This window comes from Myzus persicae, unplaced genomic scaffold, assembly GCF_001856785.1.
Source record: "Myzus persicae strain clone G006 unplaced genomic scaffold, MPER_G0061.0, whole genome shotgun sequence".
Taxonomy (NCBI): domain Eukaryota; kingdom Metazoa; phylum Arthropoda; class Insecta; order Hemiptera; family Aphididae; genus Myzus; species Myzus persicae.
The window spans coordinates 733,933-841,442 of record NW_019101674.1 but is presented as its reverse complement, the minus strand read 5'-3'; the positions used below and the strand labels follow the sequence as shown (position 1 = coordinate 841,442).

Sequence of the window (107,510 nt, the reverse complement as noted above, 5' to 3'; positions counted from 1 at the left end):
ATTAATATTGTTGGTTTTATATACTATTTTGTTATGAATTACCATGATATGAAAATTCGAAATCGGAACTACGTATCGAGGAGTGATTGAACTCTATTTATTTTGTTCCGAAATCCCTACCTGATGATTTCAGTACTTAATATATTATCATTTATCACAAGGATTTGAAACTGTTTAAAAATGTTGTTTTTCCTGACAAAAATACCTATTTTCATTTCAACTGATCGATATAATTGCGTGATAAGACAAGTATAGATTTTTCGTATTATATCCGTTAGACCACACTAATAATATTAATACTTCGAACAAATTTGGTCTTACGCTCATCAACATATTTTGACTCTCAGAATACTGTGCAAAGTACATAGAGAATAGAATACAACCCACCCTTCTTCAGATGAATAAATGAGCACAGTTGTTCGCGGGATCCAAATAATTAAACACATTTCATAGTTCAAATCAATTTATATTAACAAGATCTCATGTGTATTGAATACTGAAATTAAAATTTATCAATTTATTTAGCTTATCCTTATTAAATATTTTAGTATAATTAGTCTTAATATTGTATATAATATAGAATTCCTTATTAAGGAAACGTTCGAATTCCGAAAATGTGCCGAAAATATTATCACGACGTATTCACTAATCTGGTGTAGTTGAATTGCCTATTCAGTACGCCGTGTTATCGGTAAAACACAATCCAGAAATACTCGTAAGACAAAAAACTAGACAAGACTGTGGTGTTATTTTTTACAGTTATAAAGATTTAAACTTTGAAAAACAAAACCAAACGTAATCTTTGTACATACTGCTTTATTCCTGCATAAAAATAATATAAACGATTAAAATATTACAACGATATAATTATGTTGACATTTTGATGTTGTGTGTCATTTTAGTGTTTTACTAAATTTAATAATATTGTAATATTAAATAAGTTAATTTTGAGTATAATATTATGTAAACTAAAATGGTATTTAAATTATTTTTTAGTGAGTTATTTGAATGTAAAATATTGCATTCAAAAAATGCTCATAACTTCAATAAAATTGGGCTACAGTAAAACAGTACAAGCAAGGACCATGTCCTATTCCTTTTAAGTTCGGTAAAAGTAAAATCTCTGTGATAGGCATTTAATTTTACAAAATTACAAGAAAAAATCAACTATGCTGAGCGAACATAGTTTGCTATGCTACCTATAGTATGTCGGATACAATATTCGTGGTGGGTGAAACTCTTAAAGTACTTACATCGAGTTTGATATTTCGAACTCCCATCAGAGTGTTGATGATATTACAATGACAATTATTGCAGACAATTTCCGACATTGTCTGAACAAAATGCTACTCGAATTCGCTCGTCGACGCGTCAATCTTGCGGCACTGCTCTAAAAATAATATCTAAAACGAATTTCATCTCGTCCTAACCTCGCCGTGGGCTCTCGGAAAACGTTTGAGCAGATCAACAATTTATTATACATAATATATTAGATCGTTTTTTTTATTATATTGTTCGGCTATTATTTATCGGAAAACTGTTGAGATAATAGTAATATTATCTCTTGTGCTAATATAACTTAGCTCGATAAAACGATGCAAGTATATTAATTGCCGCTCTATAAACGTGATCCGAGAATGGAAAAAAATTCATAAAACGTCCAACCCCTCCTACAAAAAAAGTTGAGCACTGCATATACTAATGTAAAATATTGTATACATAATATTATATTACAGTGTGACATATGTAATAGTATAAACGTTGGTCATATGAAATATTCACGGGCACGTAGGTATTGATCGGCTTGCTCCGAAAGCACGACGATTTCTACGGAAACCGCACTGAAATAGTAAAATGTTTTTAACGAAAAGTTTACGGTGAGGTCAGCAGGCCGCACGGCTAGAGGTAATATGCCGTGCGTAGTCACAGAAAACCGTAAACAATAATAAGTTGTACGTTCGCGTGTCGGCATAAGACCCGAATTAATGCAAGAACGAGCAGTTGAACGGTGAAAAATAAACGGAAAATACTTTAATAAAATAACATTAACAACAACGACGATAATGTTCCGTGCGTGAAGTCACTAACACGGAATAATTGCCATTAACAACACGAATTTGTGTGCGCCCAAGTCGTACCTATTTTATATTACCGTACCCAGTCGGTTTGGAATCGGTTGCAGTTTCTTCGTCGGATCAATAAAATAATAATATACGCGATCTAGGTACGTACCATCATATTATGTTATACACCGAAAATACGTGAAATGTGACGTAAATTCTGTATTTTTTCATGCAGTCATTCGGCGCAGTGGCCACACTCAATGATATTATGCTAAAATCGCCGCGATCGATACGTTTTTTGAAGACCTACACTGTGTGGGTAATGAGATAAATGAAATTTTGCACTATACCAAAAACAATATATTATAAAGAATAATATTATTATGCGTCCAATCTTGCACTTTTAAGTATGAAGTCATACAGGATCATATTCACCAAGATTGTTTATAGTATTGATGGAATGATCGATATTTGGTGAATCTTTTGAACTGAACTATCGTCTTGATGTTCTAATGATCGTCTTCACTAAATAAATATGTTATATTATAGCTTGAATTTGCTTACATAATATGGTAGACTTGAGTATTAATTAACGGTCTATTTTGTTTATCATTATTGAAGTTCAGAAGAAAATTGGTAGATATATAATAATAATTACGAGGAGAAAACATGAGTAAACATTGGTTGACACTATAAATGTACAAGGTGCAATAGTTTTTATGAGACTACGATAACATAGTTAAAATAACAAAACGCAAGATAATATAGTATTATGTCCTGGACGTGAAAATTCCAAGTAGCAATAATTGCATCCCAACGTTACCGAGAGAAACTCCAAGACTATACAGCTAACGATAATTAACTTCTCCCGACTGGAAGTTACTGCGGACCTGGCTAATGTGTGGGTATGAGGGAACCTTCGGATATCCACTTGTAGTCTAAGTGTCCCACTGCAGACTAATCGCCGAGGTCGTACAGAGAAAAGCCACCGCATCTTATTAACAGTAGGTATAGGTAGATATAAAATATTATATATTCTCGATGAATTCTATTAAAAACGGGCGACTCGAATATTTAGACAGTAATAACGGTACAGTTATTATTGTTCCAAATTCTTTCCACGCGATCAGACGGTCGTCGACGGCGAATAATTTTGTATTCATTACAGCCTCGCTGCCGCAACAGTCGAATAAGTGGTAATGGTCGCATACGCTTAGGCTCTGTTTCGGGACATTACCTTTCAAATATTGTGCTCGGGGCGAGCGAAATGATAATGTAGGATAAATGGTTTTAAGTCTTGTCGTTTTCTCGGTCCACTGCATAAAACAGAAGCTTACCGTTGAGGCATTACGCAGATGATCTAACAGCCGAAAGTCGAGGCGTCCCTCTCTATCAGACGGCAAGTGAATAACGCAGCAGCAACAACAACAGTGTAATACAATTATGTTATAATCCGTAATATTATGTAAGACGAAAACAACATTATGATTATAGTAACAACAGTCTTAGCATAAGATCTACATTTAGATTTTGAGAGAAGCGACGAATGATATAATATTATACTAACTATATTGACATTGCAATGATGATGTGTTTTTATTTATTTTTTGTCTGAAGACACATTTAACAATATAAATATGCTTTGATTTCATTTTTTTTTTTCGTCACCTTTTCGAGCAGTTAAACGATTAAATGGTCAACTTCGGCGACTTTACAGGTAGAAACTGAATTTAGGTAGTTGTTACATTGAAGTATCAAATTTAAGATATTTTCAATACTTTTGTAAAGAATCAAGAAAAAGAAGAAAGTGATTTTGTATGAAAAACCATATTTTTGATATAATCGATTTTCTGTTTGATGTAATTCATAAACAAATAGGTAACCTTAAATACCTATACTTGACATTTTCATAAAATGTGTTTATATTAGCATTTTATATAATATATGCATGGTATAATTTCAAATTAAAATTAATAAAAAATGTTTCGTCTTTTTTTTTGAGTTATTTTACTGCTACAGATGTTTTTTTAGTTTCGTAACTCTACAGTATACATATCGATAAAAATTGTTTTTGCTCAGTCGAAAAGCTTGTGTATTTAATTTAAAGTATCTCACAAGTTGTTATAATAACTATCAAAAATAAAATACATACGGTTGTTTTAAATATAAGTATTTGAAATTCAAATTTTAACTTAGAAATTCTAGAACCTGTACTCTGTCTAGAGAGAGCTCGCCGATTCTGCGCATCCCCCGTGTCCGTGTGCCCTACTATGACAGGGTATCTCATGGAGATGCGCAGAAGAACAGATTTTGGTCGGAATTCTCTAGTTGGAGTATGGAAACAAATTACTAAATCATTAGTCATTACACTCATTACGGTATATAAATTTGTAGACATTTACTTAACTTTATACATAATTATATATGGTGGGCTTTCTCTGGGTCTTTGACTTCCCTGAAGCCCGTAGGCCAGTGAATACATATGCGTTAGAATTATATAATTATTTAAACAGTTTTTTTTTCAAAGCATCACGGTTAATAAATTTTACAAACGACTCTGTAATGTTTGTAAGACTACAGTTTATTGATTCGTCGGCTCCCGGTTTCTTTCGAGATTTTTCATCTTCTGTATTGAATTTAGAGTTATGTACGAAATGTTTAAACATTGCAACGGCGAGTCATTGCAGTGGTGTAAACATAAGTACGTGACTTGAGTCACCTCGGGATTTTTGTAGAACGTTAATCGACCGTGACGTGGCCAAGTGGGTTTAATTTTAATGACATTAATATACAAAATATACTTTTGGTTGTAAGTATCATGGGGATATAGGTATAAATTTAAAATATATAGCAACGTCTTAAGAACCTAGAATTTAGCGAGCTCGCTTTTCTAACATGTTTAATTCCTTAAAACAATTTTTTTTAATTTTCAATGGTAAAACCTATTTTTAGCACATAATTTGGATTGACTTAATTTGTTCAAGTTAATTTAACTGCTAATACTCGGCTCTAAGTTCAAAATTGAATGTATGAAAGCCATTATTCAATTTTGAAAAAAAAAATGTTTAATTTACCTGTATAATTTATTTATTTTAGGTTAATGTATGTAATTTTATTTGTTTTCATGAAATATTATTATCTTTATTTATATTGTTCTTATTTATTCTCTATTTTGTTTATTTTCTTTTTCTTTTTCTTAATTATTAACGACTTTGTATCACTGCTCTCTCTTTTCTGCACAAGCTTTGCTTTTGAAAAGAAAACCAAAGATCAATTAATTTATCTATTTTATTTTATAATATGTTTGTAATTCTAATTTGGTATCAATAAATATTATTATTATTATTATTATTATTATTATAATTTCTATATGAAAATCATCACTTCCTTTAGCCATATAAATGTATAACGAATAATAGCTAGGTATATTATAGTAACGTGGAGAAAATGGGTGACGAAAGCTCATAGAAATAAGATATCAATATTTAAATCATTAGTTTCTGACTTAAAAATAAATAACTTTACACAGAACATCTTATGATATTGCAAAATACTCAGGTGATAGCAAATTTAAAAGACGGTTTGCAAAATCAAAATATTGGACGAGGTCAATGCAATGTATGAAAATGCGAAGACGGTTTTAGCGTTTTAAAAATTAACTAAACTTTGTAAAAACTAAAAACATGGGTATGTTGAAAAATGAATTAATCAAATAAAATATTAAAAATAAACGGCTATGAAGGCTATATTATTGTGAAATTTGGTAGTAAAACCATTTCAGTCGTTGAAAAATATTTTGTTCATTCGGTCATAAATTTCATTACATTTCATCGACAAAACCGCAAATATTATTCTCTTCTCAAACATTTACACCATGCTTATTCCCTATACAGTAATTCTATAACGATAAACTATTTCATAATAATCATGACTTATAGGTAGGAAGCTTAAAATAAATACTTAAATTTGATACAAACATAGTTTTATTTAAATGACAAAGCTACAATAATAAGCACCAACTCTCTTTACAGTGCCTCAGAGGTGTCGGAAAAAAGTAAATCTTATTATAATTTAAAATTTAAGGAAAGTATGAGGGGAGAGGAAAAGCACAGTAAACTTATCAAACTAAAACTTAGCATAAAATATATAGGTAATATCATTACATTATGTTTCGTGACACGTGTGCATTATGCCATTATTACGAAAATTATAATAATTACAAAATAATATTATTATGTCTTTGCTCGTGATAATAACATACATACATATTATATTATGACGTCGACGGAAAATGTTCGTTATTATTTAAATTCACATCGACTTGAGTCAACTATGTTTTATAGTGTGAAACAACCGAACCGAACATTGCCTTCATCGTTTTCCCCAGGCCCGTCTGCCGCAGTTGTCAATCACAGCGTCGCTTCGTTTCTTCAGATATTGTCATAATGATATTATCTAATGTCGTACTCGCGTGGGTATACTGCTAATGGAAAGTCTAATTAAAATTTAATCAAAGGAGAAAAAAATCACAACTGCCAATCACCGTACTATAATATTATGAAATTATTATAAACACGATAACCTATCTATATTGGTATGGACATTGAATAATGCACGTCAGTCATACAATTTCATGACGACGATACCTAAATAAAACGGTTTGAAATTTTAATAAAATAATATCGTACAGGCGCACTGATGTTACAACAATAAATGACATGAACACGTTTTTTTGTATATAGATGATTACCAGAGGCTTACCTATTATTAGGATTAAACAACTTCTTTGAGCAGAATATGTGTCTTTGAATATTATGTATTTATCTAAAGCTCGTTGTTTCCACCACGCGACATTCAAGTTTGGTTCCTTATAACTGTGATACGAAACACAAAATACATTGAAACGTTATATTCTATAATCTGCAACGACCTTTCTTAAACAAAACATATAGCCTACTACAGTATAATATATATAGGGCAATTAAAAAGCTTGCTCTTTTATGCTTACATAATGAATATATTAAAATTCAGATTTTTGGAATTTTTAAATACACTTGTAGACCATTTTTCGAATCATTAAAATTGTTTGTACCACTTAAGGATAATCTGGTGACAATACAAACTTCAGTTTTTCGAGTTCTTACCCCCACTTTCATCATTAATTATAAGCAGACATTTTTTCTGAAAATAAATATTTATGCATCTAAATTCAAATTCAAGCTAGTACTTTTTGAGTTATGTAACTTTGAGTTTTAAGGATAATGAGTTAAGTAAATGAGGGTCTTAGACGATTAATATTGATTTGCCAATTTAAATAATTCGTAAAAATGGTATAATAAATACTACATCTAACATAACATATAGTTTTATTTTTATAAAACCATTTTTAAAGATTATTATCATTACTATAAACATATTAATAACTCAGAAACTACTCATTAGAATTTTTATTTATATACATCAACATTTTCAAAAAAATTGTTGGCCAAATATGGTTCAGTAAAAAAGAGGGGTTCTCATTTGAAAACTAGAAGTTTATAACTCCACAGGATACTCCTTAAATAGTACAAAAATATTAAAAATGTTTAAATAATATAGTCTTTAAGTCTACTTAAAAATTCTAAAAATCAGAATTTGAATAAATGTACTATTTAAGTTAAAAATTGGGGTGATCATGTTTAAAAAAACATCCTGTATATTCATTCGGTCTTACATAAAATGTTATGTATTATATTAATTCATATCTTTGAGCATTTAACTAGGATAGGATTTGGAGGTCTATAAAAACTTGTTAGTAAAGGTGTTATCTTATACTGAGTTATACCTTGTCCTCTACGAAAAAAATATGGCGTGTTTATCTTCTTTAATTTATGACTCGCAAGTACATTCAACCAACTAATTATATTCCTTGTTAGCATTTAGATAGTGTTGACCCTTAAACAGGGACAAAAAAGGCATTTAAAACAAACAACAACAAAAAAAACGCGTTGAGATTTAAATGTTTTGAAATGCGTAGGTACGTGCGAAACTCGGTGCGGTGCTGCACATAATAATAATAATAATAATAATAATAATAATAATAAGAATAATAATAATAATAATAATAATAATAATAATAATAATAATATTAGTAGGTAGGTATACCGTTAAAATCAGGGTCGTCTTATAATTTTGGGGCCCGTGCATACTAATTATGCAGCCCTTAATTAACAATACTTCGACATTAGTCACTTTAATATTTTATCATTTTGTGAAAATATTTCACACAATTTTTCCAAACATTCAATCACAAAAATATTGGGTAATACTAATACGATTACCTATCTCAATTAATCATTTGTTAAACTAATTTACCTACATATTTTGACAACTCCGGGAATCTGCCCACCCGAGCCTCTCCTTCTGTGTCTCTACGGTACTGCTTAATACTAAAACTGAGTTAGAAACGAAAAATCGCGTGCCTTACATAACACTAAGAAACCCTTATTTTTTTCCATGACCTCCGACGAGACGATTCCAGGTCATTTGGTTTAATATTTTAACAGACCACCGAGGTCGACGGTGTATATTATATATTATGTTATACGGCACGAAATGTGCTTGGCGCGAGTGGTGAAAATTGGCGAGGGCGAGGGCCGAGCGTTTTCTCATTGTTTTCGTGGACGAGGTTAACTTTATTATTTATTTATTTTTATTATTTAAAAGATTACATTAACCGTTTATTACCACACATAGTTGGCTGTGTACCCACCTACTAAGGTCGCAGAGCAAATATATAAAATGTTTAAAGCAACAGTGTTAAGTCAATCGGACCATGTTACACGGTATACCTACGGGTAACCCGAGATGGGTTCGCGAAAATTATGACAACTTACTGTGTTATGTGAATAAAACTAAAAAGTGTCCGACGGCTGAGCAGTCAGATCCTGCGGATTAAATGCCCATCGGTATTATGGGAGTCGTTGTTGTCATCGACTACCGATAATAACCGGTGGCACGCGGCCAGTACGTTTGTCGTTTATTAGGGAAAAAACTGTGCTGATAAAAGTGGTAAGTGCACAGCTGATAAGGAATAATCACGTCTTCCACTAGAATATTGAGATAACCATGTTTTATTATTATACCATATTGTTATAATAACAAATACATATAAAAATAAAAATATATAAACCTACAACTGCATTTATACAGTTTCGGTCCTTCAAATTTATTTCTACTTTCCGACATTTGTGTCGGTTTCAATACAATACATATTATTGTTGTGTAGAGATAACGACCAACTGTGTAACGGCGCAAAACACAATGTAACGGCTTTTCTCCGAGCCAACAAACGAGTTGAGTAAAATATGACATTATGGCAATAGAAAACAACACCGTTTGATCCGTAGAAGCATGCACAATAAACGGCGTGTCAAACCTGAGATCGACCAGCCAAGCAAAAGACAGACCATATCAACGAACGGGCATACAAACCGGTCCGTCTGTCGGCATCGAACACTCACCAATAACTTACCGTCCAGTCCGGTGGAAAACGAAGCCGGAGAAACCGACCTGCGTGGCAGCGATCAGGCATTCGAGTTCCGGCAAAACGAAGACAGATTTAAACCGCGGAAGAGAAGCGAGTCGAATACGACTGCAATGCCGCCGTCCACCAAATCAGCACCGCAGGCGAACAACCAGCCGTCGACAGGCTGTCTTTGCAGACAACGTATTGCGGGCCGCCCACCTCACCGACTGACGACAACTAGCCCGACGGACACCTCTCAGGGTTAGTCGGTTATGGGCTACGATCTGTCCCGACGAACGCCCTCGACGTCACCTGCAGGCGTTGTCGGTTTTGAAAAACAGCTGAGCGGCCGAACACCGAAGACACCGCCGCACTACTCCAGCGACGCCCGTCGTATTCCCTCCGTACGTGTGACAACGGGACACCATAAATAGCCCTTCTCGGGGCTTACAAAGTCTTAGTCCTCCCGAGCGGCACCTGCTCGGGTCAAGCGTCCCGATCGGGCCTTGTTGCCAGCGCCGGTTGTCATTTGCGCATCGCTATTGTTAATTTAGACCTTTTTTGTAAGACATTTGCGCATCGTTCGATTTTTGGGTTATATATCATTTGCGCATCAGCCGTTTAAAAGGTCTTACATCATTTGCGCATCAATATTATTTAACAATAGAATTTTAAAAAAGGTGTACACCCAAAAGTGCTAGTTGTTTTCTAACTTTGATCTTGAAATTCATTCATCAACTTTCAAATATTGTACAGATATTTCTGTTTTAAAATATGTTTGACGACGCATATGGTAGAGAGAAATGGAGAGATTTTGTGATAGCAGCGATGGCACTTAATGGGCCGATAAGCTGAGAATATTGAGATAATATTGTGTAGGATTATCATTATAGTTATCAATAACATAACTAAGATAAAAAAATTGTTATGCCTCAATAAAAATTGATGAACATTGAAGATTTATTCAATTTATTTTAATTATATGGGTTTGTTTATTACATATGATTTATGAAAATCATTACATTTTCAATGAAAAACTATTTTTTATACAATTCTATTGTTCAGCATGTTGATGCGCATTTGATGTATAATAATTTGGTGCAGGTAAAACGGACAATGCTCAAACGATAATTAGCGCTGATGCGCAAATGATGTACGATATTTTGGCACAGGTAAACAGACGATGCGCAAATGATGTACGGCCGTTGCCAGACGCGCCGCTTGTCTTGCGGGCATGACACGACGTTGCGCGGCCCACCCCTAACAGCGTGTAAAAAATAACCGTTCCCTAATATTATTGTCGACGAGCCCTTGCCCTCCGATCGGCCGTGTTAGATTCCGGGCACGCCGTCCTTGTCCCCTATATTTGCTAATATAATTTCGATAGAAATAAACCAACCAGAGTTGCTCGTTCCATAATCTACTCAAAGACTAAACTATTAAGGGACGGTGAGCACCGTCTCAACTGTTTTCTTTTAAAATTTAACAAAACAATTGAATAATACAAGACTTTCTATGAAAATTTTTCCCACTATACAAATTGTATGGCAAACCATCTAAAAACAATTGCAAAGATAAACGTCGTTAACTGATTGGTAGCAACGGTTGTAACACAAATATTATTATGTTAATAATATAGATTGTATCCATGTCATGGATTATACGCATAGAGGATAAGGATGGAAATTAATACCATTGTATCTACTAATGCATTTTACATTAAATGTAAATTCTGACCGTGTACGTATTATTACAATCGTCTTAAACATGCAATGATATATAAATCCTGATTAGTTTAAGGGGATCGGTGGCGGTGACGACTGTCTTTGTCTAACACACGCGCAACATACGAATTCAGAGGTGTTTTTCGGCAAACTTACCGATTAATAAAGTGAAGGGATAAGAATTCTGAAAACAGATTTGAATTTGTCGTCAAGTCTACTTGAGATCGGTCAGTCTACATTTTTGATTTTAGATTCTGAGTGAAACGATAAAAAAAAAAATTAAAATTAAAAATTAAAAAACATTCATCGTTTCACTCAGAATCTAAAATTAAAAATGTAGACTGACCGATCTCAAGTAGACTTGACGTTAAATTCAAATCTGTTTTCAGAATTCTTATCGCTTCACTTTATCAATCGGTACGTTTGCCGAAAAACACCTCTGAATTCTTATGTTGCGCGTGTGTTAGACAAAGACAGTCGTCACCGCCACCGATCCCCTTAATAGTTATTTTATTAACAACCAGATGTTGGGTACTCAACAACTAGAGAAAAAGATACAAAATCTTTAAATTTCTTGTTGGGTTAGATAAGATTAGTTAAATATATATATTTATATGAAAAATAAATTTAAAATATTTTTAATATAATTAATTTTGAATTAACCAAATAAACAGTGAGTAACCGGTCCTCGGTAAAAAAAAACAGGACCCTACATCACTCACGATTAAAGAAAATAATAAAATGTAAGTACCTACGATTAACACTGTTGTACTTGTATCAATCAAAATAATAAGTGCATATTTTCAAGTAAAAATAGGGTAAGAATATAAGATATTATTATGTATTATAATTCTACTTTTGGTGTGAACTTACTGTACCTATATGAAACATTTGAAAAATATAACAAGTAATGAAGTTCAATTTTGAATGTGGATTTTGGTTGATAACTTAATGCAAATTTACTGTGTTCTATAAAATAATGATATTATTATATTTTAATTTTTTAGCTTAGCATACAAAAGTTTTCGAATACCAAAAATCAATCCGATTATAACTCAACACACATGATGTTAAAAATATTAAAATCCGTTTTCAAAATTAAAATCATCCTAACCATAGGGTGATGACATCTTGATCAGTCCTGCAGTTTCAGTTTAACTAATGTTTTTAATGATTAAATCGTATACTACTTTGATTTTATAATATGGTCTTAGGTTTGATGGCTTATTCAGTAACCTTCTAAATATAATTTATACTACTTCATATTGTAATGCAATTGGAAAGTTCTTCAACAAACTGGACGACTGGACCATTAGACTAGCAGTACCGGTACATACACTGCCATCTACCGATATAATAATATTATTATTTATTTTATTTAATGGTTCTACTGAAAATTACTGTGAATTTGACCCACGATGTTCAGAAGAAAATATATCTTGATTTGACCAAAGTGTGTTATTTAATGTCTAGTTTAGTTGTCTACCGAATAGATTTTCATTTTTAATTCGGCGTAGGTAGATATTTCAATTTTTTTTTTATTTGATAGGATCTACAAACCAGAAATAACCGTTATTTCAGTTAGAATTTAGGTATACTTAAAATAATCAAATATGGGCGATAAGTGATAACTGGTACCAACTAAAAACTTATTATTTTTAACTTTTTAACTAAGTTAAGTTTATAATCAAATTAATTACTTAACAAGTAACAGTATCCAAAACTTTCTATAGTCAATTTGAAAAATAATACGTAAGCTAAAGTCAAATTTACACATACGTTTTATACCATACTGTACCAACCTAGCTAAAACTAATTATTTTTTGTTTAATCACACGGTTTTAACAAATACCTATTCACAACAAAATTAAAAAAGTTCCTTAATTTAATAATTTATTTGATCATATAACTATGTTGATTAATGTGTAAAAATAATGTTTTTAAGTCACTACAACTATTGAACAATAATAATAAAAATGTTGTATGCATTTTTAACAAAATACTTAGTAGATATATTATGTTGTTCATCAGTCACAATAATATGTAACCTAAGGGCAAGGAGGTCATTATAATCAATTACTTAATTTCTTTTTAAATCAGCTAAGTGCCCATGGCAATAAATTTCACAATATTAATATTCAGCTTTTTGAGTTTATTATGTTTGTTAATGTATAAGTTATATTAACATAGTACTCATAACTTCTAACACAATTATTTTTATTATCTTATCCACCTTCGAAAATAACAATAATGTTAATCGAAAATAAATCGGATCGTTGATAATAGTGCAACATTGAAAACATGCTTTGCTCGATCGACAAGCTGTCCCTTAAATAAACATTATGACTTTTTTGGTGATTGACTATTGTCTATTACACAATCGTTTTGATATTAAATAACGTTCTCAAGATACATACATACAAAATTTAAAATAAATTCAAAATTTGAAGCAGTGAGGTTGGTCTTCAAAATAGTTTAAAGTGTATTCAAGAATCATTGAACTCTGGACTCCAGTAAATGGCCACAGTTCCTTCATTGACAGCGTGCTTGACCAGTTCACCATATTGCACCATCCAAGATAACCCCAAGTATAATCGGTGCACTTTAAGATCATGATCTTAAAACAATGGTGAACGGTGGGTGGAGGAAGTTGTTTTGAATGCTCGACTGGTCATGATACTCGCCGAGTACAATAGGTATGAGGCTTAATTCATTTTTAACCAGGGCTTGCAAACGTTATAATAACGTTATGATTATAACGTTATATTTGATAAAAAACGATTGAAATTTGTAAACGTAATTATAACGGAAAACGATAAACGTAAATAAATAAATAACACAAAACAAAACGTAACGTTTAACAAAATATATGATGTATCATTAAACAAAACATAACGCAAAACGGTATATATTGTATTCCATTAAACGAAATAATTAATTCCCAATTATTTAATAATACTTAGTAGTATTCAATTATTTATTCAATCCAAGAATTAATTTTATTCCGTATCCGGCCTATCCGGGAGATCCCGTATTAGATATTATTTTAAAACTTAATAAGAAGTTATTAATAGAATAATTTAATTACCAATAGCTAATAATAGTGATGCTCTGATAATATTGTACTGTACTATCTGTACTACGGTCGAAATTTATACCACTCAAGTTATTCAACTATTGTGTTCGGTGTTCAGGTTGCTCAGATTTATTCACTCGTCAGTGTTTGTCTAATTGTTGTCAAATGTTTAATATTTATATTTTATACTAATATACTTATAGTTTTAACGTGCATACGTTTTCTTTATATTAGTTTAACCCATTTAATTAAATAAATAAAATTTAACAATACCTACTTAAAACTCAGAATAGGGAAATTATGTCCCCAAAAAAAGGTCACAGTCGTATACTCTTAAATTGCGGCCTGTGTTCTTTTAAAACAGGTATCTAAATACTTTTAAATTTTAAATAACGATAAACGCAAAAATTGTAAAACGTTTTAATTATGAATAACGATAAACGCAAAAATTGTATAACGTTTTAATTCTGAATAACGATAAACACAAAAGTTGAATAACGTTTAAATTTTGAATAACGATAAACTCAAAATTTGTATAACGTTTTGATTGTAAATAACGTAAAACAAAATTTTTTTTTCAAATGCAAGCCCTGTTTTTAACACATAAAAACAAGGACCCAACCTAATTTACAATTTGAAGTTTTAATATCGCATTAATTGGTATGTACAACAATAATGTAATATACAATTGTAAATTAAAAAACACATTTTTTATTCTAGAAACAGTATTAAACGTATTTTTCAAATTGTGGAATTGAGCACAAACCTAACCCTAACATAAGATAGTATTTTTGACAAAATATATACACTGGCCATTTTTCAATGTTCAATACACTACATCAATATACTCGTATATTTATTACAAACATGAATAACTTAATAAATTAAATGACAACCAAACTAATATTTTCGTCCGTGTTCGTAATTATGATTATTTTTCATTTTTTTTTTCTTATAATTGTTATAGTAAATTGTGCTTTTTGGAGAAAAAAAATTAAAAAGTAGATGCAACAAAAAAACTACGTAATTACATTTAAATTCTCGATTAAATTAAGTGTTTTTTTTTTGTGATTCAACATTTTACTTTCTGGTAAACACGAACAGTTTGTATTGGATGGAATAAAAGGATAACATGATATTTCAATAAATGTATAGCTGTGATGTGCACCTAAAATAATATGCCAAATGCAATAATTTGATTAGGTATGTCATTAATACAATGTATAATATTACACAGACTGTATCGGAAAGATTATAAACTAAATTGGATGGCAATAAGGTGGATGAAAAAAAAGGGATAAAGGTTAAAGGAATAATTTATTATTGTTATTAGGTATACGTTTCCATAAATTGATTTTAAATCCGACACTTTTGATACACTCGTGGCACTGCTTGTACTGATGGTTTAGGTCCCAAACAATAAATCTAAAATTATTGGACTCATTTAATATTATTGCATGGCATAGGTACTATTATGTAAATCGAATATAAAACAAACGTATTTTAAGTCGAAACGTCTGTCATTTAAAACTCTATGAAATAAATTTTCAATTTTGCATATTATTAACTAGATTTGTTGTATATATTATTTACATTTTTAATTGCTGTTAACAGTTTATCATATTTTATTTATTAAATTCAATTTTAATTAAATAAAACACTCGCTAATGAGTGTTATATGATTTATGCCCACAAAAGTATGAGAATATACTATCGTATTTTTAAAAATAATATTATAATAATGTATAATCAGAGTAAAGTTTAAAGTTGTCGGAAGTTGAACATATTTAATTTGCTGTCGGTCCGTATTTAGATTTTTTCGATTATACGAAATAATTATTAATCATCAAACAGATTATTTTTAATTATTAATAAGTTGAATGAAAGCCCATATCGTTAGACATCTCGCTTTCATAGTGACTACCTATGAGTCATACTGACTGGTGCACAGCGTTAGCATTTTGTTTTTTTAATTGAAATCGTATTTTATGATATGCGGTGTTGTATACAGGTACCTATTAGTTATTTTATAACAATTTTTAGTTTCCGTCGAATAAACATGTGTCAATATTCACATCAAATGTGTAATATCATGGTAACGAGTATATGCTACTGATGCAGATACATTTTAATAATAATTATTATTATTAAAAAATAACGATGGTAACACACCGACACGGCAGTGATGGTTGGAAAGCATCGCCACTTTGATGCCTTATGATGTGTGTGTATGTGCGTGTGAGAGAGAGAATTTATTTTATGACGTATTCGATTAATAATAATTACTGTTACGAATAAACGGTCAGCTGCAGGATAGATGTAATGCAGTCTGTATTTTATGACGTATGTTTTATACGGTAGGCAATGCTAAATACTAACAAATAATAAATATAAAACCGTCTGACTGATTAAGACTCGGGAAACTACTGTCGTTGACTGACGGATTTTATATTATACCTAGGTTATGTTATCTGTAATCCACAGTTACACGAATCGGAATCGCAATAAAATTGCATATTAACACAAAGAATACCATTTATCATTTTGTTGTAATTCGGTTCCAAAACAGCCCAATTCTATATAGGTATATTTAATATTTTTCCAGCATCACTGATAATTTAAGAATAATTATATTACGTCAACTTACAGGCTAACATATTAATAATAAGTACTTAATAACAATATAAAATATCCTAAACTGACACACCGTCTCCGCTCAGAATCGTTTTTCGTATTCAATGATTTGATATCATTGAATTCATATTTAATACCATCCATTACAGCGAGACACCTAATTATCAGCAGAGCGACATCCATTTTTTTATTTTGAAACATCTAAATCGAAATTCAAACAAGTTATTAGACTTTGAGTATTAAAGACTTATATGGCAAAGAAATATGAATTTACATCAAATATAAAATAATTGAAATATAAGTACAGTTTAGTTCTTCGACAATTTTTACAAACTATATAATTGTAATAAATAAATAAATATTTGGTGTAAAATTCAAATCATAATAGCTCTCGTCCACATCTATAAACCTGTTATCATGCATACACCAAAATCCTTAGTACCTACCTATTTAAAGTTGAATAACTCAAAAACTACTATTTTGAATTTCGGTTTATTAACATCAACGCATGTTCGAAAAAAATCATATCCTTAAAAATACACAGTAAACAATTGTGATATCTACCTACTATAAAATCATTAAATATTCCAAATATCGGTACTTGAATAAATTCATTATTAAAAAGAAAATGAGAGAATGCTCATGGTTATAATATATTATTTACGATCTGGACGAGCAAATGGTGAAGATAGGTGGTTGAACGTCTCGGAGACTTGTCCTATAAGTGTAATAGTCATGTATATAAATAGAAGTAATAGTGACCACGCTGTTTTACGATATAATCCGAACTGCAGACCGACCAAATGGATTGAAATCGGCGTCCAAAACATCAAATGGGAGTTAAAAGTCGTAAATGTATGTGGGCGTACCAGCACTGGGCTCTGATGCCAACAGCCGTGTAAAAATGTCCATTGAATAGCCAAAGGCCCGAACCCTCTAATGCCTCGAAAAAGCGAGAACAACCATATAGTATTATAATAGTGGTCAATACCATTATTAATTTTGTAAAACTATTATATAATAGTGTTTATTACACCAGGATCATGTTGAAACAGGGACAATAAACAGTATTTATTCAAATATTATTTTTTTGGAATTATAAGTTTAGGCACTTAAGAGACCATAATAGGTATTTTTAATAACTTTAAATTTTTAAAACCCATTATATTATTGTTCTGTGGCGATACCAACTTTTTTTCAAATGAAAATCGCCCTAATCTGCCAATAATTTGTGAGAAAATTACTTGTTTTAAATGTCAATGCATATATAAGTATATATTTAAATCAGTAGGTCTTAAGTTATTTAACTTTGTATACTAAAAATAATAGGTTTAGAAGATGTGGGGGATATGTTGTTGATTACAAAATTATAATAATCGATATTAATTCATTAATATTTTATAAGTAAAAATTTTTTGAGTACAGTAAATACTAGATTCAATATTAAATCTTTTAATATTTTTGTAAAACTTTTTAAGTATCCTTAGTATATAAATTTTAATATCCAAGAATATACTGGTTCAAGTTTTGATTTATATGCATACAAATCAGCCGCTCTACATTTTACAAAGAAAAGGGGTTGGTTTCACTTGATAAAAATGTTTGTTTAAGCTAGATGACTGACTTTCGTTAAATGGCGTAGACATATGAAAAATTAAATAATTATCACTACTTATCAAATACAGGTACTAAAATTTCCAAAAATCATAGAATTAATTAATAAATTATTAAAAAAAAAATTTGGGTGAGCATTCATCATGCTTGGTGAATCACCGATCATTTTTAAGCTCAATTTTATTCCGCTCAAATCGAGATACATCCAGTGCGATATAATTAAATTATTATTTTCTCATACAACAATTTTATTAGATATAGAATTTACTAGAAAAATATTCAATCAACTCGCAGATATGAATGTGTTATGAATGTTTACACAAATGTCAGATACAGCGGGAGAGACATCGGAGAAATGCCTCCAAAATGTCTCTCCCAAAAAAATATTTATGTAGATTGGTGTTTGTATTACCATATTGTTATTAAAATTATTTCTTGATGTAAATTCGGTAAAAAGCACTCAGTGCTCACAAAGTCACAACTTACTATACAACACAAAATAATTATATTCTAATTTATTACAATATTAATGTCAAACGACAAACAACGATAAAAACGATTTTGTTTGATACATCGTTTTGTACATCTTTCTATTAGTTATAATTGTAATTAAAAATGTTTGTAAGTTTCTTGTCACGGCGACTGACGACATGGAATTAATAATAAACACTACAATTCAACATCGAATAAGAGATTTCCTATTGTAGTCAATTTTTTCGTATTTTCATAAGTAAGTGGTATCAAAAACTCTTGGTTCCAATTCCGATTTAAAATGTATTACTCGCCTCTTCATACTAATCATTGATTTGATAATATACAGATAAGCCACTACATAGGAGTTTTCGGGGACTAAAAATATGCTGTTAGCCACCTATAGGCTTGCTGCATCCGTTTGCATTGCGCTTATTGCAAACGGATGCAGCGAACCTAATGTCTAGCAGCATAATTTTAGTCCCCGAAAACTCCTATGTAGTGACTTCTCTGTATATTATAAAATCAATGATATCATTAAAAAAATTACTCATATTGATTTTGATAAAAAATGTAATTTGGCATTTCAATGTCCCGACTTTTGAAAAAAACGCTGCAGTTGCCCGTGGCATTTGATGTGTACTGTGATAAAATGTATAATATCTCTCCACCTTTGACCCCGATGATAAGCACTCTGGATCTGCAGCTGTATATTTTGAAATACAACAATCTATACGACCTACCTACCAGGACCTAATATTATAATTTATAATAAGGGTGCAGGGACGAGTAACCAGCAACGAACGCAAGACACAGGCAGCTGGTAATGAAGGTTTAAATAAAATGTTTATTGACGGTCATGTAAACATGTACAAGATAATTTAGTATAAAATTAATTAGTTTAGTAGTTAATAGTAATTTAAAGGCGTACAGCGTTTAAATAATCGTAGGAACGACGTGAACAGTTTACATGCTATTGCGTCTGAATTTCGGTGAAACGGTTCGTCTGGAGCGGCTGCCAGGTCCGCCGGCCAAACCCGCCTGAAACAAATAAGGTAATATTAATCGTTATATTAAAACACCATAGTGCCATTAATTACACAATACGTTTTTGTCATTAAAAAACCTTTTTATCTGTAATTGTATTGATTAACAGGGTAATCGCGAGTGGTACCAACATTCACAACAGTCAGACCATCAAATATGTGTGTCCGACCGATCCAGAATATTGAGGGTGGTCAAAGGGGCTCGGTTCGGGGTTCTACAAATCTAAGACTCCCATTCTTTCAATAAAATATATCTGTTTTGTATATATTTCAAAAAAAATAATATGTCCCACTAATTAGTAAAAAAAAAACTAATTCGTGTAATTTGATAAAACGTTGAACCTCGATAAGACAATATAATATTGTGGGCAAGTGAAATACAAATTGTGAAATTATTATTTCTGATATAATGACCATGGCAAAACGTTTTCAATTGAAAGAATAAAAACGATGGAACTTTGACCTCATGATATATATGTATATATATATTAAGATTGACAGAGAGGCCCACTCTGGATCTAAATAACCCTTCATCCCATCCTTGTTTGCCAAGTGACGTAACACAACAAATTGGAAAAAGGTGAGTTCAAAGCAATTGACTGTGTTACTGTTGGTGATGTCTTAATCACAAAACATATCTGTGCAGACTCACTTTTTGAGCTTCCTCCACGATACAAGTTGTCACAATTCCGGCCAACGCACACTCTTCAGTCGTCGATTGAGCTGAATTGTAGTCACACAAAACAAATATACATATTAAAACTATTACCGGAGAATAAATAATACCTAGTGCATTAGTACTTAATGTCCTAATGGTATACGACCATTTATAGTGAACAAGGTTAAGATGTTTATGATTTTTATACACATTAATATTGTTCTTTTAGTAATACACATTGTAAACCAAATGGATAATATGTAGAAACAGTTGTTTTTAATTGTATTATTTGAATACTACGTTTCGTTTTTATCTTTAAAATGCATTTTCATTTGGTTTTTAAGAAATTTTTTGCAAGCCTTTTTTGTAAATTGTAAATAATATGTGGGTCATTTTTCTTAAAGTTTAGATTTCGAAGAATCTTTTAAAAAATCATATATTTACATTATTTTATTCACCATGATTATTTTGACGTTATCTTCAACTCAACTCAATACAAGCGTGTCAAACCTGTATAATTATTGGTGTCAAATATTAAACGTGTAGTTACTATTAATAGTCAGTTAAAAATGAATAATGAATAATAAAAAATTTGCAATGCATTTTATAATGTCATTTAATTGTTTTAGGGTCGTACTTTGATATTTTTTATGCATATTTGTATGCATTTTCTATACATTTTAAGGTCATCATCATCATCATCCAAGCCCTAAAGCGAAGATGTGTATTTAATTTACATATTTTAATATGATCGCAGTTTATTTATGGTAGAACCGAAAATGAAACGAATTTTCCAGCGTTTCATAAAAAAAAAACGAATAACGACTATAGTATTATAGCTGTGATTTCTTTTGATTAAGTGTGTGATTTTAAAGTTAGTCATACATATTTACCCTACAAACTTCGAATTCCAAAACATCTTACATCACCTGTTTTAAATCTAAACGTTAAATATCTATTTTATTTGTTTTCAAACATTAGAATTGAAGGTTTATTACAGTCAGAATAATAATTATTTTTAATATCTAACCGTGGAACGTGTCGAATTCATAATGGCGTTCTGTTATGCAAAATGTTTAATTTATAATTTTCCCGTGGTTATTGGTGTGCGGGTCTTAACGAATTATTCGACACGAAAAATGTCCAGCCCGATTATATAATATCTTAGTTTGCCATACCTTTTTTTGCGCAAACGTCGATGAGGTCCTTTGCCTTTTTCATCATCGTTTCGTTCGTCCCGTAATATTTCTGTGCAACCTTGGTAGCCTCTTCAACCGAAAACTTGCCCTTGTTAATCTTAACACAAATTAATTGCACGTTACCTACGTTGAATTGTTACCAAGACCTCGCGTTTATTCGTATACGCGAAGTATTGTTATTTAACAATATTTTACTGTTATAGGTACTTACCACGTTTACTTTTCTCATCAGACAACCCATCATACACTGTAACGGACAAAATTAATAATAATTACAACTAACCGTATTAAATTATTCGCCATGTTAAAATATAACAATATTGTATACGTTCAAACTACGTACTTTTTCGGCTTGTGTTTTTGGTATACTCATCGACCGGAACCCTTTGAGTGCGTCTGAAAATTAAAATTACCAAAACACGTTGGATGGGAATTTTATTATTATTATATTATTAAGATTTTTACCATAGTTTTTAAACGGTGAAAAACATTGAAAAGTATCGCTGTTAAAGGTAATTGATATATTTTCATCAGTGTCAAAAATCATAGTTACAATGATAAAATAATGGCAAAGGAAATTGGATAGTTATTTCTCGCTTGGATATGACAACGCAGGGGACAGTAATAACTTACATTTATTTTTAAAAGAAAGAAATTCTCAATACGCAAATGATTAATATTCTATGGCCGCAAGTAAGCAACTACAAGAGCTGGTTATTTGAGATAAAGTCGGTATAATATTTACAGGTTTGGAGAGCCCTATACCGTTTGAACAATTATAATATTATGTGGTCTTGTCAAGCCACAGATAGAGCAAAGTATTAGATTACAAATAAAATACGAACGCTTCATCAATATTTATAAAATTTAAGAATCCAGCATAAATGCTACGAAATAATATTCAATAGCTGGTTCTACAATACATATACACTGCAGAATCAGCAGTTCAAAAAGTAAGAATATTTCTTCAATAGTTTCAAGTGTTGTAATCAAGGGCTCCCGCAGAAATTAAAATTTGTTGGAAGGGAGGAAGTGGAGGACAAAGTCAAAAGTTTCTGATAATACAGCACATACCTACTATAATACAGCTACTGTAATTACTAATTTCCGGAAAAATTAATTGCATAATATTTATTTCTATGATTTATCGTTATGGATAAATATTACAAACATAAAATATAATAATATGTATTTTACGCATTGCACGGTATCAATTATTGTAAATTATTCGTTTACAAAATTCTACAAAAATGTCATACCTTTTAATCAATTATTTTACTTTTGCGAAATAAATGTGGCTAGTAAAGCGTGTACACTAAATATCAATTGCAGTTTGTAATACATACCGCGTGTGTAAACATTAAATACATTTTTGAAGTTAATTTAATATTTTATGCATATTTATTATTATTTAATTGCAAAATTTAAATAGATATCAAATAAACTAAACTAACGAACCTACTCCAAAAAATCTTCATTTTCACCGTCAACTCACCTGACATCGAAATGTTTAATTGAGATTAACTATATTATTATTTATTTGGGTCATATCACATAAAAATTAATAATAATTAATAATCGCACAAAATGATCCAACAAGCAAGCTCAAACCTTTTTCCCTAATAATGAATTCTGATTTTTGGAAATTTTAATCTAGTTTTTTAAATAGGTCTTGAAATCTCATTTTTCAATTACCTTTTTTGATTTTCTAAACAATTCAAGAAATTAGAGAATTCAAAAATTATTATTACGGTGGAACAAACTTGGTTTTTAAATGACAACCAACCTTTTTACTTTAAATAACTAATAATTTACTGAGAAAATGTTTTTATTTCGAAAACGTTGATGTGCCTAAATCAAAAATAGAACCAATAGTTCAGTTATTAAAGTGTATACAAGTATAGTCACTATAGATAATACTATACAAATTCTATACATCTGAAGTATGTTCTTACAGTATAATTGCTTAAAAATTCAAAAAATTAATTAATAAAGGCTGAAATTAGGGGTGAGCATGATTGAAGAATTATTTTGTAAGTGAGTTTTTCTTATGTAAATTCCGTCTGGTGGTGGATTGATTGGTGCATTATTACTAAAAACTGATATTTAATCGTAACAATGCTGATAAGAATATTATAATATAATTAACATTACCTCCGGACAATTTTGTCTCCGCTATGCAACTCTGGAATATAGTGGCGGACCGATCACTTGAGTTTTGTTGATTGTTTTCACCCTAAAACCGTACATAAGCTATTTGATCGCATTCACAATTTTATGACCCAATAGTACAATTTCTTAATTCATTAATTCTTTATCAATTTTTATTTATTTGCTATTCGTTGTTGTTGCATTCGTGTAGTGTGATTTACTGATTTACTACAGGATAGACGATTGATTCACCAGTTTTATTAAAGTGATATTGTAAATATTTTAAAAACCAGAACATGACATGATGTAGTTCAAAAACATAAGACACATATTTTAATACTCATAGTAATGTTTTAAGTTGATTTTTAGTCATCCTGGAAATAGAGAAGAAATTTACATAAAAAATGAAAAAAATACATTAAAAATCGTAAATAGAATGGTATGAATATCTGTGGCTTGGAAATCATGATTTCGTGCAAATTCGAATAAACGATGCAAATGCATTGAAATCCGAGCTCTGTAGTTATTATATTACTTTATACACTATTATGATTGTACCTACAAGTAGACTATAACGTTCACAGTCTAACGACCAGCGATAATGTGTCATTTATAAATCAACAATGCAATAGTAATAATAATATTATGTGGGTACATCACAGAAGCATTGTGTTCGAATGTATAGTTGTATAATATATTGTTGAACTTACGAAAACGACGGCGACGGACAAGCACAGACACGCCACTTTAAGAACGAACATTTTTGCGTTTAAGATCGAAGTGTATATAGGTACAATATAGGTAAGAGTTAACGATGTATTATTATTATAATGATAATATTTTACAGGAACGATTTGTCATAGACCGCAGTTGTGTAGAGTTTGACGACAGAATAATTCGTTTTACTCTAGTTCAGTGTTTATATACCTACTACTAAATGATAATGAAATAGTAATAATAAATAGGAAAAAGGGGAAAAAGGAGTAATAACAATTAAAATCTACGGAATTTCCACTTCCAAGCGGATATCGGCATTATGAACATACATACCTATATACACCCATATTATATTGTTTCCAAGAACAATAATTGTTTTAACGACAAAATAAAACGCCACGTCATCATCATTAACCAATTGAATCATAGTATTTTATTAAAACGTTAATAGTATAATATAATTATTATTATTATTATTCCGATGTTTTTTTTTTACAATTTGATTCGATACATAAACGTGTCAAGGTAATCGTCGCCGGATCAAGGAAACCGGAAAATATCATTTAAATCCCAAAGTGTGACAACCAAAAACTAATTGTTTATAATATATGTATATTTGTTAAATCAAACAATATACTTTATTGTATAATAAATAATATTTTTAGGTGTTAAAGTTATCATAACAGTAGAAATAATATGATTTTTTAAAATGAAAAAATAATATGCTGGTTCGCTTGACTCTCGTTTCGGCCCACTTGATTCACTCTTCAATATTCTGAACTAGAAACAGAGAAAACAATGCTATATAATATACCTAGTGACGTTAGTATTAGGGAAATTTCCAAGAAAAGTTTTGTATCGTAAACGAACGTGTTGTTATTAGGTTAAAATTTTTAAATTTCGAACGTTCCCGGAAATTTCCTTTCAGAAATGTCTGAAATTTGGCATTACTATTGGGTACTATAATAAGCACATGATATACTATTAATTTTAGACTTTTGCGCAACTTTATAATTTACAATAATATTATAGTATTGGGCAATTCGTATGACGCTTACGAGTCTCAAGTTGACTTGTCGAGATCCAACTGCTTGTTCAAACATGCCATCACAGTGTACGAGTAATTGCACGTCGCTATTACCTCCTTCGACACAAGTAAGGCTGCAATCAATAAAATATAAACATAATTATAAACATATTTACTAAAATGTCGCAGGCAGATGAACTTGAACAGTTATTACACGATATTATGACGTGCAGAAGAGTGTTATAGTAGAACGATATTGGTAGTGGTGAACAAAGTTTCCGGGACGTGTGTAGATTAAACGAGTAAAATGCGCGAAAAACAAAACCCTGTGTCGTTGTTTGCAACAGAGAATATTATGAAATAGTACTTATTCGTCCATTGCAAACAAAGCAGTTATAATATTATGGTATATTATTGTAATATGGTAGTTGGTAGCATATCATGGCTTATGGTTGTATCGTGTTACAGTGACTGAAGCTGTGCATTTATTAATATAATATCAAAATCAAGCTTGAGTCTGGAATTTGTTCGTTCGGGTTGACTTTCGACTTTTGGATTGAGTATAGTTACTTGTATATGATCACGAACAAGTTATAGGAGCAAAATGAACTCGAGTTAGAAAAAGTTAACATTAGCAGTTTGCAATCAATATAGTTATTACAATATTACTATTGAATTACTTAAATTATTACTATTATTACAATATTACTATTGAATTACTTAAATTATTACTATTATTACAATATTACTATTAAAGTTAAGGAAAAATATTGACTTAACTCTTTTAAAAATAAATGCGTTCATTCTTTTTAACGCTTGTTATACATAGTGATTGTGCAAGTTTCGAATGCATTAAATAATAACTAAGGGAATTAAAAATGCACCTTGACTATTCCTTTCTATTGCACACTAGCTGTAATGGTTTAGTTTAAGCAATAACATTACATTTGTGTTAATTTAAGGAATATTTATTTCTTTTTTTTTCATTAAATTAAAAACATTCATTAAGATAAAATGTCTCATTGTAGGTATACTGTGTGAGCAATGGAAAATAATTAACCTATACTTTTTTAACTGCAGTTATAGATAAGGAAACATAATGACCGAACGAGAACATGACGTTATTGAGAATTTAGTACGATCTTTTTATCCATAAGCACTTGTGAAGTTTGGCGAGAAAAGAAGTAGAAGAATAGTTTTCTTGATCGTTTAAATGTTCTTCCTGACCTTTGGTCACGCTCATTAAGTATTGTTATTTATTTTCGAAACGATCATCGATAAATCACACTAACACACAGACCTACATAATTTCGTTCAAACACTTTTCCGTCCACCACCGACTAAAATATTATTATTGTGCCACAATAGAAGTGATACATTAGAAATATTTGCATCACCTTCTTCATAACACTTGTTGTTTATAGCCTCAATCTTCTCCGTAGACCACTCCGACCAGTATTTCTTCAAACCCGCTTCCATGCCAGTTTTGTTGTACGAACCATCGTCGTTTAGCTAAAACAACATAATATATTACAACAAATCACATTTTAATTTTTAACGAGTCACAGAGTAAACGTATAAGAAAATGACTAAACGCATAAATTATTACCAGTCCTAGTTTGGTGATCATGCATTTCATCAGACACTGAAAACAAAAAAAAAAAAACAAATCAAACAGTTTAAGTAGTTGTTTTTTTTTTTAGACATTTTGACCCATATTCATGTGGAAGAAAAAATCCGACGTTATAGAACCGGAACACTTTTTTTGGAAGACCAGAGATCGAGATCGGAACCGAAGTTTTGAATTGGAATAATTTGGATTTTACACATTATCAATAACCAATTGGTATATTAGAAATAAGATATTTTGTTATATCTTACAATTAATTGTGACTATACTTAAGTTATACTTTCATTTTATTTTTTGTTATTAAAGATAACCTTCTGCACCGTGGCCATTACGATATAATTTTTATATCCCGGGTGATTTACCAAGCATATTCATCTCGTTTCTATTCTTCAATAAAGAGGTTATTCAAAATCTGATTTTTTGAATTTTTAAATATACTTAAAGACCATAATTTAAAATTCTCGAGATTTTTCGTACTAGGTACTTAAAGAGTGTCCCGTAGAGGTACAAAATTTCGTTTTTCAAATGAGAAACTTTTTTAATGTAAATTTTTTAGTGGATAATTTCTCGTTTGAAAAATAGAAATTTGTAGGTTACTCCATAATTTTAACAAAGACATTCAAGAATTTAAAAAAATGGCCTGAGCAAAACATTTAAAAATTCTAATAACCAGAATTTGAATCAATTAATTATTAATGGAAAGTATAGAAATGAGCATGCTTGAAGAATCACACTGTATAAAGTATTATTATAATAGTTTGGTTTTCACTTTTACTGCTAACCCAAATTTATATAATAATAACAAAATATGACAGACATTTATTATATTTATAATCATAAAACATGTTTAAATTAAATTTAAAAAAATAAATCTGTGTAATTATTACTAATTCGTAAAGATATTGAGTTAGAAATGGCTATAGGAATTTAACCTTAATTTTCTATTCTAACGAACCAAAATCTATAAATTCATTTAAGTCGCTGGATCTTATAAGTACAAACAGCCTCTCAATACAAATTACAATTATAAGCTATTAAATTTATTTAATTAATAACCACAGAATATAACTGTATTCGTTCTGTTCGGGACATAATATTATTTTGACAACAGTTTTATTTCACGAAATCAATTCATGCTTTATTGTCCTCGGGACACATTTAATAAAATATTGAAATCAATATCTACTTAAATCAATCATTTTTACGGACTTAATATTTTTATTTACCGGCCCTGAGTCATGTTATCTAATAGTGAATAGTATAGTAGTCAATTAACTGGGAATGGATATTCACAATAATTATTATTTACCTTTCCGGTTTCTGTAGTTGGTACTTTGTAGGATTTGACTACGACGAGGTCATCTGATGAATAAATAAGAAAAACATGGTTTAGATTAGTTTTCCAATCAAATAGGTACTTATACTGGTAAGTTTTTTTTTTTTGTAAAATTCCAACAGTAATATCACGACGATTAATGTTTTTCGCCGAACGCATAATACCTACTGTCAATAATTATACAATATCGATATTATGGTTCTACGAAACTTAGTGAGCCATTCGTTCTATCCTAATATAGTTGATAGCCATTAATAATATTGTTGTTTTTAATATTCGTACCCGAGACAATATAACACAGTGTAGGCTTAATATGTAGTTATATTATGTACGTAAATAACTATAACCTAAAACTAACCTAAAACTACTAACGCATCGTAAGGAACCCTCGATTTTCTTTCAATACATTTTATAAAATAATAGAAAAAGCTTATCCGAAAAATATTATATTGTCATTATTTGATATTTCATTATAGACAAATTTGATGTTGAGCAACTTTACAGAAAAGCCGGTAGGTCCACACGACAATAGTAAAACGCGATGGTTTAAATCGTATGGCAGCTAATATTATGATAGTTAAAACGGACTGTCGCGATATCACATAGTCATATTATGTGAGTACCAGCAATATTAAAAATATCGTTTGCCAACTTTAGGTATATTATTTATTAATATTGTGTCCTTACAGCCTGTATGGACTAGACTTGTTGAATAAACTCAACAAATCATATGGTTAAGTACTTTGTGAAACTATGAGTATATGGAGGCTTATAAATGAGAAATGGACGATTTTTGAGTAAGCAGTAGTATGCAGTACTCTGTTTTTTATAAGTTAAGATACTTTTACTCTCCTATTTTACTGTCTAATTGTATAAATATGTAATTTTAGACAATCGCATAGCCCCCCCCCCCCTTTGTACAGCATGCACCCCTGACAACATACCGATGTTGAGGGACGCATTACTGATCAACCAATGTGGTCGACAACAAGCGTTCACCTCAACCTTATTAACATACTTGTGCAGTTGTATTGTGTTATGAACTACGACCAGATGTCCATCGTTATATTATGGCTGACGTCATAATGAAAAAAGAAAAAGAATGTGATTGACTAATTAAATCGGCAAACGAAATTGTTTCAACTAAAAAAAATAACCAAGTACCTATACCGCTTATTCAACAAGTATCCGTTTTCTCTGGACTATACTCTCTGTCTATATAATATAAGCTACACTACATAAACATAGGTGTAACCGGGCCTTCCAATTTGGAGGGATTGAGAGTCTAGCTTAAAATTATTTACAAATGGTTTTTTTTAAGTCTTTGTAAAAACCTTAAAACGCCTATTTTGTACGCATAAGTTTTGTTGTTTTCTACTGATCCCAATTCACCGATACAAAAAAAATATGTATATTACCGAGAAATAAAAAATTATGATAAGGATATTTTTTTAGAATAGGTTTGACATAATACTATTAAATAAATCATACACCACAATAGGATTATCCTCAAACGTTTCAGGTAGGTACATAATGTTTGATAACTCAAAAATATCTATAGGTTTAAATATTGATTTTTATACACATATATTTTCATAAAAGTCATCTACTTAAGAATTTACAGTAAAAATAGTTGGTTCCCCTAAAAAATAAATTCGTAGTTGTCGTCACAATGAAACAGAATATTTTTAAAAATTATCTTTAATTACTATAGGTAATTAAATTGCAGAGTACCATAATTCGTTCAAAATTTGAATAAACGCACCATTCAATGAAAACTTAAGGTTTAAAGGTGAGCATGATTGGTACATTTCCCAGTGTAGAACATTGATCTAAACCAATTGATTTTGTAGCTACTTAAATATTTTACAATAATATTGTATTATGCTTCGGTAAAAGAGACAAAAAGAAAAAGAAATTGTCCATCATCGTTTATAATTTGATCCAGTAGAACAAAACAACAATCGTACGGAGTAATTAAAAAGTTGTAACTAAATATATATATATATATAAATTATAAGCAATAAATGTGGAAATTGAATACAATTCGTCGTGGTTAACTTATTCCGGCCCAGTGCTGATGAAATCTAGTGAAATTATTGCAGTTGAAAATACTACATTATGTCATAAAAAACGTGCACAAATAAAAGTTCAATAATTGAATGAACCGAATTTAATTAAGCGTAATTTCTAATTACCAACACCTATTCGTGGTCGTCCAGTATCAAAACAATATTAGAACAGACGTTAATAAATATTATGCAAACTATTTTAAAAGTCATTACCCTGCAGGTACGCTAAATGATGAAACAACAATTAATACCATTATTAATATTAATACTAATTTTGTGCCCTAATCATTGAAATGTTATAAGTACATTCGATCGCGATGAAAAGCAAAACTTATTTTTCAAAACAAGTAGGTAATAACTGATGAGCTTGAAAGCGTAGTGTAAAGTGTTTAAAGGACGTCGCACCCAAGCTTGTGCCCTTAATTTTATAGTAACGAAAAACATGGACGGTTTTGTCATTCATTTGAATCCATTTTATTCTTATTATATTTTGTAATATTAGAGTAAATTGATTTATCAAATTTAAAGGTGATGCTATTATCAAGGGCCCCCGTGTAGGGTTTTTATGAGCATTTTAAAATTTAAAATTACTTATAACTTGCCATCAGTAATATTATTATATAGCATATTATAGTATACGTTGATAATTGGAACGCTGATATTTAAGATTAAGATTATTTTTTATTTTATTCAACCAGTCACAATGATTTCTAAGTACGACTCAAATCTGATTCATTGTACAATTCATACATGTAACATTATAATATTTTATTCTTTATACTTATTTGTTGTTTTTCGTAGTTAATAATATGACACAAATTTTTTTATGAAAAATATTTTGCTCCACCACCTCCGCCGTATTAATGCCTATGGAATATAAAAAAAATGAATGAATCTAATCAGGAAAAAAATAATATTAACAGCCAATAACAGTATAACACATACCATTGTAAATAGGTTTAGAAAACCATTAATTTGTATACTTTTAAGACGCGTTTAAAATTATATGGTTTTTTTTTTCAAGAATGCTAATATAAATTTTAATTTATTTCTGGTTGATAAAGATTAAAGTTTTTATTGTTATATGCAATGCAAAAACGTGAATTTTCTGTACAAAAAAGACTGACCTATAAGCGCGGAAAAGCTAAATATTATTTTAAATTTATTGTATTCATTGTATAATAGTAATGTTATAATATAGTAGTAACTCGCCACGGTACGAGTGTATTGAGCGAATTTTGAACAGCACGAGAGTGATTTGCAGATTGATAACTGAAAACTAAGTTATATTTTAATCGAATATACCTAAATGAGATTTAATTAATAATGCACCTAAGTATGTTATATTATTATTGACACACATGTAGGATTGACGCCACACGCTCAGTCATGGGTGCCCTCTATTTTAATTATTATTAATCGTTTTATCGTATTTCGTAAGAACGAAAAATAGTGTATGCTGTGTTATCAGAGATTTTTACCCCCCCCCCCCCCCCCTCCTGATTTATATTTCTGCAGGTGGCCTTGCTCATAGTGATCGACGTTTATACTTTATACATCTACAGATAACGAATGGTAGTATTCGATTTATCGAATCGTTGACGAGAACATTTATTATTATTGTAAAATATCGGATCGTATAACAGACGAACCGACGATTATAATATAATGATTGTATTTTTCCTATGTTTTGTTCGGATAACGCGTGAGCGTCGAACAAGACTTACCTCAATCGTAATCATTACAGGGTCAGGATGTTTATAGCTTTCTCGTTTTATTTTTTTATTTTAGTTGTGCCCATCGCAGTTCAAATCATGAACACTTTTGTCGTATGACGTATAGGATCAGATATATTAGGTTTTATTTTGCATATTTTTTTTTTTTTTTGTCATTTTTGGCCATATGTTAATTTTTTTTTTTATGACATTTTATAATTTTACGACTTTTTTGTAGGTAATTTTTATAAAAATAGTATAGCTACGTAGTAAGTCAAATTGTATATATAATTGACGTAAAATGTCATATTTAATTGTTTTGAAGGCATACTTTGATATTTTTTGGAAATATTTTAATACATTTTTTAGAGTTGCTTAGGGCTGGGATATTTATGTAGTGTCAATATTTTATTCTGTTATAAAGTTTAGCTACGATAGTTGAAAATGTATTTTTGGTGATGCTGATTATTTTATGGATACCTATATTTTTGTTTTCCTTTTTTTGAGTTATTCAACATTTAATGTTATTTTTCGATGTTTTTTAAAATTTTTGGAACATTCATTACAATTTATTTAAATGCGCAATTTGTAGCAAAAATAAATTGTCTAAAAAATGCATTGTCTTAATAAAATGTAACATATTAGAGGTTTCTGCAGACTGCAGTCTATAGTGTCAAACGCATAGTAACTAGTAGGTATGATGCATGCATTCATTATTACACACTGACCACTGTTACCATACCTGAAGAATAGTTAGAGAAGTAATATTAGAAGTATTTATATACTTTTATAATTAGTTATTAGTTATTACTATACATATCATACCATTATTATAGCAGGGGCGTACCTAGGAATTTTTCAAAGGGGCGTTTCAAATTTTTTGAACATGTAAAAATATTACACAATCAATGGTTAACACCTTATGCATTTTAAATTCTGTCAATCCATGGGGGTCCAGACCCCCTTGGGTACGCTCCTGTATTATACTATCTTTATAATTTTGAATTGTCTTCTGAAAAAAAATATCACCACTTGTATGTTACGTTACCATTAGGTATATAATTTTTTTTAATGTTAGAAATACATTTTTGAACGTATTTTTTATGTTTTTAAGACATTTTTTGCTATTTTAAGGGCATTTCAATCTCAGCCCAGCCTAATAATATCATCATTATAATCGTTAATAGAAATCGTTAAATTATTGTTCCCGAAAAAAATATTTTAATCTACGTGACTGCCGACATTCATTCGTATACGATTATTATAATAGAAGACTGCCTGCTGTAGTATTATACATTAAATCCAATCGCACTATACACTTTCGGTATGAACGAGTCGTAAATGTCATTTGTTATAATATCGTTGTCGTCTTGTTAAACGTATGTGGCCTAAGTTATAATAGATGTCACGAATATTGAGCTCAAAAACAACGCGTACTCGCTTATTTATATAGCCATATAGGTTAAAATATAAGCGGAAATGCCAAGCATTAACCCACATAACTGACGAAATTTTGATTTTAAAAGTCATAGTAAATAAACACATTCTATCCGAGTATCGCGAATGTGTGTATTACGCCATCACGCTGCTGTAATTTGTAATGGCAAAGTTCATTATGAGTTTCACTTATTCAGGTAGTGTAATACGAAATTATTAAGTGTATTTTGAAAAAAATGACTAATAACATCGATACTATAACCTACACATTTCCGGGTCTTAGATGAAAATAACAACAAAAAAAAAAACAAATTCTTCAGAAATGAGAAGAGCTCTAAAAGCCCTTTGGTTCATGCAAAATGAACAGCAACACAATGACTGACCTACATGGTCATAATAATGGTTTGATAAAATAATGGTTATCTGACTAAATAACCTTACTTATGTCAGCGTATAGATACTCAATCGACATAAAAAAGTCTAAATAAATCCGAAAGAGCTCTTCATTTCAATCGGCGAAAAAACATCAAGACATTTTCCTAATGGCCAACCAGAATGCAGCTTATATGCAAATTTATTTCTTATTACAGGTATCTAATATATTATGATCACATAGCGTAAACGATAACTTTATCGCTCATGGTTTATAAGCATGTAATCGATTGATTTAATAATTATTGTAACATTGTAAGGGCCGTTAAGCATGTTGACACAATTCATTTTTATGTAATAATAAAAAAAATGACTAATATTTAGAACAATATTCTTACTATTATAATTAGCCATTAGGTAATAACAAATTAAAATTTATTTTAATGAAAAGGCCGAGCCCAGTCGCGTGTTAAAATGTAGATCCATTCCTAGACAAATAATTAGATAAATTTACTTTACCTAAAATAATATGTAGCTTAATATTTTACACAGTACTTTTTGCACCACAAACATTAATAATTGCGAATTATTATATTCAAAATTTAATGGAATGTTAATTGCCAAACAAATGTATAAACTAAGATCTTTCGACCCCGCTAAAAAAATAAAATTAAATAAGTACTAAGTACAAAGTAAATAAAATTGTTTTCTACAACTTTGATGTTGGAAACAGTAAATATTATTATTTTTTAAATGTAAATTTAACGTTTTGTTTGTGTTTTACAGAACTTATCTCTAATAGCCGATAGGTGATATAAACGCAGCCTATGATTGTTTTGTTTTTCATTGAAAATGTGGTGAAAGAGAATAATAGATGTATGACTTGAATCCGCAAAAAAAATGGAGCCCTTCGAGTGCCATAAAAAAAACAAATGTTATGTTATGAAAATTGGTTTAAAAGAAAAATTTGAATTTGAAAATAATTTCAATTAATTTAGTTATTTTTGCAATTTTGTATAATACGAATAATTGAATTAAAAGTGTTCTCATTGTTTATTTTATAATTATATTCGTGATGTGGATGACGTGTTGGGTTTTGCGACACTAAAAGACTATAGTAATACCATATTATTGTTTGTCGATATATAATGTGCACTTGAAAAGTTGAAAATATTATCAACATGTTGATACAATGTTGTATAAGTAATAATAATGTATTTAATTATATATATAAACGTATAATGTGATCGTAATGATTGTATACATTATAACTACCTGCACACTCCTCTACCCTTATTGTAATTCAATATTATAATCGCAATAAATTACCAACGAGTATTATATTAATTATGACAATAAATTAATTGCAGTGAATGCATTTTTTTTAACGAAGTTAAATGTTTTAGTTTTAGATGATAGCATGAAATAATTAATAAATTATTATCGAAGATTTTATACACACTTCGTTATCGCATACCTAGCTAGGGCAAATATAATCATATTATTTGTATACGCTATTATAATATTATACATATTTATCTCGCCGATGTTTTGATCAGTTGTAAAAAATCGACACGTGGCTTAGGTATTGGAATAGAGAATTTTTTTTTTAAATAGTAAAATTAAATAATTTAACCGTGGAAATTTAAATTTATTAAAACTTCTGGTGTAAATGATAATAGATATTGAACAGTTTATTATGGTACTCGATTAATGCAAATTGCAAAACCATTATATTGACAAAATTGAGCCAAGTAGGTACCTATACCTACTCATCCAGTTATTTGGCTGAATAACTAAAATATAAGTGCCCATTTCCCAAGTATTAGGTAATAAATCATATTATATAAATATTGTATATAAATTGTATATATGGTATAATTATTATAAGCTAAATAGATACGTTCTTCATCTTCAAAAACTAAGTCAATCACCGTATATATTTTGGCCACTCGTGTGCCTTCTTGGCTACCTATACCTATAATAATATTGCCTGAGAGGAGAGAAACTTTTTGCATATTACACCCATAATTAATAATAATTAGCTTATAACAATTGGTATATTGGTGTACAAATTTCAAGTCGCGATAACATGTTTGTCTAAATATTGTAATATTAGATATATTACAATAATATATATACATTGTTTTTGTATATATATTTATGATATTATATTGTATATTTGTGTATTTTTATCAATTAGGTATTATTGTTGTTTTTACTGATCGATATTGTTTCTGTGATAAAAACTACAGTTTAAGTTATTACTTATTTATAATGAAATCGTAACCGGAAATCTGAAATATTTTGAATATTATTACAGATTTGGTTTTAACGTATAAATTATTAAATATACTGTTGGCGTTATGACTTGAAATAACCATGTTTAATGACAATTTACACGATTTACTGTTACGAACAACATCAGTTATATCACACATTATAAGTAATATTTAAACTGTATATTATACTACTCGTATTTGTTTGTAAGTCATACAAAAGTTAAGCAACTTAAGCCCAATATAGATTACATGAACCAGAGAGCATAGCTGATAATATAGTTAAAATATTTTCAATTATAGATCTATAATAGCTATTAGTCCCTATAAGTGCTGTTCGTTGTGAAACCAAACAATAAATTAAAGCAAATCAATAAATCTGCGGAATGTAGTTTGACGATAAGTCGATGAACTGTAGTGAGCAAACAAATCGTTCCAATAATATTAGGTCCTAATTATTATCTCTACTGATTTTATTTACTATTCACGATTTTTGTTTTTACTTTTGTATATAGTTTTCACCCTTATTGGAATCTGAAAAGTTCGAAACTAGAAATTATAATTTACAAAATATCAACAGGACTCGTAATCGTATAAATCCTGGAGAAGTTGTTTTCAGCTACAAAAAAAAACCACCCCTCACAAGGATCACAGACGTAAGCCAACTTAATTTCAAATGGACATAAAATTAGCTGATAATTATTATCTGCCTACATATCCATGAAATAAACGTTTCAGTGAAGTTTTTTCGATATTTTTTTAATCGTTAAACAGTTTTTTAAAACAATATTTTTTCAATTATTTCTCTACGTATCTATCTAACAAATTATTGCATGTCAGCGAACAACGAATCAACAGACAAATTAATGCTCTTATCTGAGCCTCGTGGCTGCCATGAAAATGTGGATAATATCTATCATTCAATCATTAATATGACGTCAGTTGTTGTTTATTAATTTATTATTATTTTATTTATTTAACGAACTAAGTCATTATTAATTTCGATTCTCGGCGGTGCTGCATAATTCGCTTTACTGCGTGCAACGGTTTTTCTTTTATAAACACGTGCTGATAAATACAAATAAAATACCAGTACACATAACACCAGTGCACCACACTCGGAAAAGGTTTTGAAAAAATTTGAATAATAATAATAATAAAATATAGGTACCTACGGTGTGATCCATTTAACATAAGATACTCATTATATCTGTAAGCACTAACGTTTTTGAAAATACTTTTTTTACCTACATAATTTTAAGTCGCTACAAAATAATATTTTTTGAAGAAAAATACATTTTTACTGTCATCATTTTTTTAAAGTGTTTAGGAACCTCTTGAATGACAACATCTAATTTTTATTTCATATTCTGCAACAATACTTTAAAAATATCCTGCAATTTTCAAAGTATTTGGATCTATGAAAATTATATTTTAGACAAGTAGTTTGATAATTATTAATTATAAATATTTATAGTTAAGTTATCATTTTTTTTTTAATAGTTTTTGTAAACCGAAGGTCTTATATTAAATTATTAATCCGGATTCGGTATACGGTATACCTATAACGTATAATAAGTTTTATCGTCAATAATGATAATTTAGGAAATACCTAACTACTGTAAGTTCCCTGTTTGACTAGGGAATATCTAAAATATAAAATAAATAACATTTCACAGGAATTATGGAAGTTTTCAGAAATATAGTGCAGACATGTAGTCAATTTAATGTATAGCTTAATTGTATACGTTCTTCAAAACATTTATAAGCAATTTTTTATTATTATAATTTTAAATGCGATAAAGTCAGCCCGAATAGCTCAATTTGTGCATACGTTTCCAAGTATTACAAAATTTTTTAGGTACAAAAGAAGATAACTCATAGTAAAGCAGTGGGTTTAGAATGTTAGATAATGTTACTATCATATTATTATTATAGCCGAGGAATCACTATTAATATTTTTCCAGGCCATTCAGAAAATATAATTCATTAAGTTGTACGTGGCCATCAAAATAAAATGTAGGTAGTATCTCACCTTAACCTAACATAAAGAAAGTAGAGACAAAATAAAATGAAAAGCTCATTCAATTTGCCATCAAACATAATAATAATAAATTAGTTTCTTGTTTGCGTGCCAAATAATTTTCATTCACATTTCATGGGCTATAACCTAACTAGGACTCCAAGGATTTTGAAAAATGTAACAGCAACATTAAATGTATAGGTATTATAATAATAGAAGTACATTTCTCCAACCCCACCCATTTCGATTTTTCAACTTCTCCCAACGCCAATATTTAGTGCTCCATTCCTGCCAATTCCTGCCACAAATCCCAGAATTCCTGCTCAAAAAACGCTCCCGCAATTAACAAAAAACAGTGGATGGAGTGGGAGAAACGTTTTCTTTGTTAATTGCAGGGGCGTTTTTTGAGCAGGAATTCTGGGATTTGCGGCAGGAATTGGCAGGAATGGAGCACTAAATATTGGCGTTGGAAAAAGTTGAAAAATCGAAATGTACGTTAATAATAGTCGTGTTCAAAAATGTAGGGTAACTGCAAAGCTTCCAGTGGTCGATTCACGCGTAAACAGTGGTTCTCTTTATTTCGAAAACTGTTTCTAAGGACTGGATTTATTTATCATATAATAAAAAAACAAGTATTACACATGCAGTTTGGTTTGATTTCACTCTTACAGAAAATAAGATGATAAAGATAATAATAACAATAGGTCCATGAAATGTGATAATTGTTTTAATAACCCCTTACAAATCTTTACCACCAGCGATTTTTCGGGAAATCGACTATTATAAGTGTATCTATCGTGCTATCAATAAAATTTGTAACTCAAAATATTATATGCAGTTGTTTGTCAAATTATATGTAAAATACATTTTAACGGTGATCAATTTAAGTTGTATACATAATATTTTAATTGAAAACATTTTATTTCCCCCTTTATTATGACATTATCTAAAGAACATCAGCTATTGATCCTAAATCCTAATGGATCAAATATATTAATATTTTTTAGAAATCTTAGAATTGTTTCCTACATTTATTTGGCATTGTCAAAAATGACGAGGCAATATTGTCAATCAATAATACCTTCATACAACAGGCAATTTCAGTGTTACCTAGTCATTCATTGCGATTGTCATTAAATACTACATCAAACCACTCGAATGTAGAACTTCTGAATAACCACAACCGGTCGTATAAAAGACAATAATATAAAACTTCATATTTAACAAGTAGCCACGAATAAATATAATAACCTCAAAAGGTCGTAAATGAAACGAAAAGGCTATGAGGTTCGCGCGTAATACCAGACGATATAGCGTCTGCGGGACGTATACCAATCATCCGATCGTGTATAATATATAATTGTGGTATTGATTCGTGTGGGTACAAACAGGCTGATTCACCAACCATTATCGTCTTTCGAAATTAACTATAAAAAAATCGCTTATTAATAAGTATGCTTGGAAAATTAAAAAATCCGAATTTGGCTAAACAATCTGTGCATTATTTGAGGATAAAAAGATATTATTAAGTTTCTCTGCAGTGTTTAATACCGAGCAATTATTAACAATCATTAATTTGAAAAGTATTAATGTTTCTGATTTTGTTTTAAAAATATATTGATTTCATAATAAAACAACATTTTTTCAAACATTTTGTTTTATAATAATAACTATTCAAACCACCAGTGTAAAAAAAGAGGTGATCAAAAACGTTCTCGAGATAACTAATGTTTGATATCGAAAGAATCACTCTATACAATACGGGCATGCTCAACCACGGTGATCAATGGTGATTCGCGACGTTGATCGATAACTATATGTACGTCCTGCATACTATTACCAACGTTGTGGTAAACGTATGGTATCTGCGGTATCAACGAGGGCGTATCATCATCATAATAATATAACAGGTTTTGTCATGGTGTTAGTTGATTATCCGGACGTTTGGTCGATTTTATAACTCCGACCCGAGGCAGTGATATAATACTATAATGTCATAAATTTGCTACTTACCCACAAATATTTATAAAAATATTTTTTTATATTATAATAACGATAACAATATCGTATAGTATAGTAAACGATAAATGGACCCGATTTTCGGGTTGCCGTTCAGTTTTGTGTTTGAGTTATATTTTTGTCCTTATATTATTATTATTCTAATTTTTTTTTCGATTTCATTTCGAAAAAAAAACTTAATAACCGCAGGAAATGCGTTCGGAAACGCAACCGAATATAACAATGTCGACGACGAAACGGTTTTTACCTTCGCTGGCATTGCACGCTTTTCCGTAATAATCGATTTGTTCCGTCGAAAATCGCCCCTGTATACACAAACATACACACATTAAAAATAATAATAACAATATAACGAAAATATTATGTATTTACTATTAAAAATATATATAATTTAAAACAAACGTGGCAAGTGTACCTATTAGACAAATATAATTATAGGTAAGTATACAAGATGTACCTATCTGGACGATGTGGCAGATACAACATAACAATTACCTACTATAACGAGCAATTGAATTCAACCAAATACTGTTTAGTTTAAACATGGTATCGGTGTTCTTATATTATTGTACAACACATTGTTATATTATTATATTACTGGTGGTTTACAGATGATGTTGATCAATCTTGTGTCCTTCACACTTCAGTACTTAATGTAGATAATTATTCTAATTCTGCTCCTTAGAATTGTTGAGTATACTTAAAGAATAAACACTCTAAACTCCATAATATTATTTAATTATTTAAATGGAAATCGCCAGAATCAACTATAAATTGCTAATCAGATGCTTATTTTTAAAAACGTTGACCCACCTAAATCAAATTTTTAACTAGTGCCTACTTTCTGTATTATTAGACCTTTTCTTAAAAGCATGTGGTAGTTTCTAAAAATAGCTACTTAACACGAAGTATAAAATATAATATCTGATATTTTAGCTAGATATTTGACAATTTTTCAAATTATAGGGATACAATTTTAAAAAACAACGAAAACCAGCAATATTTAGGCAACGGCCTAATTTATTTTGCTTTTTTGTTGCAATTCAAAACCTAACAGTGTTGGTATAATATACTCGATATTTTCATAAAATAATTGTATTAGCATTTCTAAAATATTCAATAACTTTTTTAACCTATCATAGATGATTTAAATTGTTGACCCTTAGATAAGCTGCAGGGCAATGAATGTATGTATATATTTTTTATTTCTTTTTTTGTATCTAAATACATTTTTCTAGCATAAAAAATTCCATTCACTTCGAAAATAGTTTCTGGAATATTAAATCGGTTAGTTTGTACTTTGGTGACCATGGTCACCAAAAAGTTATACCTTCTCCTCTCAGAATCGTTTTTTATTGTAGGTCTACGATGATATTTGACCATTGAATTTCAAATTTAACACATCCATTATAGTGACCTACTCAATGACGAGGTTGTAGGGTTCCTACATACTTGACACCTACTGTACAACAAAGTTATTACCTACTTGAGTGCTTTTTTTCAACATATTATGTTGATAAATATTTTTATACGTCAACAATTTTGAAGATTTAATACATGGTTCCTCATAAGTTACATCAGTTACAAATATCAAAAACACAAATTCACAGAAAAAATAACCTCTTACGTATAGGTTCCTATATATTACAATGTACGGGGGATAGAATTTAAATCAATCAATAAAAAAATACGTGTATTTTATTTAAACAAAAATAAAAAAATTACTTGTTTAAGCCAGATTTTTTTTTAGCTAGTCTTAGCTTGTCCGCCTATGCTAAACGGGGTGTATCCTTCGCGTCATAGACCTCACACTATAGGGATAGTCTTTAAGACTCTATGATCGTAAGAATGTTTCGCACTCAGAGCTTAATGACTGCAAAGAATAATTAATACTTACGTAGCCACATGAAATCAGCATCGCAATACCGAACAGCAAAGTTATGTAAAACGTCGACGAAATCATTTCGCACTTTGATTGTGAACTGTAGAATTATTGTCGTTATTATCACTCTGTCGTGACACTCCGCCGGTAGAAGACTATGCGCGTTGTTTTATTACAATATTATAATAATATACATTATATAGGTAGGTACAAATTGAACAGCCGTCCAGACAGACTTTGGAGTTTGCGATTGTGTGAGTCGTGTATAACATACAAAGGTTAACAATAAGCTATCTACGGGTCATTCGTTTCGTCTGTGAATGCTGACCAAATATAATACTGCATAATTGATATATTATATTGGAGGGAATGAAAAAAATCTACGATGTACCGACTGTACGGTCTGTACCGTCTGTAAGTCTGTTAATAATAAATTGTTGTAAATGAAAAAAAGCATGATAATAAATTGTAACGTGCAATTGAATTTTTAATACACACAAAATGTTCAACAATTATTATATTAAAAATACACTTCAGACGATAAATCAAAATGTTCCTTTGTACCCAGGATCTATCAGCTGCTGACTGAAGGTGACGACGTCTATAGTGGTAGATACTCTAAACTCTGAAAACAAATAAAACATATACAAGTTAACACGGAAATACTAGTTAACATATTACTATGCACGTTGGATGAGGCAAGTCGACGAGATGTCGAGATCGAGCGTAGGTTACAAAATCATTTTAAACAGTATATAAAGTATACTTCATAAAGTATACTGACCCCCATTGTTTCAAATTAGGATTTTTAGAACTGTATCATAATGACCACAACATTATCTATACTGATATTTTTCTTTAAGTTGTTGAAGCATACAATTGAAAATTCGTATGAGTTGTTTTTAATTTTTAAACTCTGTGTATTAAAAAAGATAGTCACTGATAAAAGGTTTAAATTGATTTGATGATTTTAAAACTATAGCAGTAAATAATATTTGTATGCCTGCCTATATTACCGTTTTATAATTATTGTAAAAATTGTTAGAGTGTAATAAGTAGAAACTAGTAATATAAATAATATTTTATTTTATATTTCATGTAAAACCGTTATCAAAGACAACTACTTGCATTAGCCCATTAAGTTTAATAGCTCAAAATCAAGCCGAATTAACTTCAAATTTAGATTTTGTTTTAGACGATACTTTAAAAAAAAAAAATACCCATGAGTTTTATCTGGATATTCCTTAAAAATACAAAAAAAACTCAGAAATTGATTAAACGATAAATGGCAATAGATATGTTATCAATACGGTATACATAAAAATTACCTAGCGTAGGCCACCGTCCGTTTTTCACAATATTTAAGATACCTATTAATTATAGGCACACATTAAAATTAATAATTTTTGATTATATCGATATCGCACGTGCAACAGTTTAATGTCGAAAACTTAAGTACAAAAGGTCATAATAATTTCAGCGAAAGTCTCATGAGCGCAATATTTTACGGCTTTCGACGGCGCACTATGCCTGATTGGCCTAAGTGTTGATGTTAACGGCTCAAAGTGTGGCAACTGTCATCAACCCAAGTCGTGCACAATTATAATAATCAAAGTTAGGTCCAAAGGTATCAACGAAAAAAAACTAAAATAGTAGAGAAATCTCTACCTGACATCATAATCGAATGTCGTCCAGCATACCAGACATAAAGAATCCATAATATCTATATATCCAGTAATGTAATATGTAGATTTTTTTCTCCTACTAATTTCTGCATACCTATTACGTGTAATATTGTGTTTCAAGAAAGTTGTCTGGATTTTGTTCGAATACAAATGAATATTATACTACCATGGTGGGTTAAAACTATAAAAGTATTGATTTTTCGGAATCAAAAATATCTGTTGCAAAATATTGTTACACGTGTAGAATGGTGTATATAATATTATTAATAATCTTTCATCATTATTTTTTAATTTTTTTTATCAGCTTTTAGTATAATAATCAATACTATATGGCTCGATAATAAAATTAATAAAGTTGTTTCAATTTGTTTTGGATTCTAAAAAAAAATTGTTGAACAAATTAGTACTTGGTATAAACTAATGAGTAGTAATAATAACGAACGATTGCGAAGAACAATTGGACGATGATTGACTTTTAATCATACAACTGCCACTGCGAATAAATTATTTCATAATACTGCATTGAAAACTATATTTCCGTGATTAATAAACCCAAAAATTAACCGAGATTTACAATTATTTAAAAACAGTCGCCAACTAGGTATTTTGAAATTGTCAGTGTCAATTAAGTTGATTCGACCATTGTACTTAAATTATATAATTAATCAATAATAATATTATGAGAATTATTTTTTTTTAAATCACAGTAGGTTTAATTCCCACAGGTTGTTTTCAAAATCAATGTATTATTTATCGGCATCATTCAAAACACGATCATGGACAAGGATGTAATTTTATCAGAAAAAATAAAGTTATTGCTGGTAGCATAATTAAATTGTTTAAAAGTTAAAAAGTGAAATCTAAGTTATTATTTTTTTTTAACTTTTTAACAAACGTGTAATTTCCTATAACATTACAGGCTACAGCTATATAGTGTTAATAAGAATGAAGATAATAGAATGTATTTTCAACAAATAATCTAAATTATTCATAATTTTATTTTTATTTTTAACTCACTGTAAACTTCATTGTTTGATATTTGTATTAACAATTGGTACGTAATTAATCACAATAATAAAATATTATGGGCATCGGTCAAAAACATTTCCTACTTTAAAGCTGAATGTTAGTAAATAAAATCATTACATTCATCTAAAAGTATATTGAGGCAAATAAGTTTTAAATTGTCACAATTTTATTCACATATACCTATATACCTTTTTTATCACAATCTAACAATCAACTATAGAGTTACAATAATATTGTTCAGTCATTGTATTATATTTTTATGAGCAATATATTATTAAATTTAGTTTTCATAATCATATAAGCTGCCGATAATGATAATAAAACATCAAAATAATATTATATTATGCTAATAGTGTGTCATCAGTAAACAAATGTATTGTTTGTTTATCAATTATAACATTATTATTTACTCACTTTTGGATCCACGCGGTGTGCACACTTAATGAAGTTGTACGAAGACTGACAAAGTTCTTCGCCTTTATCTAAAATCAAGCAAATGTGTGTAAAAACTAACGGTCAATCAACAGAAATAATAATGATAAGTAGATAGGCAAACAGTTCAGTTGTACATCGCCAAAACACAGTAGGTACCTATCTGTATTTTTCATAATTTTGCAGAATAATTGTTTTTGTAAAGTATTTCATGCTTAACACTGTGTGATTGCTGTGTACTCACAGTGTGATAACTCCTGATTTAGTTGTGAGATCCTAGAGAGGATTGGATATAAAATTCATAATGAATTGCTCTAAAATATTAAGTGTAAAAGTTTTTTTTGATAAAAAATGTTGGTTAAAGGGTTTTGGCTTAGTACGACGAGTTGTTTTATAATATAATACGATTACCTATTCCAATGCACTGTTCAATAGCTGGTAATAAAATGTTGTATATGTTCGGTGGTGCCATCATCGACATCTTGTCTTTGAATAATTTTTTGTCGAGGGTTCCTTTTTGATTGATCTAAAAGTATTTACAAGTGGTGTTATTGTTATTATATTTATCGTAACCTTGTATTAAAGAATATCAATGATTTTGACACTTATATGAAATTACAATATCGTATTTAGTGAAGCTAATTAAATGCATATGGGATAAGTCACCGCAATCATGTACTGTTTTTGCAATATACATTTTTAAGTGCATATTTTCAAATACTTGGATTTTATATATCATTTAAGGAATATTCTATAAATTGTTAAGCTGTAGCTGTTTTTTTTTGTAAATGTTGAGGTATCTAAATCAAAATTCAAACGAGTACTAATATGTACTATAGTTTACTAGTTATTAATACAGTTACCCACAGTGAAAAATGAAAATAGATATTTTTAAAATTTTTTATTATTATTAATATTTTTAAAAATAAGTTACTATTGCCTCATCATCACTCACACATCAGCCATCGATAATATAAAACCGTTTAAAAAAAATATATAGTCCTTCATTATTATAATCGCAAAATCCAAAATTTAGAATTTGAATTAATCTATTATTAAAAGAACAAAATAGGGTAAATCACTCTGTATATTATATTGTAATGGAATTTTTTTAGTCCACGAATTCAAAACACAAGCACGAGAATGTTATATCTATCATTTAATAGCATCGCAGATAGCGACTTTTATTATACCTAGTGTAAATCATAAATATTATAAAAAATAAATTAATTAAAACTACAACGCCAAAGTCCATTCGTTTTTCGACTTGAAACGACTGAATGCTACATTAAATGTAATATATTTTGAATTAAATATTTATACTTTGTTTTGTGAAGAATCTATACACGATATATACCTAATATGTATAATGTTGCTCTATCTAAAAATCTAACCATAAAATATAATTATGTTTTAAATTGTAATCGTAAGGTAAGTTCTTAACTTATTGTTCGTGTCATTCATGTCCTGTTATATTATAACTTTCAAAATTTCAAATATTATGATTATTATAATTTATAATTTATTAGTACATGTGTTGACGGAATAAATGCACATTTTGAAAAAAAAACACACATTAGTAACACTTAACTGGGGAACAGGGAAAATAAATTTTAAAAAAAACATTATCTAATTATCTATTTAAATTAGGTAATTACTAATTATCATAACTTTTATTTTATTTTAGTATAATAATGATAATATAAATTAAACTTAAAGATAATAATTAATATTACATTAAGTATTTTATAATAATTTAAGATTCACGAAAACTTCATGCAAAAAGTATTTTAACAATACATTTTACTGTAATATTATGTTTTTGGTATTTAATGTCAGTACCTACTCTGACAGTTATTGGAATGAAATCTATTGTCATCACAGAACGTAAGGTATGACGTTTTCTAATCTAATTATAATATGATTAAACGATTCTTATTTATATGATTCAAATATTTTAATTTATAAATAATAGATAGAAACGTTCAATAATAATGAAACGGAAATCAAACAAATAATAAAAAAACCCGGACCACGGTCCACGTGCACATGTGAATCTATACTAAAAAAGTATATTAATACATAGGTGTTTTGTTTGTATATTATGTGACAAAATAATCAAATGTTATTGAAATTAAAATTATTCTAATCTATATTGAAAAGTAAGAAGGTATACTAAAAAAAAAACAAACGATTGTTTATTTGTTTACCGATGCATTTTGTTAATAAAATAAATGATGTTTACAAAATCCACATAGAGCTATTCAGTGTTGACAATGTCTGTAGATAACAATACGTACTATTATAGTAAAATATTATGTATAAAATAGGTAGGTAAACATTGTCCCAATTGAATTTATAATAATCAGTTGTAATTCAATTAAAATAAATTAACAATTACAGTCATATTGTATAAGGGTATGTCAGCGTACTGGTTTTTGTACATCAAAACAGAATGTCTAAAAACCGTTTTATTGTTTCAAATGAAAATATTGTGTGTGATTTTAGAATAAATAATAATATAATATATAATAAGTTTAAATTTATCAAGGGCATCACATATGATATTTATTCTCTTTTCATAATATTCAATTTTTAAAAAGTTTTAGTTGTTTAAATTAATTTTATAATAATGCAATACTTCTAACTTAAATATCTGCTGTTCCAGAAATGAAATAAACAATTCATAATAATTGTGTCAATCCGCTCAATCGATAGATAATATTGCTCATGGTTATCGACAATATTTCTATACCTAGTCAATCAAAATGTTTTTGTTCTAAATTCATTCTGGATCGTTCTTTGACCCATCTGATTAGTGTGTTTTTACTGACTATATAATTTCATAATTACGCAATAGTCGAAAATAATACCTACAGAAAAATCTTGGAGATCACTTGAAATATGATATTTACAAATACAAAATATAGTAAATGTGTACATATAGGATGTATGATATAATATTATGAATCTTAATGTTTCGTAATGTCTTGTAAATATTGCCTACATCAAACCCCTTAAAAATATTATCGTAGGCATGCTCTTAAAAAAAATGTGTGTACTAATCGATGCACTGACTATTAATTAATATTATGTATAATGACGATAACAAAAGCACTATAATACCAAAGCATTATACCTAATAGTTTTTGAATAGAAAATCCTGTCATAATTATAACTATTATTGGTACATACAAATATAATGTATATTGCCTATATTATAATAGGTAGATACCTATACTTATTTCTTATATTACACACTTAATATATAATATTATAGTAAATAGGTACTTACCATTTGCATAGTTTTGAAATTACAGGCAAAGTAACACTAAAACAATAATCATCATTATATTATTATTACAATTATCACTATTTGAAATGCATTTGAATTTTAAATTAATGAGTTACGAGTCGTTCTATGTGACTTTAAGTACGTTTAATAATTGTTAGAGAAATTAAAAATGTCGTTACTTTTATGTTGTTGTTGTTCTCCGGAAATATTCCTTTCTTGATGTCAGTAAATACGTCTGAGATTTATTAACCATTACATGTAACATAATATCAGTTTGGATAAATTAAAATGCTCATTTTAAATATTATGTAATAAATATGTTTTACCCTCTTCGACTGAATGTTTCTTGGAGCATACGGTTTTCAACATCTGTTGTGTTTTTTTAATGGCCGCTTCACTCAAGTACTATATGAGTTGAGATTTTGAAAAAAAATTTAGGTACAATATTATTATTAATATATTAAATTATATTATATTTATACTATAAGAGTTATAACGATTTATACTCGTATTATTAATATATTTGTTTGTGGTACAAAAGTATAATATAACTACAATAGACTCTGTATACATGCATTAACGTTATCAATATACGAATATTGTAAATTTAAATTCCTATCTTCTAGTCGATAATTTTACTACCTAGTGAATAATAATAATAACGATCACAATCAGGCGCACGAAATAGAGCGACAGTTTTACATTTGGTCGTACGATATATAGGTAGGTATTATTATTTTAACGAATACACAAAATGCGAAATTGTTTTTTCCGGTCCATGTCCGAACAAAGCTCTAGTATTGTTAACGTTTATTTGAATTATTTCTTAGAATCATCATAAAATCAAACACTTGAATGTTGTACCAAATCATTGCTAATTTATTCAGGAGTTATTATAGGTAATAATAATTATTATACCGTATAGTAAGTTATTATATAGGTAAAGCAAGGTTGGAGTGGTCAATCAAGCAAACGGGGTTTTTCCTTTTTATATAAAGAGTGGTCCTATGGTTCGGTTCCAGAAGTATAATATAATAAATTTTGAAAATAAAAATTAAAAACCATAATTATGAATTATATCAAACAGTAAAATTAAGATAAAAAATCGATGACACACACCCTATGTAACATAATATTTTCGAAGATAAAGATTCAGCCGTTTGCGCAATAGTTTCGTTCAAATACGACCATCAAGAACCCTATCGTAAAATAAATTGTTAGCAACAAATTTAAATAAATAAAATATCATGCTGAATACTATATAATTATTATATTATTAAATATCAGATTGACAACGTTTAATTATTCGAAACAGTGCAGAAAATGTGTGATGGTGAAAAATTTCAAAATTGTAGGTATATAATTTAATATTAATATAGTTTGCATAATAATTTATTGTTATTTATGACAAAATAAATAAATATTTTTCAACGATGATCCCCGTATTCTGATTAAATATTCTTAAAAATATCGAAAAACCTAGTTTACCTTGGTGAGGTAAATTTAAAGATAAAAAAAGACAATACTCACAGCATCGCAATCCTTTAAGACGGTCGCTGCTATAACAGCGAGCAAAACTGTAGCTGGTATCATATTATTCATTTTTTTCGGAGCGACCAAACTTCAGCTGTGTTCCTTTTCTATTTGCACTGCACCTGCGTGTAAACAATTATTGTGGTTTATTGGAACTTTATAAGTAATACTGTCGTGAGTCGTGACCTTCGGCCAATGAAGACGGTTCGAACAGACGTATTATAATAATACAATTATTTAACAATTATTACAAAAAATACAAAAATTACTAGCCATGTACTGTGTTATTAATAACTAATATATAGTATTATATACTGCACGACTACAATGACTACATCATACGGAGCACCCAAATATAATGACGAGTTACACGATCAAATGACACGTTTTATGTCAGGTGGTTTGGTAGTTACTCGACCGCACTACACACATATAATTATTGATAAGTCTACCAACCTTATTATGGAGTTATTTTAATATAACTACCTAATAAAGCTCACCGTATAGCTGGACTTATAATCGATACTCTCTGAAAACGCGTTGGTATCATTTTTGACGTTGATGTCGATATTTGATGACATTATGTGTCTTGATTCGATAAATCGGTTTGAAAAAATGTATCGGTGAATATCTGTATGCAGTCAGATTAATACGACGATCGGTGGCATCAACATCCGAGTCCGACGTTGTTTACCTATTGTGCATTATGATACACACATTAAAAACTGCGACTACAGAGTAAATCGATGAACAATAAATTATAGTCCCCCCCCCCCCAATTAACTAAATAAACTTACACCTTAATTTATCTTTCAACTCTTAATAATAAACAATGAAGTACATAAATCGTTTAATAAAAACAAATAAAATACCAATCCAACCCATGTTTAGTATCATTAGAATGGGTGTAGGTAGAAAAATACTTTTAAGTAGAAACTCACTTGATAGCCTATCTATGTCCTTGGTCAAAAGTCTTGAAACTTTTATACGAGGTACCCAACAAATTTGAATTATAGAAATTTAAAAACATAAAAATATATGGTCTTAATGTTATATTCTATAAGCGTTTAAAGTTAAAATTTTGACGAAATTTTACAAAATAGACGTTAAAACATCAAAATAATTCTTTACTCAATTGATTTTAACTATTTTCTTGTAACTTAATAATTCTTGTAATTTTGTTGATAATCAAAAAATATTAATAATAAAAATACAAGACATTCCAATATTACTTTAATAATAATAATAATAATATAAATTATGATTTTCTGTGAAATTTACAATGCAGTTTTCAAAATATTTGAACAAATATTAAGCATTGTATAGGCTGTAATGTTTATAATTTAAGAATATATTATATATTCATAAAATCATAACATAGAATATTTTTAATCTTGATAAAAATACTTTAAGCTGTTATTATACCAGTCTAACAATATTTAAAATATATAATATTGTATAACATTTTTGTTTACACTTTATTAAATTTTAAATATTGACAAGTTCGTTAAAATCATGAAAATTTGAAAAACTATTTTGTAGTTTTAAATTTGAGTTATTTTCTATTTACAAGACAATATAAGCCTATCCATTGATAAATAAAATGAAGTGCAATGGTCCTAACTTCTAATACTGTACCTACGTTGAGGTATAATCCTCGGGTTACTTTTAATGAATCACTATATACCTATATAGGTATTAGGTACCTTTTATTTTAAACATCGTAATTGTATCTGATAATATATAAGAATGAAATGTGCCCTGACTTCCTGTAAATTTCAATTTCTTAAAGAGTAATTAACGACCTGATAACTATAATAACAGCTTGTAATAGTATAATAATATTAGTAGGTATATAATATAAATAATATAAGTGCAATTTGGTTTTGGCAATATTTAGTCAATCTACACCAATCAAATAATTAATAAATAATATCAATATATAATATCATTTGAAAATAACATATATAGACTGACAAAAAATCTTCGCTCGGAATAGTTTTTCATCTTATAAAATTATTAGTTATTTGATTCAAATTTAACTATTCGTTACAGTACCTAACTCAAAGGCAAGGCACACTAGGCATCTACAACAACTATACAGCAGAGTGACTTCCTCTATTACTTTTATTCTTATAAATTGTATTTGTATTGTGGATCAATATTGGACAACTTAATAAGAATAATTGTATTACATCGTAAGATTCGTTATTGTGCATACCTTCGTCCGTACCTATTTAATTAATGCTAAACTATTTAAACTTTAAAATAGTGATCATTTTCTTACCATTTTTTTTACTGCAACGGATCACCAACATATTTTTGAATCAACTCGTGGATTGAGAATAAAACTGAGTTCGAGAGCACGTCTGTGTTGGCCGTGTTTAACTGAAAAAAAATGATTTATGCTTATAATGATTAATGACGATGCTCGATTATAACTTAATAACGTGTTATTTAAAAATCATTATCTTGAATAGATTTTAATTTATATGTTACGTTCCGTGTTAATTGTTCAATCGTATTTCTATATTATTAAATGTTGATCACTAAAACATAATTTTTTTCAAGCGTATAATACATATTATATTTCAGTGAGACCACATAAAATGTAAAATAAACATTTCAATTATTTCTAAACCATAGTAATATACAATTAAAAAAAATTGAATTACAAAAACATGCGCTTGAAACATACATCAGTCAGTATTGATTAGTAAAATTGAGAATACTAGGTACCACGACGAGGATTGCGAATGCTTATTGCTTATTGTTTGAACTTAGAAAATGTCATCATACTCTATGAATGGATAAAAATCGTTAAACCTACTCTTTGTTGCAGGTCTCACTTATTTGAAATTGTAATATTAACTATAAAATAAAAAGTTTTGAGACATTAAAAAAAATTGTAATTATAAATGTAAAAAAAATGTTTGCTACAAATAAATTGAACATAATATATTGATTAGGTATATACATATACCTATAATAAGTTGGTAAACAAACTGTATTAATAGTATATACATTTTTGTTAGGTAGTTCTATAAGAATAAAATCAATTTAATAAGCGCTGTTTTTCCATAATACCTAACGATGAGATTTATGTAGGTTGGTTTTCTCTTTATAGCAATCATCATAATATTATATATAAATTGTATAATAATAGTTGTATCAGTGTTATAGTAATCAATTAGTTACTAAATTATAATGATTATCTTACAATGCTATTGAATGAACAATAATGGTTGAATAACAATATTAAATAAAATATTAACAATATTAAAAAAAAATGCAGAACCTTGTATATTTAAATTTAATGTGATTATTAAAATGATATTTTTCCAGCTTATATTTCCATTAAGCTTTTCTGAATGGTTTCGTACAGTGCGGGAGCATTGTTCATCTAAATGAAAAATTATTATACATTATGGTCTATAGTTATTTAAACTGAACAAATATTGTAACTTATTTCAATGAAAATGTAGACGTGACATTTAAACATTAAAATTATATAATATGTTATAGCCTTATAATAGGTACAATTTTAGGTTGTAACAACTCAGACAGCAAATGCAATAATTAGATTAGTCATAAATATTTGTATTAAACGGTTCAAGTTACATAATATTTATTATAATTTAGACAATTATGTACCTACCTATATTATATAATTGTCTATCGAACAATAGTTAATAAAATAATTGGCACTCTATGACCACAGTCACCGTGATTCCTATAATAGTTTCCTATCTTAATGTGTTGGAGCTAATAGTGGGTACTTAAATATTTTATGTTAATTTCATAATTGACTTAGATTTGAAGAAACTCAAAATCATAGTATAATAATCTAAAGAAAAATGAACCACTGTTCACTACGAATCTTATTATTTTAAAATTAATTCAATGAAGGAATTGCCTGTAACCATCATAGTTTAAATATCATAACTCATAAGATACATATAAATTATAATATACCAATTTGATTTTTATGCGTTAAAAAATTTTAAAATGCCCTTAAGAAATATTTAAGACTCAAAAGTTCCAAGAAAATAGACTTAAAATAATAATAGTATATTGTTTTTGATAGTTAATATTATATAATTATTAATTAGGTAGGTACCTATTATTGAAACAAAATAATATATTAAATTGTTTTTTATAAAAAAAAAATGTATTAATCGGTCTGAATTAATAACAGTTAGCCATTATTATAATGAATACTAGACATATTATTTTAAATCCACATTACGTCATGTCGGTATGTCAAGTGACAAAAATAAAAAAAAAGATATTTTTTCATCATAATAATACTATACTTAGAAAAGAGCAAATAAAATCTAAAAACCGAAAAAATGCCTTAAATTAGTATTTACTTAAAACACATTCAAATTGCAGCTTGAAAAGCATTAAGTATGTCAGGCAATCCCAAGCAATATGCAAATATGCATTTAATCCATGCCCGGCTTATAAAAAAATGTTGCTTTTGAAAAATTAGAATGTATAAAAAAAATTATGTAGTAGGTACTACTGATACTCTAATATAATATAATAAATTATGTGTAAACAAATTAAATAAAAGTATTCTTTTTTTCTTCCATAATCTTAATAAATCATTATAAGCTAAATTTATTTATATATATATATATATATATATAGAAAGGTTCAAAAAAGTTAATTTAGTGTAAGCAACAATATAATAGTACTAGGACAATCATTAATTATAAGACATCTAACGAAACTTCACTTGTCGTAAATAAAATTAGTGTTTTCGGCAAAGGTGTTTATCTTGAAAAGAGTTGTTTTAATGTAAAATATTAACTATGAGCAATACAGCGTAACATCTAGTATCTACATCATATCGTATTATTATATTAAGGTCAGTTTTTTGTTTAAAAATTAGATAACTTAAACAGTTAAACGGCTTGTGACGGCAAGTGATTTGCAATTTTAGCTGAAGCCGTTTATTAGAATTATTTCCAGAAGTAAAAAAAACATAACATACTTTTATAATATTGTATAATTTAGAAGAAATTAAAGAGCTTAAGAGTAGGTATATTGTGTATACAAGGATTAGTGAGTAAGTTATATCATGAGTATTACAGTTTATAATATTGTTGTTCATATCTAGCTTAAATATTTTAATATCGTAAAAAGCAAACAGATAAACACAGATACCTGGACATTATTCTTAGCTCTAAGTTTAAATGTCTGATAATACGTCAATTCACTATAATATTAAAACTAACAATAGGGAATTAGTTTTGATGAGCCCAAATTTGGTATGTTATTTACGATGGTTATAAACATAACGATTAACTTAATAAACTTCAATTATGTGGTACAATAAGAACTTACGTATCACGGAGGTACAGTATTTGTCATTTGAGTATTTCATAATAGTTCCTTATACACTCTCACATTAATATTTCATTTATTTACAAGTATAAATGAATATAAGTAATATTATAAATAAAAACAATGAATTAATAAGAAACTTAAGTATTATAATTATTTAAAAATTGCCGATGTTGCAAACGGTACTTGAAAGTTAACGATGTCGAATATTTCATATAATATTATGTCAATTGTGGATATTATTAAGTAAAACACATATAGACTAAGTAGGTACCACTACGAATCACGTCATATTCTGATATTCGTTGCTTAGATTTCAGTTGTCGGAAAATGAAATTTACAATTGTGTACAATATGTAATGTACAATACAATGTAGGTTCATAATATGGAATTAGAAAATTATTGCACTAAGACATTTTTAGTATGATTGGTTCGGATGAGCGCATAGATTATATAATTATTTTATGTAAAACAAAAATAAGTTTAGGTAGGTAAACGCATTTCAAAAACGTAACATCATGGTAAACTTACATTTAAACCTTTGATTCTAACGTTATAACTTATAACTATTAGTCCAGTTAAGTTTGATAGTTTTGTCAATATCAACTTCTTCAAACATACCTATTTTATAGTTACATATTATATTGATTGTTACAACAATTAACTCATCACTGGATGTTATTTTTTATTAAAAAGATACCCCTTAGGCTTTAATCGTTGTCTCTGTCGTTGTCAAACGCATGCTAGTCGCGAGTGTGCTTAAAGTTTACTTAAATTTAAAATTGACTCGAACTGAAGTAAAGTTGTTTCATTAAATTGCCTACCATAAAATATAATATCATACTAAGCTAATAATAATTATTATAAATGATGTACTTATTTTATTATTACTCTTTAATTATGTCGTAATAGTATACATGCATTATTATTATTAAAATAAAATTGTCAATAGTTGTAAAAATGTAGTTTTCGAACGTCACAGTCTATCGGTATAGCTAGATAGGTACCTAGATACCTTATCTAAGTACCTGCTACACATAATATAGCGTTTTTCAATTTTTCCCACTTTATAAATCGCTGACACCTACCACTTTTAAATTCTGAGCGGAGCGATGAATGTATTGATTTTACATCAATGTGTGTATTTTATTTTTTTTTAGGACTGTCATACTTTTTGGGACATTAAGAGTGCTTCGATTTTCTTCAACTGCATTAAATGGTATTTTCTGGTAGGAAAGTGAATCTAGTTGGTACTTTGGGGGGGTAAAAAGTAAAGAATTCCAGAGTTTTTGCTAGTGGGAATTAAAAAAAAGTGTAGCGTAAATCCACAATATTTCTTTATAACAGTTTGAATTTAAAATTTTAACAAAATTTGTAAAATTCACAAAAATTGTTTTGAGTTGGAAAAATTCAATAGAAGTTTGTGTACCTATTCAGGAAAAAATAAATTTCTACCTGAATGTAAAATTAAATTTTTATAAGCGTTTAGAGTTGAAATTTTTTACAACATTAGATATTCACCGATTTTTCATACAGAGATTTTCATATTTTGTTGTAATTCAAAAACAAATAACTGTAAATATTTGAAATTTACACAATATGTTTATTATATTAATTCATGTACTTGATATAGATTTCAAAATATTTTGACTCGTTTTGAACTGTTTACGAATATTTTCAATTTTCAATTTTTTTAGTTTTGTTTTCTAAATATATCAACAAAATTTTATTTATTGGGTCAAAACGCTTGAAAATTTAATACAAGGCTCCTAATATAATATTGTCACAATATTAGTTATATATAATTACTTCGCGGTGAAAGTGTGGATAAAATTGACGGTTTATTTTTACTTGTAGACTAGGCCTTAAAGACACTGGACTGAATATGATACCATTAATACCTATAGTTAGTTCAGTTCTTAACGAGGATATCACAATAAAAAAATCGCGTCATGTGTGATAGGTAGGTACCTCATGCATTTAAACGGACTTCAATATTCCAATGTTGTCGTTTTTTAAGTGAAGGCGGTGAGGACATTTTCACACAATTCCCTGTTTAATAAATAAATTACATTGTATATTGTTAAGTGTTTTTATACGTTTACCTTATTGTCTTGTCTATACGGCTCACTCTTTAAGCTCTAATAATACATACATAAAGTAAATATCTATGAAAATATGAAATAGTATGAGAACTCTTAATATTGTGTATTGCATGTTCATTACTCACCCAGTTTGAAATGCTAGAATCCTCGTTTCTTTTTAATTTCTCAGTTTATATTACTTAGTTATAAAGACTAGTTATTAATAAGACTATATTATAATATTTATTACTAGGTATTTTCAATGTATTTTCAATAACGTGTATTTTAATAAGACAGTTAAAAACTGTATCGAGGTGTTATAAAGTTATTTTTTTACTATGATGATGTATATAGATATAATCATGTTCATGGAAGTAATAAAATACAAATTTCACTAAGTTTCAGAGTTTTTATACTTTATGCACTAAGGATAATTTTATAAGAGTCTGGAATCTCTCCAGATTACCGTCACCCTCGGAGCTAAATAAATGTGTATTTAGTTATAAAGTTACACCGAACAAACTATTTTTATTCATTCAACATTTAATTTGTGTCTATTTAAATTTTAAATTCTCGGGATAATATTCAACTTCAGAATATATTAAGTAAAAACTTAAGAAATTATAACGATAACATTTTTGGACTAGTTTAAATATCTCATACGAAAAAAATAGTTCTAAAAAGAATATTTTCTTTTGTGCAACTAAAAATTAATTAGTCCTTAGTAAAATTAATGCCTTATACTAATTAGTAAATAATATTAGTACAATCACCCAAAGCTATGAACTATATTTATACCATCTTGAATTATAGATTCTGCTTAGGTACCTACATAATATAATGGGTGTTACAACTAATATCAGGTTGTAACAAGTATTTTTTGATACTGCATAAATGTATAAAATAATATCTTCTACGTATTCATTTATTATTATAATTTATAGTTAGATATATCTATTCCATTATTACAACTACTTGTATATGTCCACCATACTTACTATATTAATTATCCGGTTCCTGATAAGTACCTATATTCAAAATATTAATGTTAAAACTAATGAAATAATATAAAAAAATATTCATTTGTCCTTGTGTGAGAAAATATAATTACCAACGGCAACATCTCTGATTTCTTCGCATGTCTTCCGGCATATTGTGTAATTTTGACTTATCAAAACATAAAAAGTGTTTCATTACGTTAATAATCGGAAGCATGTAATTATAAATGAAGAGGAAAATTATAATATTTTAAAATAATAAAACTGTATTAGATTCATAATCATAGTGACCCACGACATAGGTACCTATAATGTATAATATAATGTAAATATATAATAGCATCAACGTTGAACAATAAAAATCACAACCACGTCATAATGACAAAAAAAAATGCAAAATAAAAATAACCTTATATCTTGAATCGCTATCAGTGACAGTTGTCGTTAAACTGTTTCAAAAATAAAATTATTACTTCTTACAAAATATTATAAAAACGTATTTAGATACATTTTTAGCTGTCCAATATATCAGTATAAATTTAATATCATATTTCCAATATCTGCAAACAATCTTTTAGATATTACTAGGTATGCTGCATGATATTATTTATGCCATTTATGATCATTTGATATCCATAATATCTGGTGACTTTCTTCGTCATCAAAGCGAAGGGGCTTTAATACACCTGCATTCGTTAGTATACCCATCCAGTAGGTACTAGGTAGGAACTCATCGTCATACGTTGAAACTGCAAAATTTCAGCCTGCAGGTGATAATTCAATCATTCCATGGATTTTATAGAAAAAAATTCATAATATTATGCCATCAAAATAATTTAATTACAATGGTCAATGACTAATGAGAAATATTAATAATTATTATTAAAAGGGTAACAATATAGTAAAGGCTTCTTTAGATTTGTATATTTAAAATCTATAAAATATGAACTACCTATATATATATATATCATGTATATTAATTTGATATGATATTGTTCTTGCAGTTTCATATATCATTACGTCGAAAGTCTGAGTTTATTAATAATATTAATTGGTCGCCCTGATAAAGGCCATTTTAAGAAGGATAGATTTGTTTAAATTCAACTTTAAGCACATTCTCCACGGATACGACGGGCCAATTGGATATCTTTGGGCATGATGGCCACTCGTTTAGCGTGGATGGCGCAAAGATTGGTGTCTTCGAAGAGACCAACCAAGTAGGCCGCTGGAAGGGCAATTTGTTCTTGGAACAGTTCAGTGCTTTTTTGGTAACGATGGATCTCACGGAAGGCGACAGTTCCCGGACGGTATCGATACGGTTTTTTCACTCCTCCTGTGGCGGGTGTACTCTTACGGGCAGCTTTGGTGGCCAACTGTTTCCTGAGAGCCTTTCCTCCGGTCGACTTGCGGGCTGTTTGCTTGGTAGCGCCATACTGGATAATGTATTTTGTTGAAACTAAAAATGATTTTGAATCACGAATTATCTGTTGACGAAATGGATACTTAATGAACCCTGTTGAGTCAAACGTCCCTTATTTATATGGTTTTCGGAGGGTGAGCAAACGTCTTATTGGACCGAGGGGTGTGGCCTCGCGCACCCCTCGGTGAAGGGTCTGTGGGATCGACGTCATAAATACGGCCTTACCGATCGATAAGTTATCATTCATCTCTCAACAAGTCTCGTCTTAATTACAAGTACCACTTTGTCAGCAACAAGTTATCATGACCGGACGTGGCAAAGGAGGAAAAGGTATGGGAAAAGGAGGTGCAAAACGGCATCGTAAAGTGCTCCGGGACAACATCCAAGGAATTACTAAGCCTGCCATCCGTCGTTTGGCTCGCCGAGGAGGAGTGAAACGGATTTCCGGATTGATCTACTAAGAGACCCGTGGAGTGTTGAAGGTTTTTCTGGAAAACGTGATCCGTGATGCAGTCACTTATACCGAACACGCCAAGAGGAAGACCGTCACAGCCAGGGACGGATTGGAACTTCGGACCAGCCCGGGAATATACCATTTTACCGGCCCACTATTTGTTGGGTGGTTTGGGGTGGGGGAGGGGGGTGATTTAGTGAGGTTTGTATAGGCAGATATAAGATACCTAGTTGTTATCAGATGTAATTTATAAATGAAAATCACTTTTCCTTTTTTTTTAAAGAGAACTCTCTTTTTGCAATTCTTTTATAATTTTATCTGAATAATAGTGTTTAATTTCTGTTTTTCCATGGCCATTAACATGAATGCTTCTAGTTTTGGATCCGCAAGTTGACTACGAAGTCTTGACTTAATGTTTTTTAAGAAAGAAAAAGATCTTTCATATGATATTTGGGTTGATGGTAGATTAAGTACATATTTGTGTGCTAAAAATGAAATAAAAAAAATGATGTAAGGCTCTTAGAAGCCCTTGCTTCTAAAAGTAGTTTTTTTTTATCGAATTTTTTCAACTCCTCCTTTTTTATTGCAGTCTGATCCATCCATTTCCATTTTATTTTATAATTCACAACTTTTAGGTACTATTGTAATATAAAATATTTTATCAAATATTCCTAGTTAAGCACTTAGTAATTAAATTGTAAAATTAACCAAATTATGAACTGCTGACTGCCGAGTGCTGATAAGTGCTGAGGTTTTGAATGATGATTGATATTTTATATAAATAATATAATTTATAAATAAAAAATAAAAATATTCCTATTTAACGACTTGCATCATTCAAAGCCGTCATTACCCGCAACCCGCCGGCCCATCTGATCGACGACAACTCGAAGAACCAATTATTTTACTGTCCACGGAGGTTGATTTTTTGTATAGTTATTGTTATTTCTTATTGATAATTAATATTATTATTCAGTTCGGTTGTAGACATTATATTATTACAATTTACAACGCGTTACGTTATAATATTATAGACTGTTATTACGTAATATCACTAATATCATTGATTATAGAATGAATAATTTAAAATCAACGGTAATATTTATTAGGTTATATTTAAGTCTACTTTTCTGCTATTTACTTAGTACGCGGCCCATCGGGGATTTCCCGATTTCCCTATGGCCCAATCCGTCCCTGGTCACAGCTATGGATGTCGTCTACGCTCTCAGACGCCAAGGCCGCACACTGTACGGATTCGGTGGATAAATCAACAACGGATTGATAATTTACTCGTTTACTATTTCACTACTTAAAAAAAAAAAATTTTTCATCAAAATGGTCCTTTTCAGGGCCATTAAATCAGTAAACCATATTATGTAAGTACTAAATAATGATAGCTTAACAACTATATATTTTTTTTGAGTACCCAAGCCATATTTTTTTTTTTACTTGGACGGGAGACGACACAAAACTAATTGCCAATTTTAGCACCGGATATATAAGAACGATAATACGATAGGTATAATAAATAATAAAAATCAATAAATTACTTAATTAATATACTCAATATATCATTGTTTTTCTATAGCCAAGGAAACGGCATAAGTATAGGTTATATGATATAGATACACACAAACTGTACAAACTATTATTATAATTGAGTAATTTGAATTATGATATTTAAATGAGTGTAAATAATAAACAAAGATAAGACAAAGGTTATTATTTAGTACCATAGAAACCATAGTCTCCCGACGGACAATAATCTTTTTTTTCTCATACCCTCTGTAAAGCAGTTTTACTAAGATAATATATTTCTTTGGTAAAATCTTCATTCATAAAATACCAAAATATTATTTAACTACATGAATAAAACTAATAATAAAATAACTATGAAAGGATATTGGTACAAATATACTATTAGCCAAGCTTAATCACTCCGTTAATATCAATAATAAAAAAGATCAATATTTGTGATTGTGAACCAACATTTAATAAACAGCTTAATATCTCTCGAGATATTAACATTATTAACATTACTATTATAATATTTATTTTTGTATGATTTTCCGTAATTATTTGTTTTGCTTAATAAATTATAAATAATTATTATTAACCAAATGTATGATACAGATTTTGAACTACTTACAAACTTGCTGGTGTTTGAAATATTGTAGTGGATGACTCGTTTCATCTAATTGAAGTTCACCAAGCTGTAAAAGATTTCTTGGGGTAAGAAGATAATACACCAACTTTCTATGTTTCACCATTCTTTCAACAGCTTGTAGAAATGTATATTCAAAAGCACATTCTGGATTTCTGATTTTTATGGTCAATAATTTATATAATCTACATTTAATGTTTACACATAAATAACATTAGCAATACTCAAGCATATCATCTTTCAAATAAATAATCAAGTAACTATTGCTTCAACATACAACATTTTTGCTGGGCAAGAGTAGGCAGTATGCTGAACACATCCTTCACCAACACATGATTGCCTAACTGGATGGTTGTGAAGTCTTCTTAAAAGACATTTTGTCTCCATAACTTTTTCATCCAGAAATTAATGAATAAGAACTAGGCTTATTGCCAACATGCCGAAATTTAATATTCTCTTTAAAAAGTAATTTTTAATTAGTAATTATTTATTTATTTGGTTTTAAATGTGTAATTTACCATCTACAATAACGTCATAGTTGCATTCTACTGCTTCTTGAACTTCCATAACAGGTGGTGGTAGGGCATAATTGTGGTCTAGATTGACTCTCTCTATTTTTTAATAATCATATTACTTGTATAGAAACGGTAAAAAAATAGTTATAAAAATTATTAATAAATTAGAATATTTTTTAGCAGTTTGCCGATAATTGTGATTATTTTGTTAAATACTTGTTGGTTTTCAGCGTTGGTTTCACTGTCTACCACTTGAGATATTGTTAATATATTTAATTGCTTATCATTTATCTGACAACCACTTATATAGGTACCTATAATACCTATACAATAATTTATTGCACCTTTCTCCAGTACCTAGTCAATAATGAAATTAATAAGTGATAACAAGATACACAAATTTGGTTTGTCTTGACAATTATATGTTTAAACTTTATTAATTTGACAATTTGTCAATTTTCTGTTATTCGGCTTGTAATGGATGATTCGAATAATCGTTGGTTAGTTATTATGACTATACAACAATTCTGTGACATACCTAATATTTTCCTCTTCGCCAGACGACAGTGAAAATGGCAGCAATAAATTTAATTACGTACAGAGTGTAGAAACCAAAACTGCAGTACCTCAGTTTCAGAATTATGTTGAAATTATCATACCACAATTCAAACTTCACTTCAGGTTAGAAGTCTTTTAAGTTTTGAATATTACAATATTCTATTACTTTTACCAGATATGAGTAACTACAGATAAGTTGTAAAGATTCTACATTAAATCAATAATTGTATTATTTTTTAGAATGCTTCTTACAACATTTTAAATTGAATCAACTCTAATTGCTCCAAACAACCAAGCGGGATTAGAAATCTTTTTTACTAAATAAACAATTTTTTAATTGCAATTTGGAAAATGGCTACTCCTGACTTTTACAGGTACTTTTTTTAAACATACATAAAATTATTGTTACATGTTATACTATTGTATTATTTATTAAATATTTATTCTTAGCTCTATCTACTTTAATATACTTAATAACATTTTAGATTGTACCTATATCAATTTGGAGTCTCAACAATCACTACAGCCTGATTAGAACTACTCCCGCTCAAAACAGTTTTTGTTATATCATACATTAATATACTGTATTCAAAGATAATCAGACAACACATGTAGGTATAGAGTCCTCTTAGTTGTTATTATTCTGTATTTCTGTGTAGAATGATGATTCATCTATTATCATTTTGTTCTAATTTTTACTTGGTATATTTCTTATTGTAGTTATTGTTTTATGGTTCATTTTAGGTCGATCAATTATTGATTATAAATGCCACCCAGTATTCAGCCAATCGATGGCTAATGCATTCATTATTCAAAATCAATCACAGATATAACCTATAAAGCATTGATTTTATAATAATATATTATAAAATCAATGGTAATAGGTAAGATGCCAATAAAAAATAGTAATCTTCAATAATTTTACATGAACTAATTGTATTTTAATTACTCCAGAACGAAAATGTAGTCTAAACATGGATCTTGATCAAGATCAAATTATATGACGTTTGCCATCTACTTCAGCATCAGTTTCTACGGTTTAATCTGAAAAATGAATTTATGGTAATAATTATTTCATTATTGTTGATTAAAATCCCATGATATTTATTTTTTAATAGAAACACCTATACACATTAAGCAAAAAAGAAAGTGTTTTGTTGGAAATATCAAAATTTTGGATCTAGAAAATTAAAACGTTACCTTCAAAAGGAATAATATACAAATTAATATTGGCTCAAAAAAATAAAATTAAGAATTTGAACGAAGCCGTTCGATGGCTAAGGTAATAAATATATTATCTCTCCTAGAAACTCTGTTCAAGTACTTGAAAGATAATAATTTAATGACTGTTAATTATGGTTAATTATATTTACTTATACTCTGTCTCAAAAGAGAACAATCATTCGGCTGACCGATTTACGTCAGTGCTTTGCATCTCCCAATTCCCACTGGTGTTAGCATTATGGTGTGGTTCTAAGGGCCTCAATTGCAATCATTCACGATGGGCAAAAGTGATTATTCTCTTTTGAGATAAAATATAGTTTTTGTAAGCCTTATAACTGCATAGTACCTCACTTATGGTTATTGCCACTGTCTTATAATATACCTATGCGAGTATAGCACTGGTTATTTTGCTATGATGTTGGTTTAGGCTGATACTGTGTTTTTGTTGAATAATTAAAATTTGTTAAACATAATATGAAACAAAAAGTAATTTGTTCTATATAATAAATTGTTATTTAAATTTCAGTTGAGATAATGGATTACATGAATAGTATATTAATGATCAAGATGCTCCATTAGAGACTTCATTAAGGGCAACAGCTCCAAAACGTAAAATCTATAAAGCACAGAACTCAGAAGTATTTTCCAGAATACAGATAAATAAGTGCAAGGGTTGGTTCCCTGAAGTTGCTACAACGTTCCACTCTTAGCAATGCCACAATAATGGATTAGTTGATGTCATAAAAAGTAGTTTTCCAGATTCAAATATTGCTCAAGATTAAACTGTAAAGAACTAAAATGGATTTTATTATTACAACTGCTTTGCATCATAAAAATGTTGTTTTTTCTAGAATACTTGAAAATACTAAAACAGTACAATTTAGTAGATGACTAGTATAAGGGATAATCAAAACATCTTGCTTTACCTGAGTACACTCAAGTAATAATTATTGTTTAAAACAAATACATAATTTAAAAATTGTTATTGTTAATCACTTATTACTTTTATTTACATTAATTAATTTTTATTAAGTATTTTAATGGTTTGTTTGATAATAAGTCAGGGAAAATAGAGTACATTTTGGGATTTATAACATGAAGTGTATAATTCTAAAAAAAAAAACTAAGAACCACCATTACCTTGAGAGTTGAAATTATAAGTACTTCACTGATATCTACCTATCACAGATACTTGTATCTTTTGAATATATTTAAAATGCACTGAACAATCCTTTTAACAATACTTTTTCCTGCAATTAGTTCTACTAAAATGTATTAAGTATATCTGTTGTATAACATTATTTTCACCTCGGAATTGTATTAATGAAAATTATTAATTTTATATTCAACTTATTGTAATAGATTTAATCAATAATGTTTTATTGTATGTTATATGTGGTTTCTTGTAATAATTAATAAGACATAGTAACTATGCTAATAATATGATTTATTAAAAGCATTAATACTTGACATACGAGTGTTTACTAACTAATTGAGTGGTGTGTATATTTGATGTATCTTTTAGATTATGTATATCACATTATAGTATCAATTATGTGCAATGCAAAACATTAACATCTATATTGACAAAAAACTTAACTTTTCAAAATATATTCAAGGTATCAAAAAGAAATTATAGCATCAAAATTCTCACTTTTTCCCCAACTTTACCACAAAAGTCATATTCCCGTCAAAACCAAAATGTATATGTATAAAACCTACATAAGGCCAATCCTATTGTATACCGCACCATCTTGGATTCAAAAATTTCAATAACCAACTTGAGAAAACAAGAATCGCTTCAAAGCAAACTTGGTATGTCAATAACATTGATAGTTGCCACTCTTCATTTGTTCCCACTCTTGAAGATGAAATTGCTAGCTAACCCTTAATACTGAACACAAAATATTAAACTGGTCATTCGAGCACATTAGATGCACAAGCAAGAAACGATATACATCTCAGAGAGGACCCATCAATTTAATTAAATAAACTAACTACATCACCTAATTCATCTCTTCTGGTATGAGTCAAAGCTCAGAACAGGTTTATTCCAAACAAAGCAATGCAATGCAAAAAAACATTAACAGAGTTACAAATTTAAAAGTGACTTAACAAGAGTTAATATTACCAACAAAAAGCTCTGTACAATGAGCTGAAGATACTACCCATTAAAAAATGTTTGCTATAACACTTATTACATTTCTTGGGAAACATAATATATATTATTATATTAAATCCCATATTGTATAGCATCAATAATAGGTATGCTAAAATTATTTTTGTGGTAAACCGTTTGCATAAAACAATTTCATGAAGACATTTTTAAACAATTTGTACCAAAATAATTAATAAATTACCTTGCTGATATTATAAATCTTATTTGGATTATTTAAAAAAAGAATTTTTCTGTGTTTATTAGACTAAAATAAAACAGGATATAAATGATAAATTGTTATGTATACTTTATAAATATACATTTATGGTTGTATTCCATTGTTTTTATTTTTCAGTTGCTTGTTTATATTAATTCTCGTTATTATGTACTTACTTCTTTTTCTTGTTCTTCTTACTCATTGTTTTAGTTGTGTGATTTATGTTATAGTCTGTAGATAATATACTTTAATTAAAACCATGTATTTGATATCTATTTGCGAAAATTCTTAGGCTCATACAATATGGGTTTGATCATTCTTCCAAACATATTCACTATTCATTGTATGAAATTAAAAGAAATACATAATTTGTAACAACAGCTATGTCAATTATAGGTATTTTGCCAACTACGATAATTAATTATAACAAAAATATTGTTTTCAATTCAATTATTGATTCTCAATGGGTGTAGAAAGTTTTTACAATTAACTTCACTAAAGTTTAAAAAAAAACGTAGAATATGAGTAATTTTTTTCTATGACAATTTTTTTTGTTCGGTGAAACAGAAAACATAAATGCTAGAACAAATATTAATTATTAAAACCAAACGTCCAAACCCATCGATTATAATATATTAATAATACCTATTAGGAACCTATTTGTAAAATAACATTTTTATAATTCACTCATAATTAATAACCCTTCATTAACAATGAGTTATTTTTTAACTATAATAATTATTTAATAAGTCAATAATTTATAATAAATAACAAATAATAAAATAATAATAATAATAAATATCAGAAACATTTAAACCGTAACTTCGTCGCTTATGGTATTTATTCTTCTACCTTCACACATATTATACTCAGTAAAAAGATCATAAGTAACTTCATTTAGAAATAGTAAAATTAAAATAATTGTAATTCAAAAATGATACATCTAAATATTTAAATCATTTTATAAGTAATAAGTACAAAACATGAATTTGCTTAGGTATATCCATATATTAGAGCTCTTTAGGAAGACGTGTAATTTAATTCGCGTTTTTCCGTGTGACACTGTGACTTCAAATTAAAAAGTATGGGACTGAAAACAGTGACTAGTGGAAAGCGCGGACATGACTGTTGAAAAATTCAATAATAGTTGGGAACTTTGTCCATGCTTACTAGGTATAGAAAGACATCAATTAACAAGCCGTACTAACACGGCTGCACGACAACTAGTGTTGCCCTGTTGAATTATTATAGTACATTAGTGAATTTATAGTTATCGGTTTATTACGATATTGGGATGTTGTTCACCAGTGTCCATGATGTCCAAACTACTCAGGGAATAATATGTCAAGTCTACAACAAATATTTGTAAATTGGTGGCCCTAAAAAGCCCAAAAAGGCCGTTTTAGATAGTTGTTAAACGAGATGATAATTATTTGGAGCTGGTGTATTTGGTAACGGCCTTGGTTCCTTCACTGACGGCGTGTTTGGCCAATTCTCCAGGCAACAAGAGTCGGACGGCGGTCTGGATTTCCCGGCTGGTGATGGTCGAACGCTTGTTGTAGTGGACCAGACGACTAGATTCAGTGGCGATGCGCTCGAACAGGTCGTTGATGAAGCTGTTCATGATGCTCATGGCCTTCGAAGAGACGCCGGTGTCGGGGTGTACTTGTTTCAGTACTTTGTAAATGTAAACGGAGTACGATTCTTTTCTCTTGGGCTTGCGCTTCTTGTCGGACTTGGCGATGTTCTTTTGTGCTTTGCCGAACGACTTCTTCATCGCTTTACCCGCAGAATTTCCTCCTGGAGCCATCGTGGATAAATGTAAAAGCAAAATCGTATTGACGACTGAAACGTTGTGAACTGAGTGATGGGTTGGCACGGTAAACGGTGAGTATATATATTGCCAAGCTCGAGTGATATATCGTTTGTTGATCGGAAAAAATAGTACAATTATGACAATATAAACATGGTTGTTGATTGATCCATAGTAACTGAAAATATCAGCTTCTCAGCAAATATATTTTACGATAATGTCGATCAAAAACAGCATATCTTAGTAGTTACTGCTGCGTAAACTGTGTCATGTAGACTCGTCATACTGGTTTTTTTCTGGATAATCATAGAATTGTTATCCGCCTTTTGACTATTGGTAAAACAAGATAACGGTACGCGCTCTGGTGACAAAATCGTCAACTCGCCGATTCGGGATAGATATTGTGTTTACATTTTTAAAAGATCTCTTGTACCAAGTTTCTTACCATCAAAAGGACATTTTATTTCTATAATTTTGATGGGTACAAAATATTCATCAATGATGACTCCATCTGGAGTATAACCTAACCAAGGATTGTTAACATTAATCACTAAGCCTCACTCTAAAATACTTGTATTAAATTCTTTTGAATACAAATCTCTGGCGATGTTTTCATATTGTAAACCATATTTAACAAACTTATTTGTGAATAGTTTTGGCCAAAAATATCTTGTGGCTTTCAAAGACCATTGTTCATCTGTTTTGAAAGTTTTATTAAAGGTATACAGCCCATAGCATCGACTTCCTGTAATTCTGTACTGCCGACAATGGTCCCAAAAAGATTTGTCTTTTTGAGATCGATATAATACTTCATAAAAATCAGTTGACAATTTAGTAAATGATACCTTGCAACAATCACCCATATTCATGACTGGGTAGTCTCGCAAATACACTAACAAAGGATGAGATGACACATTCAGTTTGGACAACTGTGTGTTTGCTGCCAATATCACTGATGATTGGTTAGTTGGAAAATGACGACCCAAGGAATGAAGAGCAATTGCTGAAGTTGGTGCAGCAGCTAAGAACCTTGACCTAAAATTGGCTTTTGTAGTAATTATTAATTTATAAATCAAAATAAACATACCTACCTAATTGTATCTATTACATCAGCGTCAACAGAATTTGAATCAACAACATTTTTCTTATAACAGTCAAAGCTATCAATTGGTAAAGGTTTATAATGTGTTAAGGTAGGTTCCTTTAATTTTGACCACTGACATGTTATGTCAGTTGATGACAAGTTGTCCAAATTAGCAACTGAATTTCTGAAAATTAACAATAGTAGGTAAATGATAACTTCATGTAATATTTAATGTTTTATTGAATCCCGTTTAAAGAAAAAATATTTCAAAACACTTACTTTCAATCATTGTCAAAATAATTGAATTTTTGCCATTTGAAAGTAAGTTTTTTGTTTAAGAAAATTGAATTATTTCTTCTAAATTCCAATGCTTGTTTAAAATTTTGAATAAAAAGAATTACCTGTTAAGAAACAAAAGTATTGCAACAACGTGCTTACAACACTCAGAAGCTCCTGCTTTGCAACTGCATTTGAATTTAATAATTTCCATTTCAGGCTTTGTTAATTCACCGAAAACTGAATGGGGCATATCATTTAAATGTGATGTTTGAACAATTAATGCTCTAATTTGTATCACACTATCCTAAAAATAGAAATATTTCTATAGTACATAATATTATTTAGTATTTACATCAAGTTTGAAATTACATTGACATAGCTAAAGTCATATTTACCATTTCAATTTTACCGCACAATATAATCTGTTTACTTTTTAAGATTTGTTCTCCTTCTATTGCACTACGAGAATTTAAAGTGCAATTTGCATAAGTAAATATTCTTAATAGTGACAAAGACATGTTTAAGCATTATTATTAAACAGTGTACTATTTTATATAAAATACTTAAATAAAGTACTTACACTTACTACAGTTGAAGATTTAAAATAGGTAATAGCCCGGGAAATACGTCCCGACTCGGTGCGGTGCGGTACCCGCCCGACCATTGTACTAACAGCGCGCCCAGTGTTATCTTGTTTTACCAATATAAACCATAATTTCATGTTATCACGTATCAGTTTCATTCGGTATAACATCAGTTAATCAGTTCTACAAGCAAGCACTACAACAGCAATTATGAGCGGACGCGGCAAAGCAGGAAAAGCGAAGGTAGGCAAATCCAAAACCAGATCGTCACGTGCCGGACTCCAGTTCCCGGTCGGTCGTATCCATCGATTGATGAGAAAAGGAAACTACGCCGAACGTGTCGGAGCCGGAGCTCCAGTGTACCTGGCCGCCGTCATGGAATACTTAGCTGCTGAAGTCTTGGAGTTGGCAGGTAATGCAGCTCGTGACAACAAGAAATCTCGTATCATCCCCAGACATTTACAATTAGCGATCAGAAATGACGAAGAATTGAACATGCTACTGTCCGGTGTAACAATCGCCCAAGAAAACTGAGAAAAAAGCTTAATTAGTGTTTTACTATCCTAACAAAATACGATATATTTAAAAAGGCCCTTTTCAGAGCCACCAAATTCATGTGACTAAGTATATAATACAACCTTAAATAATTCCCATTCAATTCTATATCCGTTAACAAAATACATATTAATATTATACTATTTATACGTTAGAAAAATATACATGATATTATGTTGCAAAATTACTAGTTAGCCGCAACTAAAATATTATTGTAGTATTTTCTTACCTCTTACACAACCATTGTTTCTATTGTTTTAGAGTCTTAAATTTAGACTAATGACCGAATATTTTAAATAAGAATAAATCCAAGTTTAGTCAATGTTAGTCTAACCTAAATAAGTGTTTGTCGATATATAATTATTAATTACTGAAATTTTGTATTGATAAAGAATGACCAACATCAAAAGCAAGTGATACCATTATCATTGACAATAGTTATTACCTACTAAATAACCTATAAAATTGGTCGAAAGAAAATATTTAATGAACAATTGTAAACAGGAATCTCGCATTATTCGCCGACGACTCAATGTTCCTAACAGCGAATCGAAACCCTAAATTTGCAATTGCTGCTCTACAAAGACAAGTTGACCTGGCTTTAGCGTGGTTCAAAAACTGGAGGTTAGGCATCAATACAAACAAGACAGTTGCTATTATGTTTAATAAAAACTCCACATTTAACTTGAATAAAATTACCATGGCAGGAGTGCCCATCCCGTGGACAAAACATGCGAAGTACCTCGGAGTCACTTTTGACAGATACCTTACCTTCATTAACCACGTTAAGAATACTCTTATCATAGCGCGCAGATGCAAAAATATGCTTTACCCCATTCTAAATAGCCGAAGCCCAGTGCCGCTCAAATCAAAAATACAAATATATCTTATGTATATCAGACCCCTCCTAACGTACGCCGCCGAGGCCTGGGGCCCTTGCATCTCGCCCACAAACTGGAATCTAATTGATTCTGTTCAGACCAGCTGCATAAGGACCAGAGCTGGCCTCATGAATTTCGTTTCCAATCAAAACGTTCGGGACTCTGCCAGACTAAAAACCCTACAGGAAGTAGTCGCGGGTAACTCAAAACACCTATTCAATCAAAACCAATTCTCAAATCATAACCATATCAAAAACTTAGGCCGTGACGAAGCCGTATTGACAATTAGATCAATCCCTAAAATACGGCCATACGATTGGTCAGACTCCTAAAAAAATCCTACTCATGATTTCCCTCAACACTTAATAGGCATCAGCCTGAAAAGTGTACATAGGCCAATAAATGGCCGTCCTACATGCAATGCAAAAATTCTGGTATCATTCACCTCTAAGTGTTCTTTCCGTACAGACGTCAATTGCTAGCACTCTCAATAGTGAAATATCACGAACTAACATCATGGGCGGCCGCAGAGCCGGTTCAAAAAGGAATCGGACTCCTCCACTCACCGAACCAAAGAAGATCCGCAATGAGACCTTCTCACCACCACCCCCACAACGTCCTGAACCGCCATCGCCCGATCCATCCGACTCAGAATCGCTGTCAGGCGATTCTTACGTCTCATCGGATAACTCCCAATCAGCCACCGACATCTCGGACACAGGCCCGCCTGAGCCTCCATCCACACTCTCACCAGGTAGGTCAATTAATATTATTAACACAACCAAATCATCGGACTCCTCCGTCAATGTGAATGACCTAAGAATTCTATACTGGAATTCAAACGGCATCAAATCCAAAATTAACGAATTATACACGCTCATGACAAAAACCAATGTAGATATCACATTATTAAATGAAACCAAATTAAAACCCATCAACCAACTCAAACTCCGTAACTGCCATGTCTATCGTACTGATAACACCTCAGGCTTACGTGGTCAAGCCTGTGGTGGCACCTCCGCGCTAGTTCACCGCAGAATAGTACACAGGCACATTATTATACCGACTACAATTTCCTCAACCACCGTCGAAATATCTTTGGACAACTACCTAATACAAATCTCCACCATATACAAAAGTCCTAACAAACCAATGAAAACCGACGACCTAAATGCGCTGACAAATGGCAACCATTGGTTTATTGTGGCAGGTGACCTAAACGCCTAACACCCACTCTGGCACAGTCGTTGCTCAAACGCCGCCGGCACCATATTATATAACCATGCTCTAAATGATGACTACGCTGTTACAGCCCCGGACACACCAACGTTCTTCCCAGCTGCCATTGGTCACAGACCCGACGTCTTAGATATAGCGCTAATCCGTCTCCCACAACTATTCTACGATGTAACAAACCTAAATGAACTTTCCTCCGACCACAAGCCAGTACTACTTACGCTCTCAGACTCTCCAATCACCTCCTCACCACCACAAAACTCAAGATGCGTTAACTGGACCAAATATATAGCCATTACTGATTCTCTTTCTCCGTCGATGAACCAGCCAATCAGAACGCCCCGAGACATTGACACAGCTCTTTTACCACGAACATTGAAACTGCTGTTAACGACAGCACGTACACAAAAAACCTCCCGAAATCGTTAATGAAATCGAAATCAAAAACCGTCTACGTCGCGAATGGCAACGTTTTCGCGATCCATTGGTCAAACGTCGTCTAAACGGTAAGATAAAATGTATACGTCTCATTCTCAAAACACACCGTGATGACGAATGGGATCATTTCCTCGATACCCTGGACGCCCAAGACGGTTCAATTTTCAAGTTAATTAAGAAACTCCTAAACAAAACCCCTGCGGTCCATCCGCTGATTGGCCCAAACGGACTTATGTACAAGTATGAAGAAAAGGTTGAATAATTTGCTGACACATATGAACGCCAATTCAAGTCAACTACGGGCCCAGTCATACCAGAAGTCAACACCTTCATTCACTCCCTTCGGTTATCCACACAAACTGTCTGTTACACATCATCTGGCACAGTCCAACAAATAATCAACCGAATCCCAAAACGCAAAGCACCTGGCGCAGACTCCATCACTAATATAGCCATCAAACTCCAACCCAGGAAGTCAGTTTTGCTCCTCACTCACATACTTAACGGTTGCTTACGTATTGGCTACTTCCCAACGGCATGGAAACATGTAATCGTCATAACTATCCCCAAACCAGGAAAGGACCACCGTCATCCAGTCAACTACCGCCCTATTGCACTACTATCCTCCCTCTCAAAAATCTTTGAACGAGTTGTTTTGGTGAAACTCAATGCTGCGATTGGTTCCAAAATCAGAAATGAACAATTCACTTTCCGTCCACAACATTCCACAACCCACCAGCTAGTTGGCCTAATTGACCAATTGGAAGCAAATTCAAACAGCAAACTGCGGACAGCAGCCATCTTCCTTGACGTCGAAAAAGCCTTCGATCGTGTTTGGCCCTCAGGCTTATTGTACAAGCTCCATATCTTGGGAACCTCAACCAAAACGCCTGGCTTTACCTATTCGCCGACGACATAATGTTCACCGCCTCGAATAAGAACCCCAAAAGAGCAGCCATTCAATTGCAAAAACAATTAAACATAACACTAACCTGGTACGACGAATGGCGTCTCAACATCAATGCTCAAAAAACGGTTGCGGTCATGTTCAACGGTCCTAACAATTTCGCTTCACATCACTTGAACCTAAACGGTCACCAAATCCCCTGGTCTCCTACATCAAAATACCTTGGTGTAACCATCGATCGAAATCTTACGTTCTCAGCGCATATCAAATCAACTGTCAAGAAACCCACCACCGTCCGCGGCATGCTGTATCCAGTCCTAAACCGCTCCAGCCCCATCCCCATCAAAACAAAACTTAATATACTGCAACTGTATATTAAACCCATCCTATTATACGTCGGTCCAGCGTGGGGACCACTAATATCTAAAGCAAATTGGCACAAACTCGAAGCTGTCCAAAACATCGGCCTCCGTACTATCACATCCTCCCCATGGTTTGTGACAAATAAAATAATTCTCTCTTCAACACGTACCTCCACCATCAAACAATCAATAATAACTAACAGCAAGAACCTATTTCACCGGAATTCAAATTCAACTTTCGCCCCCATCCGCAGTCTTGGACAATCTACCTTAGCTACCGACCCAACCTCAAAACCTACAAAGCCTCGCCCGCTCTTATGGTCTAACTCAAACTAACAAAATAATTCACCACACATTACTCAACTCGTCATAGGCTAACGCCTGGTACGAGTTTATAGGCACATCGCAGTTATATAAGCAATGCAATAAGCAAAGCAAAAAATGTTCCGGTATCAGTTCATGTTCGGCGTCCGAAGCAGTAGTTTTGACTGTGCACATCAGCAACCAACGCTACATTTCACTATGACAGGAAGAGATAAAGGAGGAAAAGGTCTTGGAAAAGGAGGAGCCAAACGTCATCGAAAAGTGTTGCGTGATAACATCCAGGGAATCACCAAGCCCGCCGTGGAGGAGTGAAACGTAGGTATCTCCGGTTTGATCTACGAAGAAACCCGCGGTGTGTTGAAAGTGTTCCTGGAAAACGTGATCCGTGACGCCGTCACATACACCGAGCACGCCAAGAGGAAGACGGTTACCGCCATGGACGTCGTATACGCGCTGAAACGCCTTTACGGTTTCGGAGGTTAACTCTGACATTATATACTACACATACGAATTATTGAAAAGGCCCTTTTCAGGGCCACCAATAATAAATATAATTTAACGACTGATATCGCTTAGATTTGACTGCAAGTACGATCATTGGTAATATTGGTGTTCCATATTTGTCATGTATATGACATGTGGATATTCTATCACTCAGTGCACCATGCAGTGCAAATATTTTGTTTTTGTTTTCAAGCAACTTCTATAAGTTGTTTTTAGTATGCCAATATGTGGTTTTATTTAATAGTGTAAATTCATGTCCTAAAACGTGATGTACCTATTAGTTTGGTTTAGTTTGTGAACATTCTGACTTTTGGCAATAACATGTTTCTGCTTATCACCTTTCAATGAAAAGTCGATTTTTAATCATTATCCTTTAATTATTTTTTCTATGATTCAATATAAGTGCATTGTTAAAATACGTTTTTAAAACTACTTAAAAGTCAATTAAATATATCTTTTTGAAGTAAATTAAAAAATAACAAAATTATTTAAAATATTATTACATTCTTCTTGGACAATTTTAAATTAATACATATAGACAATTTAGCTCATATATAAATAGATAAAATATCACTATTTCCTAAAATTTTTAAAAATATTTAAAAATATTTAAAAACTATTTTACTGCCAGTGCAACTACATGCAGTCATTTTTTTGTACTACCAAACATCGAATCGTCGTAAATGATACGGGTGTTTTTACTGGACTTTGATCAAATCTTACTAACTGAAATGAAATGAAAACATTTTTGAAAAATTAAATCAGCAAAATTGAGTATAGTAGTAGGATGATAGTATTTTAATATTGAAGTATTGTATATGAATAATATGATAATAGATTAAAATTGTTTAGTTAATTTCTTACCTTTAAACTTTTGTTTCTTTGCCAGGTTCGATTCATTCAATTTGGTACGACATTCTATTATAGTTTTAACTAACTGATCATTTGTTACTTTGTTCTTCTTTATTTCAGGGTATACCATCTGTATCACATATTAATATTAAAATATAATTAAAATAATAATATCTTTTTTTTCTATTTCAAGTATTTACATCTAGCACTCGTGTGCCTAAAGTACGGCAAGATGTTTTATTCTTCAAGTTTGTCAATGTATTTTGCATGTATGTCAGTCTGTTTTCATCATCTTTCGTTTTAGATTTTAATAAGTTATTTTCGTCCTTATATTTCTCCAAACCATTGTTTTTTAACCTACAGACCAATTTTCATTTAATTATTTTTATTAACCACAAATATGTGTTATAATAATATATAGATTCATATATAGATTTATAAAAAATATTATGTATACATACGTTAAGTCTTTATTTAAATTTTTCAGTCTCCGGATTTCACTTAGTGCATCGTTTAGATTCTTTAAATTAGTTCTATGATCAATTTCTTTTAGATTTTTAAGATTTTTTATTTGAGTGAAAAGATTAGAGTTCTTTGATTTTTCGTCATTGATCTGATCTTGTAATCTATAGATTTGTTTCTGCAATGACTGAAAGTAAAAATAAAAATTATACATTATTTATCTATAATATCCTTAATATTTCAGTAATAAACTACAGTAATGATAGTTTCATCATTTATTTAAAAAAATAATTATTTTTATATAGGTATTATATTATATTTTTTAATACCAAATACTAATGTCTAGTTGGTATATAATGATTGTTTTAAGAATATTGCCTTACTTCTTTGATAGAAATTGACTTTGGTTGTTCATATTTGCATTCTACAATTGATTTATTTATAATTACGACATTATCTATACTTCTTTCTAAATTTTCATTTCTGTGTCTTAATTTTATAATAGTTGCCTCTAATTGTTCTATCTTTTGTCTTGATACAATAGATTCTGGAACAATGAAAAGTAATAATTTTTCTGTAGGTATCTAAAGATATCTTTCTATGTTAGGGTCCAACATAAAATAAAATAGTGAAGAAAAACACATATGTTAATAAAATGTGATGTACCTTTTTTATTTGCATGTATTATATTTTGTAAATCATTAACTTTTTTGCCAAAAATACTGGATTGTGTTCCAAGTTCATTTTTATCATTGTTATTGATAATTGTCTATAGGTAGAAAAACATTGAATTATTTTATTTAATAACATAATAATTTACAATCATCATAGGTGGTTAGAATTTACAATAAAACCAAAACGAAATTTATTTTTCATTGCGTCTTCATTGCGTCAGGTTTTATTCTATTTTTTTATTATTCTATATTCTTACACTTTGTAGTCGAAGTTGCTTGTCTTGCATTGAAATCATTGCATCTCTATTAGCTATCTCATTTTTAAATGGTTCGGTAGTTTTTTGTAATGCTTTGATTTTCGCATCAGCCTTCTTATTATCGTACAAACACCTACTCATTACTCTCACATATTGTTGTCTATAATGATCTTTAAGTGACTCGTTTTGTTCATATAAACTATTAAACACAAAGAAATAACATACTATTAAGGTTTATTGTAGTTCATGGCGTATGTAATAATAAAATGCTTAAGTACGTTTTTATCTTTAGTTCTAAAACGTGTATTCTACTAATGTAGTGTCTTTCGTTCAATACACCTGTAACAACAATTTTTAAAATACATAAAAATTGAAAGTCAGGAAATCAGAAAAATTGGTAAAAAATTTATAAAAGTAGGTTTCAACCAATGTGGTGAAACACTCTAAAATCACAAGTTTGAAACATTTCCTGAATTAGTTTTTTACAAGGTATACAATGTCATAAACTCAAATTCATAAAAGACTTTTATCGAACAACAGGGGCCTAATTTGAGTATTTTTAGTTTTTAGCCATTATTAAAAAAAGCAAATTTTTCTTTATCATAATAGTTTACTTATTTTATATACTTGCATTTAGCACATACATGATGGCTCAAGGGTTATAGTTAGATTATAATATCAAATAAACGTATATATTTTGTTGAATTCAAAAATTTCAAAGTTGTAAGTTGTAAGTAGTGCACTTATAATATAAATATACATACTTAGGTAGTTAAATAATAACACCCTGACACCCCTCACTCAAAATGTTGCCACTGTTAAACCATGTGGGGTGAACATTAAATAAAAAATGAATTCAAGAGTATTAGTGTTCAATAACTATTTCATAAAAAAAAAATTGAGAAAGAAATATAATAGATGTGATAGAATATAATAGGATATTATTATATCTAGACAATAAAATATTACACATAGGTATCTCATTCATAATTATTTAAGTATTATTATAGTACTTGGGGTTTAATGTAAAATTTACCGCATAAAGTTTCGTTGGGTTCGTCTTTTTTACCAACTTTTGACTGATACTGTGAAGTATAATAATATCTGTATTAGTAAACATAAATATATTACATTATAATAAATAACTTGTAAATTTATAAATTACCTGATTATAATACAAAATTATAACTTATAAAATGTATGTCTTATGTGTATATTATAATATAAAATATATACCTAATACTGGCTAAAAGTATCATACACAAATCGTATTATTTGTACAATTTGTCTACTTATAAAAAATAATGGCTGAAATATTAGTTTTACAATATGAATAGTATGCCTACCTATCGATTTTACAAAATGTAATGTGTTTTTTAAATATTATCTTTGAATCAACGATTTATATTTGTTTGTTTTTTTGTAGAATTAGATCTAGTCTGTACATTTGGAGGGTTTACCTAACCAGAAAGGTTTACTCAATGGCTAAAGAGACTTTTAAATTTTAATAGCTATTAATAGATATTTGAAATGTTCACTTTTTATATCTTTTTTTACAATTTATGTAGGAATATTAACAATTTTGTTAGTAAGTAAAAATATTGAAAATTGAGTATGTGATGATTACTTATGATTTTCATAAAAAGTAATATTATTTAAAAAAATATCAGAAATATAGTTACTAATTTTATTCATACGCATTTGAAATGTTGTTTCTTTTATTTTATAAAATATTATGTAGTTAAAAAGTTGTAGGTTAGTCATATGCTATATGTGTATAATATATATATATATATGCTATATGTTAGTCCTATGCTAGTCAAAAAAAATAAAAATGTCATTTAAGACCACACAATATATTAAGTTGTCATTATAGAACAATATAAATTTCAAAAATATAATATTATATTATATTATGCACCACTTAGGAGCGTTTCACGAAATTTAGATATTCAACTCTAGCGTGGTTGGAGGACAAAAATTAGTATAAGCACATAAGCACTTATTATATTAATGTTTGACAGCATGAGTAATATGAATGATTTTATATAAATTCAATTTATTAAGTTGTTATCATGATGTGAAGAATGTGGCAGCAGTTGTCGTGATTGCACGCATTAGGTTAGGTAAATGAACAAATTGATATTTTGATAAAATAAATAATGATATAAAAATATAACCCATACAACTATCTTTTTTTTATATATTTTTCATAGTGATTAATATTGAATATTGTCAATATTGACATGTGCACACGTTTAATGTTTGTTATTTAATATTGTGAATCGTGATAGCTAATTTAGAGACGAAACCTGTGGTTTGTAGTTTTTAGTTTCGTTCCGACGTTTACCCGTGTTAGTTTTATTGTTCGACTTCAGCCTACTGATATTTGAAAATTATAAAATAAGTAATTACAATATTTTTGGCAATATCTCGTATAAATATATATAACATCTGAAACAAAAAAATATGGGCTTCGATGACATTCTGTTACAAATAGGGCACGAAGTTGAACAATATAGTGTAAGAAGATTATACTAGGTAATAGTATGATTTATATACCAACCACGTGTTCATGTTTGATAAAATTGTAATTATTGTAATTTGATAATTTATATTTATAACAATAATGCAGCTTACGAAAGGACAATCAAGATTATCGAAGTGGAACCTCAAATCTGTATATTTATCCTTCCATAGTTGTATTTCTTTTTTATATTCAGTAATGTCTTTTCCAGTATAAATATATCTAACTTTTAGTTTTTCAATTTCTGCCTAAAATACAAATTGTTAGTAATAAATCATTTGAAATCAATTTTAGTTACAATTTGATTTTGTTGGTTTGAAATTTCTAACTCATATTTTCGGACCATAGACTCCACTTCTCTTAATTCTTTTACTTTAAGGCGATATTTTGTTTTCAGGTCTTGAATTTCTTCTATAAATTTTGTGTTAGTCACCTAAGTATGAACAATTATCATCCAGGTTTTAATATCTTGGCACTTAACAGAAAACCTAATAATTAAATTAGTTTAATAAAAAAAACCAACAATCTCTCCTCTTAGACGCATATTTTCCTTCTCTAAGCTTGCATGTTCACTTATTGATTTTCGACATTGCCTTTGAATATAATTAAACTTTTTAGTAGCAACAGTAACATATTTTCGATATTTATCATTTTCCTCCTTTAGATCAGTACACAACAATAATTATACATCATTTATTTTAAGAATTCGATGATATAGTATCGTAATTATGGGTATGTGTAATAAATTATTATCTCACCCGATATTGTTTGATATTTGTATCTTTTATTTTATTATCCAAAATTAGTCTATTACTAGTTATATGTTTGGCTTGTAACTCTTCGTTGTGAAATGCTATTTGTGACTTGTACGCTAAAACCTCGATCTAAAATTGTGTATTTACTTTATTTTTTATTCTAAGATGTATCATTTATAATATTAAATTGCATTAAAATTACTTTAAGATCGTTAATTATAGCTTTTGTTTTTTCATTTTCTAATTTTATCATGTCTTTATCCTTGATATTTTTCAATTTTCTATCTTCATAACTTTTTATTTTTTGTGACAACTTTGTGTTATTTATCTAAGAATATTATCATTATTACTTATCATTGACATTATAAACTAACGTATTTTGTGTAACATTACCTTTAAAGTTAAATTTTCACTCTTAGCGTCTTTTAGTTTCTGGTCAACTCCTTTACATTTTGATATATAATTGAGCATGTTCATTTCTACTTCTTTTTTTTCCGATATTAAATCTTTGATTGTCTTATTCAACTCAACGATTTTTGATTTAAAATTGGGTATTTGTGCAATATTTTTCTAAAATTGAAAATAATTATAATAGGTACTTAATTATTATTTATAGGTACCAATGATAAAAAATAAATTATTTGACAATAGGAATACTTCTGCTCAGAATTGACACATTCATTAGTATTATAATTAACTTAAACTTACTTTAGATAAACTTTCTGATTTTAGTTTATCCTCTTTAATTGTGTTTAACTCAATTTCTAACAATTTATAATTATTTTTAAGCTCCGAGTGTTCATAACTCAATTCATAATATTTTTTTTCAATACTTTCTAACTTCTCTTCGAGTATCCTTGACGGATAGTAAGATTCAGACCTGTACAATTATAAATATACCTAATGTAAATACATTATTGGCTATTTGGCTATAGGTTTATTAATTGGTATATTTAGGTACCTATGTTTGAAGTTAAGTATTGATCATTCGGTGACAATAATTAAGCATTATATTCAGTGTTTGCCAGGTTTGGATAGAACGCGTTCGTGAACGAGAACATTTATTATAGAATGTGATATCACAAATTAAAATTAAAAAGTTCAAATTAATCGAACAGTACATTTCTCATACCTACATACACATTAAACATTTTAAGATTCCCTGTACATTTTAATAAATTTTAAAATAAATAATAAAATTAACAACCCGATGAACGCTTTTATATTTTTAATAAATGTGAATTTGTTCCTTTGAAAAAATAAAGAGTGCCAATGTAAAAGAGTTCAGCTATTTAGTGAATTTTTCAAACTGATTTTATTAGTATGTCAGCAGCGGCGGATTGACTAAACATTATGGCCCTGTAAATAACGGTGTATAATTAAGGTCTAACAAATCGACAGATCCCACCCGAATATGTAATAATTTATAATAATTAATAACTATAATTTTCCATAAAACCTTTTTTTTTTAGGAATTATTTTTAATTCATTTTTAATTTAATATAATATACGTATAACATCATACGACTGCATATTTTTTTATTAAAACAAATAGGTATCATACACATATGTTGACGGTTTAAAATAAAATATAAATTAACTCGTGTACACCACAAAAATAATATGTACTTATTAGTGTAGCCATAATTATATCTAATATCGTGATACGAGTATACGAAAACAGAGAACGTACACGTCATGCAGTTAAATATAATCAAATAATTTGTAATCCTACAAGTACACCGGCTTAGGGTTGAAATACGAGGATCGGCCCATCGGGAACTTTCCGGTTTCCCGGTGGGCCAATCTGTCGCTGTAAAAAGTACTTACTCGTCCATCCAAATAGGTTTTAAATCAACGTAATTGTTGTTATTGGAAATATCAGACTCCATATTTGATGTGATATAAAACAATTAATTATAAAACAAATTAAAATAAAATAAAATAGTTGAGCAAATGTATGTTAAATTTCAACAATAGTCGTTTCTAGGAACGTGTAGGTACAAAAAAACTACAGCTGGTATACAAATAAACAAATACTGTAATCAACTTCATAATATTTACCGATTGTTGACTATCAGAAAAAATCACTAAATATGCATGTTCTTTCCTTTTACGTGTAGTTCGTAGTTCTACGTGTGAATCTGTAACGTGGAATAGAATAAATTCCTTGTAAATAGTATAAGTCATTTTTATTTATATTACACTTTTTTTATTATTAATTTCACTGTAACGACGAAACCAAATTGTTATACAAACTGAGCTATAACGTTGTTTGAAAATAAAAATGCATACATTTTCTTTTCAGTATCTTTTATGATAAGGAACTGAATATTGTAAATACTTTGGGAAGAAGGCAAATGTCTGTTATTTTTCAAGAAAACTTTTCAAATACCCCTCAAAAAAATAAAAAAAAAAGGAAGGGATTTTTTTTTAAAACTAGTTTTTGACAAAATCAAAGTTCATCCCTATACTAATATAATAGTATTTCGATTATTTAAAATTAATTGTTTAATACTATAATGTTTTTCACCAAATATAGCCTAGATTCATTAACTCAGTGACAGTATTGTAGGTTTTAAAATATAATCAATATTATTATGACATCAAACGAAACGTACAACGATTACCTATCTTCATAAAATCAATTTTTTTTTAATTGAGAAAGTGGCAATTGCTATACTGTCTATTTGAAAAACTTCAACTCATAGGCATTCTGTTGGGAAATTCAGACTTCGTCATATGAACATTATGAACATAAATGAAGAAGGAAATAATATATGAGTTATTAAAAATTGGGCAAAGATGATTTCACTGGCATGGTTATTAATTAAGATTAGTAAGTAATATTGTGTGTAATATTCAACTTAATATTTCATTACTAAAAGTTAAAACTTAATGGTCTGCCTATATTCTAATAGTTAGAGCACTGTTTAAATATAGTGAATTAGCAATTAACTAGATTGGTGGCCCTGATAAGGGTCTTTTCAATAATTCGTATGTGCTGTACATAATGTCAGAGTTAACCTCCGAAACCGTAAAGGGTACGGCCTTGGCGTTTCAGCGCGTATACATACGACGTCCATGGCGGTAACCGTCTTCCTCTTGGCGTTCTTTCCCAGCTGGTGATGGTCGAACGCTTGTTGTAGTGGGCCAGACGACTAGATTCAGTGGCGATGCGCTCGAACAGGTCGTTGACGAAGCTGTTCATGATGTTCATGGCCTTCGAAGAGAAGCCGGTGTCGGGGTGTACTTGTTTCAGCACTTTGTAAATGTAGATGGCGTACGATTCTTTTCTCTTGGGCTTGCGCTTCTTGCCGGACTTGGCGATTTTATTTTGTGCTTTGCCGGACGACTTCTTCATCGCTTTACCCGCAGAATTTCCTCCTGGAGCCATCGCGGATAATTGGAAAAGCAAAATCGTATTGGCGATGAATGATGGGTTAGGACGGTAAACGGTGAGTATATATATTGCCAAACTCGAGTGATATATCGTTTGTTGATCGGCCAAAATAGTACAATGATGACAATATAAACATGGTTGTTGATTGATTGATCCATAGTAACTGAAAATAACAGCTTCTCAACAAGTATATATTACGAGAATGTCGATCAAAAACAGCATATCTTAGTAGTCACTAAACTGTGTCATGTAAACTCGTCATACCGCGTTTTGACTATATAAACCATAATTTCATGTTATCACGCATCAGTTTCATTCGGTATAACATCAGTTATTCAGTTCTACAAGCAAGCACTACAACAGCAATTATGAGCGGACGCGGCAAAGCAGGAAAATCGAAGGTAGGCAAATCCAATACCAGATCTTCTCGTGCCGGACTCCAGTTCCCGGTCGGTCGTATCCATCGATTGTTGAGAAAAGGAAACTACGCCGAACGTGTCGGAGCCGGAGCTCCAGTGTACCTGGCCGCCGTCATGGAATACTTAGCTGCTGAAGTCTTGGAGTTGGCAGGTAATGCTGCTCGTGACAACAAGAAATCTCGTATCATCCCCAGACATTTACAATTAGCGATCAGAAATGACGAAGAATTGAACATGCTACTGTCCGGTGTAACAATCGCCCAAGGTGGTGTATTACCTAACATCCAAGCCGTTCTCTTGCCCAAGAAAACTGAGAAAAAAGTTTAATTAGCGTTTTACTAAAATCACGAAATACTATATAATTAAAAAGGACCTTTTCAAGGCCACCAATATGATAAACTTCCACTTACAATTGTGTAAAAACATAACAATTCTATCACTTTCAATCGTTATGAAAAGGTTTTTATCGACTTAGGTATACCTATTTTAATAATTGTGCACATTATTGAGACCCACTAAACCTAATCTGGTCCAATGACTAAATACAAATCTTGTAATTGTAATATGTATTATAATAATGGTTAAAAATTTAAAATAAACAAAATCCGTAACATTAAAAATAATAAGATACCTGTTTTAGTTATGCCACAACATGTCATTATTTAAAAAGGCCCCACCAAATTTTCCAATCATAGTTACCAATTCAACATTGGTATTTCTGAAACAAAATAGAGCCATCTTATATCCCGGTACAACGTTAATCAATATTAAGTTTTATTTTTGTCTTCCTATAAATATTGAAAGGCTTAAATTATGGATAGAGGATGACAAAGATATTAAGTACGTACACAAAAACTGTGAAAAATAACTTTGCACTTTTTTAATTAAATAACTGTTATTTTGGGTTTATTAGTATAAATACATTTTATTCTCTTATATTTGTTATAATTATTAATTTATTAAACATCATAAAATTGTTTTTCAATATTAATTAGTACACTCATTTTCATGCATTTTTGTACATAGTAATGAATAAGTCTTACTTAGGTTAGTTTAAGTGATCTTACCAATAATTTTAAGTCAAATAATATATTTTTGTGATCTTCACCACCAATTTTCCTATTTAAAAAAAAAATGAATACTCCATTTTTTCCTAATTTTAACTATTCATCAAATTAAGCAGTACATAATGTAGGCATAGTCACTGAAATTAACTCAATAGGTAAATCTTAACTAAATTAATCATTGATACTTTTTTTTAGTCCATGCTATCAATGATATTTATTAATAAGGTTATTAGCCACGACAATTATTTGGTGAAAATTAGTTTAATTTATACACTTGATGAGTATATTCGACTGGGAAGGTGCAAATGTTCTGGTTTGTATCTCAATTAGAAATATTTGGTCAGCATTTAAGATGTAGGTATGTGCTCAACTGTGATCAGTGTACTGCAAGATGGATCATACATTCATACATGGCCATGAGAAGTGTGTATGATTATTGGGGCTGGAATTTGTATATTATTAACATATTTTTACTAAAACATGATAAATCAATTGTTGCAAATGATAAATTTGTGTATTGCAATTAAATAAGACATATTTTATTTTACATATTTTTACATACCTCATTATAAATACATATCTCCGCATTATTTATAAAATGTCTGTGTTTTTTTACATATTTTGTAAATTTCGTCAAAAATATAACATGTAAATTAATTTGTCAATTTACTTGATCAAAATTAGTAGTTTAATAGTATTATACATTCATACTTCAAGAGTACTCCTAAAAATTGTAAGTGTATATTAGGTTTATAATTGTATATTTTAATTTAACAAGTTTACATATTTTAAAATTTCTTTATACTTCATATCTTTTATTTTTTACTACATAGTAAATACGTTTATGTCACCAAATTACCATACTAATTTTAATTTTAAAAATTTAAAACGCTATACGGTTTGTCATTGTTTTATTTTGAATTGATTAAAAATTGATTAAATTATTTAGAATTGTATATTAATTTAACATGTTTTCATATTTTTGAATTTTTTTTATATCATAGTTTGTATTTCTTACTTAATATTTTGGCCATTTTAATTACATGCATATAAATACATATGTTTGGTTTTTTATTACATATAAATCCTAGCCCTAATGGGCCTAATGATTATGTTTACATATGCATTTAAGATTACATTTAATTGTTCTAAATGGATGTAAAAAATTCTTTCTCGGATGCCAAAATTTGATGTTGAACTTTAAAACATCACATGCACACAGTGCCATTATTTACTTTTTTTACAGATCAAAATTAAAAAATAAACTTTTTAAGAAAAAAAAAAAAATTTTTCACCATGTTTTATTGAAATTATAACTCATTAATACAATTAATTTCATAATTCACACAAATCATATTAAAATAACGAATAAGTTATAACATTAAACATTTATCCATTTCCACTAAAATGTAGTGCAATAATTTATAACAAACTGTCCATGCTTATGACTTAAACAATGACTTAATAATTACCCTAGTATGTTAATGTATTTATTAAAATTTGAAACAAAAACATCAATAAAATCGCACATTCAAATAAATTAAAACTAGAAAACAAAATGGTTTACAAAACTAGTGTAGGGATACAAACGTAAATTTCTTCTTATAGACTATAATTATTATAACTAAACAAGATAGTAACCAATTGACTAGAAACTGTGTGAATTATCTGACTAGGTAATATATTGTAATAATAATAATGACTCATTGTTTTTATAGTGTAAATGCATTGTTGAAAATCTGAGTATTTGGTAAGTATAAGGAAGCAATGAGTAAACAATGATACAGGAAGCTTATTGTGTAGATCACTGGAAGAATCGTAATTATCATAATACATATTATAAAATCCCGGGCAACTGAAGCAACTGAGCACCTCAAAAAACAAATAATTATTTGAAATAACAATATTTTTTTAACATCATAATTGCCACAAATCAAAATAAATACTACTTAGTTCTACATGTGTCATAGAGCTAACGATTAGCCCTTTTTTGTAGAAACGTTGGCAATACATACAAAGAGAAAAATGAAGCTCTTAGGATCCAGCAAGTGATAATAAAAATAATTCTTAATAAAATATAGTTTTAAAGAAATTTGACTTCATATTAATAAACAAATATATTCAAGCTTCACGGAAGTCTAATTCAGGTGCAGTATAAACGAAGTCTTTTCTTTTACAAATAATATATCAATTAATCACACTCTTTTGTGTATATAATACAAAATAATGATTTAGAAAACATAAAAGCAGCCATAATTGACTTTACAATAATATACCTTCTTTATTTTAATAAGGCGTCATAAAGTTTTTTTGAACTCCATCAACTAAATATTTGAAATTATAATGATTTGTTTTTTATTTAAAAGACTTAGGTATACAGTTGAGTATACAATGCCTACTTTTATTGGTCACAAAACGTTTTTTTTTCCACCCAGATATAATATTATAGTAACACATATAATAACTAATTGCCCAGTTGGTTGTGGTAAAAACACTTACCAAAGGACCACTGATGATATGTGACCTAAATTTGTTTGTTATAATTTATAGATTGTACCGTAAACAAACTTAAACACACATATTATCCTTGGCAGGGAAATCACAACTATTCAAAACTTTAGTTGTTGTGCGTGTTTGTGTTGGAAACTATATTATACATACATATTATCATTATGTGTGTATGCAAAATAATTATATATTTTGAACTTAACATTAGATAAAGACGAATTTCAACTATATAGAAAGTTAGAAATTCAATCTAAAACTATTTAAACTGAAAGCCAACAAGAATATAAATAAAACAATATAGTTTCCATACTAAACACATATTACATGAGCATTGGCCTAAGAGCTGTCAAAGGTTAGGTGTATATTTATGTGTACTTTATATATACTTAAAGTAGTTTAGTTAGAAAGTGTATGGAAGTAAGACGTTTGAGTTATAAGTCTTCAATTCAGTATAGAGAACACTTCAGTCCATTTTTAATGTTGGAAAGTTTTTAGCAACTATCAACTGTTCGTGTGGGAAATCCAGTGTAATAGTAAAGTGGAAAGCCATATTTGATACTGCCAGGACATACTCGCTGAGTGCAAACCAGGTGAATGCTGAAACTAAAACGACAAACGAAATTATCAAACACTATTGAATTTTATAATAATATGTTATTGAAGATTACCCAAGTCGTGGCAGTAGAACCGATGTTTGATAAAGTAAATTATCAATGTGAACGTTGACGTGATACAAACAGTGAACAGTATTTTCTTAATGGTATACGACAGACGCTGATGGTCCGTCATCGTTTTGTGCACCTTATTGAATGTCTTAATCATGACGATCATGTACAACAACGAGCTGAGCATGAACAAAATGAAGATCTTCTCGTGCACGGCTAAACGACAAAACGTAGGGATGATTGTTGTTCTAAAAGACAGGAGATTAATTAATAACAGTAAGATAAACTTGGATACGTACGATAGTTTTCTCTATTGGATATGTAGGTTACGCCACAGATGGCGGCTATTTCGATAAGATTGAGCCAGTAGCAGAGGTTGATGAGTATATAAGTGTTGGACTTGTCAGCGACTTTGGACACCTGATTGATGAAATAGTTGTAATACACCTGGGCGATGACCATACGCGGTCCAACGTGAAAAGCGACGGCTATCCGCCACATGTACGTCTGAGGCGTCACACCAGTGATGGCACTAATCGATGGTATCACATTGTAGACCTGGTGGAGCAAAAAAGCGTAGCTCGAGCAAAACCCAAAAAACACAGCATGCAAATCAAGAATCAGGGACATCTGTGTCCATTCATTGTGTGTGGGGGCCCGGGGGGGGGGAGAACAACTCTATGATTGGAGTTGAAAAATATTACATTTTTAATTAAAAACTGATGAATTTCAAGAAATAAATATTCATTGAATCCATCAATCCTACTTAAGGACTAACATTAAAATGCAGTCAAATTCGGTAATAACGATGCCGTATGTAACGATATTTCGGGTAAAACGATTCCAAGCAATGTATTTGATTGGTTTTATATGTTATGTTTAGCGATTAATAATATGTACATTGTGTAGTAAATTTTATTTCCTTCAAAGTAATAATTCTTAATCTTATCTGCAACATATAATGTGTCTTGTCCGACCGTATTGTATACACTACAGAGCATACGTTTCTTAGTCCCCGTTTTGATTGCTATCCGCGTAGACACTTTCCGTATAAGTTAAAAATGTCAAATGAAAGACCGTCAAAGTACCATTCAAAGTACCGTCTGTTTCGAAAATGTATTTTTATAATGATCAGGTGCGTACTTTTGTTTCGGTAAACAGGTAAACAGTGATATAAATACGCCAGAAGTATCAATGACAATAAACAATATTTCTAATTTTGTTAAAAATCGTATTCAAATTAAAAACAACCCACTATAATAGATTATTTTTCAAACAAGTCGTAAACATATACTATATAATATTATATTATATACTTTTATTAAAAATTATAAATACTTTGAATGTTAAAATGACATTTGTTTAATAAATCAATTTTTCAAAAAATTCATGTTACTTTTTATGATCCAGATACAACGAAGGTCGGTTATAACGATCAGTTTCCCTAGGTCAAGGCCGTAACTGGAAATTAAATTCGAGGGGGGGGGTTAAGCAAAAAAAAAATGTGTTTTAATTTTATTATAATATTTTATAGGTAATTTAATAGAGTATAAAAATTTCGGGGGGGGTTGTATCCCCCCCCCGGTACGGCCTTGCCCAAGGTCCCTAGAAGATCGTTATAAGCGAATTTGACTACGTCAAAAACCTAGTTAGGTAGTGAAATTCATCACGTAGGTGCCTACGCCAATGATTAATGTTGTTTAGCTTTATTCTCATTAATTATAAAATATATTATATTAAGTAATTAACATAGTACTATCCGAATTTAATAAAATTGATGAATACATTTAAACTATAAATATAATGATCATGTTTAGGTTTATTAATCTTAGTTTTTTTACAAAACGCTGCTCTGGTATTTATAATATATTTTTCGTTAAGAAATGTTCGTGTCACGAATAACTATTGACGCAAAATTTATAATAATTTGATGATAACAATAAAATGATAGTTTATAAATTAAAGGGATAAAAGGAGAACTGTAAATAGACAATAATTAATATTATTAAAATATTTAATTATTAATTATAAAACACTTATACACCTACCTAAAACTATTAGATGTATTGACCTCAAACGAGATAACAATATTATATAGGTATTCGGTGGCAGACTTGGGGAAAAAGATGGCCCGGAAAAGTTACAGTTCAAGTGGCCCTCCAAATTTAGTTACCTGTTTATCACAATAACTTTGAATAATTTAACATTTAATTTTTCTATCAAAATCCTCAACTACATTAGATTTTCGACTTTGAGTGGAGCGATTAATGTATTGATTTTAAAATGATTTTTTTTAATACGACTGTGAACATGATCCGAGGGATTTCTAGAAGTGTTTTAAATTGAAGGGAAAAACAAACAATTAATTAAGGAAAGACTAGAATTTTTACGCAAAACTAGTTTCCAATAAAATCGATAATGTTTTTTTGATCCAACTAAACAAATAATAACCATAGATACATGATTTGTTCACCAAATGGTTATATTAGAATTTTTCAATTTCTTCGAATCCTTATGAGCAAGGTTTCAATCGAGGTTTCAATAGACATAAGACATTTTCGATTTTTGTCAGTTTTTTTAAATTTATTATAGTCAGTAAAAAAATTTTCGTTCGGTCAAAATATTGTAAACAAGATTCCTCATAAGTTGATACCAGTTTAATTTTTCAACAAATTGAGAGTAAAGTCACTGACAATAATTATACGAATCTGAAATTAGAATTTTGGAAAAAAATTTATCAAAATCGCGAAAATTTATAAATTATTGTAAGATGGTAATTCATAAAAAATGTTCTTTTTTATCTAAAATTTGAAAAATTGAATAAAAGATTCCTTAGAAGTTTTCTACCTTTAAAAAAAGTTCACCGGAAAGTCGTATTAATTTTTTATGACCGTTTGAAAACTGAAGTTCAAATTTTTTACTACATTGCAGGATATTCACCCAGCAGTAAATTAATAATTACTCATCGGACGATTTTCTTACTTTATTGTAATTCGAAAACGAATAATTATTGAAGATCTACACTTTTTTTTCGTATGATAGAACAATATGGTATATTCAAATACTAAGGACGGCCTAGTACGTACGCCACTGTAGTATAATATAAGAGTTTTTTTATTACGTTTAAATTATAATTTGTAACTTCAGTGGTTCAGGCGACTAAAGAGGTACTTTTGTGGCTTTGTACAAATAACACAATATAATTAATTGTTTACAATATGAGTAAAATATAGGCACCTAACATTATTAAACTATTATTTATATATTTTTAAATGGCAGGCACATGGTTATAAAATTACAACCGTGGAATAGTAATAATTAAATTGAAATGATAATAGTTGCATAGTTTAGGAGTTTAAAAGACCCACCTGCGGCCCACCAAGCGCCAGGTGCCCAGGATCCAACGGATCTTTAATAATTTAATTCAGACTCGAACGCTACCCTCCACCCCCTTTGATCGACATCTTTAAAATTATAATTGTTTACTTACTCGACAGTGCGTTTCGTGCACGTCGTCGTACTGGAAGACGTAAGCGGTTGCTAGGCACGTCAGCAGTGTGATGAGCGGCAAAGACACGCCGACGAAAGCCAGTTTGCGTATGCTCAGGTTGAAGAACAACAGCATGTGCTCAAGCGGGTCGTCTGCCGGTTCGTCGGCCGACTTGACGACGGCAGTCTTGGCGGTCATGTCGCGCGAGCGTGTGTACACCACCTACGCAGGACTGTGGGCCGCGGTCGAGCGACGAGCACAACACCTGTCGACAGAAACACACGCGACACGAAACGATGATAATAATTATGACAAGGACAATAACGACGACGACGTCGGACGGACAGAATATCACGTTACTTCTTCAGGTGTCCACTGGTGTGTAAACGGCGTGCCGGCCGGCCGGTGTCACGCACCGACGAGTGGCGACGTGGTCATCGTGTTGCCGTCACCGCCATGTCTGCACTGCGACTGGACTAGTGGACTGGCGCGACGGTGGCTTGCTATACTGTGATTATAAAATATTATTATCGTGACGTCCACTGACGACGACGGAGGCGGAATTCCTGACCACGTAACGGCGACGACTGTACGGCCGAACGATCGCTACGCGGTGGCGGCGATCGGGTCAAAAGCGGAAGACTTTTGCGCGTTTTATCGCGTACCATCGATTTATGTTTTATAGTATTTTATCAAGTCGGTCGGCAACGCGTGCGTGCGCACACTGGACGTGTGACGGAGTGTGAGAGAGACGGCGAGCGAGCGCGAATCGTCGGCGAGCGAGCGCGCGCGCACGGGAGCGACGGAAACGGTGCGAAAAGTTAGAGCGCGCGCGCGCGCCGCCGCCGCCGGCAAGCGAGCGTTTCGCCGTCGTACACGTTTTTAGCACACAGGTCGGCAGCCACGTATTTTTAGCCTTCGCCGCGCATATTAATTATTGTCGCGTTTCCCGGCGTGCGCGGGGCGTGTGTATGTCCGACGACACACGGGTATAATGTAATACGTTGGCACCGGGGTAGGTAGGTAAGCGGGTACCGTGTCGGTGTTGTACCATTGTATAACGATCGCGTGCGCTTGGTTTTGTTTTGGGTCTTGTTCGCAGAAAGTGCGAAACCGCAGGGCCGCAGCTGCGCGCACGGTGTATTGACGTATAGGTTTATGCACGGTGTATACTATACACCACGCTGTTGTTGTTGTTATTGTTTACACAAAAACACAAATCGTCAGCGTCGTCGCTGCCAACCTCGAGCGCAACGCAGACCGTAGTTGGTGTTTTCATTGTTATCGCAACAAACGCGATTCAAAAACGTTTTTTACGTCGCGACTGCGTATCCCGGAATCCGATGAATAGTTTTTGTTTGTTTCAGTTTCGCTGCGATGCGGACGGCGTTGAAATTCTATAATTAGAACGGGACGAGGTCGAACGACCTCTTCCGCGTTCGGTTTCCGCCGTTTTGTTTTTTTTTCAAATCTAGTCCGTTTGTTTTTTTCTCGGGCTAGAAGCCAAGATTTATCCCGCGCCGATATCGAAAACCGACAAAAGAAAAAATTTTAAAAGTTATTTTTAGGGCCCGGGCTACGAATGTTACCTTAAGATCGTGTCATTGACATTATTACCTACGGACAAGGATTTTTCTTTCGAACGGCATTAATAAATTTTTTATGCCCACGGTTAAATGTTCGATAGACATAAACGAGTGAAAACAAAAATTAAAAAATACTAACACACAAAATGTTAGTAAACTAATACCTAATTAACATTCAACAAAACGTTAATTCTTGTCTAATAGAATTGAAAGCATTGACATTTGATACAGACATTGCGAGATCGGAATGTGACGCTGCAATATAAAGCCATGCCAGTCTATTCTGGAATACCATAATACCTATATAGGTACCTAAATACCATAATAACCCAGTATATCTTTTAATATCAGTATATTGTAATACGTGTACCGCGATACATGCGATCAAACCCGTACCATTATATCGGTATTGATTTTACCATAATTATTGTATGAGATACCCACAGTATTATAATAAAATAAGTTTACCAACAACGACACAACGTATCATCAATGATGATTCACCATAATACACAAAATAATGAATTATGAAAATGACAGATTTAATTAGAGAGCATGTGTGTGGTGTCTTTTAATCTAAACTCTGAAGACACAAATATTAACATTTTTTAATTTATCTAAAAATAAATCATATAAATATATAATTATACTATTGAAATTTGTTTTCAGAATTATACCACGATATACCATTTAGGTAGTATTGAGCCAAGGGCGGCTTCAAAGTTCAAAGATATCGGTTGGGGGAGGGGACAACCATATCTTTCCCCCGGGGAAGTCGTAATTTTCAAAAAACTTTCGATTTTTATAGGCACCGGCAGGAATTTTATCGGGGGGGGGGGGGTGCATCGTGCAAGTATACGCTGACTTCTAAATAATGCTTGTATACGTAATAATAATAATAATAATAACAACAATAATAATAAACAACAATAATAATTCTTAATTAGTAATAATAGTAGTAGTTAAATACTTAAAAATATTTTTTCAAATTGAAAACTTTGTTCTATCATATCGTCATTCTTATTTTGTGGAAAGCACATGATCTTCCACTACGAGGTAAAAATGGTGAAGGTTCCGTTTTTACAGATTTATTACAATTCCGTGTCGAATCAGGGGATACAGTTTTGAATAAGCATTTAATGTCTGAAGCTAAAAATCCGTAGTATATCTCACATGAAATTCAAAACGAATTAATTAAAATGTGTGCTTTTGTACTTCGACTAAACATTATTGAAGAAATGAAACTTTCACCAATTTTTTCGTTCTCAGCTGACGAGACTGGCGATATAAGTGGCACCGAACAATTGTCAATAGGTCATAGGACTATAAGAAGAGGCTACCAAATTCATTGAAAATTCAGTTGAAGAATTTAGAAAAAAACTTAGGCGTTTACTTTTATTATTTAAAAAATAAGTATTATAATACATAATATAAATAATATTTTTTTTTTTTAACAGTATACTATTTTTAGAAATACGGGCTTAGAAGTGGACGGCGGCTCCTAGCTAGGGCCCCCTAATTTGAGCAATCACCAGTTAAATACAAAATATACCGTCAACCCTATGTGTCTAAAATCAAATCACAAAAGTCTTACTTTAAATATTGTTGATGCACTCGAATAACTTCCACCGGAAATAGCGCGTGTGGTGAGCTTTTCCATCCCTTGGGGTTTGGCTCTCTTCATCACTGATGTCATTTTGTTAGTATATATGTTTGTATTAACTACAGGCGTCAACGAGTGATGTGTAAATGTCCCACTTCACACAAATCATTCGCCGTTTATAACTCAATATGTATAGGTCTCCAACTCCAATTATGATCTCGCCCGATGTACCTTAACAGCAACCTCTTTGACCGGTTTACTGGTAATAATTAATTTTTATATTGAAACCGCCTTCTTCGTTATTCTTGGTTTTCTAAAATGTGATCCATGTCATCATTATACTAAGTAAATATAGTGTAGGGATGGCAAATCCACAAAACTCGTGTCCCAGGCATAGAGACCTATTAAGAATTTCTTATTTCTTAATAGCGGGCTTGGTAAATTGAGTTCCAAATGACCCTAACTCGGTAAATGGAGTCCCGGGGAAAAACAGGTAGTAGGTAAGTTGAGTCCCCGGGAAAAACGGACTCAATTTACCTAGCCCCCTTATTAGGTCTATGGTCCCAGGTAACGCGTGATAAAATGTTGATGGAACGCGAAAAATTGAAATATTTATACTACCTATATATAAATAATATGCTATTGTTTTTTTTAATAATAAATTACATAACAATGTATATACATATTAATATTCACAGATAGATGTATCTATTATACCTCAGTTTTTATGAACCTCTTTTATTAATTTAATGGCACCCTCGAAAAAAAAATGAAAAGGTTATTTTTGGCACGTAAAGTCAAAATAATTTAATACTCCTGCTATAGTGTAACACAACAAAGATTTGATTATAATTTGCTATCATAGGATACTTGATATAATTCTGGTAAAAGGATAACCAATTCTGGTTGTTCATTTCGAAATTCCTACTTGGTAACAGAATTATGCACTCTTCTACACGAAATATAAAATTTGATACTTTTTTAAATTACTTAAGATGTTACATAAATTAATAGAAGATTAGTGTTTAAAATAAAAAGTGTATAATTTTTACTCGTAATGTGGTGATCAAAAATGCTAGAATTTTTTTTAAAAAATTATATCATATCAGTCTCGCGATAGCACTCGTCTGCTTCGCAAGCGTTCCATGCGCTCTCGCGGTAAATTAATTAGGTTACATTAAATTAGTTACATTTAATTTTCTATTACCATACCCATAGTATGTAAGAACGTCCGATTAACTTCAAAATCTTTTTCTTTAAGTAAAAATAAAGACAAATCAGTTCTCTTTTTCGCCCAAGTTAAGTAAGTGAATAAGTGAATACGTAATATACGTAATTTACATCTTCGGTTTCCAATAAATAGTTATTTTTCTACCTGTTAAACTTGCACGATCTGCATACGTCGCTCTTATCTGCGGCCGTCTAAATAAGCCTAATTACCTACAAACGCTATTGCTCGTCTTTGAGTAAAATATTATCATTCTATTATTATTATTATTTTTTTTTTATTATTATTATTAATCAATCTAATTTTTAATATTATATATTATATGACAAATGAATACCAATAATAGACAAAATAAAAACAATCCTATCACTCCGATTACAATTGCGAGAAATAAAAACATCACATCTGATCCAGGCTGGATTGTCAAGAAGTCCACCAACAACAACAACAAAATAAAACACTCCAGCTCTTCTGCCTCCGAACCACCAACATCGCCAAAAACCCAAGAAACCGATCAAAATACTAAAAAAAAAATTTTGTAACTCAAAATTGATACGATATTCTGAGTCTGATGAAAATCAAAATCAACCCACAAACTCGCCCCTCACTTCCATTACCGAACAAATTGACATTGATGAAATTGTACCCATCAAACCACCTCCCTCCAGTCTTTATAAAAGGTATCGCTGATTTTCCTGAACTTTGTAAAGAACTTATAGAAGTTATTGGATTAGATAACTTTATCTCTAAATCATCTGCTGACAAATTAAAAATCCAAACCTCAAACCCAGATTCATACGGAACTCTAATTCGCTACCTCAAAGAGGAGGAAACCGAATATCATACTTATCAACTCAGAGAGGATAATTATACGTTGCTTACATCCTTCCACACCAACTGAAACTATAAAAGAAGAGTAAGAACTTATTTCCTTCGTGGTCAGACAATTAATCAATGTCCTTCATAAGGTAAATAAAAATCCTCTTTCGTTATTTTTTATTGATTTGGAACCCACAACCAAACCTTCAGAAATTTTTCATTTGTCTTCACTCTGGCGTACTAAAATCAAAATCAAAGTACCTTCTAAGCCAATGTCATGATTGCCAACAATACGGGCATACAAAAGCAAATTGTGGCTACCAACCTCGCTGTGTCCCCTGCGGATTAGATCACCTCTCATCTGTGTTCCCCAACTCACGATAACTTACTACAAAATGTATCTTTAAGACCTTAACTCATAACGTCCAACGCTCCGTCTGATAGCATAATACCTCCCACTCCTGATCCGCAGGCTCTAAATATTAATAAGATAATGTCAAGGTTCATAGATAACTTTAAATCTCTCAAAAATCCATTAATTTCCCTTCTCACTAAAGTAATTTTTTGCTTACTTGATAGAAATGCCAAATAACAATCATAACAATAACTCTGTCACAGACAACTCTCTACTTACATTACTATTCAACGCAAATGGCCTAAAAAATCATGCTCATGCAGAGATCTTTTACAAATAGAAAAAAAAAGGTTGGATAAATAATTTCACAAATAAAAAAAATCAACATTAAAGTGTCATCATTGGGTGGCTTCTTAAATCACTGTATTCTCTTTTGTGTACTCATGTTATATGTCTTTTAACCTATTATTATTATTATTAACCTACTATAATTATGTCTAATGATATAGATTGTGTATTTTGACTTAAGATAAAAAAAAAAATTGTATCATATAGTATACATTTTACTTATCAAATGATGTTGTCTATCGAACACTTTATCATAAAAATAAACATAATATTTATGAAAGCTGCATTATTAAAACTAAAAAAATTGCAAAGTTGCTTCCTTTCTTCATTATTATAGTCAAAATTGCAAGAAAGCATATTATCTACCCAGAAATACCAAGCTGTTAAAAACCATGTAATTTTAATCAAGGCTACAAGTTTATTATAAAAATAATATATTAAGTATTTTATATAACTACACATGCAAATACTTTATCATCATCAATATTACAAATAGTAATAAATTAAGTTATTATAATATCTAAAAGCTAAATATTTGTTAATTAGACGATTATTATAATTAATAATTCTAAACATAGTATACTTGCAATTTTAATTTTGTGGTCAAAAAATATGACTATAAAAATATAATATAATTAATATAACTTAATTATCTATTATAATGTTAACTGTTATACTTCTGACATTTTTGAAAACCGGTAACAAAAAGATATAGATGTAGATTCAATAAACTAGTGTAATAAATTAAGTCTATAAATAAAAATATGTATACATAATAATATGTTCAATGTGTACCCATAATTTTACAGACAGTTACTATCTGATATATTACATTCAGCATCCTATCATTACAGTATGTCACTGTAAACAGGTACAATAAATAATTAAAAATTCCGATTAAAAAAATAATGTGTATTTAAACATATTATAATACTCAATTATGTTTTACTACATTATGGAAATTATGTTATAAACATATTGTTTATTATTGTTATAATCAAAAACATATATATTATTAATCCTATATTAAAATTATATAAAACATCATATAAACTATTCCGAAAATTGTGATTTAACTTAAAATTGTAATTATTATTATATCTAATAGTATACATATCAATATACATTTATATATTTGATATTAATAGTGGATATTTAAAAACATTTTAATTGGTAGGCAATAAAATAAAACATGGGTTACAAGCTAAAATAATTATTTGTATCAAATTATTAGTTGACAGTCGAAAGTATTTTAAATAATTAATAAATTTTAATAAAAAAAATCAATTGTAAAAATTGAAATGTTTATAAAGGTTTTGGTTTTATTTACAACGCTCATCCAATATTACATCATCAAACAAATACAGATCTATGGTAAATGTCAACAATTGAGCATTAATAAGTCATTACAATTGTTTAAAAAATATAATAAACTTAAAATTATTTTGTTGATGTTTACATAAACGTACGTGTAGAGCACATATAATTTTGATCTTCTAACATTGCGCATTACAAGGGGTAATACATATCTCACTAAATGTATTATATTCATAGCAAATATATATTATTATTTTGTTGTTTATTTTTTTACATGGTAAGTCTTGTTGATGTAATAGGTACAATTGCAACCATGTGCTAAGTTATTCATCATCATAATAATAAGCTAATATAATATATGAAAAAAAAAACAAAAATTGTCATTATTTAGAAAAAATACTATCCACCAGTGATAAATCCTCCTGTAGAAGTACGGATATTGTTAATTCTATCACCCAATAGTGCACCACTTTCCATCTCACTCTCCTGAGTATTGGCAGTCTGTAAATTGTTGGTGGCGTCAATGGTAACAGAAGTAGTATTACGTTGTCGACACAAATATGGTGTGTCAACAGGGGATGGTGTGTCACGACCCTAAGACAATTAAAATATATAAAAATATTTGTTTCATAATTGCACTATTACAAGTGAATTTACCTGTTTTGATGGGCCGCAACATGTTTGCAATTGACACGGTATGTCAGTTTTAGGACAATCTAATACACAGTCTTCAGTAGGAGTCTGATTTTCATTCCTATTTTCAGTAACCTAAAATTAGATATTACATAAAATCAAAGTATATTAATATTAAATAACAAAATTATTGATAAAATTATAAAACTCACTTCAACTTCCACGAATTCGGGCTGGATGGTAGTTGAATGTATACCTTCATTATGGAAAAATTCTTTAACTTTTTCTGCTAACTTCATATATTCTGGCAAATTCCTACACCTGGTAATAATTATACAATAAAACTTTTGTATCAGATGTTTCACTTATTAAAATTAAACTCAACAACAAAAATACCTGATATGTGCAGATGCTATGATTCTATCTCCAGCCAATTGCCACACATGGAACTCATGTACAGCTAAAACTCCATCCACTCTGTCTAAAAGTCGTTTCTGGATGGCGTCTACTTGAATATGGGTAGGAACAGTCTGAAGGAGTATAAGTGCAGACTCTTGTAACAATGGCCACACTGAGTGTAAGATAATAATCACCATTAACAAACTCAAAGCAGGATCAATGTAATCACGGTATTCCCAATCAGTCAACCACACAATCTAAAAATAAGCACAACTTAAAAATATTCTACATAAATTAATTAAAATGAGAAAGTCAAAGCTATTGTTCGTTTAATCTTAATGGATACCTACCTAATATATAAAAATAATGCCTAGCTTCTGAACTCCAACTAGACAGATCAAAGTAAAAATATGGGCTAGTAGGTACCGCTCTGATGTACAGTAGGTGTCAAGTGGGTCACTATAATGGATGTTTTAAATTTCAATTCAATGATATATAATAGCATTGTATAGGAAAAAAGATTCTGGGTGAAGACAGTCTGTCAGCCTGTATTATAATAATATTTTAATATTACAAAAACATTACAAAAATCATGATTTTCCGTTTAAACAAATTATTTTGAAAAAAGTTCAAGTTCCTAAATTTATTAATTTTTAAGTTACACCAAAAAACCAAATTCAATTTTGTCAAAAACTAATTTTGAGTAAAAATTCCAAATTAAGTTAATACTTTTTTTTGTTTTTCCCAACACTTTTAAAGCATCTACGGATTTTCAATTTTAATAGCTCGAGAAAAGTTTCTAAAGTTAAAATTTAAAGCATTATTTTGATTACTAATCTTGTATACAGACACAAATAAAAAATTAATAAAAAATCACACATCACATGAAATCAATAAATTAATCGATAAGCTCAGAATCTAAAATTATCAAATCAATTATTATAGCAATCAATTATTAAGGAAAACTTTATCTATTATCATCAACTTGTTAAAGAAATTTGAATTTATAAGAAAATTATGTAAAAACTTTCATCAATTATTATTAAAGATAGTCATTTGCACAGCACACACTACCGGTAGTCAATATTAATTTTGGCTTATAACGGAGTTCATGGGATATCAAACATTTCATAGATAATATGTATGTTTTACTAAATGGTATGTAACCTTACCGTGCATACTGTGTACTGTTTGTTTTTACTATATTTTTATAAATAAATAACAATGTTGTCTTCCAGTATTTGGTATTATTTTTCTGGAGTATTAATGACATTCGTTTTATTTATTATTAGTTCATAGATGTAGAACTCAACACAATCAGATAAGTTATCGGTTTTAAGTTGGTCAAATATATAATCATTTAGAAATTTGATAATAAGCAGTGTTAGCTTAACATGGCCCTAAAGAAAAAGTAGGGATAGTCTTCTAGAAAAAATGTATATTGTATAATACCTATGTCTCAATCAATAATTGTTATAAACATTAATTGTTTTGAAATATTTTGAACAAAAAATGTACAAAATTAAAATAAGAACAGCTTTTTTATAATATGTAGAAATAGTAAGCCAATTTTAAAAACAATTATATTTATCAGAAAAATAAGAATTTTTTACGGCATAAAATAACTTATTTTGAAAAAGCTAAATGTCTATACATACCAAAGCTGATACAATTACGATGACTGAACCTAATGCATCAGCTAGAAGATGTAAAAATACACCTCTCATATTCATATGACCAGCAGAAGATTCATGGGTGTGATTAAGTGGTACATTAAAACGATGATCATTATCATTATCATCAGTAGCATTTGCACTTGCTCCAGCGCTTACTAATTGAGTTAATCGTGTGTGGCTGCGAGATATACCACCATGTGAATGTCCATGTCCTCCTCCACCATGAGCTAAAAAAAAAATTAAAAAACTTTCATTAATAAATAATATAAATACAAACTGGAAAACCATTGAGAAAAGATAAATGTATTACCATGAAACAAAAATAAACCCAAAATATTGACAAATAATCCCAAAACTCCAACCACAACAATGAATTTAGGATTGTGAATGGTCTCTACTTCAATAAACCTAAAACAAAAAATAATTATAGATAAAATTGTGATTTGAACATATTATTTTAATAGCTATATGCATACCTCTTACAAGCCTCAACCGTAATTGAAAAACACAAAGCTACCAAAAACACAGCATTTACAAGTGCTCCAAGTACTTCAGCTCTAGCCCATCCAAATGTGTTTTTTGACCATTTTTTTGGAGACATCTAAAAAAAAATAATTTGCAAATTGTAATTAAAATATTAATACATTTAAAAACTTAAGGATATAGCACGTTTTTGTATAGAATAGGGTACTTTTCTAAAAGTACGTTTTAGCTCTCAAATAAAGAGAGCTCTAATATTATATTAGGTCGTCTGCGTAACAAAATTACGAAGAGCCCAAACGCGTATGATCATTGGCTGGATCAAATGTATTAATTACATTTATATTAATATTTAACGACTCTTAATGACCGCGGTATAAAACTAGAACAAACTACAATAACGTGTTTTTTTCGTTCCTATTCGCTATGGTTAAATAGGTATGCATGTACATCAACATAATAATAGGTAGCTGGAATAATGCATTTAAAAGTTAAAACATAGTTTTGAAATATGTAAATACTATATACGTGGTTTTTTAAGACCTTAAGAGGACGTAACACTAACATTTGTTGTCTCCGTCTTATAAGTGGGTAACATAGACAATTTATGCTCGTGTAGCTTCGTTAGTTTAAAAACAAGAGTGAATCGACCTATTATGAAACTTGAGGGTAGGAACATTATCTGTGTTTTTAAGTGAATTTTGTATGATAGTTCAATTTTTTAGCAAATTTTGAGTATATAATATAACGTAAATTAAAAATACTCATAACTCACTTTCTCACTTCAAACTAACGAAGCTACACTTGATCTGCTAAGCGTAAATTCTCGGTTAGGTACATACTTGTAAGACGGAGGCAACAAATGCCAGTGTTACGTCCCCTTAAACACACGACTTCAGTCTTCGACAATAATATTTCAGTTTATCGTGGTCGACATCATATTATCATCACGACTATAACAAAGGTACTTACTTTAACCGATAAATATGCGACCACCAATGCCGCGACGTCGCTGAGCATGTGAAAGCTGTCCGCGACAAGGGCCATCGAGTTGGTTATATAGCCGACGATGATCTCTACCAAAAAGAAAAACGTCGTCAGCCAAAACATGGTGATGAGTCTGCATTTTTTCCCGCTGTATCGACCCATTTTTAATAATCTGTAAAAAAAAAAATGAAAGGCAATAATATCAATAACAGTGGACAACTGCAGTAAAACATAAAATGTTGTGTTTATTGTAAACAATGTTATTTGTATATTGTGAAAATAAAATAGAGCGAAATCCTGCAACAGAGAGCGTGAAATACCCATACATGAATATTATAATGTACAATATCATAACCTATCTAAACAACAGAAACCGCAGCAAGTATACCTTACATCTTAAACATAAATCATATTAATAAAAAATATGTAATTTTCTTTACTAGATAATTTACAAAACATATTGAAGTATAACTAGGTCTAGGTGTTCCTTTTAACAGTAAAAATTAATCATCTTGGAACGTATAAAAGTTTTAGAAGTTATTCAAAACTTAGAGTGGAGAAGTATTACACCAAAATTAGAAACGTTTTAACGTTTTAGAAGTTATTTAAAGTTTTAATTAGAAAAATAAAAAGTAAACCAGTTTTGAGGTGTACCCATCTCACCACAATACCAATCTACATCGATTATCATAACTTGAAACACTTATAGGTATCTAACTAAAAATTTGTGAAGAATTCAATTATTGAACAATAATGAAAAGCTCGAGGAAAAACTTTAAAAAAGATAACAACGAAACAGTGTAAAAAATATTTTTTTTTCAAAATCGTTTTTTTTTTGTACTTTAAATTATGAATAAAAATACTTTTAAAAGAATTAATGCATTGTCTCCCAAACCATGGGTCGCGAGCGCGACTCGCTGTTACGATTACTGTTATTTTAGCCGTAAATTGGTATCTCTATATTGTATAGTAATAATGTGAAGTCCAACTATTATTGTAGAATGATAGAATTTTTTTAGCAGGGGGTCGAGTACTCAATAAAGATTAAATTTATGGGTCACTATTGCAAAAAGTTTGGCAAACACTGCATTAATGCATTTCAGCTTTTCAAAATAATAGATGTTTACTTGCTGTTAAAGCAATCACCCTGTATAACATATAATATGCGACTCTACATCAAACCGCGCACGCGCTATAGCTGTTTAATTACAACTATAGAAACGACGACGACGACGTTCGTATCATAGTTATAACAGTCGATTTTTTAAAACTTCTCAAAACAAAACAAGATATGACAATCGAACGAAGATATTATTATTAAAATAAGTACACGTTTTATTTCAAACACTCCAAATTGTATTTATTCGTCATTAGACGATGAGTGTTCTTCCTGACTTGGTCTTTTTTTTAATTCTAAGATCGCGAATATTTGTTTTGTATTTATTGCTTTACTTTCAGAACTTTTTTAATGAAATCTATGCAATGCAATTTTAAACAACGATTATTTATAGAAGCATGTAAAATCTTCCTGAACTCCTGTACAACGGTTTTTAAGCTATTTATATTTTATTTATAATTTATTCTTATTTAGGAATTGCAACATTTATGTATCGTAATTGTTCTGCGCAAACCATTAAAAATGAAAAATGAATAATAAAATCAACATCAAAACGGATGCTTGTTACTAATTTTTAATTTTTAATTTTTAATTTTTAATTTTAATACCTAAATTAAAATAATTTTTTTTAAATTTGGCGACGTAATTATATTCCACGAAAATATTTTCATATAATTTAGAATGAAACACTCGGACTAATAATAAAATCCATGTGGGTCGTGAGCATAGAGCATACCGATGTTACATAGTTTTGCAAATGTAAAACATCAGCAGAATAATATCTATTTCTACAAGATAAAAATTTGTTTAATTTGCAGTCGCCATTACCATACAAAAAAAATTGTATAGTAACTATTGCTTTGAAGATACAACAAGAATACATTCATCAGCTAAGAAATATTTTAGGTACCATAATATGCGTTGTGTTCTTAAAAGTAGGTATATACATTAAAGCTTATTCTGCGGATTTTTCACACACATAAACATACCAAAATACATATTTTGAAATCCTATTTATTTTCTAAAAATATAACCAAATTATTATCCCACTCCTACATTATATAATAAATCAATGTACAATAATTGCATCACATAATATATATTGAACGATTACAGTTGCATTACCTATTTAAATTAGTAAT

At 30.0% G+C, this 107,510-nt stretch overlaps 12 protein-coding genes, 2 long non-coding RNA genes and 2 pseudogenes across 22 annotated transcripts in view; 5 read left to right on the top strand and 11 right to left on the bottom strand.

Annotated features, from left to right (window-relative positions):
• The first annotated feature begins 10,505 nt into the window (after positions 1 to 10,505).
• On the top strand, positions 10,506 to 10,776 carry LOC111030083. The gene is made up of 2 exons (XR_002604063.1): positions 10,506 to 10,556; positions 10,675 to 10,776. It is a non-coding gene; the product is annotated as an uncharacterized LOC111030083 (long non-coding RNA).
• A 9,140-nt stretch (positions 10,777 to 19,916) lies between these two features.
• Positions 19,917 to 25,055, bottom strand: LOC111030021 (general odorant-binding protein 28a). The gene is made up of 7 exons (XM_022309323.1): positions 24,854 to 25,055; positions 24,147 to 24,228; positions 22,336 to 22,388; positions 22,204 to 22,239; positions 21,972 to 22,089; positions 20,788 to 20,858; positions 19,917 to 20,130 (listed from the first exon to the last, which is right to left on the bottom strand). The coding sequence occupies exons 1-7, from the start codon at positions 24,902 to 24,904 to the stop codon at positions 20,056 to 20,058; spliced, it is 486 nt and encodes a 161-aa protein (XP_022165015.1). The 5' UTR covers positions 24,905 to 25,055; the 3' UTR covers positions 19,917 to 20,055.
• A 381-nt stretch (positions 25,056 to 25,436) lies between these two features.
• On the bottom strand, positions 25,437 to 42,911 carry LOC111030023. 2 transcript variants are annotated; one of them, XM_022309327.1, is made up of 7 exons: positions 42,668 to 42,908; positions 41,018 to 41,075; positions 28,827 to 28,879; positions 27,497 to 27,532; positions 27,285 to 27,399; positions 25,919 to 26,021; positions 25,437 to 25,640 (listed from the first exon to the last, which is right to left on the bottom strand). In XM_022309327.1, the coding sequence occupies exons 1-6, from the start codon at positions 42,731 to 42,733 to the stop codon at positions 25,924 to 25,926; spliced, it is 426 nt and encodes a 141-aa protein (XP_022165019.1). In that variant the 5' UTR covers positions 42,734 to 42,908; the 3' UTR covers positions 25,437 to 25,640; positions 25,919 to 25,923. The 2 variants fall into 2 exon arrangements, with proteins under 2 accessions (XP_022165019.1, XP_022165020.1); XM_022309328.1 differs by lacking the exon at positions 25,437 to 25,640 and having other exon boundaries at positions 25,914 to 26,021; positions 42,668 to 42,911.
• A 203-nt stretch (positions 42,912 to 43,114) lies between these two features.
• Positions 43,115 to 53,042, bottom strand: LOC111030022 (general odorant-binding protein 72-like). 2 transcript variants are annotated; one of them, XM_022309326.1, is made up of 9 exons: positions 52,914 to 53,033; positions 51,127 to 51,320; positions 50,624 to 50,748; positions 49,420 to 49,498; positions 49,273 to 49,328; positions 49,094 to 49,129; positions 46,210 to 46,324; positions 45,781 to 45,848; positions 43,115 to 43,277 (listed from the first exon to the last, which is right to left on the bottom strand). In XM_022309326.1, the coding sequence occupies exons 3-9, from the start codon at positions 50,693 to 50,695 to the stop codon at positions 43,254 to 43,256; spliced, it is 450 nt and encodes a 149-aa protein (XP_022165018.1). In that variant the 5' UTR covers positions 50,696 to 50,748; positions 51,127 to 51,320; positions 52,914 to 53,033; the 3' UTR covers positions 43,115 to 43,253. The 2 variants fall into 2 exon arrangements, with proteins under 2 accessions (XP_022165018.1, XP_022165017.1); XM_022309325.1 differs by lacking the exon at positions 51,127 to 51,320 and having other exon boundaries at positions 52,914 to 53,042.
• Positions 53,043 to 60,021: 6,979 nt separating this feature from the next.
• LOC111030055 (histone H3-like centromeric protein CSE4) lies at positions 60,022 to 63,867 on the bottom strand. The gene is made up of 4 exons (XM_022309373.1): positions 63,621 to 63,867; positions 63,380 to 63,558; positions 63,088 to 63,287; positions 60,022 to 60,520 (listed from the first exon to the last, which is right to left on the bottom strand). The coding sequence occupies exons 2-4, from the start codon at positions 63,487 to 63,489 to the stop codon at positions 60,171 to 60,173; spliced, it is 660 nt and encodes a 219-aa protein (XP_022165065.1). The 5' UTR covers positions 63,490 to 63,558; positions 63,621 to 63,867; the 3' UTR covers positions 60,022 to 60,170.
• Positions 63,868 to 63,901: 34 nt separating this feature from the next.
• LOC111030056 lies at positions 63,902 to 66,582 on the top strand. Of its 4 annotated transcripts, none has more exons than XR_002604058.1 (8): positions 63,903 to 64,117; positions 64,178 to 64,298; positions 64,416 to 64,549; positions 64,661 to 64,786; positions 64,920 to 65,059; positions 65,130 to 65,237; positions 65,294 to 65,457; positions 65,926 to 66,582. It is a non-coding gene; the product is annotated as an uncharacterized LOC111030056 (long non-coding RNA). The 4 variants fall into 4 exon arrangements; XR_002604059.1 differs by having other exon boundaries at positions 63,903 to 64,298; positions 65,926 to 66,184; positions 66,251 to 66,582; XR_002604057.1 differs by having other exon boundaries at positions 63,902 to 64,298; positions 64,661 to 64,790.
• Positions 66,583 to 68,681: 2,099 nt separating this feature from the next.
• On the bottom strand, positions 68,682 to 69,657 carry LOC111030071 (histone H2B-like). Its single transcript, XM_022309396.1, has one exon. The coding sequence runs from the start codon at positions 69,582 to 69,584 to the stop codon at positions 69,204 to 69,206; it is 381 nt and encodes a 126-aa protein (XP_022165088.1). The 5' UTR covers positions 69,585 to 69,657; the 3' UTR covers positions 68,682 to 69,203.
• A 319-nt stretch (positions 69,658 to 69,976) lies between these two features.
• Positions 69,977 to 70,696, bottom strand: LOC111030070 (annotated as a pseudogene).
• Positions 70,697 to 71,050: 354 nt separating this feature from the next.
• Positions 71,051 to 71,744, bottom strand: LOC111030072. Its single transcript, XM_022309397.1, has 2 exons — positions 71,346 to 71,744; positions 71,051 to 71,254 (listed from the first exon to the last, which is right to left on the bottom strand). The coding sequence occupies exons 1-2, from the start codon at positions 71,466 to 71,468 to the stop codon at positions 71,069 to 71,071; spliced, it is 309 nt and encodes a 102-aa protein (XP_022165089.1). The 5' UTR covers positions 71,469 to 71,744; the 3' UTR covers positions 71,051 to 71,068.
• On the top strand, positions 71,725 to 72,430 carry LOC111030073 (histone H2A-like). Its single transcript, XM_022309398.1, has one exon. It carries the CDS (start codon positions 71,745 to 71,747, stop codon positions 72,066 to 72,068), a length of 324 nt encoding a protein of 107 aa, XP_022165090.1. The 5' UTR covers positions 71,725 to 71,744; the 3' UTR covers positions 72,069 to 72,430.
• A 3,993-nt stretch (positions 72,431 to 76,423) lies between these two features.
• On the top strand, positions 76,424 to 76,720 carry LOC111030082 (annotated as a pseudogene).
• A 582-nt stretch (positions 76,721 to 77,302) lies between these two features.
• Positions 77,303 to 79,877, bottom strand: LOC111030063 (uncharacterized protein PF11_0213-like). The gene is made up of 8 exons (XM_022309384.1): positions 79,265 to 79,877; positions 78,987 to 79,185; positions 78,722 to 78,824; positions 78,439 to 78,602; positions 78,055 to 78,242; positions 77,794 to 77,950; positions 77,606 to 77,723; positions 77,303 to 77,467 (listed from the first exon to the last, which is right to left on the bottom strand). Exons 2-8 carry the CDS (start codon positions 79,125 to 79,127, stop codon positions 77,454 to 77,456), a joined length of 885 nt encoding a protein of 294 aa, XP_022165076.1. The 5' UTR covers positions 79,128 to 79,185; positions 79,265 to 79,877; the 3' UTR covers positions 77,303 to 77,453.
• A 4,959-nt stretch (positions 79,878 to 84,836) lies between these two features.
• On the bottom strand, positions 84,837 to 85,686 carry LOC111030032 (histone H2B-like). The gene has a single exon (XM_022309339.1). The coding sequence runs from the start codon at positions 85,663 to 85,665 to the stop codon at positions 85,291 to 85,293; it is 375 nt and encodes a 124-aa protein (XP_022165031.1). The 5' UTR covers positions 85,666 to 85,686; the 3' UTR covers positions 84,837 to 85,290.
• A 254-nt stretch (positions 85,687 to 85,940) lies between these two features.
• Positions 85,941 to 86,902, top strand: LOC111030031 (histone H2A-like). Of its 2 annotated transcripts, XM_022309338.1 has the most exons (2): positions 85,941 to 86,355; positions 86,397 to 86,412. In XM_022309338.1, exons 1-2 carry the CDS (start codon positions 85,965 to 85,967, stop codon positions 86,402 to 86,404), a joined length of 399 nt encoding a protein of 132 aa, XP_022165030.1. In that variant the 5' UTR covers positions 85,941 to 85,964; the 3' UTR covers positions 86,405 to 86,412. The 2 variants fall into 2 exon arrangements, with proteins under 2 accessions (XP_022165030.1, XP_022165029.1); XM_022309337.1 differs by having other exon boundaries at positions 85,941 to 86,902.
• A 1,549-nt stretch (positions 86,903 to 88,451) lies between these two features.
• Positions 88,452 to 94,577, bottom strand: LOC111030030 (post-GPI attachment to proteins factor 2-like). The gene is made up of 5 exons (XM_022309336.1): positions 94,181 to 94,577; positions 93,821 to 94,085; positions 90,630 to 90,888; positions 90,334 to 90,546; positions 88,452 to 90,262 (listed from the first exon to the last, which is right to left on the bottom strand). The coding sequence occupies exons 2-5, from the start codon at positions 94,016 to 94,018 to the stop codon at positions 90,129 to 90,131; spliced, it is 804 nt and encodes a 267-aa protein (XP_022165028.1). The 5' UTR covers positions 94,019 to 94,085; positions 94,181 to 94,577; the 3' UTR covers positions 88,452 to 90,128.
• A 6,478-nt stretch (positions 94,578 to 101,055) lies between these two features.
• The window catches only part of LOC111030033 (zinc transporter 1), a 17,202-nt gene continuing 10,747 nt past the window's right edge, over positions 101,056 to 107,510 (bottom strand). For 2 of the 3 annotated variants that reach the window (XM_022309342.1, XM_022309341.1), the window contains exons 2-9: positions 105,237 to 105,423; positions 104,261 to 104,385; positions 104,095 to 104,192; positions 103,767 to 104,011; positions 102,106 to 102,365; positions 101,922 to 102,030; positions 101,734 to 101,844; positions 101,476 to 101,670 (exon numbers count right to left, since the gene is read on the bottom strand). In XM_022309342.1, the coding sequence (XP_022165034.1) occupies positions 101,476 to 101,670; positions 101,734 to 101,844; positions 101,922 to 102,030; positions 102,106 to 102,365; positions 103,767 to 104,011; positions 104,095 to 104,192; positions 104,261 to 104,385; positions 105,237 to 105,413 (1,320 nt within the window). In that variant the 5' untranslated portion in view covers positions 105,414 to 105,423. Of the gene's footprint in view, positions 101,671 to 101,733; positions 101,845 to 101,921; positions 102,031 to 102,105; positions 102,366 to 103,766; positions 104,012 to 104,094; positions 104,193 to 104,260; positions 104,386 to 105,236; positions 105,424 to 107,510 lie in introns of all 3 variants that reach the window. The other variant, XM_022309340.1, reaches the window with a different exon arrangement.

Excerpts from the sequence above, each read along its gene's own strand:
- LOC111030021 (XM_022309323.1), bottom strand. The coding sequence starts at position 24,904 with ATGTTCGTTCTTAAAGTGGCGTGTCTGTGCTTGTCCGTCGCCGTCGTT. Across the intron at positions 22,389-24,146 it reads GGAGACAAAATTGTCCGGAG|ACGCACTCAAAGGGTTCCGG; the intron begins GTAATGTTAATT and ends TTTAATTTTCAG. Across the intron at positions 22,240-22,335 it reads CAAAAACACAAGCCGAAAAA|TGTATGATGGGTTGTCTGAT; the intron begins GTACGTAGTTTG and ends TGTCCGTTACAG.
- LOC111030023 (XM_022309328.1), bottom strand. The coding sequence starts at position 42,733 with ATGATTTCGTCGACGTTTTACATAACTTTGCTGTTCGGTATTGCGATG. Across the intron at positions 28,880-41,017 it reads AGCGTGCAATGCCAGCGAAG|ATGACCTCGTCGTAGTCAAA; the intron begins GTAAAAACCGTT and ends TTTATTCATCAG. Across the intron at positions 27,533-28,826 it reads CAACTACAGAAACCGGAAAG|TGTCTGATGAAATGCATGAT; the intron begins GTAAATAATAAT and ends TTTTGTTTTCAG.
- LOC111030022 (XM_022309325.1), bottom strand. The coding sequence starts at position 50,695 with ATGAATAATATGATACCAGCTACAGTTTTGCTCGCTGTTATAGCAGCG. Across the intron at positions 49,329-49,419 it reads GAAACATTCAGTCGAAGAGG|ACGTATTTACTGACATCAAG; the intron begins GTAAAACATATT and ends AATAAATCTCAG. Across the intron at positions 45,849-46,209 it reads TGAACAGTGCATTGGAATAG|ATAAAGGCGAAGAACTTTGT; the intron begins GTAATCGTATTA and ends GCTTGATTTTAG.
- LOC111030055 (XM_022309373.1), bottom strand. The coding sequence starts at position 63,489 with ATGGAGACAAAATGTCTTTTAAGAAGACTTCACAACCATCCAGTTAGG. Across the intron at positions 63,288-63,379 it reads TCTTGCCCAGCAAAAATGTT|ATTATATAAATTATTGACCA; the intron begins GTATGTTGAAGC and ends CATTAAATGTAG. Across the intron at positions 60,521-63,087 it reads TTTCAAACACCAGCAAGTTT|TTTCAACAAAATACATTATC; the intron begins GTAAGTAGTTCA and ends AATCATTTTTAG.
- LOC111030071 (XM_022309396.1), bottom strand. The coding sequence starts at position 69,584 with ATGGCTCCAGGAGGAAATTCTGCGGGTAAAGCGATGAAGAAGTCGTTC.
- LOC111030072 (XM_022309397.1), bottom strand. The coding sequence starts at position 71,468 with ATGTCTTTGTCACTATTAAGAATATTTACTTATGCAAATTGCACTTTA. Across the intron at positions 71,255-71,345 it reads TGTGCGGTAAAATTGAAATG|GATAGTGTGATACAAATTAG; the intron begins GTAAATATGACT and ends TTCTATTTTTAG.
- LOC111030073 (XM_022309398.1), top strand. The coding sequence starts at position 71,745 with ATGAGCGGACGCGGCAAAGCAGGAAAAGCGAAGGTAGGCAAATCCAAA.
- LOC111030063 (XM_022309384.1), bottom strand. The coding sequence starts at position 79,127 with ATGAGTAGGTGTTTGTACGATAATAAGAAGGCTGATGCGAAAATCAAA. Across the intron at positions 78,243-78,438 it reads AGTCAATTTCTATCAAAGAA|TCATTGCAGAAACAAATCTA; the intron begins GTAAGGCAATAT and ends TTTTACTTTCAG. Across the intron at positions 77,724-77,793 it reads TAGGCACACGAGTGCTAGAT|ATGGTATACCCTGAAATAAA; the intron begins GTAAATACTTGA and ends TATGTGATACAG.
- LOC111030032 (XM_022309339.1), bottom strand. The coding sequence starts at position 85,665 with ATGGCTCCAGGAGGAAATTCTGCGGGTAAAGCGATGAAGAAGTCGTCC.
- LOC111030031 (XM_022309337.1), top strand. The coding sequence starts at position 85,965 with ATGTTATCACGCATCAGTTTCATTCGGTATAACATCAGTTATTCAGTT.
- LOC111030030 (XM_022309336.1), bottom strand. The coding sequence starts at position 94,018 with ATGACCGCCAAGACTGCCGTCGTCAAGTCGGCCGACGAACCGGCAGAC. Across the intron at positions 90,547-90,629 it reads ATCCAATAGAGAAAACTATC|CCGTGCACGAGAAGATCTTC; the intron begins GTACGTATCCAA and ends TTTGTCGTTTAG. Across the intron at positions 90,263-90,333 it reads GTTCTACTGCCACGACTTGG|CATTCACCTGGTTTGCACTC; the intron begins GTAATCTTCAAT and ends TTTTAGTTTCAG.